This window comes from Thalassophryne amazonica, chromosome 8 (assembly GCF_902500255.1).
Source record: "Thalassophryne amazonica chromosome 8, fThaAma1.1, whole genome shotgun sequence".
Classification (NCBI taxonomy): Eukaryota; Metazoa; Chordata; class Actinopteri; order Batrachoidiformes; family Batrachoididae; genus Thalassophryne; species Thalassophryne amazonica.
The window spans coordinates 76,109,297-76,253,475 of NC_047110.1; the positions used below are offsets into that span (position 1 = coordinate 76,109,297).

General features: G+C 41.6%; 2 protein-coding genes and 1 long non-coding RNA gene across 7 annotated transcripts; 1 reads left to right on the forward strand and 2 right to left on the reverse strand.

Moving 5' to 3' along the window:
• Positions 1-410: 410 nt before the first annotated feature.
• LOC117515918 (genetic suppressor element 1-like) lies at positions 411-107,821 on the reverse strand. Of its 5 annotated transcripts, none has more exons than XM_034176697.1 (17): positions 107,811-107,821; positions 95,090-95,142; positions 40,787-40,966; positions 38,990-39,189; positions 32,615-32,778; positions 32,264-32,455; positions 26,119-26,268; positions 23,982-24,259; positions 18,907-19,219; positions 18,248-18,810; positions 15,684-15,796; positions 15,311-15,590; positions 10,215-10,328; positions 9,749-10,132; positions 7,781-8,050; positions 4,038-4,141; positions 411-2,192 (listed from the first exon to the last, which is right to left on the reverse strand). In XM_034176697.1, the coding sequence occupies exons 2-17, from the start codon at positions 95,124-95,126 to the stop codon at positions 2,055-2,057; spliced, it is 3,480 nt and encodes a 1,159-aa protein (XP_034032588.1). In that variant the 5' UTR covers positions 95,127-95,142; positions 107,811-107,821; the 3' UTR covers positions 411-2,054. The 5 variants fall into 5 exon arrangements, with proteins under 5 accessions (XP_034032588.1, XP_034032587.1, XP_034032586.1 ...); XM_034176696.1 differs by lacking the exon at positions 107,811-107,821 and adding an exon at positions 95,701-95,723; XM_034176695.1 differs by lacking the exon at positions 107,811-107,821 and having other exon boundaries at positions 95,090-95,386.
• A 16,752-nt stretch (positions 107,822-124,573) lies between these two features.
• LOC117515919 (F-box/LRR-repeat protein 14-like) lies at positions 124,574-127,340 on the forward strand. Its single transcript, XM_034176701.1, has one exon. It carries the CDS (start codon positions 125,016-125,018, stop codon positions 126,210-126,212), a length of 1,197 nt encoding a protein of 398 aa, XP_034032592.1. The 5' UTR covers positions 124,574-125,015; the 3' UTR covers positions 126,213-127,340.
• Positions 127,341-128,317: 977 nt separating this feature from the next.
• Positions 128,318-139,091, reverse strand: LOC117515920. Its single transcript, XR_004562258.1, has 3 exons — positions 139,082-139,091; positions 137,317-137,318; positions 128,318-130,455 (listed from the first exon to the last, which is right to left on the reverse strand). It is a non-coding gene; the product is annotated as an uncharacterized LOC117515920 (long non-coding RNA).
• Between the last annotated feature and the right edge of the window lie 5,088 nt (positions 139,092-144,179).

The following is a 144,179-nucleotide window of genomic DNA, read 5'->3' on the forward strand; positions in this document are numbered from 1 at the left end:
ATAGATCGTCAAAACTGGGCCCAAAAAGTGTTGGGTCCATCACTTTAAGGTGGAGACAAAGACACAATCCAAGGAATGGACACATCCATTTGCACCCCCTCTGAAGAAAGCCAAGTTCTTTTCTACTACCTGAAAAGTGATGATAATCAGTCCTTTGGGATGGTAACGGTGAATGCTTTTGCAAACTCTCAAAAGGGAGAGACTGCAATTAGCAACTACTATACCAACAATGTGATGCTAAGCCACGGAGCTTGGATTTTTTTTTTCTCTCGAGTAACAAACAGCTGTGATTACCAAACAGGTTCACCGTTTTTCTGTCAGTCGTCTATAAAGAATTGTTCTATTAAGTGTAGCCATTAGAATGATTAGGGTCATGATTTATAAGCAGAATTAATAACACAAACGCACAATACATGTTACAAATATTTTAATGCAAATTGCCATCAGAATATACAGCAATATATGCCAATAAATAATTCATTAAAATTAAACAGCCAAAATAATATATATTTCATAACAACTGAGACATTTATGCAGGTTTGTAGAGGAGACTGCTCAGTGATTACATAACTTCAGCCAATTGCTACTGTAGTTTTTACTGTTGCAGCTTGTGCTTGTAGCAAGGGGCTCCAGGGATTTACAGATTTAGAGGCGAAATGATGAATTAGTGACATTGTTTTTATCTTGCTGAAATAAAAATAAAACTCATCAAAAGCCCAAAGAAGGTGTAGTTTATTGTTCTCCACAAAGGGATAGCATCAGTTTGACATATCGTCCATAAACAACCGGAGATATATCTCAAGTATGTCAGGAGCATCAAGTAAAATTATTAGTTTTGACACAGTCCTGAAATGGAACGGCATAATAATTTGGCTTCTGTTTCCTGTAATAAAGCAGTTAAACTCAGCTTTCAAAATAATGTGGCAAGAAATCACTCAGGTAGGTGACAAAAATGTAAGAATGGACAATATGTTGAAAAATATCGTAGTCTCACTTAAGTGATGCCAGTTATATGACAATAGTTTTTGCAAAACGACATATAGAAATCACAATGTCTCTTCAAGTTTTGTCAACATTTATAGACATGTAGAAGGAGGAAGGGTTGATGTCTGGGATGAGAACTGGAAGAATGACAAACTGATCATGTTGTAAGAAACGGACTTCTGTCCGCCATCAGATCTTCAACTCTCAGAGCAACTAATGTTCCCTCAAGCATTTTGACATCACATGAAACTATTCAAACACAGTAGTGTGAACACCCTTCACCCACTCTAAATGTTTTAGTCTGACCAGCAGCAATTCAAGAAAAGCATTTGGCTTCCTGTGATAAATGGCTGAAACAATAAAACCTACAAAATTCTTCATCTATCACAACTGACGTTACCAATGGGAAACGCATTTTGCAACTTAAAAAACTGCACTGATTCCATTCACTGATACATAGAGATTAGATCTTCTTTAGATCATTTACCGGCAGTGTAAACTGCTTTCTGTGTCAGATCCAATATTCAGTAGATCCTACAACATTACACAATACAGAGGTCAATCAAGTATTTCCTCTAATGCAAAGTGAAGTGCATCATATCTAGTTTAAGGCCTGAGGTGTAATTTAATTCTTAATTAACCAAGCGCCGGCTGCACTTTTGGTCTCTTCTCATTACTGGCTACAGATTAGCTCCTGGTAATGCATCTCATTTATGTGGCTCTCTACGGTTTATGTGTGATATGAGTTAAAAGATGGCATGTCCTCCAACCAAAACACTTGGTGTGATTATCATTCATAAAAAATCTAGTTTTAGCTACACAGTATTTCTTAAAAATCCATAGTCAGAATGAGAGAGACTAGGGTCTACATGGTTCTGGTTACCATGGCAAACATGCTAGGTAGTCAGCTAGGTGATATAACTGCTTGGCCTGCAAGGTAACAAGAAAGTTACTGGTTCCTTCAAGTGCTTCAAGCGTAGTGAGGGCTGTTTCTTGTTCCGGCCCCAGGCCGCCTTGTTGTTGTGACTTCATTGTTTGAGGTAAATCCGTCTGAGAGTCGGTGTCAGAGGTCACCTCGGGGTGTACCCATTGATTTGCCCCCTTCCCCACTGAAAGTTTGGCAGCGTCAAACACCTCCTGAAGTGCTCCAGCTGTGCCTGCAGCCTGTCTCTTTCTTCTCTCACTTTCTGCCTTTGGCTCACCAGCTCCTGATGAAAGAGATACAGACACGCATCACATTACAGAAGATGTAAGGACGCCACGCATAAAATCAACCCATGAAAATGTAACATGTCATGCAGTACATTTTTGACCATTCTGTACCATCTTTGGGGACTAAACAACACTTATGGCCCAGTAACAGTATAGCATAGCCTCCTCAAAAATGTATCATGGACTTCTCAGTGTGTTAGCTGTAAATAGGTAGGGGTCAATTAAAATATACAAAATGCTCCAACCATGTTGAAAAGTATGCCACATTTATTTATCTGATCACGAGGATTCCAAAAAGGTTTGTACTATCTACGGCTGAAAGTTACGGATTTATCGTGTTGAAACAGCAAAAATGGTGACAAAGACCAATTTCAGTGTGTACAGAGGTCAAAAATTATAGCTGGTCCAATTCTGGCAAAAGGTGGTGCAAATTATTCAACATGATTGGAGCATTTTAAAATTTTGACCCCTGTGTAATCTTTAATTGACCCCTAGCTGGCAATAGCTATCAGTCTGCAAAAGGTCACATACATTTTTGTGGAGGCTACAGTATACTCGGATATCAGCATCAATAAAAACACCTCTGTTCTGTGACCTCATTACTCTGCGTTATTCCCAGGCATCTCTCCTTCTCAAATGTCGAGTACCCAGTGGAGTGAGTGTCACTGCCAAGATATATCTCTGGGTACTCGGCCTTTGAGACGGACAAACACCCAGAAAGAGCGTGCAGAGTAATGAGGTCATGGAACAGTGGTGTTTCGATAAGCTCAACATTTTCTAGGAGAATGAAGGTCCAAGTCTTTAGGGTCCTGGTGCTACCTATCTTACTGTATGGTTGTGACGCTTGGACACCAACTTGTGATCTCCAAGTCTTTAGGGTCCTGGTGCTACCTGTCTTACTGTATGGTTGTGACGCTTGGACACCAACTTGTGATCTAAGGTGACGACTGGATGTGTTAGCCACCTGCTGAAACACTGGGCATGTTGTGTTCTTGTTGGTGCACTCCACCCTTCATATCAGCATGAGCTAATTAGTCAACTACAGGGAGAAACATGGAGCCCCACTGTGTGAGCAAATACAACCAAAATATGCAACAGAATGCGAAGGAAAAATGGGAATTAAGCAGTGAATAGAATATGTGGCACGTTTCTCTGTGCAGGATCCAGCATGCACAGAGAAGGACAAGGATATGCCCATGCTTCAGCATGCTGCAGCAGAAAGATAGTTACTTTAAAGAGGTGGGGATGGTTCGGTTAGTTGCTTGGATCGTTGCCATTTGGAACCCAAGGCAGTTCCATGATATGGTGGATTGAGCCATTTCACTGTGATATTCTGATGCTGGATGATAAGTGTTGTTTAGTTCCCTTAGGTTGTATAGAGGGCAGCACGGTGGCTTAGTGGTTCGCACTGTTGCCTCACAGTAAGAAGGTCACAGGATCGATTCACAGGATCGATTCCCACCTGTGGCTTTTCTGTGTTGAGTTTGCATGTTCTTTCTGTGTTTGCATGGGTTCCCTCCGGGTGCTCCGGCTTCCTCCCACATCCAAAGACATGCAGGTTAGGTGAACTGGAAACTGTAAATTGTCTGTAGGTGTGTGTGGGTGTGAATGTGGTTGTCTGTCTATATGTGACCCTGCAAGAGACTGGCGTTCTGTCCAGGGTGGACCCCACCTCATGCCCTATGACTGCTGGGATAAGCTCCAGACTCCCTCCCCCATGACCCTTAACTGGAGTAAACGGTTGAAGATGAGTGACTGAGTGAGGTTGTACTGAGAATCTACTTGGCCCATGGACTAAAGTAAATTTGCAAAAAGCAGGGAAGTCTGAGGTCCTTACTTACCCCCATTGTAAGTGAAAGCTGCTCTGCTGTCCTGGTCAGACTGTTGTTCTGTGCTTCAAGCCTCTTACACTGACTGTGAAGAACTTGCCTCTCTATGCTCCATTCTGTATAACAACACAAAGACCACTCACAACATATTCTAGTACGATGTTCACTCAGATGCCCTGAGATTTTAGACTAAGTTTTTTTTTAAATAGCAGGTTTACACTGTATTATAGTAAATGCGCAACATAAATAATGACTGTTTTCCATTTAGTGGTGGAACCCCATGGCGCTCCTATTACGCATTCCATTTCAGTACAAGGCCTTTCTGAGATACCTAAATTGAACTAAGTAATCATTACTTTTGCTAAGAATGTATTGCTTTCACCTGTGGGGTTTGTTAGGTTGTTAGCAGGATTACTGAAAAATTAATGATCCAATTATCACACACACACAAAAAAGATGAAAATAGTGATTCCAGTCTGTAACAGAAACCAATATATTTGGAAGAGAGCATAATAAAAATGTCGACTTCAATAATGAACATATGTCATTTTGTTGCTCATGTTAACGCGCAACTTTACATGTCATAATAAAGGTGTTTACTGTGAAACCGTTTCAAGCAATATGACGGAGTTTCAGGGCCACATTGAATTTTTTTTTTTTTTTGGACTTCGAGAATAAAGTTGTAATATTAAGAGAATAAAGTCATAATATTACGAGAATAAAGTCGTAATTTTACGAGAAAAAAGTCGTAATATTATATTATAGCTTTATTCTCGTAATATTACGAATTTATTCTCATAAAATTATGAATTTATTCTCGTAAAATTACGAATTTATTCTCGTAATATGACTTTTTTCTCGTAATATTACGACTTTTTTCTCGTAATATTACGACTTTATTCTCATAATATTACGACTTTATTCTCGAAGTCTAACAAAAAACAAAAATTCAATGTGGCCCTAAAATGACATCGTACAAGCAAGGCCTTGAATCGGACAAAAAAAAAAAAAAAAAAAAGACAACCAGAAACTAACAATATGTGGGTAGGAACAAAACCAGAACCAGAAATCTTTTTTTTTTTTTTTTTTTTTTTTTTTTTTTTTTTTTTTTTACTGTTCCAAAGCAGAAATATTTATTTGAAAAAAATGATAGCTGGTTAACAACATTATTTTTTAATTATTCACCACTGCAAGTTGTGCTTGTCAGGAGAAATTCCACCCTTCTGTACGTCCTTCTGGCAAACCTTTGTATCTTAAAACTCAAGAACGGAAAAACCTTCAAAGTTTTTATACACTTATATTGGGAGATCAAACATCTGCATGCCAACAAATCATCTATTTCTGACATTTATAAGTTTTTGCTTTTATTTTTTACTGGAAATTTTGGGCTTTAAGTGGGAAATGTAATAGAAGCCCTGAAATGCTCACATTGCCCACTAGATGGTGACAAAGGCTGCTTAAATGTGCTTTCAGAAGTTAACTTTCTGCAAAAATAAGATGGGCTGATAGCCAAAAAAATCAGCTTACAGTTGTGTCCCTTGTCCTTATGAGCAACGTACTTATTTTATTACAAATTAAAAGATATTGTGCTTGCAGTAAGTTGCTAAGTTCACTTCCTGACTTCCTCTGAACATCATGCACATCTTTTAATGGAAAAGAGAAACATACCAGCGGCAGACAAATTAAAATGTGGTGTTGTCTCATTGTTTCCAGCCAGATGAGGTAAATATTTTGCGATGTACCTTATAGCTGTTAGTCTTAGAAAGCAGCTTCATCGATGTTTGATGGACAGGCTAACATGTAAAAAGAAATCATGTTGGAAATAGATAACTAGCTTCAGTTAGCCTAGACAATGTGCCCAGCAAATCTTATGCTGCAGTCACACGGCAAACTTCAATTCATCCGTATTTCATTTTGCATTGTTTTAGTTTTCATAACATTAGCATTTCATTTGACTTTTGTCCAACTTCGTTCATCCTCAACAGACCAACGTACTGAAAGAAGGTTGACGATATCTGAACGAATCAATAACTAAAGCTTTGCCAAGCTGAATGAAACATCCTTGTATTGCTAATGCATCATTCATGTTTGGGACTAAAAAAGCTACATTTTCATACAGAAACAATAACGTTAAGAACGTTTATCAACTACTTAACTATGTATGCACATTTCAACTGTTTGTGGCTGGCCCGTGTGTGCAGACACGTTGTCAAGACAAACAAAATCTCGCACCTGTAAGTACTGTGGAAATGATGACAAAGCTGGCTGCACTCGGTTTATGTCACATCATCGTGGATGTATCGTTTTGATTTTGTTTAAAGCGTTGACGTTCGCTTTGTTTATCTAGTTTTGATTTTGTTTTGTTTCTTTTTTATGTTTAGAATTTTATCCTTCGTCCAGCTATCGCCGTGTGCCGCGTGACCGGGCCCTTAGCTTGTTAACTGCAGTTAAGACGATATCAATAGATATTTTTTATAATGTCTGTAAAATACAGAATGTGTTACACAGCCTTTTATGGAATGTGATTAATCATGATTTCTTTTAGTTCTGCATGGAATGAATGATTTAAAAAAATAAATAAATAAACAAAAATCAAGTTTAGCTATGGTTTCAAGTTTGCTTACTTTAACACAAGCCAACACTGTTTAAATACTAGGCACATTGAATCCATCATATCAGCATTAAAAGTTATGAAAACCTGATAAATATTCATAAATAAATTACGTGTGATGAATTTCAACTTTAACGATAATTTATATGAAAATTTGGTTCTATTTACATGTGATCTTTCAATATACAAGCAGCACCAGAGTCTCAGGACCTCAAAATGTATTTTAAGAAAAAATATGACTTAAAGTATGAGTAATTGTGTTTTACAGTCATTTTCATATAGCCTGATCATTTGCAGCTGTGTTTGCGTGGTTTTCTGCTGGCCAGTATACTTACAAAGAAATAATAATTATTAATAATCCATAATTATTATTATGGATTGAAAAAATATAGCTCATATAGTCACTTTTGTTGGAACTGATTTTGTGTTGACATGCCAATAAAAAAGGGGGGTGGGGGGCATCGAATGCTACTTTTATTATAACTCTGGGATGCCTAAAAGGTTTGCACAGCACTGTATGTCAATTAGGACCCCCTGCTCTTGGCGGTCTGTGGTAATTTCCTGCTGTCTCACATAGCATTAACTCAGCAAAGGATAAATGGAGCCGGTAAGTGAATCAGTGAAGATATTTAATGCTCAAACTGATAAACTTGGCTCATTTTGAAATGGATGCCTGCAACACGTTTCAAAAAAGTTGGGACAGTGGTATGTTTACCACTGTGTTACATCACCTTTCCTTCTAACAACACTCAATAAGCATTTAGGAACTGAAATATCTTGTCTTTGTGGTGTATGCAATTGAATATAGGATGATGGTTAGGAGGATTTGCAAATCATTGTATTCTGTTTTTATTTACATTTCACACAACATCGCAACTTCATTGGAATTGGGGTTGTATATTGTTTCACTGTGTCTTGTAAGTCCACATGGGCTGGCCATCTTGGGGTGCATGACAAAATCAATCAATCAACCTATCAAGTTGCTTGCAAAGCTTTCTTGCTAATCGCAGGGTCCGGGTTGCCACTGGAGATCACTGATGCCTGTTTAGATTTAGTGACTCGGTGCAGTGTTGCCAGATTTAAAACACATAAAAAAATTTTTCATGCCTTTGAGTAGGGAAGCAGAGACTTGGTGTAAGCTCACCATCCATGTATTCCTGGTAGGCTTCAAAGATTGCTTCAATACCCTGCCACTTCCTTGGAGTTTCCATCTCTTCATCCTCCTCAGAGTCTTCCTCATCTTCATCAGACAGATGATCTTGAGGCACTGGAGCATCCCGACCAGCTTGAAAGTAATGCCCGTTGATGTGTGTGTGCTGAGGGGTGTGAATTGGATTTAAACTTTTCACTGGAGACATGTTATGACGCAGCGAGCGCTCATCCTTGATGGTAGACTCTGGAACACATTTTGAGACTAAAGGAGAGTGAAAAGAAAAAAGAATTGACAGAAAGAGGCAATGTCAGTTTTTGTGGCTTTTCCCAGCAACATTCCCAATAAACACACAGATGATTAATTAAATGAAAAACACAGAGTTGTTGAGACACTATGTGCTGCATGAACAGATTCAATGTAAATTGGAATTGATTCTACATATCTGGAACTCTACTGAAGGGATGGAACACCATTCTTCCAAACATTTCCTCATGTGGTGTTTTGGTGATGTCATACATCCACTGCACTATGGAACCATCTTGGTCCCTCGCTGGCTACCATCTAGACCACTGGCTCATCAGCACCTCTCAGAAGTATCCATCTCTCTTCGACAAACAGGTAAAATGTGGATGTCCCATTAGCTTTCTTCAGCCACTGCAGTCCTCAGCACTGATGGGCCCATGTGCTGATTTATGGCCAGAAAATGTGCCACATGCCCAAAATGTAGCTGACACGCTATCACAGTGCAAGTGACACTCTTCATCTGAGGTGCCCCAAGAAACCATTAGTTTCACACAAAGTCATTTTAGCAGTATCCAGGGATCCTCCAAAAAGACCTGGTACCAAAGACATCCAGTCTTTGCCTTAGGTAACTGGTTAGCGTCCAAGTCTCTCAACCATACTGTAAGACAGAAAGCACCAGAACCCGAAAGAATTGGACCTTCATTATCCTGTAAAGATATCGACTTGCCAAACAACTCTGTCCAGCAAATGCGTGACTGAGATCTTCCCAGGTGTCAACTGATCTCAAACGCAGTGGACCCAGAGACATGAATATTGCTGGCAAGATAGGTGAATGTCTCTGCACGTTTGATACTTGTGGAACCTGGTCAAGGCCTGAGGTCTATATACATTTCTCTTAGTGTACGCCAAACATGCACTCTCTTGCTTGTGGAGAATATGGTGAAGGATGACCATATCACTTTTTCTCACATCTCTGTAGAACAGCACCTATGGTTTTTGCACAAATAAGCTCTGAAATGTAATCAGGGCTTTACGCACTACGATTCTAATGTCCCCCTCCACAGGAAGAAAATGTCAACGGGCTCTTCTTGCTGATGGTCCGATCATCTTCTGATCATGTTCTCTTCTGTTTCTCCTTGCATATCTCAGTAAAGCAATAGCATCACAGCCATCAAATGTGTGCTGTCAACCACAATTTCTACTTCCTAATGTCTTTCTCATAGATTTAAATGTAGATATCACTTTAGTCACTGTTTCCATTGAAACACTATGAGCAGTCTTTATAAATGAAGCTTCTTCAATCCGTGCCCTAACAATGAACCCTGTTTCCAATTCACTTCCTTCTTTTCTTTTCACCAGCTTGATAGAAAATTCAAATGAGCTGGGCCTGCTCAGCAGAAGACATGTAGCATGCCATGATCTGATGTTAGCTGCTTCATTTCACAATGCGGTGTTCCTGGGTAGAAACAGCTGCATTCGCTGTTTCTCTCTCATTTATCCAGGCCCTTGTGAGGCGCCTTGGGGCGGCTTGTGTTGCGATTTGGCACTATATAAATAAATGTAATTGAATTCCTTCAATTTGTCACTCATCTGTGCATTTCTTGTGTTTAAACTCTGGAATAGTTCATGTAAACACCACGAGGCAGCACAGCTCTGTCATTTCACAGTTCCACAGGGATTCTCCGGGTGATATGAATATCTGTGATGGAGGCTCACCTTTGTTCTTCATTGTGTTGTGTGTCGATTGCAGCACAGCCTGGTGGAAATGATGAGCAAAAGTCTCCGGTGAGAATATGTCCCAGTGCAGATTCCGTCCATTCTGCGCTGGATTGGGCTCCTTTTTATGAGGGGAAGCCACAACACCATTCTGTACACCCTGGGGTTTCTTGTTTCCTGTTTGACCCTTTTTGGGCTCTGCTTTTTCAACATGTGGGGTCAGCGGTGGTGGGACACGGACCACCTGCGTGTCCATGGGCGTTTTGAATGACTCGTGGTGATGGAGCTGTTTAGGTTTGTGGTTTTGGAGAGGGGACTGGCTGGGAGAGTCGGGGTAAAGATGTCTATTTGATTGACCCAGCAGAGGAGCTGAGGTGGAATCACCTGAGTAGAAATCGACACAATGCATCACAAAGTATTTATTCAACATTTAGTGCGAGGAGTTGAATGTGTCCATGTGTCTCACCAGTTGACAGAGCTGGAGGACTGCTACATGGAGGCAACGGATTATATCTGAGGGTGTCTAATGTCACATTCTTCCTCTGAATGGCCCTCAGAAGGTCCTCTGTCCTCTCCTTTTCTACAGACAAAAAGACAGAGAACACCTGTCATTCACATTTGTAGAATGAAAGTATTAAAATTCACCTGGGAACTGACAGAAATAACTGCCATATTATCACTGTTCTCAAGTAAAAATCAGAAGCAGCCTAAGGCTAAAAATAGCTCCCAGTGATGTTATTCTAAGAAAAATCTTAGAATACCTCAAATTCTTAGACATTTCTTAGAATTTTCTCTTGGTAAGATGAAAGTTGTTTGCAAAGTACCTTAAGCCTTAGGAGGGCACCAAAGGTGCCAAACTGGTAAGAGGAGGGAGGAGGACTTTTACAAATCCTAATAAGTGTGTCTTAAGCAGAGGAAATGGCGGAAAAGACACAGAGGAAGCAGAGATATTCTCTGTATGTCGGATGACAGTGAGTAACACGCTACCAGCTTGATCTACATAATTATTTTACTGTATGTTAATTTGAAGTTTTAATGTATTGATAAATTGTTCAGGTTCTTGTTATCATATGCAGACTTAATATTATCATTATTATTATTATCGGTATTATTAATATTATTTTCTTTTAGTACTTCTATTTTGTCATTTGATTTTAAATGGACCACAATGGAAATAAGTGTTTTCACTTTCTTGTGTCATGCATGTACGAGGTCTGTTAGAAAAGTATCGTACCTTTTTATTTTTTTCAAAAACTATATGGATTTGATTCATATGTTTTTACATCAGCCAAGCTTGAACCTTCGTGCGCATGCGTGTGTTTTTCCACGCCTGTCGGTTGCGTCATTCGCCTGTGGGCAGGCTTTGAGTGAGCACTGGTCCACCCCTCTCGTCGTCGTTTCATTGCGAGGAAATGGAGGAATGATTTGGGCTTTTTTCCATCAGAATTTTTTTCAGAAACTGTTAGAGACAGGCAGCTGGAAACCATTCGAAAAATTTATCTGGCTTTCAGTGAAAATTTTACGGGCTTCACAGAGAATAAGGAGTGTTACTACAGCTTTAAGGACGGCCCACAATGGCGCACGGTGCGCCGCGCTCCGAGCCACCATCGAGAGGCAGAAACCACCACATCATTTCTAAACGGATGGCTGTGTGGAGCCGGGACTGTCGTGTGCAATTTCTCTGGTTATCACAAGAGCTGGACATCAGCCATTTTCCGGCAGATTTCACTTTTAACAAGAGATTTTGTCATGGAAAACCGCGCGGAGGCTTCGCGCGTCACGACCGATTCGCTGATGAAGCGAGACAAAGGAACACCTCTGTTTCAGAGTGCCAGAGGACAAGCCCAGCTCTCCACAATTTCTCTTATACTCACTCGACTGGTAAGCACTGAAAGCCGAGATAGGCATGTCCCAACTTGTCCTCTGTCACTCCGAAACGGAGGTGTTCCTTTGTCTCGCTTCATCAGCACATCGGTCGTGACACGCGAAGCCTCCGCGCGGCTTTCCATGACAAAATCTCTTGTTAAAAGTGAAATCTGCCGGAAAATGGCTGATGTCCAGCTCTTGTGATAACCAGAGAAATTGCACACGACAGTCCCGGCTCCACACAGCCATCCGTTTAGAAATGATGTGGTGGTTTCTGCCTCTCGATGGTGGCTCGGAGCGCGGCGCACCGTGCGCCATTGTGGGCCGTCCTTAAAGCTGTAGTAACACTCCTTATTCTCTGTGAAGCCCGTAAAATTTTCACTGAAAGCCAGATAAATTTTTCGAATGGTTTCCAGCTGCCTGTCTCTAACAGTTTCTGAAAAAAATTCTGATGGAAAAAAGCCCAAATCATTCCTCCATTTCCTCGCAATGAAACGACGACGAGAGGGGTGGACCAGTGCTCACTCAAAGCCTGCCCACAGGCGAATGACGCAACCGACAGGCGTGGAAAAACACACGCATGCGCACGAAGGTTCAAGCTTGGCTGATGTAAAAACATATGAATCAAATCCATATAGTTTTTGAAAAAAATAAAAAGGTACGATACTTTTCTAACAGACCTCGTATTTTTAACATATTTACAATTATGTACTCCCAATGAACATACTGAAACTCACGCATGCACACTTTTAATATACAGATATTCGGCATGTGAATGAAGTACATTCAAACATTTTCAAAGCTGTGTAACAATTTGTTTAATTTTGCTGAGTTTCCTCACAATTACACGTCTTAATGCAGTTCAAGCTGATTTCACTATCAATTCATGACTAGGAGGGTGGAGCGCATTTGTTTTTTATTTCTCCTCCCCTCTCCTTGACAACCAATCCCAGCTCTTAGAGGACTGCGTCATACCTAGCAATGGGGTCAACCCCACCTCCTCACAAAGATAGGAGTTTCTGTCCCCTCCTTGCTCAGAGTTGCTCTCTGATACCTGCTGGCTCACTCTTAGGCTAAGATTCCTTGCCAGGAAATTTTAGGCTAAGTTAGGAGCTCTTTGAGAGGACTTTGAGTCACTTCGTGGATACGGGCCCAGGTGTTTTTGAATATTACCCAGCATTTGTTGAATGAGCAGTGGTCCACCTAATTAGATAATAATGTGATTATCTTTTTTGTTTTTTACATGTGTATCTCCATAAAATAGCTCATTTGGCTTTATTTATTCACTCAGTAATAAGTGCTACTGTTCTGGCGAATCAAAAAGTAGGTTCTTTAAGAAGGTCAGGTGACCACCTAGGCAGGCAACCGGTCCATCCCCACCACTTGAAAGTAACCATCTATGTGCCAGAGCCAGGTGACACATGGGCATCTCCTTACGCTTTTCTAGTTGGTGGGGTCCTCAACACTGAGGGACCTGTATTCCCAGAGAAATGCACCACATGGTAAAGATGTCATAGCTGGCATTCCGTAAATATGCACACAGTATGCCTCATCCAAGTCTTCTTAAATAACCGTTTGACATAAAGTAATTTCAGTGGTACCCAAGGATCCTGTGAAGGTACTTAGTATCAAAGACATCCAGCCATCTTTGGGAAGCTTTTTGTGATATTTACGTAACCTATTTCTGCTCTTGACTTTGACTTCCATGCATTCAGATGTCACTATACTTTCTGTTACAATAACATAGTTCACTTTTTGTAACACCAAATAGCTCAGAAAATACATTCAGTAATAGATAATGATTTTGTGGTTGTGAGACTCAGACCCTAATCAGTGACCTCAGACAACAACTGGATGGCTTTGGTACTAGGTTTCTTTGGAGGATCCATGGCTACAGATGGAATGACTTTGTGTCAAATAAGTGATTACTTCGGGAAACTCAGTTATGGTATCACTTGCACTGCGGCCAAAACATCAACTATGACGTTTTGGCCATGTGACGTGCTTCTCTGTGCATGATTCAGCATGCAGGTGCCTCATTGTAGAGGACCTCAGCGGATGGAGACGTCCAATGGGACACCCATGTTTTATCTGACTGCAGGACATGGATAGTTACTTTTGAGAGGTGAAAATGGAGTGGTTGTCAGCCTGGGTGGTTTCCATCCAGGACCCAAGATGGTTCAGTAGTGTAGTGGATGTGGAATATCATCAAAATACTAAATGAGGGAAGGTTTGGAAGAATGGTGGTCCATCCCTTCAGTACCAGTGCATGTTCCCAGACCTGTCCTTATTAATAATGAAGGGAAAATGGTGACAAATTATAAATGAGTTTCTTTTATACACTACTGTAGAAATAAGAAACCAGGCAAAGTTAAATTATAGGCTGTTTGTGCTGCAAAGTGTTATTATACAAGTAAAAGCAGTCTTGGAAGAAACCAGGACCCTGTGATTAACAACAAGGCCTACATGTAAACCAGACACCAAATGTAAGCCAAATATAGAGAACACACATGTGAAAGAATGCATAATTTCTTAACTAATATAAAGTTGTTATGGACTCAAAAATTGATCCTCCTCTGTCCTACCTTCCAACCTGTATTTTCTGAGACCCCTCCTACATCCTCAGCAAGTAGCAGTGAGGAAAAATGTAGCACAGCAGATAAGAGAATATTTACAGAGGAATCCTGCAAATGGTGATACAAGCATCAAATTTGGCACAAATACTCCTTAGACATTCCTCATTTGAAAAAAAAACAAACCAAAAACGATTGGCCACTTGAATTTTCAATCAGCGGTCAGGTAGTGGAGAATTAAAGAATTACACAGGGATCAAACGTGAAAGATGCACCAATCATATTGAAAACTATACCACATTATTTGCCTGATCATAAAGATTCCAAAAAGGTATCGTTTGAACTATCTGTGACTGAATGTTATGGAGTTATGGGGTAAAAACAGCAAGAACAGAGACAAAAGTCAGTCTTTCAGTTTGTATAGGGGTCAAAAGTTAAATTTGCTCCAATTTTGGTTAAAAGTGATGGCAATTATTAGTTGAGTTAAAAAGGTTTTTAAAAGGAATAGTTTGCATCATGTGTCATGCTTAGTTATCATGTTACAGGGTAACATATGTCACATGTCATAGAATCCAATCGGCGTTGACCTTGTTTGACCTTTACTTTGGAGACCAAACATTCAGCACAGTCAAAACTATTCCATTTATGAATCCTATTAGCTCAACCCATAATTTACATCACTTTTTATCAAAATTGGAGCAACTTTAACTTTTGACCCCGGTACAAACTTAAATGGACCGTTGTCACCATTCTTGCTGTTTTTACCCCATAACTCCATAACATTTATTCACAGATAGTCCAAACTATACCTTTTTGGAATCTTTGTGATCAGACAGATAATGTGGTGTAGTTTCCAATATGATTGGAGCATTTCCAAATTTTGACCCCTGTGTAATTTTTCCATTGACCCCTACCTGGCTGCCTACTGAAAATTCAAGTGGCCAGTCAGTTTTTTGCAAAAGAGTAATGTCTAAGGTGTATTTGTGCCAAATTTGGTGCTCGAATCACCATTTGAAGGATTGCTTCAGTTATCTGCTGCACTATTGGATGTTTCCTTCACCACAACTTTGTCGTCTGGTGCAGCAGATCATAAGACGTGAGTGGATACCAAACAGGTTGATACCTTTCCTCTGCTGTGCACTGACATGGGAGAGCTTGAACATATGGAGGAAATCTTTTTTTTCCTCCAGTGTGGGAGTGTTGTCCATCTGTTCAGCAGTATACGGTGTCCTGAGGGGAGTTATGGGTGCCAAAGGTGAAGAGGTTGGTTTCTTGCCCTGTACGGCCGGTGGAGAGAGGCTGCGCTCCCTCATCATCTTCCTCCTCTTTCTTTTTTTGTGTAGCAGAAGTTCATCATGATGGGCTAGCGTGGTCAGATCGCACAGATGTAGAAAGTCCATTTTCTTTAGGGAGAGAAAATTTTGAAGGTATTGAAATCTTTGGTGTACCATATAATGAATGCACCTGTGAAGCTGTGCATCTCTGTGTTTATGCACCTCAGAAGATGTGTCCAGTTTGAGTGGGGGCTGTTCTGTCACTCTCCTAAAATGGGCTTTCACCTCCTCCTCATCACTCTCATCATATGACTCGTCCAGGTCATAATAATAACCTGGGAAAAGAAGGAAGAGTGAAATTACTTTTCATCATACAAACAGTAGGTCAATGGCATCATACCACCAAAACTGGCACACATACTGTATGTAGGTGGGCTCCAGAATTGCCCAGGTGAGGTCAAATTTTGCCAAGGTCAATCATTGGGGTTATGATACAATACAAAATACTTTATTAATCCTCCAAGGGGGAACTGAATGTCGCTATTACACACATGAAAGACAACAAGCCTAGAAAAAACATACATGTCTTAGGCAGTACATGTGGTTGGGGTCTTAGGTCAATTTTTATCACTCTGATTTCTACCAAACTTGGTACATATCTGTAACAGGGCTCCAGAATTGCCCGGACAAAGTAAAATTTCTAAAGGTTCATCATTGGGTCAGTGTCATTGGACTCAAAGGTCAGATTTTTTGAATGCACACGCGTAGGTTGGTTCCAGATTCACCGATGCAAGATAAAATTTGCCAGAATCAGTCACTGCAGTCAAAATCAAGGTTACTAGTATCCATGATCAAAATTTAGTTTTTTTTTTTGTTGTTTTTTTTTTTGCTGTTGTTGTTGTTTGGTTTTTTAACTGCAATTTGCACCAAATTTGACACACATGAGCAGGTGGGTTACAGAATTGTCCAGGCAGGGACATATTTCCCAAATGTCAATCATTGGGGTAAAAGTCTGTCTGTTTGCTGGCCTACGTCTCCCCAGATCTTTTGCCTGCTTTCTACTAAACTTGGCATGTGGATAAAGGTCAATCCAGAATTGCCCTTAAAGGGTTCATTCTGTCAGAGTTCAAGGAATCTGACTTACAACCCAATTTAGCCCAAACTTGGCAAACATACGTAAATAGTTGAAGTTTGGAAAAAAACAGCCAAAGGTCAGTCATTTGGGTGTCAGTTATTTGGGTGAAGTTCAAGGTTATTGGGTACAAAGTCAAGGCTATTTGAGTCAAAGGTTAGAGTTCCACCAGTGTTTGTGTTTTTAATAGTTGAAGGGTGTTCATGCCACAATTCCACATAGTGTCTGTCTTTTTCTGACAGTTAACTGCTTTACTTTTTTCTTGACTAAGATGCCAGTGCGTACAGATGGAGGGGCTCGAGGCACCCTGCTATTTTGTACCTTGTTGTGTTTTTTAGTTTATTTATTCTTCTACTGACACAAACGTGCCACAGTAACCCTGTCTATAGCCACCAAGACCTGATAAAAATTGCATTTCAGGGTAAAAATGGAAATTACTACTGCCTTTTCACGGACCCACAACATTCCACAGGAAATAGAGAGACTGTCGTGACTCCCCCCAGATTTGTTATTGGACTCAACATGCGCCAGAGGCGGTGCAGAGAGAGGAAGCAGAAACGCAGATGTTGGGCAGGCCTGCTAGCCTAGCTATGGAACCAACCGCACTGACCTCTGCTACCATCTATCTTCCTCACAAACGCCAGATCCCTTGCAAACAAGATGGATGAGCTGCAGTCACAGATCGCCTACAACAGCCTCATCCATTTGTTGTCTGCTAATTGTTAGTGAATTAAATTTATTTCAATTCAATTTATTTAATTTATATAGCGCCAAGTCACAACAAAGTTGCCTCAAGCTGCTTCACACAAGTGAGGAAAGCTGGCTGTGCCCGCATATCCCAGACACCAGCCTCTGGTAAGAGCATAGGAGGGGACTGTGCTTACATGCTTGAGGACTGGTGCTCGGACAGCAGAGTGATAGACACCTGCTACTCACTGGACCTAGAGGCCATGCCTGTCCAGTGTTGACCCTTCTACCTGCCACGGGAGCCAACGGTAGCCATTGTGACTGCCGTTTACATTACACCTCCCTCTGCAGCTTCAGATCATGGTGTCGGAACAACAGAGGGCTCATCCGGATGGCATGCACATCTTTAATAAAGCATGCCTCAAGACTGTTCTTCCCAAATTCCACCAGCACGTCAAGTGTCCAACGAGGGGAGAAAACACACTTGATCATGTTTATTTCAATGTAAAGCGTGCCTACAGAGTGATCCCCCACCCCACCTCGGACAATCAGACCACCTCCTACTCCTCTTTCCAGACATAATCAGTACTGTCTTTGGAATGCTCATGTATCCATATTCTGACTTGTCTGAAGAAAATTGGATGTAAAAGTGATGGTTTACATGTGTTATACTAAAGGGGGCACTTACTTATTCACACCATCATTTTGCCTTTTAGATTTTTATTTCTTTTAACACTGTTAAACACTGTTTCACACCACTGTATATATTAGTATACAGCACATATTTAATATTTAAACAATTTTTTTGTGGTGTATAAGATGTCTTGTTTATTTTGTGGTGTACAGTAGCTCTGTGGTAGAAACCCCAATTTTGCTGTCTCCCCGTACAAAGACAATAAAAGCTATTCTATTCTATTTCTACTCTCTTGGAGGCCCTGGTTGCGTCTTTCTCTGTTGTCTGGCTCACCTCCCTCCCTGGCTTCTCTCCTTCTCTTTTCTTCCAGGTCGAGTTTGCTGAGGAGCCGGCGGTGCTGCTGCAGAATTTCATCATACACCAGTGTGCTGTCGGGCACTTGACTCTGTCGTTCCTTTGTCAAAGATGGTGCCAGCTCGGTGCAGATACTGGAAATGGATGGAGCCACGCAGCATCTCTGCTGAAGGTTACTGAGGTGATGCCGGTGATAGAGGTTGTGGATGTTTTTTTCCTGCCCTGCTTCCTGTGAGATAGCTCCCCGTACTGCAGCGTACCTGTCTGGACCATCTGATCTCATCCTCCTTCCTTCTTCCAGACTCTCCCCCCAGCTCAGGGGTCTGTCAGCTCTGGTCAGTCCTGGAGGTGGCTGGATTGGCATTGACAGAGAGGTGAATTTTCTACGGGACTCCGCAATGGTGTCTACAAGGGAGGCTGGGTTCCACAGTGTGGTGGGAGGTGGTGGAGGGTGAGTGAGCGCTTTTGGGGAGATAAGGGGAGGTGGTGCACCAAGGGTGATGGGTGCATCTTTGCTGACAGAGCTGTTCACACAGTTGGGCCTGTTCAGGAAAAAAAAAGGGGGGGGGGGGGGGGTAATTGATTAAGAAATTTAAGAGTGAGACACACAAATCACATTTTTAAGATTTAATTCTAACCCTTGGCTATCTCTCCTTGACTCCACCACTTTCCCAGGTGACCTCAGTCCCAGCTCGAGTGGACTCTCCCTCTCCTGTCCTTGCCCTCTTTGCCGTATTAGCCATGCTTCCTCACTGACCCTCTGAGTCATCATGGCAGTGGCTAGAGCTCCAGGGATCCCACCAACAGAAGAAGGATGATGCTTCCCCAGGTGAGCAGGCACCAGGCTGGGTACTGGGTGTGGAATCGAGCTCCTGGGGGGGTGAAGTCCAGGCTGCAGCGGCAGGGGTTTAGGTGCTTGGAAACCAAGGTGCTCTGGCTCCTTTGGTTTATCTGTAGACACAGTGCTAATGATCAGAACACCCTTTGGTGCAACATTCCCGAGAGCTTAAACTGTCACCTTTGAGATGATAAAGTGTTTAAAGTTGACAAACTGAAAAGGTTCACCTTCCCTGCTCTTTGGGATCACCTACTCTGCATGTTTTCTAACTCTGTGTGCTCCACCCACTGCAAATTAGCCATGTCAGGTGTGCTCAGCCAGTCAGGAGAAATGCCAGACTTGACTAATCAGCTGCGGTTGCCGCAGGTACGTATACATGGGAACTATGCAGGCCAGGTGACCTCCAGGTGACTTCCAGGTGCAGGGTTGGTGATCCTCTACTTCTAGAGAGCAGGAATAAACTTATTTTTCTATAGCTGCAACAAAATCAGACATCACTAAAATGACCAGGAATTTTTTTATATAGTTCTTTTTTCTTCAATAAGCCAAACTTAACCTCCCAAGTTCCCTTTTTATTTAAATGACCGTGGATTATATATTTTGACACTTCATCTGTGCATGAATGATATAACTCAAACAATTTTAATGGGTTTGCAGCCAAAGTTTTTGGACGGATTGAGGATCAGCCAAAGACAAAGAGATTTGATTTTGAAAAAATAATTCAAATTCAAGGTCACAGACCAAGGTCAAAATTTTGGATGACTGCTTATATACAAGGGCTATTTAGAATGGCTATTACAAGGTATTGGTTAAAGATACACCTATGGTTACTATTACACTTATATTAAGTCATGTATCAATCACCTTTCCAATTGGTTACATGACCTTTGACCTTGGATGCCACTGAAAGGTGAAACACAAGGTTCTAACTAGAGTGAATTTTGTCAGACAAGATGAGATTAAATATATTTGTTTACGTTTTTTTTTATGACTAAGACGAGATGATGACAAGACTGTCAGCATTCTAAAGCACTGATGAAGACGATATTAACATGCATTATTGTTGTTGAAAAAAGACCAGACTAAAATGCATTACATGAAATGAAAACAAATAAAATCTCTTCATTTTCATCTCTGTTCATTTTCGCCTACAAACGCATGTTTACAAAATGTTTTAGGATGTTGGTGCAGTGGCTGTTATAGTTAGTTATATTTCTTTACTATTGCTGCCACCTTGTGGCTGCAACAAGAAACTCTATGGTGCAAACATCTTGTGGAATAAAAGGCTTGATATCTGGCCCCATTTTAAATATCATGAGACTAACAAAAAAACCCGAATGTCTAATTGTATCTGATGGGAAGCCATGCAGATTTAAAATATCGGGTAGAAACACCACAAACCTTCAATCATTCAACAAGTGTTTTTTGCCAGTTCATTCTAACATTCGTTATTTGAGATATATGAAACACTATATTGACTGAAATGGTAATCAGAAATAATCAATTTTTTTTTTTTAATCAAAGACTTAAATGTCTTGACTGAAATGAGACTAAAATACATTCAGTTCTCTTTTGATTAAAACCTGACTAAAAAAAAATGGTATGTAAATGATGAAATATGACGAAAACTAAAAAGGACATTTAATACAACACTAAGGGCCCCTTCACACATAGTGCAAACTTGGTCAAGTTATGGTGAAACAATGCGACACAGTTCGAATTAGCGCACCAGGAAACATCACGCCGGCGGGCAGGTGTGCACAATCCTGGTGTGACGTTTTGTGCATGCGTCGGTGTGTTTCAAGCAGGAACACAGCACAAGCTGCTGCAGCTGTGGGACGAGCTGCACCACATTGCGTTGCTGATGTGGAGGAAAATAAAATAAAAACCAGCTGTATAATTAGTGAAGATCACTGGGTTGATATAAATAATACGAGGTCTATTAGAAAATAAACCGACCCTTTTATTTTATTTTTTTTAACTATATGGATTTGAATGACGTGCGATTACACCAATCATGCCTGAGCCCTCGTGCGCATGCGTGAGTTTTTTCACGCGTGTCGGTGACGTCATTTGCCTGTGGGCAGGCCTTGAGTGAGATGTGGTCCCGCCCTCTCGGCTGAATTCCTTTGTTTCACACGCTGCTCGAGACGGCGCGCGTTGCTTTAATAAAATTTTTTCTGGACCTGTGAGGAATATCCGAGTGGAAACTATTCAAGAAATTAAGCTGGTTTTCGGTGAAAAGTTTAACGGCTGATGAGAGATTATGGGGTGTTTCTGTCGGTGTAAGGACTTCCCACGGAGCGGGACGTCGTGCAGCACTTCCAGGCGCTGTCGTCGGCCTGTTTCAACCTGAAAACATCCTAATTTAAGGCTTAATTCACCCAGGACGTCGTGAGAGAACAGAGAAGATTCAGAAGAGGCCGGCATGAGGAATTTATGCGGACATTCCACTGTTTAAGGACATTTTTTAATGAAAGACGTGCGCGCAAATTCGCCGAGTCGTTTCCGTGACGACTCGGCGAATCTGTGTGCGCCGCAACAGGAAAAACACCTCCGTGTTGAAAACCATTTGTAAAATTCAGGCGGCTTTTGATGGCTTTCAACAAGTGAGTAACTGAGAAACTGTTTAACAGCTTGGGCATGTTCCAACTTGCCCGTTAAGGTTTCCAACGGAGGTGTTTTTCCTGTCGCGACCCCCCGCGGTCGGGTCCGGCCCGACATGCGACTCTGCCCGCACGTTCTTTCATTACAAAATGTCAGTTAACAATGGAATGTCCGAATAAACTCCTCATGCCGACTTCTTCTGAAAGTTCTCTGTTCTCTGACGACTTACTGGGTGAACAGAGCCTGAAATGTGGACGTTTTCAACTTGAAACAGCGAGACGCTGCCACCTCGAAGTGCAGATCGCCGTCAGGCGCCGTGGGCCGTCCTTACGGCGACACTACCAGACCAAAATCTCTCATCAGCCGTTAAATTTTTACCGAAAACCAGCTGAATTTATCGAATGGTGTCCACTCAGTTGTGCCTTACAGTTTTGAAAAAATTTTGATCAAACAAAGCAGCAGTCTCTGAGCCATTCCTAAACAATGAAAAAAATCGACGAGCAAAGACTGCCCACAGGCGAATGACGTAACCGACAGGCGTGAAAAAACTCTCGCATGCCCACGAGGGTTCAAGCATGTCTGATGTAATCACACGTGATTCAAATCCATATGGCTTTTGAAAAAAATAATAGACCTCGTACATAAAAGGGGATGCAATACAAAACCCCGAGGTTAAATAACCCTGGTTAAAAAAATAAATAAAAAATACCACTCACAGGATTTAAACCCACATACTCTGATTACCAGAGAGAAACTTCACCACTGCACCACAATCACTGTCTTATAACAGGTGTGTGAAATGGCTAAAATCAACAAGCAGATAAACGTATTTTCTAAAAAAGAAAAAAAGCGCTGTGATAACTGAACAAATGGCATTTGGTACGGCGTATTCTGCTGATATGTGACTGAAAGTGGCGTATTTGTCATACTGTTGGCCTGCAGTGTGCCCCTCACTGTCCTGTCAGACAGACGTGACATTCAGATCACCTGCTGCATGTCCACATAAACTGATGTCCGGTCCAGCTGGAACAGTCAATGTGCACACTCTCCAGAAGTGATATATGTTTTTATGTATTTCAGTGTGTGGACAGCAAGCATACACACGCACGTGTCTGTCAAAACATGGTGCGTGTTCTGCAGTTCTGATGTCCAGGACCAGAGTTCTCAACAGCTGCCACGCCCCCGTCCATTCAGCGCACAGACCAGGGTGTCACTCTGTGATCAGATGAGAGGCACCTCGCCTGCGGGGGGAGGGGGGGCGCGAAACACACACATGCACGTGTTGTGGGAGGAGCCGACACTCTGGCATGTCACATGTGCACTTGGCAACTCCACAGTCGTGGGGAACTTAGACAAATTTCACTGGCAGCTCAACAATGATCGTCTGCTGACTGTTTTTGTGATGATAGTATGAATGGCCACACATTTTCGAAGTGCCAAGCGAGCGGTAGATGTTTGTGTGTACCAGATTGAACTTGGCCGACACCTGCCATGAGAGGGATAGATGGGCTTGCACAGCGCACACTCTGTCTTTCAGCTGCTGGTGTGCACAAATAATTGTAGCAACAGGTGTACGAGGCGTTTGAGACAGCTATGAATTTACACGTTTTGCATATGATTCTTGCTTCATGCGCACTTCGACCAAATTCACATTATGTGTGAAGGAGTACTAAGATTAAAAAAACAAAACAAAAAAAAAACAGGTGACAAAATTAACCCAAGTTCTAAGTGCTTACATCAAAAGACTTTGGAGATGATATGGGTTCAACATGGTGGATGGTTTGTTTGTAAAGTGGTTCAGTGATCAAATGTCAAGATCTTGCAGAACTATACAGTATTAATTTGCACAAGTTTGTGTCATGTTGCGACATATTCTCATGAAGCAGTTTGTATAATATAATACAAAAAGTTTTCATGCATAATACCACAAATTTGCATGTGCAACAAGTGTTTCTCATTCATCTCTCAGAAACGAGAGTTAGGGTTAGAATAAGAATAAGAGGAATATCTGCTTTTTTCCCGTCACAAGATTTGCCTAATTTTTGGTGGCACCAGAGGTGGTGGTGCGGGGGGGGGGCTGACAATTATGTGGGTTGTGTATGAATTCTCGTGTGTTACTTTTGACTGTTTTACTGCGAACCCTTTGTGAGGATAGACTGCATGTTGGAAGGCGTGGGTGTGGCACTCTGAGTGCCTTTTCTAGTTTAAATCATTTTTCCTTTTAGTATTTAGAAGAGAATATAAGTGTGTATGTGTGCACGTCGGTACCCGGTCTGTTTGGGGTCAGCCTCTTGCCCGGCCTGGCCCTGTCCTCCTGTAGTGCCCTGTGAGCCTGCAGCTCAACCAGGTAGTGGCTGTCCAACGATCGGACCATCTGCTGCTGTCTCTCCCTCTGCCTCTCCTTCTGTCTGTCCAGCTCTCTCTCCCTCTCCTCCTCTTTCTCTCTCTCACGCTCTCGCTCCAGCCCCACCTCGCGCTCCCTTTCTTTCTCTCGTTCACGCTCTTGATCTCGCTCTCTCTGGCGAAGCTCGTTCTCCATCTGTAGCCTGTGGGGGAGGTTGACAAGTATGCACACGCGGGGGGGGGGGGTGAGAGATGCAACACCCAACATGAGGCAGATATTAACCGTACACATAAACACGTATGCTGACACACACATCCTCACAGAAACACACACATTCAACTTACCGTGAAGACAATAATCCACACACAGCACGACTGTGCACGAGCAGATGAACACTTAATAGGTATCCACAGGAAAGGGACACACACTGAATGCATTTAGCAGCAATCAATAGCACACAAACAATCCGGAGCCATTACAGGAGCAGACGATAAATACCATCCATTCTGAAAACAAACCATCCCTCCGTGCCACAGTGTGCACCGTGAAAGGGAGAGAGGAGCTTTAAGTGGTCAAAGGAAACACAGACATCCTGAGTGTGTGTGTGTGTGTGTGTGTGTGTGTGTTATGAGTGTATAGGTAGCACTGTGGGGTGTGTGCTAAAAATATCACACACTCAGCAACCTGTGCTTACCCTGCAGGGAGAGATTACACATCCCTGCAGAAAGAGGGAGGGAGGAAGGAAAGAAGGAAGGAAGGAAGAATATTAGGGAAGACAGAAGTTGGAAAGGAATGATAGCATGATGAAGAAGATAAAGAATGAACTGGGGAAGGAACTGAGCTGAAAGGAAAGAAGGAAGGAAGGAAGATAGGAGAGTAATGAAAGAAGTGTGTTATTGTGTTATTTTGCTGCTGAGAAATGGTGTTGTATGAGTTGTTAGTTCTGGCTGATTGATTCTGCTCTCTCGTTCTCTGCGGTGGGGTCCCGGGACTCTTCGCTGATGGTTGCGGTGGAGAGGAGCGCCCATCTAGCGATCCCCTGTCTACGTACATGCGGTTTTCGTCTGAACTTGCAGGAGGAAGATCTCCACCACTTGTGACCAGCTGTGAACTATGATGGTCTCTGGAATTCTCAATAATATGAAAATTCTTTATCTCTTTTTGTTTTGCCCATTCTTTCCTGTACTTTGTTTATTTGGTCTTTGTTATTGTTAGTATGGCCTCAGCAGTTGTTCACCTCTCTGAGGTTGGTCTGCTTGAAGATTCTTCTTCTTAAAAAAAGACTTGAGGGAATTTTTTTCTTACCACTGTTACCTTATGTGCTTGCTCAGGGGTGTTGGTGAGGTTAGACCTGAGCCTTGTGAAGCACCTTGGGATGAATTGTGTTGTGATTTGGCTTTATATAAATAAACTGAAATGAACTGAACACAGTAAATTTTGCAGAGTAGAATATACTCTGCCAGGACAATATTTGGTCCCAGTCAAAAAAGAGTTAAATACACTCTGTTATAGAGTGACATCAGCTCTACTGTCTTGTCACATCAAGTTTTTCAACCCCAATAAGAATCACTCACAGCATGATAGAGTTGATTTTATACTGTGATAGAGTATATTTAGCACTGTGATAGATTATATTTAACTCTATTTAGACTGGGACCAAACATTGTCCCAACAGAGTATATTTTACTCTGCAAAATTTACTGTGAAGGAGGTAGAAATTAAAGCTCAAAGAAAGGAAATTGGTATGGTTGGAAGGAAGATAGGGTAAAATAAGGGAAGAAAGAAGGTGGAAAGGAAGGAATGATCAAGAAAAGAAAAAATTGAATCAGAGAAGGAAGGAAGAAATGAGGGGGAAAAGAAAGGAAGAAAGGAGGGACCTCATTGAGAAGGAAGGAGAAAGGAATACAATGAAAGAAGGCAAGATGGAAGGAAGGATGACCTAAAGGAAGGAAAGGGGATGAAACAAGGGCAGAAAATAAGGATAATTATGAGGATAATAAGGTAGGAAAGAAGGAAGAAATAAAGGAGCAAAGAAAGAAGGAAGGAAGGAGTGAGTCGTACCTTTCTGCCAGTGCTGTGTGGTTTAGTTCCCCATGATAACGGGGCAGATGTAAGTGCAGAGCGGAGGGGTGCAGCGGAGGGAAGGAGCCCCCTCCAGGCACTGAGTAGAACTGTGACTGTAGGGCAGAAAGACAGAGAGATTCCTCCATTCTGTAACACACGGGGAAAAAAAGGCAGGGGAAGATGACATAACTGAAAACAAAAACCTCTGTGACACTGAAACTACAAGGTATCTATTGTAATAACTACAGATATATTAAGTACATGTTTTAAAAAAGTTGACATACCTGTTGGACCATTAATTTATATTTGTGTATTGTGTTAACTTTATTATTTTTCTTATGTTCAACAACAAACTCAACTTTTCACCCATGTTTGTTGATATTTTGTGTAGTTATTCATTATTAAAGAACCATGGCAGCGCTTACATTATGTGTAAGTCTGCAGAAGCTTGTATCTTGCAAATAATCCGACACCACGACTGGCCTGTACAACCAGTGAGTCCTGAAATATGACATAATGTCCACAGACGTACATCAGAGAAAGTAGGAACACAGGTTTTAAATCCTCCCTTCATTTGGGAGCATTAGCTGGGTTTGTATGCATGTTGATGACAAACACAAACCTCTACTGTTGATACCAACCTACAGTAAATATAGTACTTTTACATCCAATGGCCACTTTATTAGGCGCCTGTTCAAATGCTCATTAAACTAAATTTCTAATCAGACATTCACATGGCAGAAACTCAGTGGATTTAGGCATGGAAATATGATCAAGAGGATCTGCTGAAATTCAAACTAAGCAGCAAGAAAGGTAATTTAACTGATTTTTAATTTGGCGTGATTGTTGATGCCATACCGGGTAGTTCGAGTAGTCCAGAAACGTCTGATGTACAACCATCCCTAAGGTCTAGAGAGAATGGTCCAGAAAAGAGTAAACTCTTTTTTCTGAGTAAAAAAGAGTAAAAAATCCACTGAGTGACACAAATACCTCGTTAATGGCAGAGATCAGAGAAGAATGGCCAGAGTGGTTCAAGCTGATGGAAAGTCACCAGCAACTGAAATAATCACTTGTTACCACCAAGGTATTAGTCTATGAGCCCAAAGCCAATTTTGGCCTGATCTGTACCACTTAAAGGGACTAAACAACACTTAAAAATCCTCCCTCAGTATACCATGGCCTACACAATATTGTATGTTGACCAACCCACGGTGGCATCTATTATACAAATAATGAATGTTTATGAGTGCAATGGTAATAATCTTTCACAGAATGAAATATTATTTCCATTGAATGAATGAAAAAACATTAATTATTTGTTGTATATAATGCCTAAAATAGATCCTTGTCATTTGATATGAGAAAAGGGACCCTTCCCTGTACCGAGACTGAGATGAACCGTCTCACCCAGGTGTCATCTGACAGAGCCTGCTGTAAGCCCGGAGCTGCGGCGGGTCCAACATGCCCTATGCGACTCTGCCTCTGGCAAGCACTGCTTTCTCAGGACCCCAGCGCCCCCAAATGGTCTCAAGTCCCTCAGCACATCCAGCTTTCCCGTCCGTTACAAAACGAGTCTGGGCACTGTGTCGGGCCACTGTTTGTTTTCAATTTAAGCGGCATCACCATTAGTGTGAGTGCGCGGTGGCATGCCATGGTACAAAACATATGCGCTCTTAATGGAACATGCACATTTACACTCTAAATGGAACCAAAATTGCACAGTAAATGGAACACAATGACAAATGGGCAAATAACAAATGTGAATAATCAATATAACGTGACATACAAACCAACAATCAAATGACAAAGATCTATTTAGGCATTATATAAAGCTAGATAGTGATCAATGAATGATTACACAGTCATAAATCAAACTGCCTGATCATAAAGATTCCAAAAGCGTATAGTTTGGAGTATCTATAACTGAATGTTGTGGAGGTATGAGGTAAAAAATAATAACAAAGGTCAATTTCAGTTTGTACAAGTGTCAAAGTTGCTGCAATTTTTGTAAAAAGTGATGCTAATTATTGGTTGAGCTAATAAGGTTTTACAAAGGAATAATCTGCACCATCTGTTCCACTTAACTGTCATGTTATGGGGTAACATATGTCATAGAATCCAATGGACGTTGACATGTTTGACCATTACTTTCGAGACCAAGCTTTCAACACAGTCAGAACTATTCTATTTATTAATCATATTAGTTCAACCAATCATTTGCATCATGTTTTACCAAAATTGGAGCGACTTTAACTTCTCTATATAACATTTATAGCACCTTGTATAATCTGTCCCAAAAACAATTAGCGCAGGTCTGAAGGCAAATAATGCTCCAAACTGGTACCAGCAAGGTGTACCTAATGTACGTTTGCAGGAAGTGGTGAAATTAACAATTTTTTGTCACCAAAATGATCGGAATGTTTTAAATAGGCATTGGAATGGTCTGAGATGTTTCCTTTTTCACATTTCCTGGTACTCTGTTGCATCACAGTAAGTAAGTAAACTTTATTTATATAGCGCTTTTCACAGACAGGGGTCACAAAGCGCTTTACAAGGTAAAACAATAAAAATATACAGTAAAACACTCAGTACTAAAAGATTATTGGCCATGAAAAGCCTGTTTAAAAAGTAGTCTTTAGTTGCTTTTTGAACATCTCAACAGAGTCCAGGGATCGCAGGGACGGAGGGAGTTCGTTCCAGAGACGAGGCACTACAGCTTTAAAAGATCGGTCTCCTCGAGTTTTAAAGGAGGTTCGAGGAACCATCAACAGGTTCTGACCTAAAGATCTGAGGCTGCGGGCTGAGGTGTAAGGCTGAATCAAGTCAGCAATGTAATCAGGAGCCTGACCATGTAGTGCTCTGAAAGTCAAAACCAAGATTTTAAAATTAATTCCGGAGGCAACAGGAAGCCAGTGGAGGGATTCCAAGATAGGCGTGATGTGGGCTCTCCTGTTGGTGCGGGTCAGAAGCCTCGCAGCAGAGTTCTGGACATACTGCAACCGATTTAACTCCTTCTTACCCAGGCAAGTGAACAGGCTGTTGCAATAGTCCAACCGCATGGAGACAAAGGCATGGATGATTTCCTCTAATTCTTTCTGTGACACCAATTGTTTAAGTTTGGCGATATTTCGCAGGTGAAAGAAGCAATTCTTCACAAGCTTGCTTGCGTGCTGAACAAGAGACATTCCTTCATCAAAAATAATGCCAAGGTTTCTAAGGCTTGTTTTTGCCGTTAAGCCCAAGTCACCAAGGAGGCTCCTGATAACAGGAATAGCACGGTCAGGGGCAACAATAAGTGTCTCAGTTTTTTCAGAGTTCAGTTGCAGACGGTTTCCATTAAGCCACTTCTTCACCTGTGACAGGCAGTCAAATAAAGAGTTCAATTTGTGGACTTCTGAAATCTTAAAGGAACAGTACAGTTGTAAGTCGTCTGCAAACAGGTGGTAGGAAATATCCCTGAAGTCCTGAATCAACTGGCCGAGGGGAAGGACATACAATTGAAACAGCAGTGGCCCCAAAACAGAACCTTGCGGGACACCATACTGTAAAGCAGCTGTTTTCGATAGTTTATGGCCAGCCAACACACTAAAGGTCCTCTCCTCCAAGTATGAGGCAAACCACTTCAGCACGGACCCCGACAACCCTACCAGATCGCGCAGCCGGTTGGCCATAATGCTATGGTCGACGGTGTCAAAGGCTGCGGACAGGTCTAACAGGACTAGGATCGTGCATCTTCCTGCGTCAGCAGCCATCATGATATCACTAGACACTCTCAGTAGTGCGGTCTCGGTGGAGTGGTGTTTCCGAAAGCCTGACTGAAAAGTGTCATAGATGTTGTGCATCTCAAGGAAAGACGTTAGTTGTTTTGCGACCACTTTTTCCAGTATTTTTGCTAGAAAGGGGAGCTTCGATATTGGCCGGAAATTCTTAAGCTCAGACTGGTCCAAGTTAGGCTTTTTGAGTCTTGGTTCCACCACAGCATGTTTAAATGAGCTCGGAAAGAGACCGGATGACAGGGACATGTTGAACATTTTCATGACCCATGGCCCGATTGAGTCAAAAGTATCTAAGACAAGCTTGGAGGGAAGGACATCAAATGGGCATGAGGTCAGGTTCATTTTAGTTGCAACTGCTGCAATGTCTTCTAGTGACACTCGGTTGAAAGACGACCAGACCTGTAGTGGCAGTTCAGGCCGGACTGGGCCAGACCACAAGGGGTCAGTAAAGGCATTTTTTATGTGTCTGACCTTATCAACAAAGAACTCCAAGAGGTCAGTGCCATCTGCTTTACAAAACTCAGAGGTTGCAGAGGCAGCATGGGACATGAGAGAGTTAATTGTGTTAAAAAGCACCTTTGGATTTCCCTTATTGGACATTATCAGGCGATGGAAATATTTAGATCTTGCCTCTCTTAATGCATCATTTAACGTGGAAATAAGGTCCCTGACATGTAACCTATGGACCTCAAGGTGCGTGGATTTCCACAAGCGCTCCGTTTTCCGACACAGTCTTCTTAACTCCAAGATACTGTTATTTATCCATGGACATGACTTCTCACGGACATTATTTGTTTTGAAAGGGGCCACCAAGTCCAATAATGTGGCACAGTGAGAGTTAAAATGATGCATAAGATCATTGACATCCGTACAGTCATTAAAAGCACTGGGATGAAATAAGGCACAAAATCTGTCAGCTGTAGTTTGTGTAATGATCCTCCTTTCTGCCCTTTTAGAGACAGGCCTAGGCTCAGGGGGAACATCAACCTGAAAAAAAATACAGCTGTGGTCACTCAGGTGGACGTCTTCCACATGCATATTTGTGACGTGTAGGGCAAGAGAAAACACCAAGTCCAGAGTATGACCCTTCGAGTGGGTGGGGCCTGATACATGTTGTTTAAAATCAAAAGTTTCAATCATATATAAAAGTTCCAGTGCTGGGTTGGATGTAGTATCATCAATGTGTAGGTTAAAATCTCCAAGAACTAAAACTCTTTCTAATTTTATAAGAGAAGATAAAAAAACATTGAACTCATGTAGAAAAACCCCTGCAGGGCCAGGAGGGCGATAGATTAAGATACAGTAAAAAGAGTTTAAAGAGCCAACTTTTATTACTTGTGACTCAAAAGAAGAGAAGTGTTCAGTGTCAATCACTCTGCATGTGTATCTGTCCTGATACACAGCAGCAAGACCTCCACCTCTACGAGAGAGGCGGGGCTTCCCAAGAGCGCAGCAGCCGACAGGGCACAGTTCGTTTAAGTAAAAAACTCTCCGTCCTTCTGCCACGTCTCTGTGAGGAACATGAAGTCCAAGCTCTCCCTGGTAAAGAGCTCGTTGAGAGAAAAAGCTTTGTTTGCTATCGAGCGCGCATTCAATAGACCAATCCGACTTGATGATGTCGTCCCCTTCGCGTCAGCTGGGCAGAGCGTGATTGGTCACAGCCAGCTCTCGCAGTCACGTGGTCCCTGGCTGTACCGGCAGATCAGCTGTTTCTCCGTTGTTTTTGGTGGTGGTAGGGCCTGAGGCCAAAGATGAAAGCTGGGCAGACATCTGAGAGCACGAATGCCACGGAGCCGTTCCATCTCGTCGCCAGCATCGCAGAGACTCCATACCGGTGTTCTGAGGGAGCGGTGGCTGTGACGCAGCGATTTCATTCGCGTCCCGCTGAAGAGGAACCATTTGCAACCACCGGTAGCCTCGGTCCGAGCGGGAGAAACCGGCTGACCACATGACCCGTTTGATTACGCACTGCATGCCGGCCCTGCGCCCTCTCCTCCTCCTCGAGTTCTTCCTGGGATTGCCTGGGACTCGTAACAGCAGCAGGTATTCCGGGGAAGTGGGCGCGCACACAAACGGTGGGGGGAAAGTTTGTTTGTAGCTGTCTCTGTCATTAAAGCAGCGTTCCATAGACTCTTTGATGTTAAAAAGAGAGCTGCGATCATACGTCCGGACAGCATAGGCACAGTTACTGGATACGAGGACTAACAAAAAGGCATACGATGTGAAAATCAATGCCAAAAACTGACATAAAAGCAGCCGAGCAGTGGCGAGCCCACACACAGGCGCCATCTTGACTCAAAAAAAAAAAGCAAAAGACAGCAAAAGAGAAAGCTACAAACTGTTCGATGTTTAGGTTGTACTCTTACCTTGGTAAGGTCAGGGGGTGATGGAGGTAGGCAGGATGATAGTATGCAGCAGCATGAGCAGCAGCAGGGTCAACACTCAGTGGCAAAGAGGTCAGTCGGATGTCATCTGAGGTGGCGAAAGGACGGAGCCCGCGCAGGTACTCCTCTGGGATGGCACCTGAGGGAACCACGGGGTGCATCTGGCTGGGCAAACTGCACATTCACATGATAATAGAGTATGTCAGACAGAGGAACATATGATGTTTCATATATTTTCTGAATAGTGCTGCAAGTTAGAGCAAGATTTTACTTGAATTCTGTGTGCTGCATGCATCAGTGTACATAACGCTTCCATGTGACAGAGAAGCGTACCTAAGACTTTGTATTCGTGGGTCTTGCATTATTGCGCTGGGGGTGATTCCAAAAGAGTGAGCCAAGGGGTGAGGTGAAGGAACAGGAGTCCTCTTGCCCTGCTGTGACTGCACGCCGTCAGAACCGACCCGCTCCCTACTGAGTGTCTGGACCCCCCGCTCAGCCTGGCAGGGAATCACACAGACAAACAGTGTGATACTGTGTGTGTGTGTGTAAAATTGAGCAGAGTTCAGAAACAGAAGAAAATGGTAAGAAAGTGGAAGATGATCCTAATATCTGGCCAGCTGCTCTCTCTCTTCAAATCACAGTTAAGCTGAATTTAATCCTTGATTTCTAAATTTTCATATATGTTCAAAACACATGGAAAAAAAACAAGATTTCCCAATTCTTACAATTTTGGTGCTGGAAATTCATATTTTCTATGAATAAACAACCCAGTCTCATGGCAAGTCGTGATTCAGCAGCACAAAATATACATTCATCTATTGTGATGAGAAGCGCCTCATTTTCGTCACGGCAGCACAAATTCATTCCGTGATGGCTGCATGAAATTAAAAGTGAAGCTGGGGGGGTGTATGGTTTGGGTGGGGGGGAAGGAGTAGGGTTAGGAAGAGTGAGTTTAAAAAAACCCTGTCATGAAAATTTGACTCATTTCATGACTGGGGGGATGAAAAAAATGTGAGACTGGGCTGGAATAAAAGAAGGTATACTTTAGCTGCACTATTATATTTTTAGATTATAATATAATTTTTGACAAAGGTCCAAAAATCTTATTGCTGCTACACCAGACTGCCGGAGCTTCATGATGGAACCAACCACAAACAAATGACCTTGGCGAGCAACACTAACTTTAGAAAACACTTGAATTGCAGTGACATGTCAGTGTTTTGAATATGTTTGAATTGATTTGAATGTCTCACTCATGGAAAGCAGATTCAAACTAAGCTTTCCCAGTGACAAAGCCTCTCCTTTAATTCAGCAAAGTCTTAAATTTGGTGTCAAATTATTTGAAATATAAAACTTCTTTGTGCCAACATAAAAAGGGCTTGTTTGACTTTTTAAGTTGACCTACACACAGTCCAATGGGAAAGTTCAAGGGGCTCAATACAGAACCGTGAAAGACAACAGATTTACACAAGTTAGCAATGTCTCTTGGAGGAAATGGATGAAATTCGTTTCCCTCAAAATCCTAATCACAACACCCCATAATGACAACATAGAAAACTTTTTTTAATTTTTGCAAATTTATTAAAAGTAAAAAAACTAATAAAATCATATGTACATAGGTTTTTACAACCTTTATCATGAAGCTCAAAATTGAGCTCAGGTGCTGTGAATATCAGACGTCATGTTTGGAGGAAACCAGGCACCATCCCCACAGTGAAGCATGATGGTGGCAGCATCATGCTGTGGGGATGTTTTGCAGTGGTATAAACTGGGGCCTGTATCCACAAAGCAACTCAAAGCCCTCAAAGAGCTCCTAACTTAAGTGAAAAATTCCTGCCAAGGAATCTTAGCCTAAGTGTGATCCAGGAGGTGTCTGAGCAAGGACGGGACAGAAACTTCTATCTTTGTGAAGAGGCGGGGTTGACCCCATTACAAGGTATGACGCAGTTCTCTAACAGCTGTGATTGGTTGTCACAAAAAGGGAAGGAGAAATGAACAACAAATGTACAGTGAGGAAAATCAGAATTTGAACACCCTGTGGTTTTGCAAGTTCTCCCACTTCGAAATCATGGAGGGGTCTGAAATTTTCATCTTAGGTGCATGTCCACTGTGAGAGACATAATCTAAAAAAAAAAAAAAAATCCGTAAATCACAATGTATGATTTTTTAATAATTTATTTGCATGTTACTGCTGCAAATAAGTATTTGATCACCTACCAAACAGCAAGAATTCTGGTTCACACAGACCTGTTATTTTTTCTTTAAGAAGCCCTCTTATTCTGCACTCTTTACCTGTATTAATTACACCTGTCACACACTCAATCAATCACACTCCAATCTGTCCACCATAGCCAAGACCAAAGAGCTGTCTAAGGACACCAGGGACAAAACTGTAGACCTGCACAAGGCTGAGATGGACTACAGGACAACAGGCAAGCAGCTTCGTAGAAGACAACAACTGTTATGATTATTTATTAGAAAGTGGAAGAAACACAAGATGACTGTCAAGCTCCCTCGGTCTGGGACTCCATGCAAGATCTCACTTTGTGGGGTAAGGATGATTCTGAGAAAGTCCAGAACTACACAGGAGGGCCTGGTCAATGACCTGAAGAGAGCTGGGACCACAGTCACAAAGATTACATTAGTAACACATGATGCTGTCATGGATAAAATCCTGCAGGGCAGCAAGGTCCCCTGCTCAAGCCAGCACATGTCCAGGCCCATTTGAAGTTCACCAGTGACCATCTGGATGATCCAGAGGAGGCATGGGAGAAGGTCATGTGGTCAGATGAGACCAGAATAGAACTTTTTGGAATCAACTCCACTTACCATGTTTAGAGGATGAGAACAACCCCAAGAAAACCATCCCAACCATGAAGCATGGGGGTGGAAACATCATAGTCTGGGGGTGCTCTTCTGCAAAGGGGACAGGACGACTGCACTGTATTGAAGGGAGGATGGATGGGGTCATGTATTGCGAGATTTTGGCAAACAACCTCCTTCACTCAGTAAGAGCATTGAAGATGGGTCATGGCTGGGTCTTCCATCATGACAATGACCCCAAACACACAGCTAGGGCAACTAAGGAGGGGCTCCGTAGGAAGCATTTCAAGGTCCTGGAGTGGCCTGGCCAGTCTCTAGGCTGAACTCAATAGAAAATCTTTGGAGGGAGCTGAAACTCCAAACCTGAAAGATTTGGAGAAGATCTGTTTGGAGGAATGGACCGAAATCCCTGCTGCAGTGTGTGAAAACCTGGTGAAAAACTACAGGAAAGGTTTGACCTCTGTAATTGCAAACAAAGGCTACTGTACAAAATATTAACACAGATTTTCACAGGTGTTCAAATACTTATTTGCAGCAGTAACATACAAATAAATTATATAAAAAAAAAAATCATACATTGTGATTTCCGGATTTTTTTTTTTTTTAGATTATGTCTCTCACAGTGGACATGCACCTCAGATGAAAATTTCATATATATATATATATATATATATATATATATATATATATAGCAGCACGGTGGATTAGTGGTTAGCACTGTTGCCTCACAGCGAGAAGGTCATGGGTTCAATTCCCACCTGTGGCCTTTCTGTGTGGAGTTTGCATGTTCTCCCCGTGTTTGCGTGGGTTTCCTCCGGGTGCTCTGATTTCCTCCCACATCCAAAGACGTGCGGGTTAGGTGGATTGGAATCTTTAAATTGTGTGCAAGTGGGTGTGAATGAATTTGTTTGTCTGTTTGTGGCCCTGCAACAGACAGGCGTCCTATCCTGCGTGTACCCCGCCTCACGCTCTATGGCTGCTGGGATAGGCTCCAGCCCCCTGCGACCCATGATTGGACTAAGTGGTTGAAAATGAGTGTGTGAGTGTGTATATACAAATATGTATTTATATACAATTTACATTTTTCCCGTAGCCAAGTATCACAATGTTGTGGTGACCTTGATCTCAAGTGTTATTATGTTTCTACGCTGGCTGGGAAGCTCATTCATGATGGTCAACCACAAACATTATTCCTGCACCATCAAGCTGGTAGTGTATTACTGAATCACTGCCATTTTTTTTCCACCATCTTCTCTGCTTAAGACACTCTTAGGCTTCTTAAAATTTCTCCTCCGTACTCTTACCATTTTGGCACCTTAGGAGCTCTCTTAAGGCCTAAGACGCTTTGTGAATAACTTTTATTTTACCAAGGGGACATTCTTTGAAATGGCTAAGAATTCGAGGAATTCTAAGATTTTAGTCTTAGGATGCTTCATGGATACGGGCCTGGGAGACTAGTCAGGATTGAAGGAAAGACGAATGTAGCAATATACAGAGACATCCTGGATGAAAACCTGCTCCAGAGTGCTCTTGACCTCAGACTGGGGTGATGGTTCATCTTTCATTAAGAATGACCTTAAGCACACAGCCAAGATATCACAGGAGTGGCTTCAGGACAACTCTGTGAATGTCCTTGAGTGGCCCAGTCAGAGTCCAGACCTGAATCCGTTTGAACATCTCTGGAGAGATCTGAAAATGGCTGTGCACCGACGCTCCCCATCCATCCTGATGGAGTTTGAGAGGTGCTACAAAGAGGAATGGGCAAAACTGCCCAAAGACAGGTGCACCAAGCTTGCGACATCATATTCAAAAACACTTAAGGCAGTAATTGCTGCCAAAGGTGCATCACCAAAGTACTGAGCAAAGGTGTGAATACTTTTCTTAGTTTCTTACTTCTTAATTTTTTATTTTTTTTTTAAATTTGCAAAAATTAAAAAAAAAAAAAAAAAAAAAAAAAAAGCTTTTTTCATATTGGCATTATGGGGTGTTGTGAGTAGAATTTTTTGGGGAAAAAATGAATTTACTCCATTTTGGAATAAGGTTGTAACATAACATAACAGTAAGTCCCATCAGCTGCTTCCTTGTTTGCACTCGGGGTCGCCACAGCAAATCCGAGGTGGGTCTGCACGTTGAATTGGCACAAGTTTTACACCGGATACCCTTCCTGACTTAACTCCACATTACATGGAGAAATGTGGTAAGAGGGGGGTTTGAACTGGGACCCTTCCACACAGAAACCAAGTGCACTAACCCACTTGGCCTCTTCTGCAACATAACAAAATTTTAAAAAATTGAAGCGCTGTGAATACTTTACGTATGCACTATAAGTTGTATGGAAGACAACCTAAATTGCCAACCTTAAAGCACCAGCTATAGTTGAAACTTGGACACATTTGGACAGGACAATTACCCCAAAAAACATATCAAAGCTGGATCTGAAATGAATAATTCAGGATAATGTTTAGCTTTTGGAAGGTCCTACCCAAATTCTCAACATCAGTCCTGTCAGTAATATCAGGACTGTGCCTAAAAGTCAGGAAAAACAAGAATTGAAGCATCACAATTCTGCCAAGAAAGGTGCTCAAATATCCAAAGTCCTGCCAGAAGTTTGTTGGTGGTTAACACCATCCTACCATCTGGTCAAAGTGAACCTAACTCATTAGGTGTCTGGAAGTATATTTTTTGACCCTGTGTTGATTTGAGAAATCCAAAAATTAAATTTAAAAACTTCAGCAGACAATTGTTGTTTTTTTGTCCATGAAAGCTGCATGTTATGTGATTAAAGAGAACAGTTCAACAAAATCATTGCTGGCCCAATATTGCTGTTGCATTCAGGTCCATGATGAGTGTATGTAGACTTATGATCACAAGTGTAATTTTAGTGTTTGGAAAAAGACAGTTTGAGGTAATTTATGACTCTATTCACACATGTGTATCTCAGCAGTTTCACACTGTCAACAGGCTTGATTGGTGACATTGTTTTAATATAACTGAGGCTGCAAAAAAGTGAGCTTGTCCTTCACAGGTCTCAATTTATGTAGCTGATTCAGTCAAACATTTTTCCTAAAAATGACTGTTTATATCTTTGACCCTTTATTAAACGGCTCCTCAGGTTCTGCACTGTAGGATAAAATTTTGCTGCTATGGTTACAAATTTAATCTATGCCACTCTCTTGCTCTTTTCTTGCACTCCATCCCCTCTTTTCTTCACATACTATTCTCTCTTTTCCTGCCCCATTCCTTTCTCTCTGGATATGTGAATGGGAGCCCCAGGCAGGCAGAGCCACAGAGTCCTCTTTGTGACGGGGGAGAAAGGCAGCTCTGATCCAGGGGGAAGTAGCTACTGTGGGGAGTAACCCCTGCTTTGTGTGAGGGGGCCCGGGTCCTTGCCCCAGCTTAAGTTCACTCAAACACCCACAAGAAAACACTTCCACAGATGCGCAGACAGGTCCCTCTTTACGTCCCGAGCCTTTTAGGGGTTAAGGGTCAAGTACACATGCAGAGAAAGACACACACATACACAAATGCGGCAGGAAACAGAACACAATAGGTGCCAGGCTCTGCGGCCTCCAGTGTTTCTTTACAAGCTCCTCCTGTGTGTGTGTGTCTGAAAAAGATACGGACTAATTGGCGAGAAGACGAGAGCGATGCATGGAAACAGGAAAAGATGGAAGGAGAAGGAGAAATGCAGAAAGGCAGGGGTGGCTGATTTTTGACAGTTTGATGTTGACGAGCATCAGGACTATTTATGTGATGGAGGGTGGATAGAGAGACAGACGGTTCATTTACACTGATGGGAGACAAGGGAGCAAAAACACAGAGACGAGCAGATGTCTCGTCTGGAGTACCAGCTGAGGGAGCGGGTTGGAGTGCTGCGTCCCTTACCTGCCGTCCGTCAACCCTCCAGATCCCGTTGCTGGTTTTTGTGGGAGCAATAGTGACTACTGGGGGGGTGCTCGAGACACTGTGTCCCCTTGTTTGACCCAGGAGAGGCGCTAGCGAGCCCCGCTTAGGGGTGGAGACGGGTGAAGTGTGGCTCGTAGTCGGGGACAAGACTGGAGAAGACTTGCCGCTGAGGGCAGAACCTGAGGGATGGAGGATGAGATATTATTGACAGTCGAGTGAAAACTGCACTTAGATGACCCAAAAAAAAATAAAAAATTCACAGGGAAAAAAAAAGGTTGTTTTAATGTCATGTAACTGGCACATGGTTATTCTGACAAACAAAGAACATTTGGCAAAATGTAACAGATAAAGTGAAACCATGCAAGAAACGGACACGAGGGAAGCCACCAAGACGCTTACTTTGAAGGTGTTATACACTTCTGTAGCTGTGATTGGAGAAACTGGACTTAGTGCAGAGTTTGCCTGTTGTATCACAGTTACACACCTTCATGATGGTGTGCTATAGAGAAGGATTATCTTTTTAAAAAAGACGTTACATTTCAGATACACTTTGGCAAGAAAGCACACGGAACAGTTGGAGACCAGATTAGATTTTATTTTTTATTCTGAAAATCCTGTGTCGCTCCACGATGAAACGATGTCTGCTACACTAGACAGAAGTTGCACAATGCACAGTTTGTTCAGCCACAGAAACCTATAACTCCTTCAGAGTTGTCATTGGTGTCTTGATGGCTTCTCTCACTTGTTTTATTGTGTGGTCTCTGTTTAGCTGTTACAATTTCTGTTTTTTTTTTTTTTGTCAAAATAATTGAGTCGTTGTGGCTCAAATGCCAGCTAAGTGACACTAAACAAAGATTTTCATTCTTCATATCTGTAGCTTGTCATCTTTTTGCATAATGTTTTTGAGAGCTCCCTTCTCCAAACACATTTACCATGCAGTAACATACTGGCTGTATTTCTTAGTGATGGGTGTAACTGTAGTCCGGGACCTGGTGACTTGGAAATGTTCATGTATCCATCCCCTAAATTGCTGACAGAAAACTGACTGTAAAAGTGATTCCACTTATTTTGTCTAATTACGTATGACCTCTAACAATGGAGGGATGTAAAAATGAATATAATTTTTAAATGGTTAATGTGATATGTTTGTTAAACTCCTTGATTTAAAACTGAAAGTCAACACTGCCAGCACATCTTGATTGTTTCATTTCAACTCCATTGTGGCGGAGGCAAAATTGCAAAAAAAAATAATGGTGTCACTGTCCAAATAATTATGGACCTGACTGTGGGGCGAGTGTCAGGAGGATGTAATAAAACAAGGTGTGAATAAGAGGTTGGAGAGGATGTGGTGTTAAGTGTGGCGTCCGTGACATCTTCTCTTAATTACTCACATAGAAACACAGAGAAAGAGGCAAAGGACAAAAATAATGAGATGGAGAAAAGGTAGGACTGTGCACACAGAGAGAGAGAGATTCTTATAATTGGCTGTAATTAGATTCTCATTATTAGGAGATGAATGGAAATGGATGAAGGAAGTAAGAGAGAAGGAGAGGCCAGAGGAGTTCAGTTCTTATCCAACACTTTCATTATGGCATCCATGAACAGACTCACAAAATGATCCAAAAAAGAAAACAACCCAAGAACTTCCATTGTAAGCAGCACAAACATCGCTACACAGTCACTGCTTAATTTAAATATCTGTAAATATCTTCATACCAACATCATTCTGATTGCACGTTGAACTTTGAGGTGCGAGGAGTTCGGATCAGGGCTCACCTCGGGGATCCTCGGCCTGTTTGGCCAGTTTACGCAGAGCAGCAGCGAATCCGGAGTTTGCAGACTGAGTAACTGCGTTCCCATTGGTTAGTGGGCTCAGGGGACTGACAGTAGCTGTTGTTCGCGTTGCTGTAGAGATCATTCCTAATGATGGCGATTTGTTGGACTCATGGTTCATACCTGTGGACAACCAGAGATCATAACAGTTACAACCTGAATTCTCTCCAGCTGCCAAAGCCATTCCAAACTTTACCTATTTCTGTAATACCACTATTTTCTCCTCTATTTTTGTTGTATAAAATGTCAAAAAAGGATCATTCGAATACCTTGTTTAATTTCTGGTGTTGGACTGTTACATTGACAAAGTCATTAATTACATCTGATGAGTAGGTTATGCTTCGGCGTCTGTTAAGCTGGATGACTTAAAACGGTTTAGAGCTGATCTCTAAAAAACTCAACAGAATGATCATGTCAAAAAGAAGAACATGTTACCATTTTTATAGTAAGATGGCATATTTTTACTTTTTTTCTCGAGTTCCCACATTCATGTGGGGTTGATGCACCACAAAGTTTTTAAAATTTGGAGTTCAGTGTTTTGGGAAACTTCAACCATCTGCTGCAACCAGGTATTGAACCCACCAATCAATGGCTAGTGGATACATGCCCAGCAGAAACCAAATTTTTAAAATCTCAAAGTCAAATAGCTCAGAATATATTTAACTCTTAAATGTGTTACTCCAGCACTCAGTGTTTTCTCAGAGTTGATCATATTAGGGCTGATTAAACTCTGCAAGTATAACTTAACTCTCAATCCGGTCCATGAGTTCTCCTCATAATCAGAGGGTTATGAGTTCAAACCTAGCCTTGGCCTTTCTCTGTTATTATGCCTCATATGAATGAAGTCTCTTTATTGCGCGCACATAAAAACAAAAATGATATACCTGAGAAAGGACAGTAAAAAGACACAATAGAGATAATACTACTACAAATTACAACATAATATTACAAATTTAATATTCAAAAAGGAGCAGGAAGAAGTTATACGTATTTATATACATTTTATATATTTTCATATGTCATAAAGTAAGGCTGTACTTATTAAAGAGTTAATGTTTAACACATTTGAATGTTAAGTCAAACTTGAGACCAGTGATACAAACTCAGAAACTGTGTTCATTTAACACTGAAGATCTTACTGTGTGTGTGTGTGTGTGTGTGTGACTAAATTATTGTTGCCCTCCAACTACACATTAAACATTGCAGAGTACATATGGTTAAATCAACTCTATAGAGTTAAATCAATTTTTGTCAGTGTTAAATCATCTCTATCATGAATATGAACGAACTCAAATGGAGTTGATGAACTTGATTCATCACCATGACAGATAGAACATATGGATAAATCAACTCTATGAAGATTAGATCAGCTGTATCATAGTGTTAAATCAACTATCAATCAAATCACAGTTTAAATGAATTCTAAAGGAGTTGAACAGTTTGATTCAACACTATCTGGAGTAACCCCATGTGTAGTCACTGCAGAATCTCTTTTATTCTGCAAAATTTACAAAATACACTGACCTTGATGATGAGGATTGCTCAGCCTATATGCACCTCACGTGCCTCCTCTATTTTGAAGGTGCAGTATTTCCTGACATTTATTGTATAGATGATGCAGTTATTTACAAAAAAAAGACAGATTAATGGAGAATTAAACTTGTCGTTAGTTGAAATGTGAACTTTGACATGAAATACATTGAAAGTAAATTTGAAGGCGTGTGTGTGCATTTGTGTTTCTGCCATTGCGTGCACATTTCACAGCGAGCATCAGATCCACTAGAGATGCCGTGCAGGAAGTAGAGCTGTGTCAAATAGAGCAGTGACCCTAATAGCAAATCACACACATGAGCGCACACATGTCCGTTTCCTCAAGGGAGCCAGGGAACACATCTTAAGACCTCGGGAGAGCGCTGACACAAACAGTGCAGTTTTACACACAGACCTACACGCAGAGTGGACAGACTCACTCTGTGACCCTCCTACTGACCCATTAATGTTAATTACAGCTGGAATTGGCCAGCCCCCCCCCCAGCCTACTACGGCACTGACCTCATTACCACTAAAACAACCAAACACACAGCAGCGTGCACGCCAGAGAACAAACAAAACGGCTAAAGCAGTGAAGACTCATGAAAAATTCATACGTGCACGACCATTATTGAATCTCGTGCTCATCATGGGATGATTTTTGAGGAACAGGAAGAATACAGAGGCAGTCAGATCTTTATCACAGTGAGTCAAAACTGTCACACAGCTCATATTTGGAATTATCAGATTAACTCTGTGCAGCCCGAACACCTGCTGACAGATAAATGACAGGCAGAAGAAGCTGTGGAGAGAGAGACAGACAGACAGACAGACAGACAGAGAAGAAACGAGTGAAAAAGTAGAAGGAGAGAGACTGAGAGGGAAGGAGATGAAGAGAGTCTAAGCTCGGGTCCTGACAGAGCTGTGTTTCTGTATCTCTGCTGAGCCCAGCAGTCAAGAGATGATAAGACAGTTTTTCTTCTTATTATTATTATTATTATTATCCACTCTCTCTGCCTCTCATCTATCTCAGTTTATTTAACAAAAGCAAATACGTGTCACCTCCTGTCTTTCTTTTCCTTTCTTCCCTCACAGCCTGGTCTTTTAATATGGATCTGTCATCCAAACACGCAGTAACATATGCACATAATTCATGCATGCAGACACTCACCCTCTCACACGTCTGTCCTTCTGTCAGACTCTCTTTCTCTCTCACCAGCTCCTTCCTTCTCTCTTTGCTCTCTCTCTTATTTGTTCTTTCTCTTATGGTCTGTCTTGTTCTCTCTCACTCGGCTGTGGTTGTCTTTCTTGTTCAGCCTCCTGCTTCTCTCTCTCTCTCTCTCTCTCTCCCGGCTGTGGTTGTCTTTCTTGTTCAGCCTCCTGCTTCTCTCTCTCTCTCTCTCTCTCTCTCTCTCTCTCTCTCTCTCTCGGCTGTGGTTGTCTTTCTTGTTCAGCCTCCTGCTTCTCTCTCTCTCTCTCTCTCTCTCTCTCTCTCTCTCGGCTGTGGTTGTCTTTTCTTGTTTCCGCCCTCCTGCTTCTCTTCTCTCTCCTCTCTCTCTCTCTCTCTCTCTCTCTCTCTCTCTCTCTCTCTCTCGGCTGTGGTTGTCTTTCTTGTTCAGCCTCCTGCTTCTCTCTCTCTCTCTCTCTCTCTCAGCCTTGCAGCTGCTACACGGTCACGTGACCTCTTTTCTATCCACTTCCCCTCCTCCTCCTCCTCCTTCTCCTCTCCTTCCACCTCTTACATTCTCCTTCCTCTCCCTCTCCATCTATCAAGCTCTCCTCCTCCTCCTCCTCCCCTCTTCTCTCTGTCACTCTTTATTTTTCCATTTCCTCTCTGTAGCCGTCCCTTCTCTCTTACTCAAAAGGTGGCCTCTGTTGTTTTCTTTTCTATCTTCATCATTCCTGCTTTCGGTTTTCGCTCCCGGGGAAGGTGGAGGGTGGAGATGGGAGGAGCCAGGTTAGCGGAGGCGGGGGTAGTGATAACCCTCCATCCATCACTCTGTCTCACTGCTAGTCGGCCCAGTCTGCTTGGGTGGGGGTGGGTACTGACAGTGACCTTTCACACTTCACCTTTGACCTCTCATGTCATGGATAGAAGGGGGTGGAGGACGACACACACAGCAGCCTTAAACAAATTAAGATGTTTTAAGGTTTTTTAAGAAGTGATGGTGGATAAAGATAGTTGCTCCTTCACCTTTGTTATCACTACTGGGGCAACAACATCTTTAGTTTGTTGCCTGACAAAAGCCAGTGATGGTCATGAGCATGTAATTTAAACGGGATAATCCTCTGAACTTTGGCTTTTTGTTGGATATTTGAGACCTTTCTGCAAGTCTCAGCTCAACAGTGAGTTGAATCTGGAAGCACATCATCATTTTATTAATTAGATGTTAAATTGCTGTTAAGGTGGATCCATGTTTGTGAGTATTAATGTCTGTTTGGTTCTCTGTCCGAGCTTCTGCCTGGTTGGGGGTCCTGATGCCACGGCTGGAGCAGCTGCTGAGGAGGTGCCATGAGGATAACGGGACATGCTATGTGAGTAGATTACCCAGATGTCCCAGTCTGCATGCATAGGAGTCTGCATATGGCCATCGGAGCTTTCCCTGGAACTAGGAGATAACTTCACTGGATGGATCACATCTATTGATGTGATTTTATTTCTTCTAGACTAGATTATTGTAATGTTCTATTTTCAGGGTTACCACAGTCCAGCATTAGGGGTCTTCAGCTGGTTCAGAACGCTGCCGCCAGACTTCTGACACGTAGCAGAAGGTCTGAGCATATCACACCCATTTTGGCATCTTTGCTCCCTGTCTCTGTGAGAGCAGATTTTAAGGTTTTGCTATTGACTTATAAGGTTGTTCATGGACTGGCGCCATCTTATCTGGATGATCTGGTAGAACTCTACCAGATCAGCAAGACTCAAAACCTATTTTTATTCTCTTTCTTATGGATAGTTTTTATTTTTGTTTTATTCTTTTACTTCTGTTTTTATTTATGTATTTGAATTTTTTTATTCATTTTTAATTATTTATTCAATTTTATGTTGACTTGTTTTATGTAAGGCGCCTTGAGACGGCTTTTGCTGTGATTTGGCACATTATAAGCTAATTTAAATTAATTAAATTAAAATTATTAATTATTTTATTTTTATTATTAAAATTAAGCAAAAGTTTGGACAAACCTTTGACTGGTGCTGTATGTGACCTTCATCTGCTGTGAAAGAACAGAATAGGACTCTTTGGAACTAAGCTGGGCACTCTAATGAGTGTTGTTTGAAGGAATTTAGGATTTCAAGGTTCATTTCATAGGCATTTCATAGGTGTAGGATGAACTCATGGTTAACTTATGCTTGAATGGGTGTGTACTTGCAGCGATGTGCGTGTTGTCTATGTTGGCACTTTTGAACTCGGTATCTCATATTATTAAATGAAGTGGCATTTTGTGGAAATATTGCTGGTTCATCTGAGTTAGACTGAAATATGGGAAATGTTCTACCCCAATGATTGCTCTGGCATCACTGCAATTATTGACCAATTATTCCAATGTATTTCATTGGGACTCTAATCTACACTTCATTGTTGTCTTTTTGACTATACCATCATTGTGAAGATGGGGCTGTAAATGGTGGTTTAGAAGAAGTACGTCCTGTATATTCCCTGAGGCCTCATGGTGCCGGTGCTTATCTCTAGCTCAGCAAGCTCATCAGGAGAGCTGGCTCTGTCCTGGGGGTTGAGCTGGAGTCTGTGGTGGAGGTGTCAGAGAGGAGGATGCTGAGGAAGCTGCTCAACACCTCCCACCCCCTGCATGCCACACTGACGTCCTCTCAGAGCACCTTCAGTCACAGGCTGAGGCCACCGAGGTCCACCACAGAATGCCACAGGAGGTCTTTCCTACCTGCGGCAATCAGACTACATAATTCTTCCCCCTTCTGCAGTATGAATACATAACAGTTATTCTGAGTTATGTGCAATATTGTCAAACATCTTGTGTAATATATCTTCCAGTAATTTCACATAAATTTGTTGTATTTATTGTATAAAAAAAAAAAAGATTGATTGATTTTGATTTAATCGTAACTTTCTGTAATTGTGTATTTAACTAACCCTTGTTTACTGTTTCTGTACTTAATTTCCTTTGGGATAAATAAAGTTGTTCATTGTCTTTAGCTTTAGATTCCATAGCATGAAGCGGATGAGAGTTGATCACTCAGCCTGGACAGGATGCCGGTCTGATGCAGGTTACTTCCCCAGCTAAGGCCTGTACCCATTTACAGCTGAGTCTACTTACACAATGCAGATGAAGTGTCTCATCCAAGCACACAGACAGGTAGCACAAGCAGGATTTGAACCAAGATCGACATACTAGTCCTAAGCTCTCAGTGGCTGGACATCTCAGACTGTTTAAAACAGCTCCAAACTCTGACACAGTACCATATGTCCGAGCAAATAAAGCTCTTTGTAAAGCTCTCAATATTGGGCTGTAATTTGTACTGCACTGTATGAGGAGTTAGGTAGTCTGGCAGATTTTTTTATTGGTTAAATGGTCCTTGGTCTGAAAATGCTTGAGAAACACTGGTCTAGACATTACGTGGGTCTAGCACCTTGAGGTGGCTTATGTTAGAATTTGGCACTAATAAATAAACTACAAGTACATTGCAATCCAAATACATTGGATTGAATACAATGTTGGCCTTTTGCCCACAGAAAGGGTTGATTTTCCTTCACACTAATGCAGATTTAGCTGAATCTGTGATGGGCTGTTTACAAATTAATCCATAATTCGTGATTTCTCTCATAATGGTCACAAACTAGGAGTACACCTCAACTCCATACCTGTGCGTGGTGCTAAAACCACTGGGGCACCTGCATCAGAAACAACCACATGGCCAAAATGTCATAGCTGACATTCCCTCACAGTGCAAGTGATACTCCTCATCTGAGCCTATCAGAACCAAAATTTCAAAGCTGAAGCTGTAATCGTTTTTACAGAGCCACTGACTCAGTGCAGGGCCGGCCCAAGCCTTTATGGGGCCTTAAGCAGAATTTCATTTGGGGACCCCCTACCATCACCTCAGCACCAGATGCCTCATTATTCCATAGGCTACACTGTTATGTGTGTAACGTACACACAATCATTAGCATTATTTGTAATTATCTTACATCATACAGGTGTCATTCTTGTTTTTAACCTTAAAGGGGTAGCAAACTCATAAATATGTTTTAATTAACTTCTACATACAGAGTGATGTATAAGTATGGCTCATTAATTTAAATATTTGAAAGTAACATCAGCAGACAGGAGACTGCATCTATAGTAAACACATTAAATAGTTTAATTTCTTTCAGATGTGCAATGGTGTGCAAAATGTTCAATAGCCAAATACAAAATAGAATCAAATGACATTCACATCTTACAGAAAAATAAAGTTGTAATCAAAATTAAACATTTAAATAATAAATACAATACTTAAATCATCTCCAAAATGAACACAGAAATCCACAACATAACAGCAATGTGTGTGCATAGCAATGCACAAACATTGCACTGGGGGTTACTGCTTTAACTTTGGCCTGCAAACCATTGAGAGCTGAGCTACTTTTCCCCACCTTTTGCACCAAATTAATGAGGAGTTGATCTGCCCTGCTGTTTAACTCCAAGTTTTTCTTCGTAAGGAAGAGTATCAAATGGCTTCGCCAAAATCCGGTCCACAACATTCAAATTGTCTGTCATTATGTGCAGCTTCCTACCTAGCTAGCTCGCTAGCTGGGACTGGCGCGAGGCTAGTGTGAAGTTTGTCCGCCTGTGAGTGCTTTGTGACGGTGGAGGAGCTCAGCAGCACCCGCTGCTCAGTAGGAACAGAAACTGCGATAGAAGTCAGAAAGTGACAGAAGTCAGTCTCCAAACACAAGCGGCTACAAAAAAAAACACCAGAAATAGAAGCTCGATTTGTCGCTAGTCGTTTTTCACAAAGAAAATGCCGGTAAGAGGATTAGGAAAGTCTCCGGTTCAACTCAGAACAGAATGAAAATGCTCCCACGGATGTTTACACCAAAAGATCGCTGATTCGCTCATTTCGCTGTCAATCAAAAAGGGATTCAGCCTCAGACAGATCATCCAATCATCATGCAGAAGCTGAGCGTCCGGGTCAGCCGAGGCCAGCCCACTGCCCCTTAGACCCCCAGACACGCTGAGCACCCGATGGGCGGGACAAAGCCCAGCATTTATCCAATGACTCGTCTCGTTTTGCAGCATGCTTTGTGTCGCTATTGAAGTCTGTGGACGCTCAGCGTCCACACTGTTTAAAGCACTGTGAAGCTGCGGGTTTGAGTGAGAGGAAAGCCGTGTCGTTACCAGTGATAAGAAGCTGATTCTGAACAAAAGTTGAGCGCGTTGTAGCGCATATTTAGTCAATGACATGTACACACAACAGTATATATTTGATCACTTATTTTTTGACATTTTAGGGGAAGCTGAGGTTCCCTTGCAATCGCCTCTGACTTTAAGACACCTAAAGCACTTTACACTAAACGAACGGAGCATTTCACAAATAATGACAACAAAAATTGTAATATTGGACATGCAAACCTACCTTTGTCTTGTTGTTTTTTCTCGTCTTCCAACTTCTTCTTTTGCTTTTCTCCGCTCCAGAGGGATAATTTCTTTTCTGAGACATGACTTACACTCACTTCTTTCCTCACGATTAGTCATCGACCTCCTGACCCAAGCGGTGCATCTAAATTTGCCCAACGGTGGCAGTAGCCAACAGGAGGCATCAGTTAACCTAGTATTGGTATTTTGTCAAAATGAATTTATTTTTTTCGGGTGTAATACAATTTCGTTTAAATTATTCAATATTATTTTAATTTCATGTATATATTTACTTTTTTATCACAACGTCTCGGTGCTCTTGGGGCCCCCTGGTGGCGTGGAGGCCCTAAGCGACCGCGTAGTTGGCGTACGCCTTGGGCCGGCTCTGACTCAGTGTGTGACTGACTATGTTCAGGGAATGAATGTTAGAAGCATCCTAAAACAATAATTATTTATTTATTTAGATATAAGCATTCATCAACTCAAGTGTGGAACAAATGTTGACCTACTGGTGGTGCGAGGGGTAAGGTCAAGGTTCACTAAACATTTTACCATCAGTCTTGTTAATGGTTATTAATAGAGGTCTTTAACTGCTCACTTATGTCATAGTGGCCAAAAACAGAGGACACTAAAGCTTCAATATTTAATTCAGTATAACTGGGTCTGGGTCAAGTCCTGGAACAGTGGCTCCCATGCAGGCCCAACTAGATTATTGCATAATTTGGTGCATTTTCATGACTGGAGGGAAAAACTGTGAAACATTCGCTTTGGTTTTGTTTAGGTCAACTGCTTTGTGTCTTCATTATAAAATGGATGCCATTTTTATTGCACTTTTCCATCTAATGTAGACACTGAAGATGGGAAGTTTCCAGGTGTCAATGCAGGACTACTAAAGGAACCCACTCTATGAATGCAACTAAAACTAATCCTCCCATTAACCCTTATCATGCATTAAAAAAAAACAATAATACAAGCACAACATAATTACTGTTCCCACATTTAGATGCTTAAGAATTGTTTTAAAGCAACAATGTGTAGGATTTAGGGGTGTTTTTAGGCAGAAATGGAATATAGCATTAATAACCATTTGTTCATTAGTCTATAATTACCATCAACAATGATCAATGTGTTTTCATAAGTTTAGCGTGAGACCTTCATAACTATACATGGGAGCGGGCCTTCTCATGGAGGCCACCATGTTGTAGTGCCATGTTGATACAACAGCCCAAAAGGAAGACTTACTCCGTGTTTTACATTTTGCATCGCAGCTGTAAAACTGAAGAAAAAAGAAGATGAATCAGTGGCTGCTCCCTTATACAATGTCTACTGGTTGCTCGTGCAAGCTGTCATGCTTGAGAGAAAATTCTTGTGAGAAAGCAAAGGAGCATGAAACCCCGTCGCCAAAACAGCAAAAATGTGAAGAGGAAACAAAATTGTGACCAGTGGCAGCATAATGTAATCTACAATCTCACCACTAGGTGTAATGATATCCTACATACTGTGGCTTTAAGAAGTAATTGCTAATTACTAATTAATTATTTCTCTTTTTGCTCTGTATGCACCACTCTGCATTTAATCATTAGTGATCGATCTCTGCTCCCCTCCACAGCATGTCTTTTTCCTGGTTCTCTCCCTCAGCCCCAACCAGTCCCAGCAGAAGACTGCCCCTCCCTGAGCCTGGTTCTGCTGGAGGTTTCTTCCTGTTAAAAGGGAGTTTTTCCTTCCCACTGTAGCCAAGCGCTTGCTCACAGGGGGTCGTTTTGACCGTTGGGGTTTTACGTAATTATTGTATGGCCTTGCCTTACAATATAAAGCGCCTTGGGGCAACTGTTTGTTGTGATTTGGCGCTATATAAAAAAATTGATTGATTGATTGATTGATAGAAGCCAAAAATCAAACTGTTAGCATCGTGAGCTAACAAACCAAAGATGCTGCTGCTGAGTGAATGCATCTTGTGCAATTGGATAAATCAGATGGATTCCACTGGTCTACTTCAGATCCAAATTTGACTGAATGAATGGAAAAATTATCCAAATATTTTACTGTGGATCAATGTTGGCCTGCAATAGACTGGGGTCCTGTCCAGGATGTATCCTGCCTCGCACGCAATTAATGGTGGGATAGGCTTCATTCCCATTGTGACCCTTAATTGGAATGATCGGGTATAAAAAATGGATGTTTGTTTGGATGGATCAGTGTTGGACTGATAAAATGGGCCGAGACGCACTCGTATCCTTGAAGTCACATGTTATAAGTGCTGATGTTTTCGCCAAACTAAAACTAAATTATTAGAGCTATACTTAGCAAAAATAAAATTACACCTGTGTGAGAATGGGGCATTTCTCACCATGGCGTAAGTGATGAACAGGTTGTGGGACTGTGTCTTTAAAACTTTGGTTTTTTGGTCTCTTTTCTTTCACTTTTACTCTCACTTATAGCAAACAGCCTCGACACAGGGGACTGTGAGGGTGGAAGGAGGGAGCGCTGCTGTGCTCTGTCAGCTTAATAAAAAAGTATATGTGTGTGTGTGTGTGTGTGTGTGTGTGTGTGTGTGTGTGTGTGTGTGTGTGTGTGTGTGTGTGTGTGTGTGTGTGTGTGTGTGTGTGTGTGTGTGTGTGTGTGTGTATTGTACGTGCAGCATAAACCTGGGATGGTCTTTAGGGTGGAAGAAGCAGCTGTAACAAACTACCTACTCATTAATGTCCATTACTGTGGCGTGTGTGAGTGTCCTTTAGCTTGCTCACAAAACGACTTCTTATGAAGTTGTCACAAACATCAGCCCCACAAAAAGGCACACAGTTTCTATGTTTCTAATGACATGTTCGAAGCAGAACATCGTGGGATGAGTGTGTTATACGTATGTTTCAAAGCATGAAGCACAATCGTAGCTGAGAGACTATATCTCTTTACACTTTGCAGATCCATTTGTTAATGAGTATTATTGTGAAGCCAGACACTTGTAATTAAACTGTATTTTAATGCTGCTGTTAATGATCCAGGTTACCGCTAGTGTCAAACAGTCAAGGTACAGTCTGTGACCACAAAATAGGCACACCTTTACATGTGTGAAATTACTTCATTTATATTACTTCTATTTATGTTTTGACCTCTAACATATCATTAAGATATGTTCACATTATTCCATTCTTGCATTTTGTTCACTACATTGATGTGCACAAATCATGGCGTGATGCTTTCTACCGCTTTGCACCCACTGATAAACACTGTTAGCGTTAGCAAAGTCCTTAGCTTAGCTACATTAGCTGCACTTGTTTTTTTCCTTTGGACATCATAAGAATTTGTTGTTTTGCAATGCTGTATGGGGCAGAAAATGTTCAGCCTCCTACAATGGCTTGCAAAAGTATTCAGCCCCTTGGTATTTTACGCATTTGAATTTGTTTATGGCATTTCAGATACAAAAAGTAAATCAGGCTTCTCAGTATAAAAAATTCAAAAATGATCTTCCTTAGACTCAAACTGAAAGTAAATCTCTACAAGTTGATATAAATTAAGTAAGAATATAAAAGCCAAGATAATGGGTTGCATAAGTAACCAGCCCCTTTGGTATAATACCTGTAAATAACAGTTTAAGTGCCAGTTTTCTTCAGAAGAGTCAGGGGATGGATACATGAACATTTCCAAGTCACTGAATATGTCTTGAACTTTATTTACATTCGTTATGAAGAAATACAAACAATATGGCACTCTGGAAAATCTGTGTGGAGCAGACAGTTTTCAAAAACTGAGTGACTGTGCAAGAAGGAGAAGAGTGAGGAAAGCCACCAAGACACTCAGACAACCCAGAAGAAGTTACAGGCTTCTGTTACTGTGACTGGAGAAATTGTGCATAGTGCATGTTTTGCATTTTCTATCCCCAATTATACAGCTTCATGATGAAGTGATATAGAGGAGGGTTTTCTTTCACCAAAACATCAAATCTAGGCTTCCATCTCAGATGTACCTTCTGGCAAATTGTAGCTGAAGTTTCAGATCTTCTTTTTAATAAAACCCTCCTCTATACCACTTCATCATGAAGCTGTATAACTGGGGATACAAAATGCAAAATATACACAATGCACAATTTCTCCAATCACAGGAGGAGAAGCCTGTAACTTCTTCTGGGTTGTGGCTTGGTGGCTTTCCTCACTCTTCTCCTTCTTGCACAGTCACTCAGTTTTTGAAAACTGTCTGCTCCACACAGATTTACCATAGAGTGCCATACTGTTTGTATTTCTTCATAAGTGATGTAAATAAAGTTCAAGACATATTCAGTGACTTGGAAATGTTCATGTATCCATCTCCTGACTTGTCTGAAGAAAACTGGCTATTAAACTGATTATCTACAGGTATTATACCAAAGGGGCTGATTACTTATGCAGCCCATCATCTTGGCTTTTATATTTTTAATTAATTTATATTAACTTGTAGAGATTTACTTGCAGTTTGAGTCTAAGGAAAATAATTTTAGAATTTTTTTATATTGAGAAGCCCGATTTAATTTTTGTATTTGAAATACCATAAACAAATTGAAATGCATGAAATACCAAGGGGCTGAATACTTTTGGAAGCCACTGTATGTTCAGGTTAGTGCTTGAATGGATTGTGTGTTGGGTAAGGTTTTGCAGTCCAGCGACAAGGATGACGGTGAGAAAAGTTTGATTGACGACTGTGCAGATGACGCTGTGATCTTTGCAGAATAAATGGACTGAGGCACGAGAGTGTTTGAGTTTGTGATTGTCCTGGACTGAGACGAAGATCTACGCTTTCAGTTGCATGACCAATGACATTTCTCCTTGTTTATAATAAATCTAAGCAATTGTACACTCAGAAATGAATCACAGAAATGTAAAATGCAGTTTTCATACAGCTACCACATTCTTCGCATTCTGTTTGTTTATGTCCAACAAAATGGCCCCCACGTGGTTACTGTAGGTGACACATCGCGGTGATGTCAGCTCAAAGTGGTCAATAGAATGAAAGCATCACTTGGGTTGTGTGTGTGTGTGTGTGTGTGTGTGTGTGTGTGTGTGTGTGTGTGTGTGTGTGTGTGTGTGTGTGTGTGTGTGTGTGTGTGTGTGTGTGTGTGTGTGTGTGTGTGTGTGTGTGTGTGTGTGTGTGTGAGATTTTTACTGGCTGACGGCTGCCTCCAGACCTGGATACAAATTTTAATATCATACATAGCAATGAGTCTTGCCCCAATACACATTCATACAGGGGCTGTTTTGGAGTGAGTTTGTCTGAAATCAGTCAACAGAAAAAGAAAAAGGGCGTGACTAACTGTCAGTTCTACAAAAGCTTTGCTGGAAGACAAAATTTCCACATGCACAAGAGATAAAATAACGGAATCTTAACCTCACCCCTAATCAATATTGGTTCATGTATATGTATTGTAAAAAGGAGGCATTTCAGGAAAAAGTACACATAAACAGGCAAAGACATGACTAAACAACAAATTAAGGATACACCAATAATATTTTCTAAATCATTCAAGAGTGTTAATGATTATCACAAGGTTAGAGGGGAAACTGTAGCGTTAAGGACAAGAAGGAAATGTAATCTTTTACATCCATATGCTGTTCCGCTGGTCATGTGGTATGAGGCATGTGCAGGAAGTATGGTTAGCTCCTAACCAAAGCTTCCTTTAAAAGGTTGGTTAGTTGCTGCAAAGGAAAAAGGAGGATGGCACTTTGATAACTGATTGGAATCGGAGGTGGGGAAAAGCCTCAAAATTTCTTCAACTTCGATTTCTGGGTTTCACAACAATGTCGTGCTACAGCACGAACAAATATTATCAGATTGAAGAAAAGGTTTTGTGTGTGGTCGTTATCAAAGACTGTAAGAACCATGAATTCTCAGTCACTTAGACAGCTGTGCCAGATATGAGCCGGATTCACCAAGATATGAACGCAAATGTGGCTTGAATCTGGTTAGCTCGAGGATCATGACATCATACTTCCGGGTTGTTGGGGTCAGCATTCAGGTTGTGTTCAAAAGCTGTGTGCAAACTCCCACCAAATTCTGAAGTTAACTTTTCCCTAACTTTGTATAGCATCTTGTTTGTCTTTGGTAGTAGTTGGTCAATACAAAAGAATCCAGAGATCAGGAAATGCAAAACAAGTTGGGAGGAATGTTAATCGAAGCATATTCAAGGACGTCACTGCTACACTAGCAACAAATGGGTAGGAGAAGATGACAAGCCAGTGCCGTGGAAAGATAAAGAATCTTAAGGCCAAGTACAAAAAGGTGAAGGGTCAGATTTAGTTTTGACGTGTGTAGGATGAGCTGGATTTGAAAAATGGGTCTGAATGCTGTCCGACTAGAAAGCAAGCTGGATTGAATCTGTCTCAAGACAGATTCTCAAGTCATGAATCAGCAAGTCCCAAGTCAAGTCTCAAGTCAGCTTGCAAATAATTGGTGGTCATTATGACTTGAGATTTGACTTGGGGACTTGCTGATTCATGACTTGAGAGATGGTGACTTCGTCCCACCTCTGGTACCTTGTCATAATTATTGTGTTCTTTGGGGTGGGATCTTCACAAGCACTGTAGCTCAAAGCCATTAAAATAACCAAGAAACAGAAAAGGAAAGAGAAGAGCACTTGCAGTGTACATGTACTTCCACTGAGTTCCATCAGGCTATTCCTTTGATCTCTTCTCTAGGATTTTCAGATCATGACTGGTGACCTGTGATCCTGATCTTGAACACTTAACTTTGTGATATTTGTCCCTGAACTTTGATCATGAACACAGACCACTGAGCCTGAGCTTTGGTCGTGATTGGTGTCCTTTGATCCAAAATTAGTAAAACAAATAATTAAAACAAGTCATCAGACAAATGGCAACAAAACATAATGTGGTAATAAACGATGAAGGACCTATCTTTACGATCTAAGTGCATTTGTGACATGTCCAACTCCCCTGGGCTATTAACAGAGTGTGTAATCTTAGACCAAAGTAGGACAAAGGGTACAGAAGGGTTGTCTTAAGTCAGTTAAGTTATCATGGGCTTGTTTTTAAGGATAGCATCAAGTAAAAAAAAAATCAGAATGTTATTTGTCATTCCTGGTTGGAACTGGGGTGCACTGGGTTCAGGTGCATTGCTATTTTGACACTGCACTCAAGTGAGTGCATTTTCTGGACAATTAACAGATCTGCGTGTGATGCCTCTAAGAGCACAAACAAAGGGCAGCCACCAAAGCTCTCTGGGGTGAAGCATGAAGGTGAAGTTTGTTTAATTGTTGTATTTAATTTGGTTTTGGTGTGTTCATAGGCAAACTGTATGAGCATCGTGAACCCACTTTTATATGCCATACTTGAATACTGCACCTTCCAAACAGTAGTAAAACTTATCATCCAAATTCAAGCCACCTTTTTGTTGCATTTGTTGCTTGCTGCCTCTTCACGATTGCAATGCACAAACACTGAAGGTGATGGGCACACAAATGAGTGCAAGTGCATTTGCTGTTTAATACAGACCAGTCTCACAGTATTAGATCATGATACCATCTTGGAATGTAGTAGATTTTCATGATGGAGCTTGCCAACCCTAACCCTAAAGCTAACACCCCATGGCTGGTCCGCGAAACAACCCAGTGTCACAGCAACTCATGAGCTATTAGATCGTGCTATCATCATGAAATTAGATCATGATGCCATCATGGAAATCTACTACATTTCATGAGGGTATCATTATCTAATAGATTAGATCACTTTGTGTGATGCATGACAAACTGCAGTGAGACTGCATTGGTTTAATGAAGTCGTGTGCTATGTGTGAAAATCGGCAATGGAAGTTTTCCAGTTAGAAACTCGCACCTGCACTGCTTTGCACCAGATGGAACATATGGCTGTGGTGCATTTGACCTTTTTACGTCATTTGCTTGCAATTTCTTGTTTTTGTGTCTGTCACTCAGATGAATTCTCTCATAAAGGGAAATAAAGAAAAAGATGCTTTTTGTGCATGTGCACAAAGGTCTTACACCAATTTAGAGCAGGTAGCTCTGTGGGATAGGAGATGGACTACCAATTTGTAGACCTGAGTTAGATTTTTGGTCATATTCCCTACTTGAACTGCATAGTCACAGTCCACCTAGCTGTAAATGGGTACCGCCCTTGGCTGGGGAAGTAACCTGTGATGGACTGGTGTCCAGTCCAAGGGGCTTGCCACTTCACACCACTCAATCCAGACCACTGAGCCACCAAAGGGCTTTAGAGCCTGTACAGGACTTAGTAACTTAAACCCATTTACTCCATCTTCACTTCATTTGATCGATCGTCAGTTGAGGCTTGTTTTCAGCACACCAGCAAACATATGAATTGTTTCAAAAATTGCCCAACTGAAGCATGAACTGATGCCTCAGACTTTCTTTAGATGTAATTTATTGTTTCAATCACTTACTTTCCATTAAGGTCAGCTTCTTGGTTTGTGCCACTTGCTCACAATAAGACAAACTACTCATTTCTGTGTTGCAAACAAAATAGAAAAGAAAAAAGGATTTACTTATCGACTTAGCTTCCTGTGACAGAAAACACTGTTGAAGTGTGACTACCACAAGAACACATGGCTTCATCTCTCTTTTCCAGACGCACCTCCGAAAATATGTGCAAATTAGTTGTTAAGACATTATTATTTGGGCCCACACAGATGACAACAATAGCAACAACAGCTACTGTTGTTGTTACAATAGCTGGCAGACTTTTTGAAATACCTCTGACAAGCGCACACACACACACACACACACACACACACACACACACACGCACACACAAGGAGCAGGAGGAAAAGTAGCCAAATGTTTTACAGCCTCTTAAACTTGTCTGTAATAGCAGTCAGAGTGGCGTCAACACAGCAGTCTCCAGGGTTACTCCAGGGGCCGCTAAATGGCTTTACTAACCCCAGTCACTCCACAGCCAGCACTGAAACACTTAACACTTCCTTGCAAACCATAAACAACGTGCACACTCCCTCTCTCCAACACCTCACATGCACAAAAGTAGGCACTCAACTGGACTTCAGGAAAAAAAAACCCATACAGAACAGTGCAGCAGCGCTTACTGGACGTAACGGGATCAACATTCAAAGACACAGAGTGTGCATGATTAGCTGACCGAGGGAATCGTGCAACATAAAATGTATGCATGTGACCCCAAGGGACGAAACAGCCAGTGCATGTGTATGGTCCGGTGATAAATGGAGCAGAAAAACCACATACTGTAATAACAACACCTCCAGCAGGCAAAAAGAGGCACACTGCAACAGAATTCACAGCACAGAGCAGGAAAAAAAAGGATAGATCATTACTGTGTTTTACATTAAAGCTACAGTATGTACGATTTAGGGGTGTTTATTAGCAGAAATGGAATACAGCATTCATAACCATTTGTGAATTGGAAGATCACACATACGAGGTCTCTTAGATAATAAACCGACCCTTTTATTTATTTTTTTTAACTATATGGATTTGAATGACATGCGATTACACCAATCATGCTTGAACCCTCGTGCGCATGCGTGAGTTTTTTCACGCGTGTCGGTGACATCATTTCCCTGTGGGCAGGCCTTGAGTGAGATGTGGTCCCGCCCTCTCGGCTGAATTCCTTTGTTTCACACGCTGCTCGAGACGGCGCGCGTTGCTTTATCAAAATTTTTTCTGGACCTGTGAGGAATATCCGAGTGGACACTATTCGAGAAATTAAGATGGTTTTCTGTGAAAAGTTTAACGGCTGATGAGAGATTATGGGGTGTTTCTGTCGGTGTAAGGACTTCCCACGGAGCGGGACGTCCTGCAGCGCTTCCAGGCGCTGTCGTCGGCCTGTTTCGAGCTGAAAACATCCTAATTTAAGGCTTAATTCACCCAGGACATCGTGAGAGAACAGAGAAGATTCAGAAGAGGCCGGCATGAGGAATTTATGTGGACATTCCACTGTTTAAGGACATTTTTTTAATGAAAGACGTACGCGCAAATTCGCCGAGTCGTTTCCGTGACGACTCGGCAAATCTGTGTGCCCCGCGACAGGAAAAACACCTCCGTGTTGAAAACCATTTGTAGAATTCAGGCGGCTTTTAATGGCTTTCAACAAGTGAGTAACTGAGAAATTGTTTAACAGCTTGGGCATGTTCCAACTTGCCCGTTAAGAGGTGTTTTTCCTGCCGCGACGCCCTGCGGTCGGGTCCGGCCCGACATGCGACTCTGCCCGCACGTTCTTTCATTACAAAATGACCGTTAACAATGGAATGTCCGAATAAACTCCTCATGCCGACTTCTTCTGAAAGTTCTCTGTTCTCTGACGACTTACTGCGTCAACAGAGCCTGAAATGTGGAAGTTTTCAACTTGAAACGGCGAGACGCTGCCGCCTCGAAGCGCAGATCGCCGTCAGGCGCCGTGGACCGTCCTTAAAGCGACACTACCAGACCAAAATCTCTCATCAGCCGTTAAAATTTTTACCGAAAACCAGCTGAATTTATTGAATGGTGTCCACTCAGTTGTGCCTTACAGTTTTGAAAAAATTTTTATCAAACAAAGCAACAGTCTCTGAGCCATTCCTAAACAATGAAAAAAATCGACGAGCGGGTGGACGACTCCTCACTCAAAGACTGCCCACAGGCGAATGACGTAACCGACAGGCGTGAAAAAACTCTCGCACGAGGGTTCAAGCATGTCTGATGTAATCACACGTGATTCAAATCCATATGTTTTTTGAAAAAAATAATAAGGTCGGATACTTTTCTAATAGACCTCGTATTGTTTATCACACGAGAAGAAAAGGGATCACGAATCCCAGTCACCAAAGAAGTGAAAACATAAAAACATGAAGGGAAGTGAAATCAGGTCCATATGATGCACAATCTGCCCCCTCACCATTCACTGGCACTAAATCCTACACACTGTTGCTTTAACCCAGTACACCTGCTGGGGCACAGCCGTGTTTACTGTGCAGTCACAACACAGTGGAGATGTTAGTAAAAGGCCTATAAATTAGCTTCGCTCAGAAATGTGAGCAGGCATAACAGAGTCAGGATGGCTTCTTCAAGTTGTCTTTTGTATTTCTTCTCGCCTTCACGCCGACCTTCTCTTGGCTGCAGCCCCTCCTTTCTTCAACCCCTTTCTGTATTACTTTAATCAGTGTACGTGTCGAAGAGGATCTTGTCACTGTCCGTCAAGCAAGAGAAAGGAGTTAAAAATAGCTCCAGCGCACTTTCTCTATCCGTCTGCCTTATCATTTCTTTGCCTCGTCATTTCCTCAGTGTTTTTCACTCTGCCCTCATGTCGGCTGCACTTCTCAGCTCCCCTCCTGTGTCATTGATCTGTTCTCTCGCCTCTCTGATACAGAGATGATGTAAACTGGATCAAACATTCTGAGGAAAAGTAATCGTGCTCTGCTTGTTTCAATGCCAAGCTGCCTGGGACTCGCGCCTGCAGGTTTTTGTTGACCTTATATGTGTGTGTGTGTGTGTGTGTGTGTGTGTGTGTGTGTGTGTGTGTGTGTGTGTGTGTGTTGAGCTTTGCTGGAGGTGTCAACTGTCTGACATGACCCTCTGTATACACCTCCCCCTCCTCCTCTTGCCGGAGGCCGCCTCTGCTCACCAGGTGCCGACACCGCAGAGGCTAGACCTCAGCCATCTGAACAAACACGCACACCCGTGCACAAAAGTGTACAAAGACACGCACGCCAGCCTCTCAGGCAGGTGTTGGGTAAGTATAAAGTGCAGGGTGCTGCTGTTGCCTTATAGACAACATGTCAGCTGTTTGGGGTCAGCGAATTGGAAAGATTCTGATTTAACTGGCAAAATCATGTTGTTTTCTAAAATTTACAGACGGAGTGTCTTATTTCATTATATAGTTTTACTGGGAAAAAGTTCTTTGAATTTATTTGATTTAAATGTGTACAGATTAGAGAGTAGATTAGAAAGAACTTTATTGATCCCTTGGGAAGACTCCCTCTGGGAAACTGAGGTTCCAGCAGCATTGTATAGCAGGACACAGGGTAAGAAGCACACAGAGTATTAAAAGTGAAAGTTAAAAAAGCAAAAAAGTTTGCAATATAAATACTAGGGATGTCCTAATCAGGTTTTTTTTGGCCCCAATCCGATTCTGAGTCATCTGATTTTGAGTATCTGCTGATACCAAGTCCCGATCCGATACTTTAAAAACTGAATGAACAATGAAAAAATGCTAAATATATAATAATTTCATTTTAATCACCTTATTTTATTATTCATCACTTAAACAGTGCACTTCTCCTTGAGGTAGCTTGAACAATCAAGTAATAGTCTACCAGACTTTAAAAATGTCCAAATTTCCATGTTATTTTATTTGTCTAAAAATAAATGTCCGAGGTTCCTTATGTTAAACAAGAAATTATCTAATCTGAAATAACAGGTGGTTTTAATTTACAGATGAAAGGTTTCTAAAGAACCATTTATTGATTTAGCTATTTTAATTACAAGTGTTCTAAACTTTTTTAAACAGCAATCAGAAATTTTGAGGTAACAAACAACAACAAAAAACATTTCCAAGGATTTTTCTTCAGAAAACTGCTCTATAAATGAGCAGTCCTGTGACACGTTTCTGTTTTGTAGAGATCAGTGGTTTCTGCCACTAGTCTTCCGTGTTGGACAGCATGAAGCTACGTCACAGCTCAGAGCGTCGAAAGTTGGATTGGGTTGAACATATGTTTTTCTTTTGTTCAATTAAAAAAAAAAAGATTGGGTTGAACTTTGACCGCGTCAGCCTGCCGACAAGCGGCAACGTGCGCTCCCATCAGAAGCGTCACTTTAGCTCAGTTTTTGATGCGACACTTCTGACGCCTCTAAAAAGCAACGCGTCTCATTGAAAATAATGCTTTTTAGACCGATTCTTGACGCCTCTGACATTTCCGACGCGTGAAAGGCCCATTAATCTGCAATAATGAGCTTGAAATAGTGCTGATCAGAATAATAAGGATAAAATCTATATCAGATTCCTGATTCCTGACGTCCGATTTCGATCAAGTCTGAAACCACGTGATCGGGCCCGATTTCCGACCACGTGATCGGATCGGGACATCCCTAATAAATACCAGACATACTGATCCATACTGGTTTACTGGCTATTACTGTTCCTCTCATTCCCACCCTCTGTCTTCCTGTTACTCCTCTCCTGAGTGAGGAGTTGTACAGTCTGATGGTCATGCACTTGGGAAGGAGCAGTCTTTGGCTGAAGAGGCTTCTCTGATTGCTGATGATGGTGTGCAGAGGGTGACTGGAATCGTCCATAATGTCCAGCAGTTTGTCCAGTGTTCTGTTCTCTGCTACCGACACCATGTGTCCCACATGATCAGGATGTGTCCAGTTTACACAATTTTCCTCTGTATCCCAGTGAGATAAGAAGAAAATTATGTCATTTGGACACATTGTGAGGAAAACATTGTTAGTTGGACACTTTTGATGATGTGGGGCAGATGTATACATTTCATTCATTCATTATACCCACTTACTCCATCCAAGGGTCACGGAGCCTAACCCAGCAGTCAGGGGGCGTGAGGCAGGGTAGACCCTAGACAGGACACCAGTCAGTTTCCAGTTCAGTTCACCCAACCTGCATATCTTTGGAAGTGGGAGGGAACCCACACAAACACAATGAGAACATGCCAACTCCACACAGAAAGGATCAGGTGGGAAGCGAGCCCAGGATCTTCATGCTGTGCGGCAACAGTGCGGCCCACTAATCCAGCATGCCACCCTATGTGCATTTTAATTAAGTGAATTGAAAGAACTTATTTTTCAGTGATTGATTAAATTAGTCAAATCAACATAACTTGCAACAAACAGTTATTTGTTATGTATAAAAATAGCCAATACAATTTTTTTCTTGTTTCATCTTTTTAAATACGAGGTCTGTTAAAAAGTATCCGACCTTTTTATTTTTTCAAAAACCATATGGATTTGAATCATGTGTGATTGCATCAGCCAAGCTTGAACCTTTGTGTGCATGCGTGAGTTTTTTCACGCCTGCCGGTTGCGTCATTTGCCTGTGAGCATGTTTTGTGTGAGCAGTGGTCCACCCCTCTCGTCGTTTTTTTATTGCGAATAAATGTCTGAACGATTTGGAGCTTTGCTGCATCAATTTTTTTCCAGAAACTGTGAGAGACCTCCAGGTGGACACCATTCAGAAAATTAATATGGCTTTCAGGGACGATTTTGTGGGGATTACACAGATTAAGGAGTGTTACTGCCGCTTTAAGGACGGCCCACAGCATCTGAGAGCGCGCCGCGCTCCGAGCGCCGATCGACAGGCTGACACCCCGCTGAAACAACCAGATCATTTCCAACGTGAAGGCTTTGTTGATCCGGAACGTCGTCTGACTTTAACAAAAAGGCAGGAGACGTGGACATCAGCACTTTTTCGGCACATTCCACTGTTACAGGAGTTTTTTTCATGGAAAGAAAAGCGGAGGATTGCGCCACCGTGCCGTTCATGGCGCGGGACAAAACCACCTCCGTGTTGGTCTCACAGGACGGCTTTCAGGTGGCTTTCAGACGACTTGTGGTTGCTTTTCATTCGTGTGATTATCCGAGAAATTGAACATGAGCAGGACATGCCCCAACATGTCCTGTGAGGCTTCATTACGGCGTTGCTTTACGCCATGCGGCTCCACCGCGACGCGCGGAACTCCTCCGCTTTTCTTTCCATTAAAAAAAACTCCTGTAACAGTGGAATGTGCCATTCATTTCTAAACTGGACGCTGTGTTGATCCGGTATGTCATCTGACTAGCACAGGAATTGTGGAAGACGTGAACTTCAGCACTTTTTCGGCACATTGAGACAGACGTGCGGAGGAGTTCCGCGCGTCAAGGTGGAGCCGCATGGTGCAAAGCAACGCCATGATGAAGCCTCACAGGACTCTCAGATGCTGTGGGCCATCCTTAAAGCGGCAGTAACACTCCTTAATCGGTGTAATCCCCACAAAATCGTCCCTGAAAGCCATATTAATTTTCCGAACGGTGTCCACCTGGAGGTCTCTCACAGTTTCTGGAAAAAAACTGATGCAGCAAAGCTCCAAATCGTTCAGACATTTATTCACAATAAAAAAACGACGAGAGGGGTGGATCAGTGTTCACACAAAGCCTGCTCACAGGCGAATGACGCAACCGACAGGCGTGAAAAAACTCAAGCATGCGCACGAAGGCTCAAGCTTGGCTGATGCAATCACACGTGATTCAAATCAATATGGTTTTTAAAAAAATAAAAAGGTCGGATACTTTTCTAACAGACCTCGTATGATGATTTTATTGTTATATTATATCCATAATTTTATATAAATCTTAAGCAGTTTTAAAATGCTACACACCAACTATAAAATGTTTAATACAGATTTTACAGTTCATCTGGAAAGTATTCACAGCGCTTCGCCTTTTCCACATTTTCTTATGTTACAGCCTTATTCCAAAATGGATGAAACTCAGCTTTTTTTTCCCTTCAAAGTTCTACACACAATACCCCATAATGACAATGTGATTTTTTTCCCCAAATTTGTTAAATATAAAAAACTAAGGAATCACGTGTACATAAGTATTCACAGCCTTTGCTCAATACTTTGTTAATGTACCTTTGGCAGCAATTACAGCCTCATGTCTTGAATATGATGCCACAAGCTTGGTGCACCTATCTTTTGGCAGTTTTGTCCATTCCTCTTTGCAGCACCTCACAAGCTGTATCGGGTTGGATGGGGAGCATCGGTGCACAGCTATTTTCAGATGATTTTCAGAGATGTTCAATCAGATTTAGGTCTGGGCAATGGCTGGACCACTCAAGGACATTCACAGAGTTGTCCTGAAGCCACTCCTTTGATATCTTGGCTGTGTGCTTAGGGTCATTGTCCTGTTGAAAGATGAACCGTCACTCCAGTCTGAGGTCAAGAGCGCTCTGGAGCAGGTTTTCATCCAGGATGTCTCTGTACATTGCTGTATTCATCTTTCCCTCAATCCTGACTAGTTTCCCAGTTCCTGCCACTGAAAAACATCTCCACAGCATGATGCTGCCACCACCATGCTTCACTGTAGGGATGGTGCCTGGTTTCCTCCAAACATGACGCCTGGGATTCACGCCAAAAAGTTCAATCTTTGTCTCATCAGAGAATTTTGTTTCTCATAGTCTGAGAGTCCTTCAGGTGCCTTTTGGTAAACTCCAGGCAGGCTGTCATGTGCCTTTTACTAAAGAGTGGCTTCCATCTGGTCACTCTACCATACAGTCCTGATTGGTGGATTGCTGCAGAGATGGTTGTCCTTCTGGAAGGTTCTCCTCTCTCCACAGAGGAATGCTGGAGCTCTGACAGAGTGATCATCGGGTTCTTGGTCACCTCCCTCACTTAGTTTGGTGGATCCAAATGTCTTCCATTTACGGATGATGGAGGCCACTGTTCTCATTGGGACCTTCAAAGCAGCAAAAATGTTTCTGTAACCTTCCCCAGATTTGTACCTCAAGACAATCCTGTGTCAGAGGTCTACAGACAATTCCTTTGACTTCATGCTTGGTTTGTGCTCTGACATGCACTGTCAACTGTGGGACCTTATATGTAGACAGGTGTGTGCCTTTCTAAATCATGTCCAATCAACTGAATTTACCCCAGATGGACTCCAGTTAAGCTGCAGAAACATCTCAAGGATGACCAGTGGAGGCAGGATGCACCTGAGCTCAGTTTTGAGCTTCATGGCAAAGGCTATGAATATTTATGTATATGTGATTTCTTAGGTTTTATTATTTTAAATAAATTTGGAAAAATCTCAAAAAAGCTTTTCTTCACATTGTCATTATGGAGTACTGTGTGTACAATTTTTTTGAAAAAAAAAAAAAGAATTAATTCCATTTTGGAATAACACTGTAACATAAAATGTGGAAAAGTGAAGCACTGTGAATACTTTCTGGATGCACTGTACTTTACTTAAGCAAACATTGTATTTTGATTGGTACAGAAACATTTTGGTGTTCATGGTAAGACAGATCACCTTCAAATCCCCCCACAACAGTTGGCTGCTTCTCAGCTCGCAAAGTAAACCGACACAGCCAAAAGTCCATTTTTCCAGAACAGAACTTGTGTCCTTCACAGTAATTAAATCTTGCCTTACAATAGAATATTTTGTCTCATGCCCCATTATCACTGTTTATATTGCAGCAGTATAATGAGGATAGCAGTTTTAACACTTCCCTGAGTGTTGCATCGCCTCCGTGTCAGCTTTCATACCAGTCTTTCTTTTCTTTTCTGCCTCAAGCAATGATCAGGTTTCCACCTGGATCTGTTTTGTTGAATGGTTTCTTTTAACATTTAAAAATGACCCACAATTTTAACCATTTTTATTAAACAGGCTTAAAATTACTACAAAAAAACAGGTGCTTCTTCTTCTTGTCCATCTCCTCCTTTCAGGTTCTGCGGTTAAGGGTTGCCACAGCAGATTAGCAGATCATCCATTTCATCTCACCCTGTTCTCTGCCATCAACCACCTGTTTGTCCTCCCTCACCACATCCATAAACTTCGTCTTGGGCCTCTCTCTCCTCCTCCTGCTTGCTGGCTCCATCCTCAGCATCAGGGCCGGCCCAAGCCTTTATGGGGCCTTAAGCAGAATTTCATTTGGGGACCCCCTACCATCACCTCAGCACCAGATGCCTCATTATTCCATAGGCTACACTGTTATGTGTGTAACGTACACACAATTATTAGCATTATTTGTAATTATCTTACATCATCAGGTGTCATTCTTGTTTTTAACCTTAAAGGGGTAGCAAACTCATAAATATGTTTTAATCAACTTCTACATACAGAGTGATGTATAAGTATGGCTCATTAATTTAACTATTTGAAAGTAACATCAGCAGACAGGAGACTGCATTTATAGTAAACACATTAAATAGTTTAATTTCAGATGTGCAATGGTGTGCAAAATGTTCAATGTCCAAATACAAAATAGAATCAAATGACATTCACATCTTACAGAAAAATAAAGTTGTAATCAAAATTAAATACTTAAATAATAAATACAATACTTAAATAATCTCCAAAATGAACACAGAAATCCACAACATAACAGCAATGTGTGTGCATAGCAATACACAAACATTGCACTGGGGGTTACTGCTTTAACTTTGGCCTGCAAACCATTGAGAGCTGAGCTACTTTTCCCCACCTTTTGCACCAAATTAATCTGAGGAGTTGATCTGCCCTGCTGTTTAACTCCAAGTTTTTCTTCGTAAGGAAGAGTATCAAATGGCTTCGCCAAAATCCGGTCCACAACATTCAAATTGTCTGTCATTATGTGCGGCTTCCTACTTAGCTAGCTCGCTAGCTGGGACTGGCGCGAGGCTAGTGTGAAGTTTGTCCGCCTGTGAGTGCTTTGTGACGGTGGAGGAGCTCAGCAGCACCCGCTGCTCGGTAGGAACAGAAACTGCGATAGAAGTCAGAAAGAGTGATAGAAGTCAGTCTCCAAACACAAGCAGCTACAAAAAAAAAAACACCAGAAATAGAAGCTCGATTTGTCGCTAGTCGTTTTTAACAAAGAAAATGCCGGTAAGAGGATTAGGAAAGTCTCCGGATCAACTCAGAACAGAATAAAAATGCTCCTACAGATGTTTACACCAAAAGATCGCTGATTCGCTCATTTCGCTGTCAATCAAAAAGGGATTCAGTCTCAGACAGATCATCCAATCATCATGCAGAAGCTGAGCGTCCGGGCCAGCCGAGGCCAGCCCACTGCCCCATAGACCCCCAGACACGCTGAGCGTCCGATGGGCGGGACAAAGCCCAGCATTTATCCAATGACTCGTCTCGTTTCGCTGCATGCTTTGTGTCGCTATTGAAGTCTGTGGACGCTCAGCGTCCACACTGTTTAAAGCGCTGTGAAGCTGCGGGTTTGAGTGAGAGGAAAGCCGCGTCGTTACCAGTGATAAGAAGCTGATTCTGAACAAAAGTTGAGCGCGTTGTAGCGCATATTTAGTCAATGACATGTACACACAACAGTATATATTTGATCACTTATTTTTTGACATTTTAGGGGAAGCTGAGCTTCCCTTGCAGTCGCCTCTGACTTTAAGACACCTAAAGCACTTTACACTAAACGAATGGAGCATTTCGCAAATAATAGTGGAGGTGAGATGGTCTAGTGGTTAAGGTGTTGGGCTTGAGTCCAGAAGATCATGGGTTCAAATCCCCGCCTGACTGGAAAATCACTAAGGGCCCTTGGGCAAGGCCTTTAATCCCCTATTGCTCCCAGTGTGTAGTGAGCGCCTTGTATGGCAGCACCCTGACATCGGGGTGAATGTGAGGCATAATTGTAAAGCGCTTTGAGCATCTGATGCAGATGGAAAATTGCTATATAAATGCAGTCCATTTACCATTTATAATGACAACAAAAATTGTAATATTGGACATGCAAACCTACCTTTGCTGCCTTGTTGTTTTTTCTCGTCTTCCAACTTCTTTTTTCTTTTCTCCGCTCCAGAGGGATAATTTCTTTTCTGAGACATGACTTGCACTCACTTCATTCCTCACGATTAGTCATCGACCTCCTGACCCAAGCGGTGCATCTAAATTTGCCCAACGGTGGCAGTAGCCAACAGGAGGCATCAATTAACCTAGTATTGGTATTTTGTCAAAATGAATTAATTTTTTTCAGGTGTAATACAATTTCGTTTAAATTATTCAATATTATTTTAATTTCATGAATATATTTACTTTTTTATCACAACGTCTCGGTGCTCTCGGGGCCCCCTGGTGGCGTGGAGGCCCTAAGCAACCGCGTAGTTGGCGTATGCCTTGGGCCGGCTCTGCTCAGCATCCTTCTCCCTGGATATCCTGGGACCCTCCTCTGCACATGTCCAGATCATCTCAATCTTGCATCTCTGACCTTTTCTCCAATCTGTGTTCTCCCTCTAATATGTCCATTCCGAATCCTGTCCATCCTCTCCATCCTCATCACTCAAAAAGCAAATTGCAGCATCTTCAGCTCTGCCTTCTGACTTTTTCTTAGCACAACCATCTCTAAATCATGCATTATAACTGATCTCACAACAGTCTTGTAAACTTAAACTTTCCCTTTTTAACCCTCTCCACATAATGCAGCCTTCTCTCTCTCTCTCTCTCTCTCTCTCTCTCTCTCTCTCCTCTCTCTCTCTCTCTCTCTCTCTCTCTCTCTCTCTCTCTCTCACTCACTCACTCACTTACTCTCACACACACACACACACACACACACACACACACACACACACACACACACACACACACACACACACACACACACACACACACACACTCATTTTCTTCACATATCTTCATATACCTTATCACCATAACAGTTGCACATCATTTTCACCTCAGCCCCTCTGTCTGGCCAACAGGTACAAGTCCTTTTCTCCTTCTTTCATGAAAATTCAGTAAGGTATGTCTTCTATAATACATTCCAATTCTAAGGTAGAACCCTACTAGTGTATACTAAAGTATATCTAAAAAAGAAGAGTTGAGTAGAGCCACTTAGGGGCCTGGTCTTGAGAACCAGGGATGGTAGGTTATGGTATGGTAGGGATGGTAGGTCATGTTCAACTTCATGTACAGCTCACTATATACACCCTTTCCTTAACCACATCTCTTTTCACCTTCTGCCATATCTCCTTGTATTCCCGTCTACTTTTATCATCTTTCTAACTATCCCAAATTATTTTCACCAACCTCTTTCCCCTTTCACTTTCCTAAACATCTTCATTCCACCACCAAGTCTCATTGTCTTCCTTCCTCTGTCCAGATGTCAGACCCAGTACCTTCCCAGCTGTCTCCCTCACCACTTCTGCATTAGTTTTCCAGCTGTCCAAAACCACTTCATTTCAATCTCAAATTTCTGTTAGGTTGCATCTCCTACAAAGAATGTAGTCCATCTCCATACCTTCTTTCACTTTTATATGTCACCCTATGCTCCTCCTTAAAATAAGTATTAATGGCAGCCATTGCCTTCCATTTTGCAAAGTCTACTACCATCTGCCCTTCCACATTCCTCTCCTTGATGTTATATTACATCTTTATCACCTCTGTTCCCTTCACTAACATGCCCAATGAAGTCTGCTACAGTCACCACTCTTTCATCCTTGGATACTGTTAGATATATTTGTGTATTCAATTATGGTTTTCTTTATTTGTTTTCTGTACTCGTTTTGGTATTAAAGTAGTTATCTTACTTAGGATTGTATTCTTAGTTTTCACTCTTATTCTTACTTTCCTTTGTTCTCTGTTGGTATGTGCATGTCGAACCGATTTAACCAGTTTTTTTTATCATTTAGGACAAAGAGAGTTAGGGTACATTATAAATCATATATGTTCTGTTACTGCGCGGGTCCTGGGCAGGGGGTTGGACCTCCCTCGAATGCCCACAGGGGCCAATAAGGAAAGGATTTTGCTAAATAAGGTCTGCCTGTGTCACTCCTATGAAATCTTTTGTAAAAACTGTTTGTGTCCATTGTTCAGGACTCTGTAACGGGGGATCTCGCCTGTGAGAGAAGTTCTACAGAATCCAGGCCTGATATTCATTTTTACTGTGACTTTGAATAAATTTAAAAGTGCAGAATAGTTCGGGTTTATACCTTGTGAAGGACAGTGTTACCGAAAGAACCGGGGGAAAAATAACAATACATTCTCTCATCTTAGCTAACTCACTCCAGAAATCCTCTGTCTCCTTCATCTCTCAACCTACTTGTGGGTCATATGCACTGATGACATTTATCATCATCCCATTAATTTCCAACTTCACACTCATCACCCCATCTGACACTCCAGCACACTATTAACATACTCTTCTTTTAAAATGGCCCCAACACCATTTTTCCTCCCAATCACAGCATGAAACAACACTCTGAACCCACCTCTGATGCTCCTGGCCTCACTTCCCTTCTACTTGGTCTCTCGTACACAAAGTATATCTACCTTTCTCCTCTCCATTATATCACCCAGCTCTCGCTCTTTACCAGTCATACTGCCAACATTCAAGTCCCATTTCTCACTTCTCCCTTTCCTCCACTCACACTGCTTCCAGACATGTTCTTTACCTCTTCTTCTTCACTCAACAATAGCCCACTTTCCTCCAGTAGCAGTAGCAGTTATTGTTATCCCGGGCCTTGACTGATCTGGTATGGAAATTCGATTTGTGACCTGCATGTTTGGTTTGACAAAATTTATGCCGGAAGCCGTTTCTGATGCAACCATATTTATTTATCTGGGAATGGGACTGGCGCTCCAAATACACTGGCTTGTGCACCCAGTGTTGCTGAGATTTGATAAAAAAAAAAAAAAAAAAAATACTGTGGATGCACTTTCTACCTGTACCCTTAACCTTCATGATACCAGTGTTACAACCCAGTCTCACAGCAAGTTGTGATTCAGAAACACAAAATATACATTAATCTATTGGTTCGTGATATTGTGACGAAAAACGCCTCATTTTCGTCACAGCAGCACAAATTCATTCTAATTCATTCCATGATGGCTGCACGAAATTAAAAGTGAAGCTGGGGGGGGGGGGGGGGGGGGGTTCGCAGTGGTTATGGTTAGGGTTGGGGGTTGGGGGAAGGAGTAGGGTTAATAATAGTGAGTTAAAAAAAAAAAACCCTGTCACAAAAATTTGACTCATTTCATGACGGGAGGATGAAAAAAAAAAACCATGAGACTGGGCTGCGTGATACCATCACAAAATGGTGTGAGATTGGGTTGCATTTACTTGGGCTTGGGACCAACACTCAGAATGCATTTAGCTGCATACCCCATATAATAAGTTATAAAGGGTGCATTTATAGTTAAATGCATTTGCAAGAGTAACTCTTTTGGTCAAGACTAGTTTTTACACACACAAGGGAGCAAAAGCACACTCAGTAAACAGAAGCTGATATGTGATACCTCATTGTCATGAAAATGATGCTGTAAAGAAAGGCAACATTCTTGTGGTATATGTAAAATGTTCCTGAATGAGTTTGTAGAAATTCAAGAGAGCGTATCAGCATATCACGTAGTAACAGGAGACCGCACATCACAGACGCTGAGGTTTATCTGCAACATTTACTTGTTTTGATTTATGTTGTTTCAGGCTTCAAACAGAAGCTTTGTGTCACCATTCAAAATTAAACACGAGCAAGGATCATTCCAACAGTGCCGTACAGGGTGTCTATGGTGTGGGTTGTCCAAAACAATCTTGCCAATGGACTGGCATTGAAAGGTTTCATTCATGCTGAGCATCAATCCTCATCAAGGACTTTGTCATGTCATAGAAAGTCAGCATCAATCACTGATTTGGCATCAGTGTAAATACTGACACAGCAGTTGTCGTCCATATTTTACTTGGATTTTGCTCTTCACCGTTTGGTTGTCTTTTGCACTATCAGTTGTTGTAAAAAGAAAAAGAAAAAGCTACAGAGAATTTTATCGCAAGGTTTTTTCTCACTCTGTGCATCATAAAACTATATTGTGGTTCACATTAGAGAAATACATTTTTCTACCAGTTTTCATGAAATTTATTACAGACTTCATGTGAAAGTGACTTTAAATACATCAGTTACTGTCATGATTAGGAGCTGCATTAAAATGTACTTTAAGCAGAACTATGGTCCCCTTGTTACGCAATGAGTCATTTGTTCATAATGAAACAAGCGCAATTTAAACTCTTAACTCTATAAAGATGCCTGATGTTTACAATGAATGATTTTTTTGATTATTATTATTCTTTCTATGAAGAAGCAGCGGCATTTACTCGACTGTTGAAACAGCAATCTGTCAAGAGCAATAATTCACACCAGGGTTCAAACATGAAAAATACAGATGCAATCACAACCCGCAAAATTTACTTTTGATCTTGATAAATCTCATTGCGTGTCCCAACCTCAGCTATTATCATGCTCAACACCCACAATTGTGGGTGCTCAGGTGGATACACCCCAGATTTCATATTCATGAAAGCAAATATGGTAAATGTAAAATACATGCTATTTTGCACTTTGGAAAGACCCAATCTTCATAGTGCACGAGAGAAGAGAAGACTGCCACAAAATAGCAAATTACTGATAGGCATTTTAAAACAAAAATATCCTAAATCAAGAACAGATCATTCAATAGTAAGTCCTTTCAGCTGCTCCCTTGCTTTCAGTCAGGGTCACCACAGCAGATCTGCATGTCAATTTGGAACAGTTATTTAGGCCAGATGTTCTTCTGGACACAACTCTACATTACATGAAGAAATGTGACGGGTGGGCTTTGAAGCAGGGACTTTCTGCAGTGAAACTAAGCGCACTAACCACTTGGCCACCACCCCTGCTAGAACAGGTAATTAAATAGTCAATCCCTTTGGCTGCTCCCTTGTTTTGACTCAGGGTCACTGCAGCAGATCCAAGGTGGATCTGCATATCGATTTGGCACAATTTTTCCACCAGATGCCCTTCCTGACACAACTCTACATTACATGAAGAAATGTGACAGCGGTGGGGTTTGAACCAGGAACCTTCTGCACTAAAACCAAGCGCACTAACTACTTCCCCATCACCTCTGCTAAGAACAAACAACTAAACAGATAATAAGAACAGATAATTCAATATTTACCATGAAATATCACAGCTATGTTTGCGCAGGAACATAATGGTGACTATTTTTCTGAGCAGTAAATAGAAAAAACACACGGACACACATGAGGCCTCGGGTGAGTGAGCCCTGGAGTTTGTCTTTACAGTATCTATATGAGATGGAGGTAATTAAAGAGATTGGAGGTTTACTCAGTAACCCCTGCTGAGCAGCTGGTCTACGGCAGGTCATGAGCAGCACATGGTGCATAGAGCGCTGTGTGCACACAAAAGCAAAGTGATCCGCTTGACTGCTGCTAATGCGCCCAGCGGCATCTATCTCAGTCAACAATACAGTCACTGTTAAAGGCCCCAAATTAAAGAAGGACTCTTTGACTCCCATGGGTGTTGTGACAGTCATCACAAGGCTGCGGGTGACATGTACTCTGTTTTAGGTCTGTGTTCCTGTTAGTTATGTTCAGCCCGGCGCAAACAGGCGCTGTGTTTGATCACAGACGAGTTTGACAGGTAGGATGACATAGTAACAGGGTGCCACAAACACCTTTATCAGCTCGACAAGCCTCGCGGTCTGCAGGTGTGGCCAGACAACCGCAGCGAGGCACCACCAATCAGAAAGCAAGAGCCATGCACCTAAAACAACATGTTTGTGATGGGTGCTATGAATTGTTGCATGCTTTGATGAGCTGGAGTGCTGCAACAGATAATCGGGACCAAAGGAGAAAAACTCTCAGTTCCTCAAGAAGTCATATGAGGTTAAAAAAAAAACAACAAAAAAACAGGCAAAATGCATAAAAATAAAGACAATATAAAAACACACAATAGGTGGGGTTTTTTAAAACAGAATTGGGCAGAAAATTTGAAATCCAAGTCGCTATAAGGAGGCCGTATTTTCATTACAGCACCAACATACACACTGTAGAAAAGCAGACACACTGCAAGTACAATAAGAACAACATTTAGTTAAAGACATATAAAAGCCTAGGCTGTCGTCTAGGCTACAACAGAGTGAGAATATTTAGTTGTTTTTTTTTTGTTTTGTTTTTAAAAAGCCAAACAACTTACCACTTCACTGAAGAGAAGATACTACTCAATTTTTGTGCATCCTTTCAAAGGTTTGTACACAAGAGTGAACTGTGTGACCACGAAGACGCTCGCTGATGTGACGATAAGGAGGACAGCAAGTCAACTCAGAGAGAGAGAGAGAGAGAGAGAGAGAGAGAGAGAGAGAGGGAGGGAGGGAGGCGCAGAGACGAGTGTGACAGGGGAGCGGGGTGGGTGGGTGGGGGGGGGGGGTCGAGCACCTGCTCCATGGATGCTCCCTTGAGAGATGCAGGGATGGAAAGAACAAGGGTGAGGACACAGGCTGCTGATACCTCAGTCTGGACGTATTTTTGTTTCACTGGAGACATTCAGTAGCCTGAATCACTGAATATCTCATCATGTTATGACTATGAACATGGCAACATGAGTTCAAAGAGCTTTTCCTTGAGGCTTTTTTTTTTTCAAAACATGTTTCATAAGCAAAAGAGTAGTCAGGTAAAGAGCTAGAGTGAACTCTCCATATGGATGATGTTTTTTATGTAAGCTTAACACAGAAATCAAAATACATATAGACATATAAATATAGTTAGATGGATACAGGGGGTACAGCAGGAATATTATTTATTAGGGAGGGGGGAGTGGACAACATCAATGAGCTCTATTAGTTGCTTCATCTTTAGTGGGGGGGGGGGGGTAATGATTCCAGCATTTTTTGAAAAACCCTGATGCAATGGTACTGTTTAGTAGAGGTGGGCGATACCGGGAATTTGGTATTGATCCGATACCAAGTAAATACAGGCCCAGTATTGCCGATATCAATACCGATACCGATACTTTTTCATATTTAAGCTTCACAGATTCCAAAGGATCCAAAGACCAAGGATAGAATTTTGCCAAACATTGTACGTGACAACAAAATACTTTATTATCACCATCAACATTTTCGTTTAAAAAACACAACTTAAAACAAAATTTCCTGATGTAGAGGGCTGACAAACCACAATACAAGGGTGCGCTGCTCCATGTTGTGTGACACAGCGCAGCGCTGCTCTTACAGACAGAGCGTAGAGTTTGATGAATCTGCGTGTACAGCGGTCAGTGCGTGCGGGAGAGAAAAAAGCTTGAGTATCGATCTTTTTACCACGAGAAGCATTCAATATCAATACCAGCGTTGGTATCGATATTATCGATATTGGGATCGATCTGCCCACCTCTACTGTTTAGTTACTTTCTCAAGAGTTTGTTTTATATGGTGTTTGAAACATTTTAAATGATAAATTGCTTTCAGAAGCAATAGTTTCATTTGGTCCTTTAAAAGTTTTGTAAACGTATTTTCTGAGTATATTTTTCTTTTACTGGTTCAAGCATTTCAAAAAAAGTACAAAGCAGTTGTTTCATTGACTGTACTGATTTCTTTTGAATCACTGAGTGTACCAGTGTTTTGTATCAATGAACCCTGATTTTTTTTCTTCACCATCAGAATCAACTGCACAATGTTCTAATAGCTTTAGAAACATTGTGAAATTTAACTTGATTTAATTTAAAAATGCCCCAAATATGACATAGTGATATTTCAGTGTAAAACGTACATGAAAAAGGTAACTGACGTATCGCATCACGGTCGCTCCGTCCTCATCACTACGTATTACAGCCTAACCAGACTACTTGATGATATGACCTGTAAAAGCTGAGATGTGTCAGGTTTACCAGCTCAGTTCATGTTATGCCTTATTTGTCCAAACACATGAGCAGAATCACCTAAAACACCAAGCTAACACGCTAACTCATTTAGCTTCAGTGACTCGAGAACAAACTACTTATTCATCAAACTAAAGGATTTTAACTGTCATGTCAAATGTAACTTTTTCGCATTCACTTGACACCCAGCAGGGCCCTTAAAGCCCATCTGCTGCCCGCAGGAAGGCGTCACTAAGGTCACCTAAAAGGACCATATTTTGTTTACCGAAAACCAGGACACTCAGCCTGATGTCGCAGACCGACAGTCTCCCCCTAAAATTGATCCCCCTGCCTTCACTGAGCATGCATCATTTGGGACCAGCACGTCTGACTCTGACTCGCTACACCTAAAGTGATCAAAAGAATAATGTGATTATTAACCATCAGCTGACAAAGTAAAACCTCGTAAATCATTCTAAAGTCCGTTTTAAGCAGAAACGAGGCCGTTTTCAACAGAAAACGGGTGATAATCGGAGTCTGACGCTTTGAAATGATGGAGGTGCAGTGAACGCGTTCACTTCCTCCGTCTTTTATGGTGAAAAAATGCTGAATTTATGTGTAAATGATTGTTGTACAAAAGCTTCAGATATCTGTCGCTGAGACAGATGATGACTGGAGGTGCAGTTTGAAGCAGAAACAAGGTGATAATCTGTGAACCGCGGCTGACACACAAGAAATGATGCGTGCGCAGTGAAGGCAGAGCGGACCGATTTTTAGAGGGGGGGGACCGTTCAGTCCGGCGACACCGGCAATGAGATACTCAAATGATAGTTGAAGCTGGTCAATTTAATGGCCCAATGAAAACAATGAAAACCAAGACATTGTCATCACTTTCTAAACAACAACCAGGACGTCCAGAACAGGATGTGAAAACAGGACATGTCCTGGGAAACAGGACGTTTGGTCACCTTAGCGAACAGGCTAACTGTTCCACGGTGGAACTCAATACTTTAAACCTTCTTCGAAATAATCAAAAATATGCGCAGTGGGCAAAGTGATTTCAATTAGACTTTAATTATGGTTTGTTTGGTTGATAATGCGAAGAGGCGATGTGGTCGGGGATGATGCTTCCGTGATGCAATGTGAACATCAGCTTGTATCTCCAACATTCAATGACTTTGTACAACCCCATACTGCCCAATATTAACCATAATTTAGCACGCTGATATTAGCATGCTGGCCAATGTGAAAGATGTAAATACACCGTGGTTTGACCATCAAGATGGCAGACTGATGCATTGTCGGTAATGCCATGACGTCATAGGAAAAGGGTCTATTCGATTTTTTGGAGTAGTTTAGTCAGAGGTCAGAAATCACATGTACATATGTCCTCTTGCAGCACCTCTCCAGCTCCATCAGGGTGGATGGGGAGTATCAGTGCACAACCATTTTCAGATCTCCCCAGATGGTCCATTCAGATTCAGGTCTGGGCTCTGGCTGGACCCTCAGGACATTCCAGAGTTTCTCCTGAAGCCACTCCTTTGATATCTTGGCTGTGTGATTAGGGATATTGTCCTGCTGAAAGATGACCGTGTCACAGTCTGAGGTCAAGAGCACTCTGGAGCAGGGTTTTCATCCAGGATGTCGCTGTAACATTGCCTGCATTCATCGTTCCCTCAATCCTGACTAGTCCTCCCAGTTCCTGCTGCTGAAAACATCCCCACAACATGATGCTGTCACCACCATTGCTTCACTGTAGGGATGGTGCCTGGTTTCCTCCAAACACGTCTGGCATTCAAACCAAAGAGTTAAGTTTTTGTCTCATCAGATGAGAGAATTTTGTTTCTCATGGTCTGAGAGTCCTTCAGGTGCCTTTTGGCAAACTCCCAGTGGGCTGTCATGTGCTTTTACTAAGGAGTGTCTTCTGTCTGGCCACTCTACCATACGCCCTGATTGGTGGATTGCTGCAGAGATGATTGCCCTCCTGGAAGGTTCTCCTCTCTCTACAGAGGAATGCTGGAGCTCTGACAGAGTGACCATCGGGTTCTTGGTCACCTCCCTGACTATTCCCTTCTCCCCCCGATCGCTCAGTCCAGCTCTAGGGAGAGGTCCTGATGGGAACTGAACTTCTTCCATTTATGGATGATGGAGGCCACCTGCTCATTGGGACCTTCAAGTAGCAGAAATGTTTCTGTACTCTTCCCCAGATTTGTGCCTCAAGACAGTCCTGTCTTGGCTATCTACAGAGAATTCCTTTGACTTTGTGTTCGTTTGTGTTCTGACATACACTGCAAACTGTGGGAACCTTGCATGTAGACAGGTGTGGCCTTTCCATGTCCAATCACTGAATTTACAAAGGCTGGCAGTACTTATTTACATGTCACTCTCTCGTTTTTTATTTTTATTTTAATTAAATTTGTAAAAATAAAAAATGTTTTTCACATTGTCCATTATGTGTAGAATTCTAAGGGGAAAAAATAATAATTTTATCCATTTGGAATAAAGCTGTAACATGAAATATGTGTAAAAAACACAGCACTGTGAATACTGATTTAGACCTTATTTAACCAGGTAAATTATATATAAAAAAAAAAAAATCTTATTTACATAATGAACGTGGGGATAGGGAAAAACACAGATAATCACAAATGTGGAGTCAAACAACACATTTTACAGTATATATAACAGAGTAGAATTAGTAAGAGGAATAACATTTTCAGTCATATTTATATAAAAAATACTAATTACTTCATTTAGCCAAAGCATGAGCAGGTTTCAGACAGCAGATTAATTATCTCAGATTAAAGACTTTCTAGATACTTTCTGGATGTACTGTATATCATTGTACATTTATATTGTTGTGTGTAGATGGTGCAAGGTTTGCCTTTCATTTATCTGATATTTTCTAGGTCTCTCCTGGGCCTCTCTGTCTGTCTGTATGTCTCTGTCTCAGTCTCTCTCTTCGTCTTCCTCTCCATTGGTTGCTCCACGTCTCCCGAGCAGCATGCTCCACTTTGCAGCTATTTAACAGCTGTTTTGCATTGATTTGGTACTTCCGAGTGCTGATATCTGTTTTGTCCATCCTCCTCATCCCGCTCATCCCACCTGTCTCACCATCTCTGTTTCTTTCTTTTATTTTTAACTTCTCTTGCTGATGTCTTGGAACGCCAAACACATTTGATGTTTTCTTCAGTGATTAGTCTCCTTCAAATCTTACACCGAGATGCATTCAGTGAGGAAAAAAGATGCAAACACTCCAGCTGCATGCACAAATACAACTGGCACTCATGCAGCCTAATAGACACACACACACACACACAAAGATGCCTCATGCATGCAGATTACCCCCCCCCCACACACACACACACACACACCTCTACCATTACCACTTTTCTCTCTGTGAAAACAAGTGCAGAAGGAAGTGAGGAAAAAGACAAAGTGAGTCGTCTCTATAATCCCTAAAGCTTCTCTCACACCTACACCAGAGAAAGAGAGGGTTGAAGGAAAATCTCTCGCGCTGTGCGTGTGTGTCTGCAGAGACCAGTGCAGCTTGACATGATTTATGTTTTGCTGTGCACTGCAGGCAGACACACTCAGTTTTCGGTGAGGTGGGTGGTCTCACCCTCCATCCTGCCTGACCTACACAGGTTGCACGGCTGGGCACATTTGTGCGTGATTGGGCAGTGTTAGGGAGTCACGCTCACACTGCGTGGTGCGAGCTGTGACTTGACGCGGACTGTCAGATCTCCGTTGAAGCAGCCACCCCAAAGAGGCCGAGCTCAGAGGCCATCATGAACTCCAGCAGTAATAGCTCCAGGAACCTTCCTGCCTCTGAGGCCTAGTCATTAGCCCCGCTCCTTCCTCATAAGCCCTCTATCCATCACACATGCCAGCGTGCACAGTTTGTCCTCATCTCTTGTTCACATCCTCTCTCGTTCTGTCCGTTCATTCCAGCAGGACGGCACATCATATGTATGTGATTTGACAAACAGCAGTTTTCACCTCTTATTTCTCATACATGCCGTGATCTCGCACCAAGACATCCACACAGAATGTCTCTGAAAAACAGACGGCACTGGACGCAGTCATGCAGACATGTATGATAAACTGCGCGCACACACACACAGATGCTCATATTGCAAAAGCAGAGAGCAATAATATCAAACATGAACCCAAAGCCCTGATTATTATTTAAATGCATTCCTCCATCCAGTCCAGAGTGAGACAGCAGAGAACCTGTTAGTGTCGCTTACAAAGGCAGGATGTCCATTATACACAGCTAAACCTACATGCTTATTGGCTTATTGGAGACACGACCCAGTTGCAGAAACGTGCACAAGCACACACAACAACACACAAATTTCTCAAAATGCTGCTGCTAGAGTTCTGATTCCGTGAAGAAAGTTTGTGTCTGTGTGAAGTCAATTTTAAGGTTTTGTTAGTAACTTACCAATCCATCATGGACTAGCGCCTCTCTGTCTGACTGATCTAATCAAACCTTCTGTACCGACTTTGATCATCACTCTCAGAATCCAGGAGTATTGTGTGTTCCAAAGGTTAAAAAGAAGTCTGCAGGCCACACAGCTTTTTCTTTCGTGCACGTGGTGAGGTGATAGTCCTAGTGGTTAAGCGTTGGGCTTGAGACCAGAGGATCCTTGGTTCAAACCCAGTCTGACCGGAAAATCACTAAGGGGGCCCTTAGGCAAAGTCCTTAATCCTCATAGGTTGCTCCCGGTGTGTAGTGAGCACCTTGTGTGGCAGCACCCTGACATCGGGTGAATGTGAGGCATTATTGTAAAGCGTTTTGAGCATCTGATGCAGACAGAAAAGCACTATATAAATGCAGTCCATTTACCGTTCTGTAGAACAGTCCCCTTGCTGAGATGAAACGGTCTGATATTGTGGAGTCATTCAAATCCCAACCAAGAACCATCTGTTCTCCCTTTTGTATGACTATTATATTACATTGTACTGACTAGTTTTCACTTCATTTTAAAATTGCGCTACTAGTAACAGAGCAGGACAAAGTCTCATCATATCGAAATGCTGGGACTGTTAACATCCCTTCTATTAGTTTGTTACTTTGCTGCTGAGAATTAGTTTTCTGTGATTTTGCTTGTTCCAGTTGACTGATTTCTGTTCTGTCTCTTTTTTTTTCAAGATGCTGTTGATTAGAGGTGGACGGATCGATCCTAATATCAATAATATCGATACCAATGCTGGTATTGATATTGAACGATCCTTGTGTAAAAAGATTGATACTCAAGCTTTTTTTTTGTCCTGCACGCACTGACTGCTGCGCAGCAGATTCATCAAAGTTACTCTGTCTGTAAGAGCAGCGCTGCACTGTGTCACACAACACGGAGCAGCGCACCCCCCCCTCTGGTCTTTTGTTGTTGCGCTGTCACGTGGCTCAGCGGCGCCAGCCAACAGCCATGGAGGCCATGCTCAGCCTGGCCCACCCACTCGGCACCTCCTCGAGTCAGCCCTCTACCTCAGGAGATTTTTTTTTAAGTTGTGTTGAGTGATATTTTTTCAAAAAATGTTGATTGTGATAATAAAGTATTTTGTTGTCACGTACAATGTTTGGCAAAATTCTATCCTAGGTCTTTTGGATCCTTTGGATCTATGAAGCTTAAATATGAAAAACTATCGGTATCAGTATCGATATCGGTGATAGGGCCTGTATTTACTTGGTATCGGATCAATACCAAAATTCCCGGTATCGCCCACCTCTACTGTTGATGACATCTTCAGTGATAGCTGAATTGTAGAAGACCACCCACATAGTGTCCCCCTGCCTGAGTTTGTGGTGTTTGGACCGAGTTTGGAGATTTAATCTTTGGGACCTTCTATGGAATGTTTTTTTATTATATATTTTGCATGTTTAACAATTCTTTACTATATTTTGTTTATTTGTTCTTTTATTTTTAGTAGTATGGCCAAAGCAGTGGGTCACCCCTCTGGGCCTGGTCTGCTTTAGGTTTCTTCCTCACAAATGCCGAAGGAAGTTTTTCCTTAGCCTGTTACCACTGTTGCCTGCGTACTTGTTGGAAAGGTTAGACCTTACCCTTGTGAAGTGCCTTGGGGTGACGTGCTGTGATTTAGCGCAACATAAATAAAATAAAATGAATTGAAATTGCTGACCCACAGAAAATCTGACATGGTGAGCAAAATTAACCTTATGGAAATAAAGTAGCCATCCTAATGGTCTTAGCACTGACATTGTTTGATAAAAATTAATTATAGGCAGTTTGGGAAAATTAAGTATTGAGTTAAGAAGTTTTATCTTTATGTCTGAAACCACTGCTAGGCCTGGTCATGCAGACTCGCTGTGGCTGGATTTTCACTGTATTGACATCCACACGAGTATCGCCAAAGACAACACTCATTCATCAATGAAACTCCAGACAAAAATACATAAAGTGACACGGTGACTTAGTGTTTAGCAGTGTTGCCTCACAAAAGGTCATGGGATCCCTTCCTGCCCTTTCTGTATGGAGTGTTCTCCCCGTGTCTGTGTGGGGTCCCTCCAACTTCCTCCCACATCCAAAGACATGGCTGTGTTAGGTGAACTGGAAACTCTAAATTGACTGTAGGTGTGCGTGCGGGTGTGAATGTGTCCAGGTATCCTGTCCAGGAAAGAGAGGGCAAGATCCTGACCGGCAGAAGCTTCTCGCAGAAGCGTCTGTTCAGTCTTCCACATCCACCATGCTGTCTGCGAATCAATCAAGAGAGGATCTTCCTCATCTTACAGGGATAGTCAGAACAGGATATGTAACAGAAAGCAGCATAGTGAGTCAGTGGGCGTGTCTCACAGCAAGCAGCAGCCCAAATATGGACTTCCATGGTATACATACCTTTTTTTCTTAGACAGCTAAATGAGGAAACAATTTATTAAGGTGTGCAGCATACCTGTGGTTTTAACACATGAACAAGTATGCACAAGTGTGCACGTGCATGCACGTGCACACAGAGTACATTGTGTACTAGCTCTCACAATGCTGCGAGAGAGAAAAGATACCTGGGGATGGAAAGACATTGGCAAAGGTAATGCTGAAGTCAGTCACTCTGTCCTCAGGCTGAACACACACACACACACACACACACACACATACACAGTGCGCTGTAAAGATAAGCACTAATCCTGTTTATTACCTCTTCCCTCTCTGCACTCTCTTTCTCATTTTATCTCTCTCTCTTCTCTTATGTTTCTCTCCTCCTCAAGCCTGTTTCAGCATTGTGCACCCCCTCCACACACACACACAACATGCACAAGTACATACACATGCACTTTGACAGTTTACTCCTGTGATGTTTGCTGGCCTGAGGCTGAGAGGAGGAAACAGGGAGGGGAGCACTGATGTGCAGTGCTGCTCTTTCCCAGCTCCAGCTCTGCTCATGTCCTGCAGAGAATTACCTTCCCTTTGTCTGTGTGAAGAGGCTGCTGCCATTACCATCTGTGCAAGGATACTGTGGCAGGAATAGGGTTTTAATTTTCCTGTCCCTGAAAATCTTCACAAATAAAGACATTTTGCAGGATCCTACTTCTTTACGGGCTGATGTTAAAGCATTAGGAGGTTAAACGCAGCTGCTAAAGAAATAAAATTAAGTCGTCTAAGTTGTCAAAACCTTAATAATACATCTTTGTTATTCTTCACCTCGTTCCACTGCACCATCACTCGACATGTTTTTTCCTCCTTAATCTGTTATTTCTTGTTACTTTCCTTCTCACTCCTCCCCTATTATCCTTTTCTCACCCTCTCTCTTTAATAATGCTTTCATTTCTCTCCTAGCCCCCCCACCCCATCCCATCCAGATGGGCAGCAGGGAGTAGCAGCTTGCTGTGGTCAGGCCAATTATTTACATAATTATGATCTCCCACTTAACCACATGATCCCTTACCTGGGTGTGGGCAATTAAAGCCGGCATCATTATGCAGATTATGCAAATACTGTCAGAAGTGGAACAAGGTGGTGGGAGATCACACACGAGCAAACACATGCCCTCTAACCGCGCGTGTGTTTGTACACCGCTGATGTGTCACAGAGTGCATATGTGTGCAGCAGAATGTGGGAAGCTATTTGACAGCTTCCTGATTTGTTAATTTTCCAAATGCAAATGTGTCTGCATGCTATGAAATGCATTATGGGAGGATCTAGCCGGGTTGCATTAAAGGGTCACTTCTCCCAAATCAAATACACCTCTGTTTACAAAACAAGTTGGTACAGTAGGGAAAATGCTTCTTTTTCTTAAGTGCTTTGCAAAATCATTCTTTTACTAGTATACACACAAACAATTAAAAGAACTGGATTTTTGTTGTTGTTGTGTGTTGTTGTTGTTGGTGAGGCCAGCAACTGTACATATAACATTTCATGAATTTGGCAAAAATGACTCATCATTGCTTCATACACGACTGGTATGAGATGATTTTCATCCAGTTTAAGTTGGCACAAAGTCAAGTTAGTCAAGTTAGTTGTTGTGCCTTTAATTGTTTTCAGTTTCTGCTGTAGATTATTAACACCCGCTTCCCCGCCCCATGAGGACCCTGGTAATAAATATGAATTTTGAGGATACAGTAGTGTGTGTTGGCCATAATATTATGGGCAGAAAGAAAATCTATCATTTCTGTGATTATTTGACTAACCCTAACATAAACCCACTACAGACAAACCAATTAGCACCTTGAAATGAAAATATCCAACATTAACCCAATATTAAACCAAAATTTTACCCTAAAAGGTAAAATATATCCCATTAATTGAGATGATGGCTGCATTTTATTAAATGTCTTAATTATTATTTTCAGTGACGTAGAATGACGAGTATTATAAATGACTGTATGGACCTGGAATTTGTAATAAGAAAAAAGAGAATTAAAAATAAATAAATAAATGTGTTCAGTGATGTAATTGTTACAAAATAAAGTTGAGCTATATCCACGGTGGTGCGATGTCTTATACAGAGGTCTTAAAGTAGATCATTGCTAACGATGAGGAGTAAAATCATTTTTAGATGTGTGTGTTTGATCCTAAAGTGATGACATCTTCATTGTACCTGTGTGTTTCAGGTATAAAGTCTGCTGTGAGCTGCCAACACACAGGAAGGTGAAAGGTCACAGTGACTACTGTTCCAACGCAGATCCAACGGCTTTCTTCTTAACCCTTTGAGGCACAGCCCGTTCATTTATGTATTCTGTAGTGCAAAAAAGTTAAACTGAAAGATACCTTTTTTCCCCTCAGTTCTCAGGAGATTAAACCAAACTAACAAAAGTGTTGAAATCTGTGATCGTGCTCACATTTGATCTGCTAACATGATGTCACCAGGTGGTAGACGGAGCTGTGTACGTGGGTAATCAGCAGGCCTTATCGTGCACGTGAGGAAGCCTGATTAGCAACAATTAGCTTGTGTGACTGTAACACAGAGCCTGGATGTTTCAGCAGGTGTTTGTACCTGTGTGTGTGTTCACACTCTACACACACACACACACACGCATGCATGCACGCACGCACCCGCATTCAGGGAGTTATTTTTTCCTCCATGAATGTTTTTCTGTTTCTACAGTACATGGGGGGTGTGATGGCTCAGTGGTTTGAGCACTGGCCTTCTGTGCAGAAAGTCGCTGGTTTGAGTTGAAGCTGGGATTGGAACTTACAGAACTACTCGTCAGTAACAGGGTTCCTGGCTGATAGTTCGGGAAGGTATAAGACGGCGAGGAAAGGGAGTGGCCACCCTACCTCGTTATGGCGTGATCCCACACATGTGCAACTAGCACATCCCTGAAGCTCAATAAAAAGGATACGGGACTCACCCTTCACCTTTTTGCAGTATATGTGCTGTGAATGATGTTAAATAACTTGAACTTAAAGATTAAAGTTTACTTGCTGAATTGAAAAGTAACCAAGTAAAACTGCACAGTTGTTGCCACTGGTTGTTGTGACAACAAGATTACAAGAAAAAGTAAATGAATCTTAAGATATTAAGTTTAGTTAACAACTGTGTAGTTACTTTCAGAATTATAAGATGTGCAACTTTAATGTAAGTTAAAAGATAAGTTCACTTCATTTTTTTTTTTACAACCCTGGTGACATTAAAACATTATTAGCAATCACATCTGTGCTGTGAGCACCTTTGCTTTATTTTGATAAAATATTTCTTGGAAATTAGTTAATAAACATGACAGCCATCATGGGAGTTTTAAAACTCCCCTGTTTGTACAAAATTCAATGAGATACAGTAGTGTTCACAATGTACATCCTTATTGTTGGTATATTAGTGGTACAAAGGCATCTGAAGAAATATGGCAAGCTCTGTGTATTTTTTTTTTTTATACATTGAAAATAATTACTGGCCCACATAAAAAAGAAGTGCTGGTAAAACTGGTAACAATGAAATTAATTAAGTTGACCAAATTACCTCAAGCAATATTTTTGCCAACTTTTAATTTAATTTAGAAAAATGTAATTTATTTGAGTGTTATTAATTGAAGCAATTTCCTTAATGTCCCAGTTTATGTTAACTTTACATCAGTCTCAGGAAATATTTCCAGGCCTTAGTTTGCAAGTTCTTTTACTACTTATTACTACTACTACTACTACTACTACTACTACTACTACTATGACAGTTAGCCTTGGTGGCCGTAGTAGACTGGAAAAACGTCTTCAATGTTTTGTTTGCTTTTTTCAGGAAGAAACCTCAAGCAGACCAGTCTCAGTGGGGTGACCATCTGTTGTGACCATTCAAACAAGGTAAAACAAAAAGCACAAAAGATTTGGAGAACATGCAGTGACAGAAATTTTGCAACTAAGCAACCATACTGTTATCATTTGAGAGTCTATGCATCCATTCATGGCTAAAGATGGGGGTAGCAATCTGGATTGTGTACATGCCTACAATTTTTTAATAACTGATTTATAAAAGAAGACCATGCAACTTTATAACTCTGATGAAAATAAGGCATTTGTGCGTACACACAGTTTTACTCACTAGTCTATACAGTTTTGTAAATGAAGCTCAAGATTTTTAACAGACGTTAAAGTTTGTAGCTAATGATACCCCATAGATCAATAAATAAAACAAATAAATTAGGCCTCTATATAATTACTGGGCTTCGAAGATGTTTACCATGAAAACCCAGTGATATACAACCAAAATGTAGATTAAATATATACAGTACAATATGGTCTATTTAATGGTTTGGGTCTCAGTCCTGATGCCCATAATCTTACAGCACAGTGAACATTTATTGTCATTATTCCATCCATTTTCTATACCCGCTTACTCCAGTTCAGGATCACAGGGGGGGGCTGAAGCCTATCCAGCAGTCACAGGGTGTGAAGTGGGGTACACCTTGGACAGGACACACATTCACACCAAGAAGGGAATTCACGAGAACACGAGGGAGAACAAGTATACTCCCCACAGAAAGGCCCCAGGTGGGAAGCGACCCCACGGCTTCTTGCTGTGATATAAGAGTGCTAACCACTAAGCCACTGTGCCCCCCCGTGTTTACAAACTGACACACAACGTTGTCACCATGCAGATGTTTCTTCAAAGTGTGTGTGTGTGTGTGGTGTGTGGTGTGTGTGTGTGTGTGTGTGTGTGTGTGGTGTGTGTGTGTGTGTGTGTGTGTGTGTGTGTGTGTTGGTGTGTGTGTGTGTGTGTGTGTGTGTGTGTGTGTGTGTTGGGGGTTCTACAGTGTTTTAATCCACATACACTAATATTCTGTCTGTCTTTGTTCATTTAAATTAATGGTTTGAGTAAACTTAGATCAGGAGTCAGTGCACCTTCATTTAAGGGACATGACTTCTGAATAGCTCATATGTCATCCATCCATTTTTGAAACATACATATTTCAGTTAAGGGTCACTGGGTGAGGCCATCTATCACAAGACTGACACACACACAGACACACACACACACAGAGACAGACAGACACACCTACAGCCAATTCACCAAACCTGTATGTGTCTGGAAGTGGGAGGAAGCTGGAGCACTCGGAGGGAATCTACACAAAAACAGAAAGAAAATGCAAACTCCACACTGAAGGGACAGAGTCAGAGGCAAACCAACCCGAGACCTTCTTGCTGTGACGCAAAAGTACTAATCACTAAGCTTGTTGGGGAGGTGATGGCGTAGTGGTTAAATGTTGGGCTTTGGACCAGAGGATCCTGGGTTCAAATCCCCGCCTGACTGGAAAATCACTAAGGGCCCTTGGGCAAGGTCCTTAATCCCCTTGTTGCTCCCGGTGTGTAGTGGGCGCCTTGTATGGCAGCAGCCTGACATCAGGGTGAATGTGAGGCATTATTGTAAAGCGCTTTGAGCGTCTGATGCAGATGGAAAAGTGCTATATAAATGCAGTCCATTTACCATTTACGCCGCTATACATTCCAGCTCACCTACAAAATGGCTTAAAAGTGACAACTGTAAAGTCTAAGTTGAACTAAAATTATGTGGCCTGTGCACTCTGAGTTTTCTTAAAAACATGAGTGGCTTGGAGTAAAATTTATGGTGATGTTTTACGGTTTATGAGTCAATTTGACTGTTAAATACACCAACACTGAGACACTTCAACTCCTCTGTTTCCATTTGATCAGTTCCTCTGCCATGTGCACACATTTACTCCTGTGTAGCATGAGTGTGTGCATGTGCACGTTGCCTGGGTGTGTGCATGTGTGCGTGTGAGACATCATAGATTGTAAAGCGTGCACACCCATGTTTCCACTGTAGAGTGTCTACATGTGCTTGAGTCCTCTTTTAATGAAAAGTTCCTTTATTGACTCATTTTCATCATCAAGCATGTTGTTTAGTTCACCTTCTGTTTTCAAGGTCTTTTTTCTTTCTTTGCTTTGATTTTCTCTCATGATGATGTGTGCATTTTTTTTTTAAATCTCGTGTGTGCTCTCGAGCTGTTGTCATGGTCTTTTATCCATCTCATTAATAACACCGCCCTTGAGATGCAGCATTGTGACCCTGTTTTCAGCTGCACAAACGCACACACACAATTCCACATAAAGATGTAAACACACACAATTAACACCATGGGAGTAGCTGATAGACATTTCCTGTGAGGCAGCACAAAGAATCCTGCAATTAGCAGGCCAAGCATGGGATTAATGGAGTCAGTCAGCGAGTGGGTCTGCAAATTAAAACTATTGCATATTAAGCAATAAGGTTTTGGGTTCTGATAGATACAGGTGAGGACAAGTGAACCTCTTATTTTGGGACATGTCAGCATCTTTTAACATGCAAAATAACCATGGAATAAATTAAAGATAGACTGGCCTGTCGGGTTGCTTGTGACGCCTTGTTGCTAATTGTAGAGTCCTGGTGGCCACTAACCTCACTGTAACTTGCACATTCTGGAAGGTATTTGTTTTTTTGGGTTGTTTTTGTTTTTATTTTGTATTTTTTGGTCACTAATGACAACATACAAGTCCACATCACACCCAAAATAAAGAATTCAAAATCAAATTAAAATCAGGCTCACATTCTGTATGAGAACTGACCTGGAAACTTAAAACATGAGATAACTTACAACCTGACTGATTTTAGTAATCAAACTTCTATGTGCCATACTCACCTTTGATGATTACTTCATTTGAGAGAAGTTTGTCTTTGAAATTTTAGTTTATGATGATGGAATGTATGAGACTAAAGGCAGCAGTCACCACTCTAAGTTACTAAAATCCACCGTACGTTCAACACAACAACAACACTACTGCGGTACTTCCATAATGCAACAATGTCTGAAGAAATATGAATAGCTATATGTTTTTTCCTCAGTGTACCAGTTTATAGCAAACCCTTCTTAGAATTAGCTCCAGTTGGTTTCTTTAGTGTTGATGTTGCATAGAATCTTGCATTGAAGGTTCTATTTTTTATACTTAATTTCTAATGTACTGAGTACACAGACAGCACAGCAAATAATACAATAAAAGCATATTCAAGCAAGGGTGCAAATTAGAAGTAGAAATTGGGGGGGGGGGGGGGACAAAGTGCGAGGCCCACAGGGCCAAGCCCATAGGCTGGGGGTCGGGGGGCCGCTTTAGGCCCCCGGAAGCCAACGGTTCTAGATAAGCTCAAATGCATTCTGAGCATCCGAACAGTCATTTAATGTTTTGAGAAGACCATAAAGTGGACACCATTTGACTTATACAATTTGAAACTGTGGATATAAGTACTTTATTCTGAGAATAGCCAGCATTGATTTTATTAACATCCTGGTGTAAATAAGGTATCATCACATGTGTAGAAGTCAAAAGAATGATGGGTTGAGTTTTCATTAAAAAAAAAACAACAAAAAAAAAACAAAAAAACAACTGCATTGTGGTAAAATGTATTCATGAATATGAAAGAACAGGCTCTTAATAATTATTAACTATCGCATACTGTATTTTTTTCTCAAGATTTGTTTTTGCATATGTTTGAAAAACAACAGATCATAAGTTTAGGATAAATTACTTATCATGAATTTAATTTTCGAAGTGGCACTTATGACAACACTCATACTGAACATAATTTCGCTTACATAGACTGATTTTGGAGATCAAGCAATAATTGCAGATGGGCTTTCTGAGGTCCCAGATAGCTTTTCTGATTTCCTTTTCTAACGTTCAGAATCCATTGATACTTATGTGTAGACACTAGTCCCTAGAGGCAACTATTTTTGGTTTCAAATCTGGGCAAATGCATTCCCAGAAAATTCCAAATGCGACAAACAAGAAACAGGTGTTGTAAACAAGTAAATGCTGCTAAAAATACAAACTTGCAGAAACAAAGATACGGATTCTGACATGGTTTTGCACAATAGACTGACATGGGTTTGCACATAAGACTGGCATAACATGTTTCAAGTACACACATATATGTCAGAAGGTGGGGGGGACATACCATATTCTGTCCCCCTGGTTGAAAAGGTGGGGGGGACATGTCCCCCCTATCCCCCACCAAGTTGCGCCCATGCAATCAAGCGATATAAATAATACATGTACATGTACAACATATAATAAGTTGCAACCCTCTGTGGTCAGCTACTCATGCCAAGTAAGTCTGATACAGGCGATGAGGCCAATCAGACTGGATGGCCTGTCCTTGTCCCTGGGGGCCGTAACAAGACTATGACTCCCTCAGACGGGATGTCGGTCCATCACAGATTACTTCTCCAGCCGTTGAAGGTACCCATTGGGTACTGGCCTACACTACTGTATCCAGTGAAAAGCACCAGCTTGATGGCCTTTGTCTTTATTACTTCACCCTCTTTATTTGTAAATAGTTGATACTCAACAGCTTTTCATTATTTTTCTGGCATTTTGCTGAGAATTTTTAAAAATCATGTGTAATATTGGTGGTTCTCCACCTCAGTGATCATCCTCAGATTAAGTAGTTTGAATCAAACTTTGCTATTCAGACTTTAGTCTGCTGCTGTGATCAAGACACAGACTTACAATAACACTTTATAGTTTCACTCAATTGATTTGTGCACTTCAGCAAAAACAAAGTGATGGCACGTGCAGTAAGTACACTCGAACCGTGGAGGATGTTTAACACAGGCATTACTTAAATTGCCTGTGCAACATTTTGCAAAAGCTGCTCTTTGTCTTTAGAAACACAACACCGGGGAGTCAGTTTGGCTACAAATGTGGTGCCGAAAGGTTTGTCATCACTTCAGTGTTCACACATGTGAAGTCACGGCACTGATCCAATCACTGCGCACGGGCTGTCACTGCTGTGCACCAAAGACAAACTCTTTAGAGTGAAGTTACCAAGTACAGAAGCCTGAGGCTAAGTGAAAAGTGCATGTAGTAAATGCATATGCATGTGACATCTGCTGTGGCTCCAGCACGTATCATAGTGATCAGTGCAGATGTTGAATCGAACAAAGTTCCTGAACACACCACAGTAGCCAGTAAATACTACAGGCCAACACGCATTTTCACATCTTTACGTATCTATTAACGTAAGACCCTCCGGCTGCTTCCTCCTTTTCACTCGGGGTCGCCACAACAGATCTGAGGTGCATCTTGCATGCTGAATTGGAACAAGTTTTATGCCGGATGCCCTTTCTGACACAACACCCACATTACACAGAGAAATGTGGCAGGGAACCGGAAACCTTCCGCACTGAACCTAGTGCACTAACCACTCGGCCTCCACCCCCTGCCACATCTTTAGGTATCCATTAAGTTGCAGAATTAGGCAAAAAATCTGACTTCTTCTTTCACATTTAACATTTAGAAAACTGTCAAGCTGACCAACATGAAATGTGTTTGCTGTCAGACCAACAACAAAACAAGTGCTTCTGAGGGATTGAACTCCAGCAACTGTGTCCCGATCACAGAGTAATATAACTCTGTGGTCCCAGCCCACCCAGCTGAAATGGGCACCAACATCAGCGAGGACATAACCTACAATGGACCCGCGACCCTTGCGTCCCAACAGGGGGAGTTGTAGACTCTCATGTGCTTCACACAACAGAAACTGGAGATAAGCAGCAGCCTGCAGGGCCACAGGGCCCAGACAGGATTCACTACAACATACTACGGTTTTAGGAACAACAGCATTTCGGCAACCTGACATTTAGTGTGATAGATTTCCCTCTCATTTGCAAAACAAAACAAAAACAAATCTGTACTTTTTTCCCCCGCTGATCATTCAAGTGGTCCCATGTGGTTCTTTGATTTCATGTGGAGAACACTACATCTTTTCCTGCAGAAAAGTATTTTAAAATAAGAAACTGAATTCATGAAAATACATTTGTGATTATCTGTCACGGAGTCCAAAAGTGAGACTCCTGCAGATTCTGTAACGTGTATCACCAGGAGGCCTGGAGAGCGAAATGTCACTCCTTTTCCTTCTGATACCACATTAAGGTCACGGTGCACTCTGAGTAACACCCGAGTTTGAGGCATCGCATCATGGCAACTTTCTTTGTTCTTCTGCCGCAAACACACATTTATCAAGATTTTCATGCCAACATGAGTAACCTGATTTTTCTATTGTTGTCTGTAATCTGGGCTCCCCTCCACTCCACTCCATCCTTCTACCCCGACTAATCACACAGTAATCACTCCACATTACCCTTCACCCCCTGCTTCGGCAACTGATCACAGAGGAGCGTGGGGCTGACACTGTCACCACAGCAACAGCAGTTAGGAAGGGGGGGGGGGGGTGCACGAGCAGATACAAAAATATTTGAACACTGATACACAAGATATATGCATGAAACACTCATGAATGTGCACGCGCACACACACACACTCACACACACACACACACACACACACACACAAGACCCAGGAAATTGTGAAAAAGAGAGGATGAAAGCAAGAGTGAAGGGAGGGAAGGGGGGAGGTATTTGCTTCCTGGAGCTCATTTCTCCATCTTTCCTCACTCACACTCACAGTCTCACGCGCACGAGCAAATATATATACAAACAATGACAAAATACCACATAATCAGAGTGATTCAATCATTTATGAAAGTAGATGTATAATTCAAAAAGCAGCATGAAAGATTCACAAAAGCAAAGAACGGTGTTTAATCTGCCCTTTAATTCTCTCTCTCTCTCTCACACACATCTCTCCCTTTCACAGATTTTTGATCATTGACCACTATCTGTCCAAGACAACCTAAAGGTCAAAGATCAATGTTAGGGGTCAGGGGAAAGATACAGCAAAAAGGTCCTCTCTTCTCTTCTCTTCTCTTCTTCTCTTCTCTTCTCTTCTCTTCTCTTCTCTTCTCTTTCTCTTCTCTTCTCTTCTCTTCTCTTCTCTTCTCTCTCTCCTCTCCCTGTTCATTAACTTCTCTCTCCACCTTTCAGTCTCCTCTGTGTTTCGCTCTTGTTCTGTCATCCTGCTTCCAGGCGTGTTTCAGCACTATTCTGAAGTAACCTCACACTACGCCTCCAATCCAGCTCTCTCTCTCTCTCTCGCATATTACATTTACCTAAAACACAACAAACAGTCTGGATGTTTACACAAAATAAACAACTAGTCACTTACAGAAACTCTCTTGTTACAAACCAACCAAGTGACAAAGTGACAAAGTTTTTTAATTCGGCACACAAAATATTCAAATAGAAAAAAATGAACAATTCCACAAACAAACACAGACAAAACTAGTGAGTCCGAAAGGGTGTGGGCTGAAGCAAAGCTTATTAGCGCCCACCCCTGCTAGTACAAGTCCAACAATTCTAATCAGTCATATTTACATAAATATAAATTCACTACTACATGTCGACACACAGACATACACATCAATATACTATTCACTTATAATTATATTTATATAGTACCAGATCATAAGAAAGTCAAATCAAGGCACTTTGCGCCAGTAAGGGACTAACCTTACCAACCAACCATTCTCATGACATCACAAATATACAGTTGTTTTATGTAAATGTATTTTTTTTCAAAGTTCTTATCTATGATCACAGTGTGCGCTCGTTCCACACAGATCGTCTCTGGTCATGTGATGATGTCAGCAGTTCAGTTTGGTGTGTGCAGTGCAGATATGACACACAGAGTAAGAAGGAAATTCACAACTGTCTGAATATCTTACAGATACTGTGAGTGCAGGTTTTCGGGTCAACACTGTGAGCAAACAGCATCTTTCACCAAAATGCTGAAATGTTTTCAGGAAACTGGAACTTGCATGTTAGGTTTCAGTAGTGTTAGTACCATTTTCATCGGCACTTCAGCTTTAATTTGATTTGTTGATCTGCCATATGATTATGACATCACAAACGACTCTTCTTTCTGATGCTATTATCTCCTGACAGAACCACTGATTCGATTTGCATGAACCTGACAGCAGCAGAATGACAGAAAGTGGCCTTACCTGGGAGATAGAAGTGAGGAGTCTTTAATCCAAACATGGCCCAGGATCACTGACTGACTGAAGAAGAGAGCGGGGTGAAGAGTGTGGAGAAGGAGAAGGTGATCCGGCTGCGGTCGGTGAGTTAAGAAGCCGGTTGTTGGTGTAAAGTCATCAGTCGGCTCTCTGCTCCGGCTGCCCGGGCCCTGCTGGTGCCAGGAGCCAAGAGGGGAAAGGTCAGACTCTCTTTTACCTGCTTCCACTCCTCTTCAACCTCTGCCCTGAAGCCATGTGGAGCAAAGAGGACAGGGATCAAAAACAGGGAGGAAAGAGAGAGAGACTGAAAGAAAGGGGAGGCAGATGTTCCACAGGCTGAGGATGGGTGACAGTGCGTTCATGCCATCTTTTCACTGAGGAAAATTGTCGGGGAAGAGAGCTGTGAGAGGATGACAGGAAGGAGGGAGGAAGAAAGGGGGAGAGTCTTCAGCCTGCCGTCCTCGCTTTGTAATCCCCTCCTTGTTATTCATTCAGCGGCCTCTTGCTCGTTTGCTCTATAATGATGTGTTTTTCTGTGCCTCTGTTCTCTTTTCTGTCTCCTTTCAGTCCCACTGCTGACTGCTCAGCACGGCGAGCGCAGAGGAGGAGGAGGAGGAGGAGGGAGGGAGCACGAAAGAGGGGAGGAGAATCACAGGAGGAATGAGTGAGGGAGAGATGAAAGAGTGTGTGCGTGTGTGCATGTGTGTGTGCGTGTGTGCGTGTGTGCGTGTGTGTGTGTGTGTGTGCATGTGTGTGTGTGTGTGTGTGTGTGTGTGTGTGTGTGTGTGTGTGTGTGTGTGTGTGTGCGCTAGCGCGCGCACATGCAGGAGAACAGGATCATTTGGATGGTGTGAGAGAGGAAAATGAGTGACAGATTGAGAGAGCGAGAGAAAGAGAGAGAGAGTGTGTTGATGCAGCTCTCATTATCAGTGGATTGGACTGGTGCCTGAGTGACAGCTGATTCATCATGAGAGAGAGAGAGAGAGAGACACTGAGGCAAAGAGGAAAACTGTATGGAGTAGCGAGGGGTGGGGGGGCGTTAACCTGCCCTTAAGCATCTGCTTCATTCAGACGTCTTTCTTCTTTTTCTTGTCTTCTCTCTTTCAGCCTGGAGCCATAAAAAATCAACAGTCTACTGCTTTGTGATGCAGCAGACATATTGTCATCCATGCACACAGTCCCCCACCCCCCTCCACCGTCCATTAACCGGGCATCAAACAAATGACGCATCACATGAGCTCAGCTTCCTGTCAATCCAGTCCATCTACTGTCAAGTCAAGTCAAGTCAAGACTGGGAGCATGTGGCGTTGCTGCGCATCACTGCATCCAACACACCATGAAACCGCCTTGATAGACAACCAGTGCATCCCCACCTATTGGAAGTATCCATTTTCAGCTGCAGCCAGGTGAAGTGTGGGCATCCCCTTAGCTGCTGGGTCCTCAGTGCTGAGGCACCTGCATGCAGGATCACACACAGAGAAACACGCCACAGCACCATAATGTAAGCAATGCTCCTTATCTGAGTCTCCCTAAGGAACCACTCGTGTTTTGACACAAAGTGTAGCAGATAGTCTGAAAATAACTAGTACCAAAGACATCCAGTCGTGGACTTAGATCACTGGTTAATGCCCGAGTCTCACAACCACATGGCGGGACAAGAAGCACCAGAACCCTGAAGACCTTTGTTCTCCTACAAAGACAATAGCATCACCAAACACTTCTGTCCAGTGATCTCATGACTCCAGAAGCTCTTCCCAAGTGTCTCTTGAGCTCACAGACCAAACACCCAGAGACATGAATATCACTGCCAAGATAAGTGAAAGTCTACAAGTGCAACACTTTCACCACATCGTTCTGATAGCCTGGATCTTAGTCTTGATCCAAGACCATTTTTCACTCAGCTTCTCTACTGTTACAATCAGGATATCCATTCATTCCACAAAGATCACAGCATCGTCCAGTAAGTCGAGGTCGGGAAAAACTTTCCTAACCAACTAAACCACTGATTTCCTCAACATTACCGAACACCTAATCCATGGAAACACTGAACAGCATAGGAGCTGGAGAGGCTCCTACATCTACTCACACCGAGACCCCCAAATCTACAAGAATCTAGAAGACTCCCGAATCTATGGCATCAAACCGCGTCACAGGGGAACAATGTCATCACAAACAGCCGTCTGAGACACTTCTGTGGTGTTAGTCGGAGTTGCACATTAAAACTCGACTGGTTTTCTGTCATTTGTGGTTTGTGAGTGTCTGCCTCTCTCTCTCTCTCTCTCTTTCTCTCTCTCTCTCTCTCTCTCTCTCTCTCTCTCTCTCTCTCTCTCTCTCTCTCACTCTTTCACTCTCTCTCTCTGTCTCTCTCTCTCTCTCTCTCTCTCTCTCTCTCTCTCTCTCTCTCTCTCTCTCACTCTTTCACTCTCTCTCTCTGTCTCTCTCTCTCTCTCTCTCCAGGCATTTGCCTTCATTTTTCTCTGCCACTTCCTCTCTCACACATATGGTGCAGGCACCCACATTGCACACGGCGTCAGTTTCACACTCACTCATGCACAAGCACATAAATTCAAAGATAAGCACGTAGTCATGCACAGATGGACACAGCAAACAGATTCTCGCCTCGCTCGCTCGCCAAATATCATATTGATTTCTAATTTTCCACCTCTGTTCTTTTCTTCTCTTTTCCTCTCTACTTCTCTCAAAAGTGTCAAAGAGATATATGTACCCCCCAACCCCTTCTCGGTCACAAATGAATCAATGAAGACTGCTTCACAAGCACATGTGAAGACATGCGTGTATGCATGCACAGTGCACGAGCGCACACTCACACCCAGTGATCAACAGCTGTGAGCAGTTGTGAAACATCAGCCAACCACAAACTGACAGCGGGGCCACGCTGGCAAGAAGAGATAAAGAGAACAACAGAAACAGCACAGAAGATGGAAGGATGGAAGGATGGAGGTGGAGCGAAGGGGCGTGTCCTCATTTTTACTTTATTGCAACATATTTTATGTGTTCTTTACTCTGTATAATCCACGTAAGATGTTACCATGTGTCCTCGATAAAAATTCATGTGCCAGCATTCTGTAATCACCTCTGACCTCTGACCTTAGAGTCCAGACAGTCGAGACCCTTCACGGGTCACGCGCCACAGCACAGAGGGAGGTCAGTGAGGTCAAGAGAGAGAGAGAGAGAGAGAGAGAGAGAGAGAGAGAGAGAGAGTGCTCAGGGGACCGCACAGGCCAACAAACACACAATGATGATTACAGACAGCAACCAATAATGAGCGTCCACCTTTGACCTCATTGCCGTGGAAACGTGACGGAATGCCTGTCACCGAGGGATCAGTATAACTCAATCTATCACTGGAAGAGGGGAGCGGAGGAGGAGGAGGGTAATAATTTGAGTTTACAAGAGATGTGATCAATAAAACACCAACCTCACTCATCCTTTCCTCTCTTTTCCCACAGTGCTACTCTTCAAAACGCCATCACACAACCCCCCCCCCCCCCCCCCCCCCCGAATATCGCTCTCTATCATTTGCCTGTCAGACGCATGTGGCTGAATAAGAGATGACACGTCGGTCCCAGCAGCAACCAAAGGCTGCCACCAGCACTTAAACATTCTCTCTCTCTCTCTCTCTCTCTCTTTCTCTTTCTCTCTGCTGCCCCCCCCCCCCCGCATCTCCAAACCTCCTTCACTGCTGACAAGACCCAGAGAAGAAAAATTACAAATAAAAATGAGAAAAATGAAGACAAAAGAGAGAAAGCCAGCCTCTATTTTGCCATTATTTTTTGTTTTTCCTTTTTCTTTTCACTGACCCCCCCCCCCCCCCCCCCCCACACACACACACACACACACATACAAAAGTGGATATAGAGTGACTGAGTAATGAGGCTCCTTTACTGAGGGGTCATGACCTCACGGGAGCTGAGATGGGGGAGAGGACCACGTGTGGACCAGAGGACGTGAAGATATATTTGTTGTCTGGGATTTGTGCGGAAGATGTTTTAAGAGATGATAATGAGGAAGAACAAAAAGGAGCATAAGATGAAAAGACGGTGGACCAAAGATGGGTATAATTGAGGATGAGGTGATGGGGGATGGAGAGAGGATGGAGAACTGGGGGCTGCGGCGGGGAGGGGCGGGTGGGGTCACAACTGTGCTGAATCAAAGAAAATTGTCAGCCGCAGTCATTATGTACGTAGAAAAACACAATGTGGTGACACTGATATACAGCATTACTGGCAGCCCTGAATTTTAAAAGCAAAATTTTAAATATGTTCAGAAATAAGTGCAAATGAAGCAATTTTATAATACTCAAAATTAATTACTGCAATAAATTAATATTTAATAAAATGACCAAAATTATTGAACAATAATGCTTTTATATAGCAATCTAAAAAAATACACATGTAAAATGTACGTGTGACAGTTACTGGTACAATTTGATGAATTTACAGTAAATCATAAATTTTATAGTTCACCTTTTTTTTAAGACATGATACCTCAACATTTATAAATTAATTGAAAATGTCTTTGACAACATTTACATCAGTCATTAAGAAATGTGAGTACAATGCTGTGATAATGTTTGTGCCCCTTTGAGCTTTTATGTGTTTGATTTTTTATAACATCAAATTAAAAATAGTAATAATAATTTAGGCTTCTTTATATTAAAATGTCTAAAATTATGCCCTTTAAGGTTGGTGTAAAATACTTTCCATGGTATGACACAAAATATAAAAACATAAAAGTCATCACTTTAAAACAAATCAGGAGGTGGATGCATGATCCCCACCGTCTTGGACTTCATTTACATAAATAGTTAAGAAATACAAACAAGATGGTACTGTATGGTAAATCTGTGTCAAGAAGGCAGTTCTCACAAGAAGAAGACTAGTGAGAGAAGCAAACAAGACACACATGACAAGGGCTTCTAGGTTTCTGTGATTGGACAAACTTTTGTCTGTTGCATCACCAGTTACTCGGCTTAATGGTGGAGTGGAACAGAGAAGGATTTTCTTAAAACAATGTGAAATTTCAGCTACAATTTGCCAGAAGTCATATGGGAGATTTGAGCTGCGATTTCATCTGTTGTCTTGTAAAAAAGTCAGTGAAAGTCAACTCTGTCTATGACTGCAACACCAAGCAAGAAAATAACATCTGATATTAAATATCCCCCAAATCCAATGACTGTTCCCACTTACCCCCACCCCCCCACCCCAGTATCACAAAGTACAGATTGGTCATCCCCACACAAGGTACTGCACATCTGTACGCCAATCACCTGTTTTTGCACAGTCCCATTCCATTATATTTATTTAACAGCTAATATAGTTTTGTCTATTTGACTCATTTGCTTCTTACAGAGGTATTTTTTCTCTTTTTTATTATCTTTTCTTTTTCTTATTGTTTTTGCACCAATAACACCAGATCAAATACCTTGTATGTGCAAACTTACTTGGCTATAAATTCGATTCTGATTCTGTTCATGTAGAGATGATCCTGCTATACACTAAATGTAGCCCTGAAATGAATATGGACTTCTGGACTCCTGTTTGTTTTGTTGGACACACCCAGTCAGTCAGTTTGCACTTGTGTGTGATACACCCGGTCTTTAAGAGATAGAAACGTCCACTCTATCAGAGAGGGCGTGCTCAGCAGAAAGCTGTTTTCTCCCCAGTAATGTAACAGGCACATAAACTGATCATCTCTTCAAGACCTTAGTCAAAGTATCCCAAATCACCAAAAACCTAAGATGACTGTAGAATCACTCTTAATATCCTCTTAAAACTGACAAGGTGTTTCTCAAAAGCATCATAATATAAGATGCCTGTTACAAAGATACTAGATTAATTAATGTGTATCTCCTGACCAAAAGGCGAGAGCTGCTGAAAACTGAGGTCAACACAGAAGTGACAATCTTGCAGTTCCTTGAATGGCCACTTGAGGCTGCTCAGTGGCTGCTAGCAACTGTGGGCTCTGTCCTTTATGACCATTTTATTACAAACAGCTGAGATAATATAGAAAACTGATTGTTCTAACAGCCATCTAAGAAGTCTGTGCTCCAGTATTTCCAGTGAGTGAGATTTTAAGATTATTTTATTTGTATCTTAGCACCCTTAGTATTGATTTTCAGTAATTGATAACTTGGTGAATTTAGCTCCACTGTTACTCCACGGTTACTGAGGCAATATGCTGGTCAGACTTTTAAATATTTGCATCAAACCCACCTGTTCTGAAAATCGCCACCCAGTCTGCAAAAAAAGATGTGCTAATCAAACACCTGATTCATGGTTACCCTATTAGCTTTAGCTTGCTTGGCAATTACAAGATAGAAGATGTGTTCAGGCATCATTCCACCCACCCAGGTCACACCAGTCTTGCCCATGTGTCACTATGGGAGACAGGCAGAGTCAGGTTCTGCCATGATGACAAGATGTAGCGCTTCAAATACACTCTTCAGTAAACCTGTGGGTGATATCGCAGATGGTTTGTCCAGCAAATATACAATTTATGCTCCTGACCAATCATAGAAGCCTCAGATAATTTTTGAAGCCTCCACTATCTACAATTAATTTGTGATTAGTATTTGATCAAGATCACTCGTGATGTTAGATGGCAGCTTTCACACATAAGTGCATCCAGAAATTATTCACAGCATTTCACTTTTTCTACATTTTGATATGTTACAGCCTTATTCCAAAATGGAATAAATTCATTTTTCCCCTCAAAATTCTATTCACAACACCCCATAATGACAACATGAAAAACTTTTGTTTTGTTGTTTTTATTTTTTTTTTCAAATTTATTAAAAATAAAAACTAAGAAATCACGTGTACATAAGTATTCACACCCTTTGCTCAATACTTTGTTGATGCACCTTTGGCAGCAATTACAGCCTCAAGTGTTCTTGAATATGATGCCACAAGCTTGGTGCACCTGTCTTTGGACAGTTTTGCCCATTCCTTTTTGCAGCACCTCTCAAGCTCCATCAGGTTGAATGGGGAGCGTCAGTGCACAGCCATTTTCAGATCTTTCCAGAGATGTTCAATCAGGTTCAGTTCTGGGCTCTGGCTGGGCCACTCAAGGACATTCACAGAGTTGTCCTGAAGCCACTCCTTTGATATCTTGGCTGTGTGTTTAGAGTCATTGTCCTGCTGAAAGATGAACAGTCACCACTGTCTGAGGTCAAGAGCGCTCTGAGAGCAGGTTTTCATCCAGGATGTCTCTGTACATTGCTGCAGTCATCTTTCCTTCAATCCTGACTAGTCTCCCAGTTCCTGCTGCTGAAAAACATCCCCACAGCATGATGCTGCCACCACCATGCTTCACTGTAGGGATGGTGCCTGGTTTCCTCCAAACATGACACCTGGCATTCATGCCAAAGAGTTCAATCTTTGTCTCATCAAACCAGAGAATTTTGTTTCTCATGGTCTGAGAGTCCATCAGGTTCTTTTTGGCAAACTCCAGGCGGGCTGCCATGTGCCTATTACTGTCTGGCCACTCTACCATACAGGTCTGATTGGTGGATTTTTGCAGAGATGGTTGTCCATCTGATAGGTTCTCCTCTCTCCATACAGGAATGCTTGAGCTCTGACAGAGTGACCATCAGGTTCTTGTTTCTTTTTTACACCAAATGAGCAGACAATACACGTATGCATGCCTTATTGATGCACATTTATGAAAGCCTACTTTCACTCAGTACCATGATTTTAAAAAATGCAGCTCAGACAGCAAATGTATGCCAGACATTTCTAGGGTTGTTTGCAAGATGTATCTGCTATAATTTAGATTTTTGCAACCACAACACCACTAACAGTTGTTTGTGTGGTCTGCATCCAATCAGCACCATGGATAGCTCACCTGCAGAAGCTCATCACAGCATGCACACATATATAATGTCTATGGCATGCACACATCTGTTTGATGAACTGTCCTAAGAAAGGCATGAGAAAAATTAAGATGTAAGTGGCACAGTGGATCAGTGGTTAGCACTGCTGCCCTGTAGCAACAAGGTTCCAGGTTCAAATCCGACCTGGACCTGTCTGTGTGGAGTTTGTTCTCCCTGCGTTTGTCTGGGTTCCCTCTGGCTGCTCCAGCTTCCTCCCACTTCCAAACACATGTATGTTAGGTGAACTTGTGATTCTGAAATAGAACGCAGGTGTGTGTGACAGCGTGACTGAGTTTGTGTGTCTATATGTCTCAGCTCGGTGATTGATGGGTGACCTGTCCAGGGTGTACCCTGCTTATTGCCCACTGACTGCTGGGATAGGCTCCATCCCCCTGTGACCCTTAAAATTACTAAGCAGGTTCACAAAATGAATTAAATTAGTGTGAAAACACTTTTAACTCTTGAGATTGACCCACAATACTTAAGCAGCTATCTCCGTGTGTGATGTAGATAAATATCTGTAGATACACCGTTAAACATGTCACACTTGTTAATGCAAAATAAATAAATTTTTGCACATTGTGACTCCTGATGGACCTGCACTCTGTAGACTATACATGGTAAAAATTTATTATGATCTCCAGCCCTGACTTTTTCCCCTTTTTTGGTGGGGGTGGGGTGGCATTAAATCATCACCTCAGTGAGCTTGTAGTATTCTGGGCTTCAAACTTTAATATTTCCTTTTAAAACATCTGGTGGCCTTCAATAAATAGACACACTCAAAGTGCTTTGCAGTGATGCCCCACATTCACACATGCTCACACATGCATAGCACTCACCTGCACACCACGAGCAACTTGGGGATTAAGGACTTTTCCCAAGGTACCTTCATGATTTTCCTGTCAAACCGCCTCTCTTACCTCAAGAATCACCTCCCAAAATATTAAATATATATTCGCTTGTATGATGTGAACCCTTTAAAACTGCTTACAGGGGAATTGTTGAACCACAGAATACTTCATATCTCTATTACAATTTATGCCAATTTAAGCAAAACCTATAATAGAAACACTTACAAATGATCCCGAAGCAGCACGATCACAGGACTGTCTCCTCCAGAGTTATGATGGAGCTTCAGACATAAAACCCTAAACTCAAATCATACTGTGGTTTTTGACCGCTGTGGTGGATTTAGAGGATTGGATTGGTCTGTGTATGTGGTGCATCCTGGCATGGGTGTCAGTCCTCATGTGTGTAACCAAATGAAACTCAATTGGAAGGAAAATATGGTGCTTCTCCGGTCACTACCCCCTAAAAAAGACCTCATCTCATCCCCCAAAGTGCACCCTGGACTCAGGCTGTCTGGTGCCTGTCTGGCCACGAAACTATATCCTCAGCACGCCATTCATTCTCGCTCACATTTTTACATGGACGCGTATTATCAGTGTCAGGCCCGCTGACGCCATGAATCAACACTAGACTTGACGCTGTCCCAGCACAGCTTGTGGAGCAGCATAAATCAGGACTGTTAATGGGCCCAAGCTACACAGTTTTCCTCTGCTTCTCCAGAACCAGTCTCTTTCTCAGCCCCCAGTCCTTTCTCTATAGCCAGAACACAGCGACATCCTGCTGTTGTGTTCATGTTGTACACAAGTGTGTATGTAAGCGTGCTCTAAGTGTGCGCACATACTGTATGTGTGCACCAAAGTTCACCACTTTTTAACATCGCAATAGCTCCATTAGTGTGACTTTCTACCCATCAGAGCCAGAATTATTTGATCACATTATGCACGTTGGCAGACTTGAGCAACATGATGTCCTCCAGTTTTGCTTTTCACTTGAAAAAAGGAGTAAAAATAAAGAAATTCTGCCATCTTGTTTTTAGTGACATCATCCCACCTATGACCTGACAACTATGTGGGATATGTGCATATTTTAGTGCATTATTTTTCATACGTTTTTCTACAAATATTTTGTGAGGGCAACCTGATATGTCAATTATGTTCTTAATTTACAGTCATAAACAATAAATTATAACAGCATAATCTAATTATGGCATGGATCTAGGGGCTGTAGAAAAGGACAGAGTTGCAGACACATTCTAACTTTTGTACAATTTTCAAATCAGTCACAGCAATATCACTGGGATTGTTTTATGTGCCTGATTAGTATTGTGCTCCCAACACCAAACAAGTAAATAATTTTCAGTAATGTGAACCCAACACATTCTGAGCATTGAGCCTATCTATGTATCTGTCTTTCTATATGTCAGCCTGTCCCTCTGTCTCCTGGCTGGCTGGCTTTCTGGTGTGTGCCTTTGTTTGGCCTCGCTCTGTCTGCTGTGTTTATCTCTCAGTCTGTCTCCTCCTCCCTCCTACAGACCTCCTGGGTCACTCAGGTCTCCTCCTCCCAGTGTCACCATCCGTAGTGCCACATTGATTAGCCTCCCCTGAGGAAACATACCCCACACTCATGTGGATCAGATGCTCCCCAGGAGAGTTTTGAACTTCTCTCAGCACATTTCACTGCCCTGGCCTGACCACCGAGATGACCTCTGACCTGGCTTCGCAACCCCTAAATCTGTGTCTGTTCCTTCTGGTCCTTTTTTGCCCTGAAAGGATAATAAATCACCACATCAGACAGAAGCTGAAATACAAGCTTTTAGTAGACAGACAGACAGACAGACAGACAGACAGACAGACAGACAGACAGACAGACAGACAGACAGACAGACAGACAGACAGACAGACAGCGACAGACAGACAGACAGACAGACAGACAGACAGACAGACAGACAGACAGACAGACAGACAGATAGATAGATAGATAGATAGATAGATAGATAGATAGATAGATAGATAGATAGATAGATAGATAGATAGATAGATAGATAGATAGATAGATAGATAGATAGATAGATAGATAGATAGTAGATAGATAGATAGATAGATAGATAGATAGATAGATAGCTAGATAGATAGATAGATAGATAGATAGATAGATAGATAGATAGATAGATAGATAGATAGATAGATAGATAGATAGATAGATAGATAGATAGATAGATAGATAGATAGATAGATAGATAGATAGATAGATAGATAGATAGATAGATAGATAGATAGATAGATAGATAGATAGATAGATAGATAGATAGATAGATAGATAGATAGATAGATAGATAGATAGATAGATAGATAGATAGATAGATAGATAGATAGATAGATAGATAGATAGATAGATAGATAGATAGATAGATAGATAGATAGATAGATAGATAGATAGATAGATAGATAGATAGATAGATAGATAGATAGATAGATAGATAGATAGATAGATAGATAGATAGATAGATAGATAGATAGATAGATAGATAGATAGATAGATAGATAGATAGATAGATAGATAGATAGATAGATAGATAGATAGATAGATAGATAGATAGATAGATAGATAGATAGATAGATAGATAGATAGATAGATAGATAGATAGATAGATAGATAGATAGATAGATAGATAGATAGATAGATAGACTGATTTAGATATTGGTACCAAAAGATATCAAAGGAGTGGCTTCACCCTTGAATGGCCCAGCCACTCTTTCAGTGTGCACTGACGCTCCCCATCCAACCTGATGGAGCTTGAGAGGTGCTGCAAAGAGGAGTGGGCAAAACTACCCAAAACTAGGTGCCCCAAGCTTGTGGCATCATATTCAAGAAGATTTGAAGCTGTAATTGCTGCCAAAGGTGCATCAACAAAATATTGAGCAAAGAGTGTGAATACTTACGTACGTGTGATTTCTTAGGTTTTTATTTTTAGTAAATAAAAATAAAAATAAAAAATAATTTTTTAATAAATAAAAAAAAGCAAAAAAAACAGTTTTCTTATGTTGTCATTATGGGGTGAGGGAAAAAAAAAAAAAAGAATTTACTCCATTTTGGAAAAAGGTTGTAACACAGCAAAATGTGGAAGAAGTAAAGCGCTGTGAATACTTTCCGGATGCGCCATATGTAGAATGAAATGACAAAGAACAAGAGGAAAAACAAACATTTACTGTCTTTGTGTCATACACAAAAGCTGCAACACAAATTCCAACCCTTTCTGTGATTACCACACAATCACAAACATGAAACCTTTATGTTTGACAGCTTAGAAGATTGAATTGGTATGTGTGAGGAAAACACAGTGAGCGTGGTGACAGACCCACACAGTTAATTACAAAAACAACGTAATTAAATTTGATCACCAAGACTCAGTCAGCATTACTGAGTCTAATATAACTCCAACTGTGCATTTTAATTGTGTGAGAGTACAAAAAAGTGCATGAAAATGGATAAATGAGAAGTATACAAAAAGTGTGAATTTCATACATTGTGACAATAATAATTATTTTCACTGAAAAGATGGTGCCAAAATAACTGACTTGGGGGATTCTTTTCTTCCTTCTAGGTAGTGAGACATTGAAGGCCCCAGTGGTCATAAGAGCATGATACACCCTGGACAGGACGGACACCACCACCCCCAGGTAATTAACACTGAAAGGTGTGCTCAACCAATGAGGAGCTGGGACACACCAGAGTTCAATAACCAGGTGTGAGTAGAGCAGATAGACATGAAACCACGCAGGGCAGGTTCTCTCTCTGATACATACTGAGCAGAGCTCTGTAACTCCCAGGCTTGAGGCTTTTTGATTTGTCTTGTACTTGAGCTTTAAATAGGCTTCTAATTTATTCACAGCCAAACATGAGCATGTTCAGAAGCTATATTTGATATTATAAAGCAGCAATGCTGCAAAATGAAGGACAGCGAACAGACGGTGGAGAGTGAGACAAACTTTGCTTCGGCCAAGTGCTACAATCTGTGCCAAATGTGCGCCGTCTCCAAAATTATTCAGGCTTTCTTTATCTCAGATTATTTATTTATTTATTTAATGTAATGGTTTTACTCAGAGTCATATTTCTGGTGTTATCCATGTTCTCAATCATGAGCAGTGGCGTCATTTTAAAGGTCACCAGGTCAGCTCTTCTCATCAGTCTGCTGGATTGTAAAGTTTAAGTGGCTGTGCTGTGATGATGCAGGACAATGGACACAGCATCATGCTCTTTTTTTTTCTTGATGTTCTGCCATGTGCACGCATCACTGCCACATGTCAGTCAGCGTTGGCTGAACATCTTGTATATAGGCTCATGGTATAGCTGTACAATTCACAATGTAACCCTGTTTCTTTTTAAGTGAAATACTATCCATTCCACAGCATTTATTGTCCTATTTTATGGTCAATTTCTATTAAAACGACAGCACAATTATTTATGCCTTGACAGTATGACTGTTCAATTCACAGTATAAACCCTTTGCTTTTAAGGTGAATTTCTATCCATTCCACATAATTTATTACCCTATTTTATGGTTTATTCCTGCTAAAACAACACCACAAAAATGTATCAAAGTTACAGATAATTGATAAATTCCAGTGTTTTTTCTGGTACATTTGCAATTACTAAGAAGCTGAAATTGACTTTTAACACGATCGCTTTTGAAAGCATCAAAAGACCCAAAGAATGAGCCAGTATTTTCATGTTTGACCATACTGCCGCCTGTAGGAAGCTACACAGACAAATCCTGAGAGCACCCACAAAATCAGCTCTCTACTAATCATAATGCTCCGGTCAGGCAGAGGGCTTGAAAAATAAAGTCATACTAACTTATGGTTTTGTGAAAATACTGATAGAATAACTCCATTAATGTCAATTCTGTCATTTGTACAAAGTTAAAATATAACATATATCTTTTAATGTTGAATAATGCACTAATTCTGAGGTTTTGTAACAAACACAGACCGCAAAGCATTCTGGGTAAAAGTGCCTCTGCTAAACACTGATTGGTTCTTAAAAATTAGCACATTACTTTAAAACGAAAAACATATATCTGATATTTTCACTGTATAAAACTTCAGACATGACAGTAATTTTAAATAACTTGTCCAAAATGAGTAGGTTAAAATTTGAACCATAAGTTAAAAATGTATGCCTCTGGATGACTTGGGTGATACTCCGTGAATAATACAGTAATGTGCTATTTTTAATATGACTGTCCAATGCTGTCACCATTTCAGCTTTTCACCATATATTTCACATGTTAAAACAATTAAAAATAACATTTTTGACAGTTTTTAAATTTATGGTAATTCAGTGTTTATTCTACAACAATAAGCTTCTTCTTGGTTTACGGTTTATTCCTGTTACCATTTCACAGTTTTTCACTGTAATTTTCACGGACATTTTTTACAGTGTAGAGGTTAAGCAGTGGTCTTGAGACAAGAGGATCCTCGGTTCAAATCCCAGCCTGACAGGAAAATCACTAAGGGCCCTTGGGCAATGTCCTTAATCCCCTAGTTGCTCCCGGTGTGTAGCGAGCGTCTTGTATGGCAGCACCCTCACATTGGGGTGAATGTGAGGCATTACTGTAAAGCACTTTGAGCATCTGATGAAGATGGAAAAGTGCTATATAAATGCACTCCATTTACCATTCGAGCCATTTTTGCAGGTAACGCTACACTAATACACACAGAGCTATGAATGCTATTTTTTATTTCTGATAATAAACAAGGCCGAAATCCTGCACAGTGTAGCTTTAACATAACAGATGATAAAATAGTTCTGATATGATCTGTGGGGAAATCCTGCAGTGTGCACCCACGAACAACATCAAGGATTATTTCAGCACTCGTACCAAGTGCAGATATGCACATTACTGTGGGGGGGGGGGGGGGGGGGGGGGGGTCTGAGCTCCGCCTCTACAAGGCCTTCACCCCCACATGCTCATCTCAATTAATCACCCAACAAAACAGATGTCAGGAGCAAAAGAAGAATCAGCTGGCCTGTGGGGTGAAGGAGCAACTAGAAGGAAGGAAGGAAGGAAGGAAGGAAATAGGTGATTTATTCAGGATGGGGAGGTGAACAGTTACACTGACATGTATTTGCTGTTTCCGTGTTTCAAGCTGTTAAGTACAACGTAAGATGAAACTGCAATGGAGTGTGTTTATTTTTTCAAAGAAGGAAAGAAGTCATGAAGTAAGAGGAGGAGAGATCAGGACGGTGAGAGACCAAGAAGACAACAAAAGCCCTGGAGACGAAAGAGCATCTGAAAAACAATGGATGGAAAATAATGCTCTGCCGTGTGCAGAAATAGAGCACAGATTGAAAACCTGCCAAGATAAAGACAAACCCCCGCGTTTGAACTGTCACTTCGCAGAGATACTGTCAGAAAACAAATGGCAATCTCGACAGGTTTCATCTGCTATATGAAAGGGGAGAGAATCATATTTTATTCACAAATGCATATTTTATGCCTTTAATAGCAAAGATCTTAACCTGTTGTCGAGCACCGACTCCTTTGCTGAATTACTGAAATTATGCACAGGCAGGGGGAGGGGGGGCGAAATTAGAGGAAATGGGGGGGGGGGCAGACAGAATGGATAGCCGGAGGCCTTCACATTTTACTGTGCTGCATTTTATTTTTACAGCATGCACACTGTTGTTTTTACATTAATCCATTAAAAACGCCACACTGTCTGAAGTCTGAATGATACCGGGGAAATCCATCCATCCGCCGGCATTATTATCTCACCACTTTTCTTCCAGGCGGCCATTCTTCTAGGTCTGCTCTCTCTCTTTTGCTCTCTTTCCTGTGTAGTGTGGACAGTGAAGAGTTACAGCTCACATCAATAACAGGCAGATAACAGCTCAATGTTCAGCCTTAAATCACTTCAGTCCCAAAGGGAAGCAAATGAAGGGGGGTGAGGAGGGGTGAGGAGGCAAAAGCTTAGCGTGTGTGGCAAACAACAGTGCAGTAAAAACGCAGAAGTGTACTGGGAGCACATTACAAGAACATGTCAATTTATGCGGCATAAAATGCGTGGTGTTGTCACAGAGAGTTCGCACACCGAGCGACTCCCTGAGGGAGGAGAGAAAAGGAGACAGAGGAGTGTGGGGTTGTGCGTGTATTTGCATATGTGACCCTACATGTAGACAGTGTCGTTCTGTTTGCCGTTTACCAAATGTATGGTCTGAACGCATCACTGAGCTGCAGCGCAACGCACCAAAATGCCCTGAACGCAGCGCTGCATCCCACAACCAGACAGAACACTCAACACTCACACTGGATTAACACCAGCACGTATGAAGACCTTTAGGTCATAACCTCCTGCAGCTCAGGATGGAACTGATAGCAATCTCCTGCTTTCACTCCTGTGCACATCTCCTTAATCCACTCTTCATCTGTTCTTCCAACAAAGGGAGCAGGAGGCTCTTTGGGTTAGGATTTGGACAACCAACATACAGCCTGGGGTTGGATTCCAGGTGTGTGTATGTGTGTGTGTCCTTGGACAAGATGCTTCATCTTTAGTGTCCCAGTCCACCTACATAACTAAATGGGAACCAACCAGTCTTGGCTGGAGAAGTAAGCAGTGATGGACTGACGTCACGTTCAGGTCTCATCCACTTCACACTATGATATGCAGGAATAGGTACCCAGTCTGATGTGGGTTGTCCGGTACGACACCGTACAGGACGTATTCTTCTAAACCTGGGCCAAATAAAATAAGATCTCTGCAACAAACCTGCAAAAGATGCAAAAGCAGGTGTGAAATTTCTTAACGGCATGAGAGTGCAAGACATTTGAGAACGTCATCTTGACACTGATTAATATTTTTCACCATTTTCTGACATTTTATGGACCAAACAACTAATAGATTGATCCAGAAAATAACCAACAGATTAAATGATAATGAAAATAATCTTTAGTTGCAGGCCTGTGAAATATTTTTGGATTTCATTTTATCTTTTTTTATCTCTGGAAGAAGGCAAGCTGTGTGCAACTTTTTTGTTACATTTTTTTTTTTTACAGTGAAATCCTTTTAATTTTTGACACTTTATATCATTTATGTGTTGGATTTTTTTTAATTTGTAAAAATCAATATTTTTATTACAAAATATTTGAATGAAAGGTTGAAAGTTATTGGTTAATTTATGGTCATGATTTACTGGTAAATGAATTGACTAATCAGAAAATAGTCAATAGACTAAAAACAATTAGATTAATCAATTAATTGTGAGTTTAATTGATTACAAAAATAATTGTTAGTTATAGCACTTAGCTTGCGGTGTTTTTCTACCTCCTTTTTTTCCCATCACATATTCAACACCTCAGCCCACATCTTTCTCACCCCTCCTCATCTGCCCCATCTCACCCTCTTTTGACACAATAATTCAGTGACACTTGTGATTTTTCACTTCGGCATCACGCCGACTCCCACAGAGGAAACAGTTGGTAGGTTTGGGGAAGACTAATGGAAGGTCTGCTTTCTATTTGTTGAACCCCAACAGCAAACAGCGCTTGTAATGACCTCTGAGCTGAGGTCAAAGGTCAGCCGACTCCCTTTGTGGTGCCTCAGTGACGCATTCTTCACAGACAGCTGTTGTCCATACGGCCCCATCCGCTGTCTGAAGTATACAGATATGGACAGCTAAACAGATTTACAGGGATGACTCTGCTGTGCACAATCACACACACACGCACACGTTCTTAATGTGAGAGAGAAAAGCTTCTGGCCCGTCACGTTACTGCATTATGAGAGAATTTATTCAGCCTCAGTGCCTGATAATGTCATTGTCCACAGCCATGCAATAGATGACCTTGTGACCCGTGTTCAGCACCTGCCGACTCTGTTTACAGAAGAGGTCAGAGGTCACCAGGGACCTCCCAGATGGAGCGCTCATGGATGTAAGCGTGTGTAACACCTGCTAAACAGGCACACGCACACTTTAGTGATGAACACGTTGCAGTTTAGAGACCAGGCGGTGCACGACACGCTCTGTTTGACATGAATGCACACACTAAAAAACATGCATTGCATGAATTCTGTCTGGTCACGCAGCTAAAGTCTATATGCGTGAAAGCACATAGGCAAACAATAACAGCACATTCTTTTGTCCAGTTAAAGAACTGCAATCACAGTTACGCTTTATGACATACAAGCGCAATCCCTGTGGATAAATCCACCCTACTCGAGCCACAGTTCCCCAAAATGTCGTGTGCCTTTCAGCTGCTCTTATTTGTTCAGGGTCGCCCCAGAAGCTCCAGCACAGAGCTGTACTGGGACACACAAGTTTTACCCCAAATACATAATTCTAAAAACATAAAAGTACTTAAAACAGATATTTTAGCAAATTATTATATTAAATTAATGAAGTATGCAAAATCTCCCAAATAACAACAGCTAACTGGTTTCTTTAGTCATAGTATTTATGAAATATCAGGCGATGAATAAAATATACTTTATTATGATCACAGCTGGTACATTTGGCTGTTGAATCAGTCATCTTTCCTTAGAGCAGTTATTATGAAAATACACTTAACAAAAATATAAACGCAACACTTTTGGTTTTGCTTCCAATTTGTATGAGATGAACTCAAAGATCTAAAACTTTTTCCACATACACAATATCACCATTTCCCTCAAATATTGTTCACAAACCAGTCTAAATCTGTGATAGTGAGCACTTCTCCTTTGCTGAGATAATTCATCCCACCTCACAGGTGTGCCATATCAAAATGCTGATTAGACACCATGATTAGTGCACAGGTGTGCCTTAGACTGCCCACAATAAAAGGCCACTCTGAAAGGTGCAGTTTTATCACACAGCACAATGCCACAGATGTCGCAAGATTTGAGGGAGCGTAAACAGCAGGAATGTCAACCAGAGCTGTTGCTCGTGTATTGAATGTTCATTTCTCTACCATAAGCCGTCTCCAAAGGCGTTTCAGAGAATTTGGCAGTACATCCAACCAGCCTCACAACCGCAGACCACGTGTAACCACACCAGCCCAGGACCTCCACGTCCAGCATGTTCACCTCCAAGATCATCTGAGACCAGCCACTCGGACAGCTGCTGAAACAATCGGTTTGCATAACCAAAGAATGTCTGCACAAACTGTCAGAAACTGTCTCAGGGAAGCTCATCTGCATGCTCGTTGTCCTCATCGGGGTCTCGACCTGACTCCAGTTCGTCGTCGTAACCGACTTGAGTGGGCAAATGCTCACATTCGCTGACATTTGGCACGTTGGAGAGGTGTTCTCTTCACGGATGAATCCCGGTTCACACTGTCCAGGGCAGATGGCAGACAGCGTGTGTGGCGTCGTGTGGGTGAGCGGTTTTCTGATGTCAATGTTGTGGATCGAGTGGCCCATGGTGGCGGTGGGGTTATGGTATGGGCAGGCGTCTGTTATGGATGAAGAACACAGATGCATTTTATTGATGGCATTTTGAATGCACAGAGATACCGTGACGAGATCATGAGGCCCATTGTTGTGCCATCCAAGAACATCACCTCATGTTGCAGCAGGATAATGCACAGCCCCATGTTACAAGGATCTGTACACAATTCTTGGAAGCTGAAAATGTCCCAGTTCTTGCATGGCCGGCATACTCACCGGACATGTCACCCATTGAGCATGTTTGGGATGCTCTGGACCGGCGTATACGACAGCGTGTACCAGTTCCTGCCAATATCCAGCAACTTCGCACAGCCATTGAAGAGGAGTGGACCAACATTCCACAGGCCACAATTGACAACCTGATCAACTCTATGCGAAGGAGATGTGTTGCACTGCATGAGGCAAATGGTGGTCACACCAGATACTGACTGGTATCCCCCCCCAATAAAACAAAACTGCACCTTTCAGAGTGGCCTTTTATTGTGGGCAGTCTAAGGCACACCTGTGCACTAATCATGGTGTCTAATCAGCATCTTGATATGGCACACCTGTGAGGTGGGATGGATTATCTCAGCAAAGGAGAAGTGCTCACTATCACAGATTTAGACTGGTTTGTGAACAATATTTGAGGGAAATGGTGATATTGTGTATGTGGAAAAAGTTTTAGATCTTTGAGTTAATCTCATACAAAATGGGAGCAAAACCAAAAGTGTTGCGTTTATATTTTTGTTGAGTGTACTAAGAAATATGTTTCACAATCCTTCTAAATTACATATATTTAATCCAGCCCATAATATGTAAATGTTGTCATCCGCACTGTTTCCTTATGTTAATAAAGTTGCAGTCTTTATATAACATGTTGTGTAATTGGATGGGCACAAGCTTATTATTAGGTATGATGTCAAGGCACTGATGTTGCAGCTAAAGTTAGCATGTGCTGAGTACCTCCATTGAAAGCAACAGGATTTATAATGTGCCTTAAAAAAAATAGTTGTAGTGGCTGAGGACCTGCACGAGGGGAGAGCCTTAAAGCACTGACTCACAATGGATGCAATTGTTCACATGTCTTGAAAAGTTGTTAGAATCCCATAATGTGATGCTAATGGGCTAACATTAGCATGAAAACTTGCTAGTGTCACATAACACAACGATAACAGGGGTCATAATGCAATGCTAATGGGCTAATGTAACCCCGAAAACTCGCTAGCATCACATAATGCAAAGCTAACGGGCTAATGTTAGCATATCTCCACACTGGCCTGGGAACGCCTTGGGATCCCCCAGTCAGAGATGGCCAGTGTGGCCCGGGAAAGGGAAGTCTGGGGTCCCCTGCTGGAGCTGTTGCCCCCACGACCTGACACCAGATAATCGATTGAAGATGAGTGAGTGAGAAAATTTTACATTTTGCCTGGAAAAAAAACACAATATAACTGTGTTTTTTAAGTTTTTCAATGGACAGTCTAACTAACAGACAGATTAGGGCCTTGAAGAATTATGTAAACATCTCACAAGGTATCTAGACAGATCTTTTGAAGCCAAATGCATGATTATGTCATTAGACAACAATCAAGTACCACGTGATTTATTATATGTTCAAAGAAGACAACTTAAAAGTAATATGTACTCATCTTCCAAAATGGTAACCACCATAGAAGCCACTACATAATATAATTTTCTATTATAGCTGACACAACTATTTCTAACTGATACAAGTATTGCTGATATTAAAGTGACACAAACATCATACAGATACTTGCTATAAAAGCTATAATGTGTAAGGATTTAGGGTTGGAGGGTTTTTTTTTGTTGTTGTTTGTTTGTGTTTTTTTTTAACGTACATCAAATATAGCATTCATAACCATCTGTTCATTAGTGTATAATTTAACTGCAACAACAAAGGAATGTGTTTTCAAAAGTTTAGAATGAGCCTTCATATCTGCATGATAGTGAACCCCTCATGGAGGCCGCAGTGTTGCCTCACCATGTTGATACAGTAACCCAAAAGGGAAATACTTACAACATCTTTCACATTTTAGCCATGTGTCCAGAAGACTGAAAAAACAAACAAAAAACAGAAGAGGCATCAACGGTTGCTCACCTATACCCTGATTGCTAGTGCAGGCTAACAACTTTCAGAACGCTAATTTTTGTGAACTGGAGGTTCATAAATATTGCTTATATAATCCCTTATTACTGTTTGGAAAGAAACTAAAAAGTGATTGTGACCAGCAACAACATAATGCAATCTGCAACCTCACCACTAAATCCTACACACTGTAGTTGTAAATATGTCATTTGATATGGATGTATATTCCTGAATGGTCCAGTAGGTGGCAGCACAATGCATGATGTCTTCCTTTTCTTGCAGACTCCAGAACAATGTTCAAATCATGGGCATTTCAAGGGTTTTTAAACCATTTCAGTGTTTTGAGTTTTCTATGAATACTGGTAATTTGCAGTACTGAAGAAAAGTTGTATTATCATCCCCATTCGCACATTCTGACCATTGTTTAATTCTGATTTTACTTTCCTGTTCTAAACTATATTTAGTCCCATATTTGTCCATATATGAGTAGTTTCTCCCTGCAGCTGCTGGCTTAACTTGTTAGCTCACATGAAAGCAGGCACTGCATCCAGCAGGTGGGAGAGACGTCTACAAGATATTACATACAGGCTAAACAAAGTTACTTTTTCAATTAACCTGGTGCATAAGCATTCATTATATTTTAATCAGTTTGTCATCATTATATATCCTCTTAAACTGGAGACATACAAGACGATAGCTTATATTGTTTTTGAGTTATTGCTTATGTATGCTGGCTGGGATAGACAAAGCCACCCATTCATCTCCATTTATGCTGTACAAGCCCTACACTATTATCAACTCAAAGAATAAGATAGATTAAAAAAAATAAAATAAAACAATCTATACTATCTACTTACTTCAATCAATATGAGCCAGTTCTCACTGTATAATTAGTGACTATTTAGCTCTTAGGCCATGTGTTTAGTAAATACTTCATAAGGTTTTCCTCCAAATATAACTGTTAGAACACCTTACAAACACTTTTAAGGTCTTACAGTACTTTGTAATCTAATGATAACGTCAGTTAGATGACCCTTCGGGGGTCACTGTGCGATTACCTCTCGCACAATACATTCATTATTTAATACAGGTTATGAAACAAACATCACATCCTTGTACAATTCTTATAATGAAATCTAAGACAAAAACAGCTGCAGGGTTTCCACTAGCCCTCACACACGTGTGTGTGTGTGTGTGTGTGTGTGTGTGTGTGTGTGTGTGTGTGTGTGTGTGTGTGTGTGTGTGTGTGTGTGTGTGTGTGTGTGTGTGTGTGTGTGTGTGTGTGTGTGTGTGTGTGTGTGTTGACAGTGCATATCTAGTGAGAGTGGGCTAATTGGAGTTAATTCACCATCTGTCTGTGAGAGCCAGCAGACAGGGTCATTAGCAGAGGCAAGTCCAGCCACAAGGGACACCAAGAGGGGAATCACTATCCCTCACATCACTTTCCGTTTATCATTTCCTTCCAAATCACTTAAGTCTTGATTCTTTCTCTCCACTTTCATGTTTGCGTAAAAATCCTTTACATCATTTGCTTTGATTTTCCTCTTTCCATCCACATACTAATTACCTGTCTTTTTTGTTTCTTTGTTATTATTGTTGTTGTCAATATTAAATATGCAGGAGGCTGGTTGAAATGGTAATGATTCACCCTGGGGGTGGAGCTCTGTGAACACTTATTGTTCTCTCAGTCCAACAGTGCCCTCTGTTGGTGACAAAGTTGAGCAGTGCTTAAAAACAAAAGCTGGTTTTAAAAAATGTAAATGGAAAGTTAAATAAATTCATTGACCGTAATGCATCGTAATGCACACACACACACACACACACACACACACACACACACACACACACACACACACACACACACACACACACACACACACACACACACACACGCTGTATGGCGTTTTACAGTACAGAAACAGCATTAGTGAATGTTACAAATGATCTTCTTATGGCCTCAGACAGTGGACTCATCTCTGTGCTTGTCCTGTTAGACCTCAGTGCTGCTTTTGATACTGTTGACCATAAAATTTTATTACAGAGATTAGAGCATGTCATAGGTATTAAAGGCACTGCGCTGCGGTGGTTTGAATCATATTTATCTAATAGATTACAATTTGTTCATGTAAATGGGGAGTCTTCTTCACAGACTAAGGTTAATTATGGAGTTCCACAAGGTTCTGTGTTAGGACCAATTTTATTCACTTTATACATGCTTCCCTTAGGCAGTATTATTAGAAAGCATTGCTTAAATTTTCATTGTTACGCAGATGATACCCAGCTTTATCTATCCATGAAGCCAGAGGACACACACCAATTAGTTAAACTGCAGGAATGTCTTACAGACATAAAGACATGGATGACTTCTAATTTCCTGCTTTTAAATTCAGATAAAACTGAAGTTATTGTACTTGGCCCCACAAATCTTAGAAACATGGTGTCTAATCAGATCCTTACTCTGGATGGCATTACCCTGACCTCTAGTAATACTGTGAGAAATCTTGGAGTCATTTTTGATCAGGATATGTCCTTCAATGCGCATATTAAGCAAATATGTAGGACTGCTTTTTTACATTTGCGCAATATCTCTAAAATTAGAAAGGTCTTGTCTCAGTGTGATGCTGAAAAACTAATTCATGCATTTATTTCCTCTAGGCTGGGCTACTGTAAGTCATTATTATCAGGTTGTCCTAAAAGTTCCCTGAAAAGCCTTTAGTTAATTCAAAATGCTGCAGCTAGAGTACTGACGGGGACTAGAAGGAGAGAGCATATTTCACCCATATTGGCCTCTCTTCATTGGCTTCCTGTTAATTCTAGAATAGAAATCAAAATTCTTCTTCTTACTTATAAGGTTTTGAATAATCAGGTCCCATCTTATCTTAGGAACCTCATAGTACCATATCACCCCAATAGAGCGCTTCGCTCTCAGACTGCAGGCTTACTTGTAGTTCCTAGGGTTTGTAAGAGTAGAATGGGAGGCAGAGCCTTCAGCTTTCAGGCTCCTCTCCTGTGGAACCAGCTCCCAATTCGGATCAGGGAGACAGACACTCTCTCTACTTTTAAGATTAGGCTTAAAACTTTCCTTTTTGCTAAAGCTTATAGTTAGGGCTGGATCAGGTGACCCTGAACCATCCCTTAGTTAAGCTGCTATAGACTTAGACTGCTGGGGGGTTCTTCTTTCTCTTTTTGCTCTGTATGCACCACTCTGCATTTAATCATTAGTGATTGATCTCTGCTCTCTTCCACAGCATGTCTTTTTCCTGGTTCTCTCCCTCAGCCCCAACCAGTCCCAGCAGAAGACTGCCCCTCCCTGAGCCTGGTTCTGCTGGAGGTTTCTTCCTGTTAAAAGGGAGTTTTTCCTTCCCACTGTCGCCAAGTGCTTGCTCACAGGGGGTCGTTTTGACCGTTGGGGTTTTTCTGTAATTATTGTATGGCTTTTGCCTTGCAATATAAAGCGCCTTGGTGCAACTGTTTGTTGTGATTTGGTGCTATATAAATAAAATTGATTGATTGATTGATTTTATTTTTATCACCTACATCAGGACTCACACAAGTTAGAGTTGGAAGTAATGATTCATAATCGCGTATATATATATTTTTTAAAAATAGTGTTGATTGGAGTGTGATATGCCCTTTAAACAGTCACGTCCATAAGTATCTGGACAGTGAAAATTTGTGTAATTTAGCCTCTTTACACCACCGCAGTGCAGCTGAAAAGAACCCATCATGATGTTGTCGTCATGAAGACTTTTACATTTAATTCAAGGGGTTTAAAGTGTACCAGTATTAGTCATAAATATAACGTTAGTTGTGTTATCTATTACCCATAAACATAAACATTAAGGAAGTACAGCAATTTTTATTTTACACTCCATTTTCAGAGGCCATGAGTAATAGGACAAACTAAATATAAGAAATACTCTTTATACACATCTTTACTTTTACAGATGGTTTTCTTTAGAAAAGTCAGTGGATGGATACATGAACATTTCCATGTCACTGAATGTGTTTTGAGTTTTGTACGGTAGGTGGCGGTATTTACCTAAAAGAAACAGGAGGAGGAGGTTTTGTTATTAAAAGTTAGACATGAAATATATATGCATTCATTCATTTTCAATACCCAATTACTGCAATTAAGGGTCGCATCCCTTATCTTGTCTATGTGTACGCCTGCATTTTTACTTATTTACTTTCTGTTTTTATTAGTAGTTTTCTCTGGGCCCCTCCCCAATCGGACCGGGAGTGACATGTTTAGCCGCATGTTCTCCTTGAATTGCTGGCTGTCTGAGTGGTGTCCAAAAAATGAGGTGGGCTTCATAGATAATTGGCAAAGCTTCTGGGGAAAACCTGGTCTTGTTAGGAGAGACGGCATCCATCCCACTTTGGATGGAGCAGCTCTCATTTCTAGAAATCTGGCCAATTTTCTTAAATCCTCCAAACCGTGACTATCCAGGGTTGGGACCAGGAAGCAGAGTTGTAGTCTTACACACCTCTCTGCAGCTTCTCTCCCCCTGCCATCCCCTCATTACCCCATCCCCGTAGAGACGGTGCCTGCTCCCAGACTACCAATAACCAGTAAAAATCTATTTAAGCATAAAAATTCAAAAAGAAAAAATAATATAGCACCTTCAACTGCACCACAGACTAAAACAGTTAAATGTGGTCTATTTAACATTAGGTCTCTCTCTTCTAAGTCCCTGTTGGTAAATGATATAATAATTGATCAACATATTGATTTATTCTGCCTAACAGAAACCTGGTTACAGCAGGATGAATATGTTAGTTTAAATGAGTCAACACCCCCGAGTCACACTAACTGTCAGAATGCTCGTAGCACGGGCCGGGGCGGAGGATTAGCAGCAATCTTCCATTCCAGCTTATTAATTAATCAAAAACCCAGACAGAGCTTTAATTCATTTGAAAGCTTGTCTCTTAGTCTTGTCCATCCAAATTGGAAGTCCCAAAAACCAGTTTTATTTGTTATTATCTATCGTCCACCTGGTCGTTACTGTGAGTTTCTCTGTGAATTTTCAGACCTTTTGTCTGACTTAGTGCTTAGCTCAGATAAGATAATTATAGTGGGCGATTTTAACATCCACACAGATGCTGAGAATGACAGCCTCAACACTGCATTTAATCTATTATTAGACTCTATTGGCTTTGCTCAAAAAGTAAATGAGTCCACCCACCACTTTAATCATATCTTAGATCTTGTTCTGACTTATGGTATGGAAATAGAAGACTTAACAGTATTCCCTGAAAACTCCCTTCTGTCTGATCATTTCTTAATAACATTTACATTTACTCTGATGGACTACCCAGCAGTAGGGAATACGTTTCATTACACTAGAAGTCTTTCAGAAAGCGCTGTAACTAGGTTTAAGGATATGATTCCTTCTTTATGTTCTCTAATGCCATATAACAACACAGTGCAGAGTAGCTACCTAAACTCTGTAAGGGAGATAGAGTATCTCGTCAATAGTTTTACATCCTCATTGAAGACAACTTTGGATGCTGTAGCTCCTCTGAAAAAGAGAGCTTTAAATCAGAAGTGTCTGACTCCGTGGTATAACTCACAAACTCGTAGCTTAAAGCAGATAACCCGTAAGTTGGAGAGGAAATGGCGTCTCACTAATTTAGAAGATCTTCACTTAGCCTGGAAAAAGAGTCTGTTGCTCTATAAAAAAGCCCTCCGTAAAGCTAGGACATCTTTCTACTCATCACTAATTGAAGAAAATAGGAACAACCCCAGGTTTCTTTTCAGCACTGTAGCCAGGCTGACAAAGAGTCAGAGCTCTATTGAGCTGAGTATTCCATTAACTTTAACTAGTAATGACTTCATGACTTTCTTTGCTAACAAAATTTTAACTATTAGAGAAAAAATTACTCATAACCATCCCAAAGACGTATCGTTATCTTTGGCTGCTTTCAGTGATGCCGGTATTTGGTTAGACTCTTTCTCTCCGATTGTTGTGTCTGAGTTATTTTCATTAGTTACTTCATCCAAACCATCAACATGTTTATTAGACCCCATTCCTACCAGGCTGCTCAAGGAAGCCCTACCATTATTTAATGCTTCGATCTTAAATATGATCAATCTATCTTTGTTAGTTGGCTATGTACCACAGGCTTTTAAGGTGGCAGTAATTAAACCATTACTTAAAAAGCCATCACTTGACCCAGCTATCTTAGCTAATTATAGGCCAATCTCCAACCTTCCTTTTCTCTCAAAAATTCTTGAAAGGGTAGTTGTAAAACAGCTAACTGATCATCTGCAGAGGAATGGTCTATTTGAAGAGTTTCAGTCAGGTTTTAGAATTCATCATAGTACAGAAACAGCATTAGTGAAGGTTACAAATGATCTTCTTATGGCCTCGGACAGTGGACTCATCTCTGTGCTTGTTCTGTTAGACCTCAGTGCTGCTTTTGATACTGTTGACCATAAAATTTTATTACAGAGATTAGAGCATGCCATAGGTATTAAAGGCACTGCGCTGCGGTGGTTTGAATCATATTTGTCTAATAGATTACAATTTGTTCATGTAAATGGGGAATCTTCTTCACAGACTAAAGTTAATTATGGAGTTCCACAAGGTTCTGTGCTAGGACCAATTTTATTCACTTTATATATGCTTCCCTTAGGCAGTATTATTAGACGGTATTGCTTAAATTTTCATTGTTACGCAGATGATACCCAGCTTTATCTATCCATGAAGCCAGAGGACACACACCAATTAGCTAAACTGCAGGATTGTCTTACAGACATAAAGACATGGATGACCTCTAATTTCCTGCTTTTAAACTCAGATAAAACTGAAGTTATTGTACTTGGCCCCACAAATCTTAGAAACATGGTGTCTAACCAGATCCTTACTCTGGATGGCATTACCCTGACCTCTAGTAATACTGTGAGAAATCTTGGAGTCATTTTTGATCAGGATATGTCATTCAAGGCGCATATTAAACAAATATGTAGGACTGCTTTTTTGCATTTACGCAATATCTCTAAAATTAGAAAGGTCTTGTCTCAGAGTGATGCTGAAAAACTAATTCATGCATTTATTTCCTCTAGGCTGGACTATTGTAATTCATTATTATCAGGTTGTCCTAAAAGTTCCCTAAAAAGCCTTCAGTTAATTCAAAATGCTGCAGCTAGAGTACTGACGGGGACTGGAAGGAGAGAGCATATCTCACCCATATTGGCCTCTCTTCATTGGCTTCCTGTTAATTCTAGAATAGAATTTAAAATTCTTCTTCTTACTTATAAGGTTTTGAATAATCAGGTCCCATCTTATCTTAGGGACCTCGTAGTACCATATCACCCCAATAGAGCGCTTCGCTCTCAGACTGCAGGCTTACTTGTAGTTCCTAGGGTTTGTAAGAGTAGAATGGGAGGCAGAGCCTTCAGCTTTCAGGCTCCTCTCCTGTGGAACCAGCTCCCAATTCAGATCAGGGAGACAGACACCCTCTCTACTTTTAAGATTAGGCTTAAAACTTTCCTTTTTGCTAAAGCTTATAGTTAGGGCTGGATCAGGTGACCCTGAACCATCCCTTAGTTATGCTGCTATAGACGTAGACTGCTGGGGGGTTCCCATGATGCACTGTTTCTTTCTCTTTTTGCTCTGTATGCACCACTCTGCATTTAATCATTAGTGATCGATCTCTGCTCCCCTCCACAGCATGTCTTTTTCCTGGTTCTCTCCCTCAGCCCCAACCAGTCCCAGCAGAAGACTGCCCCTCCCTGAGCCTGGTTCTGCTGGAGGTTTCTTCCTGTTAAAAGGGAGTTTTTCCTTCCCACTGTAGCCAAGTGCTTGCTCACAGGGGGTCGTTTTGACCGTTGGGGTTTTACATAATTATTGTATGGCCTTGCCTTGCAATATAAAGCTCCTTGGGGCAACTGTTTGTTGTGATTTGGCGCTATATAAAAAAATTGATTGATTGATTGATTGAATATCTAATTATTGACTTTTGTTTCTGTTTTTTCTTCTTATGTTGCTCTATCATGCATTACATATCTATTTTTTTCCTTTTTTATTGTGACATTGCGCATTCTATTAATTTGTTTGCATATTTGTATTGTTGTATTGGTCTATTTGACAATTTAAAAATTCAAAATGTTGACCAAGTCTGCCATAATAAACATTTTTCTACACCGTGTCACAGAGCGACAGTTGCTAGCAATGTTTCTTAATTCCTCTAGGAGGCGCTGCAAAGCCCATCAAACCCGACTCCATCCAGGATGCTTCGAAGCTGCTGAAAAAGGAGTCCGGTAGTTAAACGGCAACTAGTTTATACAAATATAAAAAGTTTCTTGCAGTCCATTTTAGTAAATAATAAATTGTTCTGTACGGTTTAGATGAAGAGGCTACGACGCTTTCAAGTTGCCATCAGACTGGAAATGCTAGTTTAGCCTAGCTCTGCCTTTTGCTAGCAGGTAGCATTTCGGTGTTTTTGTTAGTGCTGCCAGCTTTATTATTCCGCTGCCCCATTTTTGCAAATCACTGTTAACGATACACGCGAATGGTACAGGATGGCTGCGTTTTTTGATAAGTTAAATAAAAGTTCCTCTTAATTAGCTCATTCGTATGGTGGCTAACGGCTAGTTTGCCGGAGCTAAAGCGCGACGCTGTGGCCACTGCCCAGCCAGCACAAGTCATGTTTGAAATGGAGACACACGTATCGTGCCTTTTCCCGGAGATCCTGGCCATTATTTTCAGTTATCTGGACGTCAAAGACAAAGGGAGAGTCGCTCAAGTGTGTGCGGCCTGGAGAGACGCGTCCTACCACAAGTCTGTATGGAGGGGAGTGGAAGCCAAGCTTCATCTGCGGACAGCCAACCCGTCCCTGTTCCCCAGCCTGCAGACCAGAGGAATCAAAAAAGTCCAGATCCTCAGCCTGAGGCGAAGTCTCAGCTACGTGATACAAGGGATGCCACACATCGAAAGCCTTAATTTGTGTGGGTGTTTCAACCTCACAGACAACGGACTAGGACATGCCTTTGTGCAGGACATCCCGACAATGCAGGTGCTGAACCTCAGTCTTTGCAAGCAGATCACCGACTCCAGTTTGGGCAGGATTGCTCAGTATCTCAAAAACTTGGAGGTACTTGAACTCGGTGGATGCAGCAATATCACCAACACTGGCCTCCTGCTCATCGCCTGGGGTTTGCACATGCTCAAGAGCCTTAATCTGCGTAGCTGCAGGCATGTGTCTGACGTGGGCATTGGCCACCTGTGTGGCATGATCCGCAGTGCTGCAGAGGGTTGCTTGTCACTGGAGAAGCTGACATTGCAGGACTGCCAGAAGCTGACTGACCTGTCCCTCAGACATGTCTCAAAAGGCCTTAATAAGCTAAAAGTGCTTAACCTCAGCTTTTGCGGGGGGATATCCGATGCAGGGATGATCTACCTGTCAGACATGACCAACCTGTTTAGTCTGAACTTGCGATCGTGTGATAACATCAGTAACACAGGTATAATGCATCTGGCAATGGGCTCCCTTCGACTGTGTGGACTTGACGTCTCCTTCTGTGACAAAATTGGAGACCAGAGCCTGGCTTACATCGCCCAGGGATTGTATCAGCTCAAGTCCCTTTCTCTTTGCTCCTGCCACATCAGTGACGATGGCATTAACAGGATGGTACGCCAAATGCAGGAATTGAAGACTCTCAACATTGGACAGTGTGTGCGGATCACGGACAGAGGGTTGGAGCTTATTGCTGACCATCTGACCCAGCTTACGGGGATCGATCTTTACGGCTGTACAAAGATCACCAAAAGGGGCTTGGAGAGAATAACACAGCTCCCGTGCCTTAAAGTGTTAAATCTTGGCCTGTGGCAGATGACTGAGTGAGAGTGAGGTGAAGGCTCTCCTCTCTTTTTTACATGCACTTGATTATGCATACTAGAACTCGGTTGTCCACGGAGTGAGACTGCTTGCATCTCTTTTACCTTTTATACTGTGATAAGCAGGAATCAGCAATGATCTGGAATATTGATGCTGGCCACTGCAATATTCCACCCTTTAGTCATGATTGGGTCTTTTTGCTCTTTTGATGTCAGCCTGTGTATACTTATTTTTTTACCGTCTAGCTACCTCACTGACCAAATGCAGTGCCTACGATTGAACACAACCTTACATATATTTTTATCAATCACATCGTAACAGTTTGGTATTTATGTAACTCATAATAGTTGGGTATTTCAACTCTTAACACAAAGGCTAAATTACAGTGAATTTTTTAAAACTATTTTTTAATATGGAAAATTGCTGACAATTGTACTTCAGATTGAAGTGGGTGGGTCACTCCTTTCTTTATAGTTGATTATATTTCAAATTCCTGAATAAATGACTACGCATCAGATGTTCCAGTGTTCCGATAAACCATCATACCTTGTCGAAATGCCCTACCGTACGCTGAATTTACAGACACATCTGTCAAATGGCTTATGGTAGTTAAAAATTTGGTCATTTAGTTGGTATGTGTTGTTTCGAATGGCATAAAATCAGCAAAATTGGTATGCAGCATTACTCTAAACAGAATTTTATTGGCAACACGAAACGCTTGTGGTCCTCCAAGCTAACGGCATCCTTACACAAGTGTGCTAATAGAGGTAGCAATGAAAAAACAAACTATGAAGAATAATAAATTCAACTGTTCGAAATCAAGTATTAACTGGTGGAAAACAGTACTGACCGCTGAAAAATTACATTTTTTGTGCCCATGTACACTAAGCCTTGGTCGGACGTTTCAGTTGGTAGGATGAAATGTGAGGACACTGGAATGCCACTGACAGCTTCACTTTAGTACTGTAATTAGCAACCGGCAAGGCTGTATGCTGTATTTTAAACTGAGCATATCTCCTTACTTATTGGGAAGTTTTCAGTGGTGGCATGTCAAGAATTTTAAAAGCAATAATTTAAGATTTTTATATTCATACAGTAGTGATATTTATGAATAAAGATGGAAATTATGTTTCAGTTTGTCAGCTTTATGTGTAATTTGGATTTGCATTAGTCTAGTGTCCATCCTGAAGCACCTTTGTGGAAGACTCTGATCCCCCTGAGACATTGCACCATGTTGGTAGCTACAAGAGTACTTAGAGCGTATATCTTTGGCAACAGATGAGGTTTTTTAGAATTCTGAGGTTTTGTTAGTACTTCAACATAGGTTTACTGCAAACATTATGTAAGTCTGTTTGGATTCAGACAGCATGAAGCATTTCCCCACTATTCCTTGAAGACCCAAACAGAATTTTGTTTAAATTATTCCATTGAGATTTGTTTTTAATAGATCATTACGGCAATTAATGGAGAAAATTGACTGATTACTCAATGTTTGGTTCATAAAATGTCAAATAATAAGAATGTTGATCCATGTTTTCCAGAGCTGAACATGTCTTCAAATGTTTTGTCAAATTTATATTTTAGAATAGCAGTCAACTAATTTAATAGTCTATTAATATCACTGAAGCTTTCTTTCAAATTAACAGGTGGTCACAACCTATTTTTCCTGTGGATGTCGGTGGAGGTTACATAGTAGTTTTTAAGGCAGATGTATAACTTTGTATTACAGTGAAGTGACATGATGAAAACTCTTGTCAGCACTGAGGGTCTCAACAAGTTTGAGGGACACATTTGACAGACTAGAAAGCAAACTTTGGCTTGAATAAATATAGTTTGATCTCATTAGTCCATTAAAAAGTGATTTCACAGCTGAGTTTAACAAGTCTAAAATTATACCACTAGCTTTAAATGTAATTTCAGCAAAAGAGCCTAAAATGACCAAATGTAACTTTGAAATATGTCCCTCAACTTTATTTCAATTTCTCGAAATCTCATATCCTACTGTCCATAGTTGCTTCTGTGGAGTTTCAATTAAGTAAAGTAATACAAGTCCTCTGGTGTCCTTTCTGAAAAGTAAAAGGCTGGGGGAAAAAAAAAACAAAAAAAAAAACAGGCTTATAATTTATTTATTTACATACATACAAAATCCAAATAACTCAAACATCTGTTTTACTTCTTTTTTTTTTTTTTTACACTGTTTGATTCTTGACACAGACAGAAGGCAGTATTTATTTTACAAATGCACAATTTTTTTTTTTTTTTAAATAAAAATCATGAACTTGACAAAAGCCCCTTCATCAGCTCTGTGTTCCTCAATGAAAAGTCAATGAAAACATGACACATTAAGGCAAAGGTGGCGACACACAGGCCAACATAAAGGAACCAAACTGTTTGAAAAAGCTATTTTTTTGGATACTGGTTTGCAATGAGGGATTAAAGGTGAAGATTTACTCCTCCACTCTGAGTGACAAAAACAAGCATCCAAATTCCTCCTTGTACATCAGTGCTACTTTTAAAATCTGAAGTGAATAAATGTTTGTTTGGCAGCTTCATTTTTAGTTAGCAAAAGGAGACCTAGTTGGACACCTATTTTTATCCTTCAGGTACAGCTTCCCATTAAAACAAAACCGCTGACATAAAGGTCAGAAAACAAGCACTAGAATCTCAGAACAATACATTTATAACACCATACGGTGAAAATATATAACGTTTATTTAAAAACAAAAAGTACTCTCCCGTCACAGTCACTGTTTGAAAAACTTGCATTTCACACGTTAATTTGACACAAAGATTTGTTTTTTGACACTTCTTCCTCTTTTTTCCAAGGACATAAACTCAACATTCATGTTGTTCAGAGAAACTCGCTTCTCAAAATTCTGTGCAAACATTCAATGCATATCCATACAGTAAACATTTTATATATGTATTATATTTTTATATGTCTCTATAGAACATGACTTTCCGCAAGGTATGGCAGAACTGTCACAAATTTGTCCCCAAGACAAAAGTAGACACAAGACAACTGCACTGCTTTTAACTTTTCAGATATTTTTTAAAGAATGCACAACACCTTCCACATAATTACCTTTATTCATTCACTGTACGCGTTAAATACCACATTATTTACAAACTGAGCTAAAATTCATAATGTGCTGAAAAGTAACCCTTTTTCCTGTAGATGTAGATGCACTTGGTAATTAAAAACCTCAGCCCTGAATGTGTCAGAAGTTACAATAAATGAGGCATCTCCAGTTTCTGAAAGATACAAAAACAGGGGCCCATCGCTTGCATTTTTCTGTTTCAAACTCAAGTTCAAGTGGGCTTTAACATCTATAGATACTTTGGATGAAACTGATCAGAAATTCTTACACCATGCCTTAGCACCAATAGTACAGAGGAATAACTATCCCCACAGTAGGTCCAGTACTGATCTCTGTGTGCATGCTCCAAGGCCACTAGAACGTTCGCAAAAGAAACATTGCATACCCCATAAACAAAGACTGTGTGCAAAAAAGTTCAAAGCATTAATACACTGACAAGAATAAAGGTTTGGGGGTTTTCTTGTTGTTGCCGTTTTTTTTTGCCCCTCTCCCTCTCACACATAGTGTTACCTAAAAGCTCACCTTTGGTATGTGTCAAAGGTCAGACCTGGATCCCCCTGTCATGCTAATAACTCAGTCACAGACCACATACTATCTAAACACTAATTCTCTTTAAAAGGACGCCTCCACATTTCCAAGCTGGCTTGGGGAATATTTGGAGAACATCTTGCAATTTGATTAAAAGTGGTCCTTCCCTCAGTTTTCCTATGGTAACCTGGCACATTCACGTCTACAGCCCTCACGCCAAGGATACGCACAAGGCTCTTTGAGTTGTACAGATCAAGAGGGCATCAACTAAATACCTAACATGCACAAAAGAGGCCAAAGCAAAGTGAACCAAGCGGGCATCTATTTTGAGGTGGTACATAGGGATCAAACAAGAGGCTGTCGAAGAACATTTCCACACAGCATCTGATTATCAAAGATGATCTTAACCTAAGCCTAACACTGATGTTAAAATGGCTGACTTTCAAAGTTACAGGGGGACATGAACATGCAAAAAGTTCACACAAAGACTTGGACCTCGGCTGTTGGAGCGAGAGTCCTGTCTTATGGTATCAGAGAGTCACTGAGTCAACAGTGCAGATTGTATTTTTAATGGGGAAGTCTGACATTTTCAACATAAGCTCTATTTTAGATGTTTTGGGCTTGGGGAAAAATTAATTAATTGGCACATTATTATTGATTTAGAGCATAAACAATGCTGTGGGCTAACTGGCTAATTAATGTTAGTGCACAGGGTTAACAAAAAGAGTAACCACTTCTTGTCACCATTGAACAGGAAAAAAAAAAATGTCATTTGAATTGTCTGGTTGCATGGAGATGAAGGAGATAAACGTGTGTGTGTTTACTTCACTAAATGTAAAAAAAACTTTTTTTAAAATGATCATTATACAGTTAGGAGCTTACCTTAATGCACGTTGACACTTGCATGAATTTGATCCCTTCACTGCTGCGCAATTCGTCATGCCAATACGAATATATAACAAGGCATCCCGCTGGATGCCTTGTTATATAAAATAATCATTTCATAGCTGATGACGCATTTGGTTGGCTGATGAAACCATCTCTAATCGCTCCCAAAATCACTGAGAAATTATATATAGCTGCAGCTTGTCTCATGCGTGACGTGCGGTGAAGAAACACATTTGGAATCATCTCAAAAGGTCATTATTTCTAATATTTATACTGTAATGACTTGGTAAAACAGTTGCACATTCATTCCTTCTTATGTGTTAGATCAGTGGTCACCAAACTATTCCAGAAAGGGCCGAGAGGGTGCAAGTTTTCTTTGCAGCCACTGACTCCAGCAGGTGATTTCACTGATGAACTCATCCCACCTGTTCAAAAGGATGTTAATCAGTGAAATCACCTGCTGAAGTCAGTGGCTGCAAAGAAAACCTGCACCCTCTCGGCCCTTTCTGGAATAGTTTGGAGACCACTGCGTTAGATAATGTATATGTAAATTATGTTTATTATAGATGTAACATCCCTTCATAAGAGCTGGTCCAGTGTGCCGCGACCAGGATGAGAGTCCGGGAGTACGGGGTCCTTTGCTAAGGGCTATCCGGTCCCTGTACGACCGCAGCAGGAGCTTGGTTCGCATTGCCGGTAGTAAATCAAGCCTGTGTCCAGTGCACGTTGGCCTCTGCCAGGGCTGCCCTTTGTCACCGGTTCTGTTCATTACCATTATGGACAGAATTTCTAGGCATAGTCAGGGTGTAGAGTGGGTCCAGTTTGGGAACCACAGAGTCTCGCCTCTGCTGTTTGCGGATGATGTGGTTCTGTTGGCTTCGTCAAATCAGGATCTTCAGCGTGCACTGGAGCGGTTTGCAGCCGATTGTGAAGCGTCCGGGATGAAATCAACACCTCCAAATCCGAGGCCATGGTTCTCAACCGGAAAAAGGTGCTTTGCCCTCTTCAGGTCGGTGGAGTGTCCTTGCCTCAAGTGGAGGAGTTTAAGTATCTCAGGGTCTTGTTCACGAGAGAGGGACGGATGGAGTGTGAGATCGATAGACGGATCGGTGCAGCATCTGCAGTGATGTGGTCACTGTATCGGATCGTCGTAGTGAAGAGAGCGCTGAGCAGGGGGCAAAGCTCTCAATTTACCAATCGATCTACGTTCCGACCCTCACCTATGGTCATGAGATTTGGCTCATGACCGAAAGAACAAGATCGCGAGTACAAGCGGCCGAGATGAGTTTCCTCCGCAGTGTGGCTGGGAGCTCCCTTAGAGATAGGGTGAGGAGCTCAGTCACTCGGGAGGAGCTCAGAGTCAAGCCGCTGCTTCTCCATGTCGAAAGGAGCCAGCTGAGGTGGCTTGGGCATCTTTTTCAGATGCCCCCTGGACACCTCGCTGGAGAGGTGTTTCGGACACGTCCCATCGGGAGGAGGCCCCAGTGAACACCCAGGACATGCTGGAGTGACTATGTCTCACAGCTGGCTTGGGAACACCTCGGGATTCCCCGGAGGAGCTGGGGGAGGTGTGTGTGGATCGGGAGGTCTGGGTGGCTTTGCTTGAGCTGCGGCCCCTGCGACCCCGACCTCGGATGAAGCGGAAGAAAATGGATGGATGGATGGATCTTGTCATAATCATTCAGATGCACTGCAGTAAAGAGACGCATTGACTCGCAGTGACATACAATGTTTTTGAATAGGCTGCACAATATTCACACCTAGTTCACAAATTAATGCATGCCAGAAGTTTGAACATTTCAAAATTTTCTTTTACAAGTTTACTCACTGGCGTGCCAGTGTTGGGTTCAAATTTGTGCAAGTGTCAAGGCACCTTTAGCCTTCTAGTGGTGCTGCTACCCACTAACCATAACTGTAGATGGTTGAGGACGGGATCTTTCTGTAACACTAAGCCCCTCGTAATGATTGAGTGGACAGCAGCACAGCTGGTCGGCTCATAGACTAAGGTAAGTTTGTAACTGTATAATCAATCAGTCATTTTCACAAGTTTCTTTACATTTAAGAAGGTTCACATGGACACATCCAAAACATGCCTATTTAGGGTCTGTTCTTTTCTCTGCCCCTGAACAAGGCAGTGTCTCTACATCTGGAGTTGGTCCCTGGGCGCCAGACTCTGGCTGTCCATTGCTTGGATTGTGTCTAACTGCAATTAGGAAGCGTTAAATGCAGAGGACATTTTGTTTTGGTGTAGCTATGTATGTACAATGATGATAAAGGCTTTTTTCTTCACATTTATCTCCAGAGGGAATCTCTCCATGTTACCAGATGCTTCCAATGGCATTTCATTTAAGGAGAGTGTTTTTGGCTTGCCCCGTGCTATTACACTGTATAGTCAGTTAGCCTGTAATGCTGTATGTGTTCTAATTTAGTAATGCATCAATTAAATAAATTTTTGTCCTGAGTGAAAAGATGACCCCAGAATATTTAAAAACAGAACCCATGTTGAAAAATGTTGCAGTACGATGCTGCGTGCATATTCTTGTGTGCATCTTTAGTGCCCACACTGTATACTGGTGCATAACTACAGTGAATGAGACCTTGGTTGCTTCTGTTTCCTGTTGCCAAGGTGCTTTCCTGCCTCACATGAGCAGAAGAAAAACCCTTCTTTCCCATTAGACTTTAATTACAATTTGTGACCAGAGTCAAAAGATTGAGACAGAAATGGGTGAGGTAATTGTGCTTGATCTAGCGACTCCTGCTGTGACGAAGCTGTGTAGGTAGGCTGGCAGTATGCTCCAAAACAATGTGCTACTTCTCTGTTATCCTTTGTCTGTCTGAATACCAGTTTCAGACATATAGGTGTGTAAGGATATTGTGCAGTTGAAGAATATTCCAAGAAAATTCAAATTTGGTGAGTTCACACATGCAAAATTACAAATTTGTCAGAATTGCCACACAGCTTTGTCAAGCCAATACCCACCATGCTGTTGCCTGCAACAGTGACGTGATTAAACATGTAGGTTAGTTCTCCTGCCGCACCTTGCATGCAATGCATCTGCCACAGATGACATTAAACCAGAATCTGCAGTGAGCAAACTGATAGTGTATTTGACAGCAGATTTCAGCCCTTATAAATAACCCAAACTTAATAATTATGCTGACAGGAAAGCACTCAGTGGACACGCTCACCACCTTAGCTTCCTCGCTTTCTTCCAGGAGCTTGGTCAGGTGGAGGTAGGATTGTTATCTGAAAAGGACGGGTCAGCCGGTGTTGTGTCTGAGGTCATGAATGTCAGCATGATTCCTCCAGGGCATTGACCACCTGCTCCAGGATATCAGGGCAGTAGTCTGCAATCTGCTGAAGAACAGAGTTGGCATACTCCTGCAGCTCTCCACTCTCCTTCTCACACACCTGCAGCTCCCGCTCCAACTGGACAAAAAGAGATTTAGCTTCTTATGAACCAGATCTCAGTCTAAGTGACAGCAAATTATGCAATTTCTAAAAAAAATATAGCACAGATTTAAAGCACAGAAGAACAGGTACACTCATTTGGGACCTCCAGCAAAAATTTGGTGAAAATGCATTACATTCTGTTCAAGTTCTGCCGTTGTCTTCTTAAAAACACAAGCGTTTTGGCTTTTAGGTTCCTACTTTGTCAGAAAAGTTAACTTTCTGAAAGCTGATGTCCACTTAGTGGCCTTTACAGATCTATTCTCAAACAGGCAGGATGATCTCCCTCCCCCTGCATACGAAAGACAAAAACAACAAAACAGAGACAGTACTGTAAAAAGCTGATTTTTGAACGTCCCCACACATTCAAAAGATGAAAATGCAGATTTTTTTATGCAAAACATTTTACTCATGTTTTTTTATTTGTCAACAATAATCAATCAATCAATCAATCATATTTTTTTGTATATAGCGCCAATCACAACAAACAGTTGCCCCAAGGCGCTTTATATTGTAAGGCAAGGCATACAATATGACTGTAAAACCCCAACGGTCAAAACGACCCCCTGTGAGCAAGCACTTGGCTACAGTGGGAAGGGAAAAAACTCCCTTTACAGGAAAGAAACCTCCAGCAGAACCAGGCTCAGGGAGGGCAGTCTTCTGCTGGGACTGGTTGGGCTGAGGGAGAGAACCAGGAAAAAGATATGCTGTGGAGGGGAGCAGAGATCGATCACTAATGATTAAAGTCAGAGTGGGTGCATACAGAGCAAAAAGAGAAAGAAACAGTGCATCATGGGACCCCCCCCAGCAGTCTACGTCTATAGCAGCATAACTAAGGGATGGTTCAGGGTCACCTGATCCAGCCCTAACTATAAGCTTTAGCAAAAAGGAAAGTTTTAAGCCTAATCTTAAAAAGTAGAGAGGGTGTCTGTCTCCCTGATCTGAATTGGGAGCTGGTCCACAGGAGAGGAGCCTGAAAGCTGAAGGCTCTGCCTCCCATTCTACTCTTACAAACCCTAGGAACTACAAGTAAGCCTGCAGTCTGAGAGCGAAGCGCTCTATTGGGGTGATATGGTACTACGAGGTCCCTAAGATAAGATGGGACCTGATTATTCAAAACCTTATAAGTAAGAAGAAGAATTTTAAATTCTATTCTAGAATTAACAGGAAGCCAATGAAGAGAGGCCAATATGGGTGAGATATGCTCTCTCCTTCTAGTCCCCGTCAGCACTCTAGCTGCAGCATTTTGAATTAACTGAAGGCCTTTTTAGGGAACTTTTAGGACAACCTGATAATAATGAATTACAATAGTCCAGCCTAGAGGAATAAATGCATGAATTAGTTTTTCAGCATCACTCTGAGACAAGCACCTTTCTGATTTTAGAGATATTGCGTAAATGCAAAAAAAGCAGTCCTACATATTTGTTTAATATGCGCGTTGAATGACATATCCTGATCAAAAATGACTCCAAGATTTCTCACAGTATTACTAGAGGTCAGGGTAATGCCATCCAGAGTAAGGATCTGGTTAGACACCATGTTTCTAAGTTTGTGGGGCCAAGTACAAGAACTTCAGTTTTATCTGAGTTTAAAAGCAGGAAATTAGAGGTCATCCTGTCTTTATGTCTGTAAGACAATCCTGCAGTTTAGCTATTGGTGTGTGTCCTCTGGCTTCATGGATAGATAAAGCTGGGTATCATCTGCGTAACAATGAAAATTTAAGCAATACCGTCTAATAATAACTGCCTAAGGGAAGCATATATAAAGTGAATAAAATTGGTCCTATCAGCAGAACCTGTGGAACTCCATAATTAACTTTAGTCTGTGAGAAGATTCCCCATTTACATGAACAAATTGTAATCTATTAGACAAATATGATTCAAACCACCGCAGCGCAGTGCCTTTAATACCTATGGCATGCTCTAATCTCTGTAATAAAAATAAGTGACACTGATGTAGTGTCGTCATTGTCTTGTTTACGTCATGAAAAAAAAAATGGTCGTTGAATGTATTTCACTCGTCTGACGAAATTAACACTACCTCTGGGGTTTTTGAGGAAGAAACCTCAAGAGCAGACCAGTCAGAGGAGTGGCCCACTACGTAGGCCATTCTAATAGTTACAAAGTTTACAGAACGTTACAAAAATGCATCAATAAGCTATTAGAGTGTCTTGGAGAAATCCAATCAAGCTCAAATGCAACTTGTCCATGGGGTGTGATACTTCATTGAGCATAACTACCGTTTCCAGACTATAAGCTGCTACTTTTTTCACAACCTCTTTGAACACTGTGGCTTAAACAATGATGCAGCTAATTTATGTATTTTTACAGGCTTTCTCATAAGATGAAATACGTCCAATTGATGCTGTCCACTGATTGCTGAAAGCTGCAGTCCTCCTGCTGCGTAAATTCACACACAAAGGAAATATAAAGTGTTTACTTGTTCGTTTAGTGGATTCATAATCGCATCCTAAAGAAAAATTGTCCACATAAAGCATCCTGATTTTGAAAAAAATTATTCTGAAAACACTATAATTCCTTGTTGTAGCTGAAGAAAAGTCCCTCTTGGGCACTTTGCTCTGTCAAATGTCAGCCGAGCCTCACCTCACCCCCCCCCCCCCCCCCCCCCCCCACAACTGGGTCTCTGTTTTTGCACCACAATTTAAAAGTCACAGCGCGTCATTAACAGCTCATTTACCACAGACACCAGGCGATCCTGGCTGCACGCAATGAATTTCTTTGCTTGTGAACGGCTGAGCCTTTTGGGGATGCTCCTTTTATACCCAATCATGACACTCACCTGTTTCCAAACAGATGTTCTTTGAGCATTGATCAACTTTCCCAGTCTTTTGTTGCCCCGTCCCAACTTTTTTGAAATGTGTTGCAGGCATCCATTTCAAAATGAGCAATTTGCACAAAAACAATGAAGTTATCAGTTTGAATAAATATCTTGTCTTTGTGGTGTATTCAATTGAATATAGGTTGAAGTGGATTTGCAAATCATTGTATTCTGTTTTTATTTACATTTTACACAACGTCCCAACTTCATTGGAATGGGGGTTGTACTATGTAAAACAAAGCCCCAAGAGTTTATGAGATCCACCCAGAAATGCTGAAGGCTTTGGATGTGTCTTGGATGAGACGTCTCTTCAACATTGGGTGGAGGTCTGAGACAGTGCCAGATGAGTGGCAAACTGGGTTGGTGGTCCCCATGTTTAAAAAAGGGGACCAGAGAGTGTGTGCCAACTAAAGGCTGCTGGAAAGGAGGGTTCAGCTGATAGTTGAACCTCAGACTGAAGAGGAACAAAGCGGGTTCCGTCCTGGCTGTAGAACATCCGACCACACAACCACCAACCGACCAGCTCTTCACTCTCACAAGGATCCTGGAGGGTGCCTGGGGTATGCTCATCCAGTCTACATGCGTTTTGTAGACTTGGAGAAGGCGTATGATCGGGTATCCCAGGAGATACTGTGGAGGTGCTGTGGGAATATGAAGTGAGGGGGTCCTTCTCAGGACATCCAGTCTCTGTACTCACAAAGTGAGAGCTGTGTTCAGGTGCTCGGCAGTAAGTCGGACTGGTTTCCGGTGGTGGTTGGCCTCCACCAAGGCTCCGCCTTGTCTAATTCGTTTGTGATATTCATGGACAGGATATCAAGGCGTAGTCAGGGGGAGGAGGGTTTCCAGTTTGGGGGCTTAGAGTCTCATCATGCTTTTTGTAGATGATGTAGTTGTGTTGGCTTCACGCCCTGTGACCTCCAACACTCACTGGATCAGTTCGCAGCCGAGTGTGAAGCGGCTGGGATGAGGATCAACACCTCAAATCTGAGGCCATGGTTCTCAGCAGGAAACTGATGGACTGCCTACTACTAGGTAGGGAATGAGGTCTTGCCTCAAGTGAAGGAGTTCAAGTACCTTGGGGTCCTGTACACGAGTGAGGGGACAATTGAGCAAGCGTGAGATTGGCCAGGGAAGCGGCCACAAGGACGTGTGCATTCTTTGCTGTACTGTTGTGATGTAAAGGGAGCTGAGCAAAAGGCGAAGCTCTCGATCTATTGGTCAATCTTCGCTTGAAATGGGTTTTCTCAGGAGGGCAGCTGGGGACTCCTTAGAGATAGGGTGAGAGCTCAGTCATTCGTGAGGAGCTCAGAGTAGAGTCGCTGCTTTTCGCGTTGAAAAAAAGCCAGCTGAGGTGGTTCGGGCATCCCTAGGGAGGTGTTCAGGCACGTCCAGCTGGGAGGGTCCCCGGGTGAAGACCCAGGACTAGGGGCGAGTTATATCTCCACACTGGCCAGGGAACACCTCAGGGTCACAGTCAGAAGTGGTTAATGTGGACAGGAACATTTGAGAACGTCATTTGACACTGATTAATATTTTTCACCATTTTCTGACATTTTATGGACCAAACAACTAATAGATTGATCCAGAAAATAACCAACAGATTAAATGATAATGAAAATAATCTTTAGTTGCAGGCCTGTGAAATATTTTTGGATTTCATTTTATCTTTTTTATCTCTGGAAGAAGGCAAGCTGTGTGCAACTTTTTTGTTACATTTTTTTTTTTACAGTGAAATCCTTTTAATTTTTGACACTTTATATCATTTATGTGTTGGATTTTTTTAATTTGTAAAAATCAATATTTTATTACAAAATATTTGAATGAAAGGTTGAAAGTTATTGGTTAATTTATGGTCATGATTTACTGGTAAATGAATTGACTAATCAGAAAATAGTCAATAGACTAAAAACAATTAGATTAATCAATTAATTGTGAGTTAATTGATTACAAAAATAATTGTTAGTTATAGCACTTAGCTTGCGGTGTTTTTCTACCTCCTTTTTTTCCCATCACATATTCAACACCTCAGCCCACATCTTTCTCACCCCTCCTCATCTGCCCCATCTCACCCTCTTTTGACACAATAATTCAGTGACACTTGTGATTTTTCACTTCGGCATCACGCCGACTCCCACAGAGGAAACAGTTGGTAGGTTTGGGGAAGACTAATGGAAGGTCTGCTTTCTATTTGTTGAACCCCAACAGCAAACAGCGCTTGTAATGACCTCTGAGCTGAGGTCAAAGGTCAGCCGACTCCCTTTGTGGTGCCTCAGTGACGCATTCTTCACAGACAGCTGTTGTCCATACGGCCCCATCCGCTGTCTGAAGTATACAGATATGGACAGCTAAACAGATTTACAGGGATGACTCTGCTGTGCACAATCACACACACACGCACACGTTCTTAATGTGAGAGAGAGAAAAGCTTCTGGCCCGTCACGTTACTGCATTATGAGAGAATTTATTCAGCCTCAGTGCCTGATAATGTCATTGTCCACAGCCATGCAATAGATGACCTTGTGACCCGTGTTCAGCACTGCCGACTCTGTTTACAGAAGAGGTCAGAGGTCACCAGGGACCTCCCAGATGGAGCGCTCATGGATGTAAGCGTGTGTAACACCTGCTAAACAGGCACACGCACACTTTAGTGATGAACACGTTGCAGTTTAGAGACCAGGCGGTGCACGACACGCTCTGTTTGACATGAATGCACACACTAAAAAAACATGCATTGCATGAATTCTGTCTGGTCACGCAGCTAAAGTCTATATGCGTGAAAGCACATAGGCAAACAATAACAGCACATTCTTTTGTCCAGTTAAAGAACTGCAATCACAGTTACGCTTTATGACATACAAGCGCAATCCCTGTGGATAAATCCACCCTACTCGAGCCACAGTTCCCCAAAATGTCGTGTGCCTTTCAGCTGCTCTTATTTGTTCAGGGTCGCCCCAGAAGCTCCAGCACAGAGCTGTACTGGGACACACAAGTTTTACCCCAAATACATAATTCTAAAAACATAAAAGTACTTAAAACAGATATTTTAGCAAATTATTATATTAAATTAATGAAGTATGCAAAATCTCCCAAATAACAACAGCTAACTGGTTTCTTTAGTCATAGTATTTATGAAATATCAGGCGATGAATAAAATATACTTTATTATGATCACAGCTGGTACATTTGGCTGTTGAATCAGTCATCTTTCCTTAGAGCAGTTATTATGAAAATACACTTAACAAAAATATAAACGCAACACTTTTGGTTTTGCTTCCAATTTGTATGAGATGAACTCAAAGATCTAAAACTTTTTCCACATACACAATATCACCATTTCCCTCAAATATTGTTCACAAACCAGTCTAAATCTGTGATAGTGAGCACTTCTCCTTTGCTGAGATAATTCATCCCACCTCACAGGTGTGCCATATCAAAATGCTGATTAGACACCATGATTAGTGCACAGGTGTGCCTTAGACTGCCCACAATAAAAGGCCACTCTGAAAGGTGCAGTTTTATCACACAGCACAATGCCACAGATGTCGCAAGATTTGAGGGAGCGTAAACAGCAGGAATGTCAACCAGAGCTGTTGCTCGTGTATTGAATGTTCATTTCTCTACCATAAGCCGTCTCCAAAGGCGTTTCAGAGAATTTGGCAGTACATCCAACCAGCCTCACAACCGCAGACCACGTGTAACCACACCAGCCCAGGACCTCCACGTCCAGCATGTTCACCTCCAAGATCATCTGAGACCAGCCACTCGGACAGCTGCTGAAACAATCGGTTTGCATAACCAAAGAATGTCTGCACAAACTGTCAGAAACTGTCTCAGGGAAGCTCATCTGCATGCTCGTTGTCCTCATCGGGGTCTCGACCTGACTCCAGTTCGTCGTCGTAACCGACTTGAGTGGGCAAATGCTCACATTCGCTGACATTTGGCACGTTGGAGAGGTGTTCTCTTCACGGATGAATCCCGGTTCACACTGTCCAGGGCAGATGGCAGACAGCGTGTGTGGCGTCGTGTGGGTGAGCGGTTTTCTGATGTCAATGTTGTGGATCGAGTGGCCCATGGTGGCGGTGGGGTTATGGTATGGGCAGGCGTCTGTTATGGATGAAGAACACAGATGCATTTTATTGATGGCATTTTGAATGCACAGAGATACCGTGACGAGATCATGAGGCCCATTGTTGTGCCATCCAAGAACATCACCTCATGTTGCAGCAGGATAATGCACAGCCCCATGTTACAAGGATCTGTACACAATTCTTGGAAGCTGAAAATGTCCCAGTTCTTGCATGGCCGGCATACTCACCGGACATGTCACCCATTGAGCATGTTTGGGATGCTCTGGACCGGCGTATACGACAGCGTGTACCAGTTCCTGCCAATATCCAGCAACTTCGCACAGCCATTGAAGAGGAGTGGACCAACATTCCACAGGCCACAATTGACAACCTGATCAACTCTATGCGAAGGAGATGTGTTGCACTGCATGAGGCAAATGGTGGTCACACCAGATACTGACTGGTATCCCCCCCAATAAAACAAAACTGCACCTTTCAGAGTGGCCTTTTATTGTGGGCAGTCTAAGGCACACCTGTGCACTAATCATGGTGTCTAATCAGCATCTTGATATGGCACACCTGTGAGGTGGGATGGATTATCTCAGCAAAGGAGAAGTGCTCACTATCACAGATTTAGACTGGTTTGTGAACAATATTTGAGGGAAATGGTGATATTGTGTATGTGGAAAAGTTTTAGATCTTTGAGTTAATCTCATACAAAATGGGAGCAAAACCAAAAGTGTTGCGTTTATATTTTGTTGAGTGTACTAAGAAATATGTTTCACAATCCTTCTAAATTACATATATTTAATCCAGCCCATAATATGTAAATGTTGTCATCCGCACTGTTTCCTTATGTTAATAAAGTTGCAGTCTTTATATAACATGTTGTGTAATTGGATGGGCACAAGCTTATTATTAGGTATGATGTCAAGGCACTGATGTTGCAGCTAAAGTTAGCATGTGCTGAGTACCTCCATTGAAAGCAACAGGATTTATAATGTGCCTTAAAAAAAATAGTTGTAGTGGCTGAGGACCTGCACGAGGGGAGAGCCTTAAAGCACTGACTCACAATGGATGCAATTGTTCACATGTCTTGAAAAGTTGTTAGAATCCCATAATGTGATGCTAATGGGCTAACATTAGCATGAAAACTTGCTAGTGTCACATAACACAACGATAACAGGGGTCATAATGCAATGCTAATGGGCTAATGTAACCCCGAAAACTCGCTAGCATCACATAATGCAAAGCTAACGGGCTAATGTTAGCATATCTCCACACTGGCCTGGGAACGCCTTGGGATCCCCCAGTCAGAGATGGCCAGTGTGGCCCGGGAAAGGGAAGTCTGGGGTCCCCTGCTGGAGCTGTTGCCCCCACGACCTGACACCAGATAATCGATTGAAGATGAGTGAGTGAGAAAATTTTACATTTTGCCTGGAAAAAAAAACACAATATAACTGTGTTTTTTAAGTTTTTCAATGGACAGTCTAACTAACAGACAGATTAGGGCCTTGAAGAATTATGTAAACATCTCACAAGGTATCTAGACAGATTTTGAAGCCAAATGCATGATTATGTCATTAGACAACAATCAAGTACCACGTGATTTATTATATGTTCAAAGAAGACAACTTAAAAGTAATATGTACTCATCTTCCAAAATGGTAACCACCATAGAAGCCACTACATAATATAATTTTTATTATAGCTGACACAACTATTTCTAACTGATACAAGTATTGCTGATATTAAAGTGACACAAACATCATACAGATACTTGCTATAAAAGCTATAATGTGTAAGGATTTAGGGTTGGAGGTTTTTTTTGTTGTTGTTTGTTTGTGTTTTTTTTAACGTACATCAAATATAGCATTCAAACCATCTGTTCATTAGTGTATAATTTAACTGCAACAACAAAGGAATGTGTTTTCAAAAGTTTAGAATGAGCCTTCATATCTGCATGATAGTGAACCCCTCATGGAGGCCGCAGTGTTGCCTCACCATGTTGATACAGTAACCCAAAAGGGAAATACTTAACATCTTTCACATTTTAGCCATGTGTCCAGAAGACTGAAAAACAAACAAAAAAACAGAAGAGGCATCAACGGTTGCTCACCTATACCCTGATTGCTAGTGCAGGCTAACAACTTTCAGAAAGCTAATTTTTGTGAACTGGAGGTTCATAAATATTGCTTATATAATCCCTTATTACTGTTTGGAAAGAAACTAAAAAGTGATTGTGACCAGCAACAACATAATGCAATCTGCAACCTCACCACTAAATCCTACACACTGTAGTTGTAAATATGTCATTTGATATGGATGTATATTCCTGAATGGTCCAGTAGGTGGCAGCACAATGCATGATGTCTTCCTTTTCTTGCAGACTCCAGAACAATGTTCAAATCATGGGCATTTCAAGGGTTTTTAAACCATTTCAGTGTTTTGAGTTTTCTATGAATACTGGTAATTTGCAGTACTGAAGAAAAGTTGTATTATCATCCCCATTCGCACATTCTGACCATTGTTTAATTCTGATTTTACTTTCCTGTTCTAAACTATATTTAGTCCCATATTTGTCCATATATGAGTAGTTTCTCCCTGCAGCTGCTGGCTTAACTTGTTAGCTCACATGAAAGCAGGCACTGCATCCAGCAGGTGGGAGAGACGTCTACAAGATATTACATACAGGCAAACAAAGTTATTTTTCAATTAACCTGGTGCATAAGCATTCATTATATTTTAATCAGTTTGTCATCATTATATATCCTCAAACTGGAGACATACAAGACGATAGCTTATATTGTTTTTGAGTTATTGCTTATGTATGCTGGCTGGGATAGACAAAGCCACCCATTCATCTCCATTTATGCTGTACAAGCCCTACACTATTATCAACTCAAAGAATAAGATAGATTAAAAAAAATAAAATAAAACAATCTATACTATCTACTTACTTCAATCAATATGAGCCAGTTCTCACTGTATAATTAGTGACTATTTAGCTCTTAGGCCATGTGTTTAGTAAATACTTCATAAGGTTTTCCTCCAAATATAACTGTTAGAACACCTTACAAACACTTTTAAGGTCTTACAG

Bases quoted from the DNA above. Each gene is read 5' to 3' on its own strand.
- LOC117515918 (XM_034176697.1), bottom strand. From the start codon at position 95,126: ATGTTTGGATTAAAGACTCCTCACTTCTATCTCCCAG. The intron at 32,779-38,989 runs GTAAGGGACGCA...ATTCCCTGCCAG, and splicing joins GGAGGGTTGACGGACGGCAG to GCTGAGCGGGGGGTCCAGAC. The intron at 15,797-18,247 runs GTGAGCCAGACA...TTCTTTTCCCAG, and splicing joins GAGAGAAGCCAGGGAGGGAG to GTTATTATTATGACCTGGAC.
- LOC117515919 (XM_034176701.1), top strand. From the start codon at position 125,016: ATGTTTGAAATGGAGACACACGTATCGTGCCTTTTCCCGGAGATCCTG.